The sequence below is a fragment of the Dipodomys spectabilis genome, unplaced genomic scaffold, assembly GCF_019054845.1.
Source record: "Dipodomys spectabilis isolate Male_0828 unplaced genomic scaffold, ASM1905484v1 ptg000783l, whole genome shotgun sequence".
Classification (NCBI taxonomy): Eukaryota; Metazoa; Chordata; class Mammalia; order Rodentia; family Heteromyidae; genus Dipodomys; species Dipodomys spectabilis.
In genome coordinates, this window is record NW_024871460.1 from 17,584,740 (window position 1) to 17,728,918 (window position 144,179).

A 144,179-nucleotide genomic window follows, 5' to 3' on the forward strand; every position below is an offset into this window, starting at 1 on the left:
CCTTCCTTTCTCCCTCTCTCTTTCTTCTTTCTTTCTTTCTTTCCTTCCTTCCTTCTTTCTTTCCTTCTTCTTACTGAGTTACCCTGCCTGGCCTCAAACTTAGAATCCTCCTGCCTCAGCCTTTCTTCCTGCCTCAACCTTCCAAGCAACTGGGATTATAGGTACACTGAACACTGCAGCCAACATTTAATTTTAGTTTTCTATTGAAAAACTCCACTAAAATGCTTTTAGAAATTACATAGTTTCAGAAATTTACTTTTTCAAATCTTAAAAATACCACCTATATATTAATCTTAAGTATCAAACTTTTTTTCAACTGCTTTTTAAGAAATGAGAGAATGGGTTAGGCAAAGATGAAATTCTATTTTCATAAGCATGTACTGTTAAAATTATATAATATGATGAAATTAAATATACCTCAATATAGGGTTTTTCTACTAACTGAAGAAGTAAAACCAATCAATCCTTAACTCAGTAGAAATTACTTTCTTTTTCTTCCTCTGATGAGCCTATTCTTCTGGCTCTGTTCTTCCTTACTATTCACCTTGCCTTTGTAATTAAATTTGTGTGTCACTAATAGGACCTGAAGTCAGTGCTCTCCCTTGGCTTTATTGCCCAAGAGTCTCTCAGTTTGTCTGTCTGGGATAATTTTGAACCAAGATCCTTAGATATCAGCCTCCTGAGTAGCTAGGATTACAAGCATGAACCACTAGCACTCAACTTTAATTTTGAAGAGAATGAGGCACTTTACTACTATGACTAAAACTTCAGCTGAAGGAGAAAACTTTTGGGATACTTCTGATATCTAATTTTCTGTCCATGATGAATACAAGTATATGCCTAGGAACACTTTCTATGTTAAAAGTGCATAGTGACAAAATCCAAATGATAGCTCTTACCTGATAAGGACATGGGATATGGTACTGGCGACAATGATCAGAGACCCAGGTTATTTCCCAGGTAAATCTGTTCACTAACTCATAGATGTAACATCCAAGGAGTGTCACTAAGGGCACAAGGTATAGGCCACTGAAGACTCCAATTCGAATCATAAACTTCTTCAGTTTCTCTTGGTTCCGGCCATCATGCTGTATAACTTGGCGCACATGATTTAAGGAAATAATGCCAGCTAAAAGGAGAGACAGCCCCACAAACACACAGAGGCACAATGGCAAAAGCACAAAGTAGCGAGAAGCATCCAGGTCATAAAGGCCAATGAAGCACACTCCACTAATGTTGTCTCCTTCCACTTTGTTCATCGCAAGAAGCATAACAGTAAGAAAACCTGGTATTCCCCAGGCAACAGCATGAAACCACACTGCTTTTTGTTCAATGGCTTCACAACTCCATTTCCTTCCTGCAGCTAAGAACCAAGTGATGGTCAGAATCACCCACCACACAGTGCCAGCCATTGTGAAAAAATACAAAAACATAAATAATACACTGCAAGCCTTATTTTGAGATCCTAGGACAACCGTATCACCAAGGTCCAGCTTTTCATCTGCCCTATTACAGGCAGTGCTGTTGCCCAGCAAAAATCCAATGAAGTACATAAGAGATACAATGCTGTAACAGACAGAGTAATATATAATTGGTCTTTCTGGGTATCTGAATCTTCTAACATCAATTAAGAAAGTAAGAAATGTAAAAAGAGTTGCACAAAGACAAAATATTGAAACTATTCCAATAAAACTTTTTGCAAAGTCTAGCTCATCACTTTGAAAATACATGTTGGGGCATGGAGGTGCACATTGTTCAATTCCCAGAAACTTATAGCCTTGTCCTCCAGAAGTCTTAAGATGCCTTGGACACCAAAATCCAATATCTCTTTGTACTTGTTCTGTTTTCTTCTGAGGACCAAGCACTTCTGTGTGTGGGTCAGAAGTTACAGGAACAGTGTCATCACAATATTGCAATCTGTAAAGAGAACCGAAGAGTTAAATATATCAAGTCAACATTTTTTATTTGCTACTTAACCCTATGCTTTCTAACTATAAAGTATTTCCTTATGAATTCATAATTGACGGGAAGACATACAGTTCTACATAGCTTACAGGTTAGGATTCAGTAGAATGTTTTTAAACTGATCTAAAACTTGTGATGATCCATGATGCCTTATCATTCTAATAGATATTTAAATATACAAGGCAAGTAAATATGAAAATATACTACTGGGAAAACAAAGGTCAAATAACAATTACTAAAATAACATGTTTTTAGAACTAGTTAAAACTTAAAATTTAGATGAATGGTTGTCTGAAAAAAAAGAGTACAGGCTTGCCTATGTACAGCATATGAATTGTGTTTGAGAAATTTACTTTTTTTTCATTTTGCAGTGTTGAGAACTGAACCTAAAGTTTAGCATTGCACTTTACTGATATAATTCTTTAATTATTATTTATTCCTTCTATCTCATGGGAGGGTAAGAGCTAGGTCTGTTTGTTGTTAATTGAGTGTCTGTAACACTCAATGTCATTATATTTGGCATATACTAACTGTGCAAAATACATTTGATGAATAAATAATAAAAGCCTGTTACTAAAATTCTGGAGAAATTAATTTATATCAAAATATCAGTTTTCAGTGAAAAACATAACTTACTTGTCACATTCAAGTTCCTCAGGCCATCTGATCCCAAATGTGTCAATTAAGTTTTTGCAATCAGAATATACTTTTTCACAAAATTTTCGACAAGGTGGAACCACATGAATTTGCTCTGTGCAAGTTGGTACAAAAGCTTCACAAAGGAATGTCTCAACATTTGGTGAACAATCCAGATTTGCAAGAGGAAGAAAATGCTGTTACACAAAAATAGAATGATAGTTAGAATACAGTTTAATCACAAATGAAGCAGGTGCCAGTGGCTCATGCTGTAATCCTAGTTATTTAGGAGGCTAAGATCTGAGAATCACATTTTGAAGCTAGCCAAGGCAGGAAAGTCTATAAGACTATCTCCAAGTAACTACTCAGAAAAAGCCAGAAGTGATGCAGTCGCTCAAGTGGTAGAGCACTAGCCTTGACCAAAAGAAGCTCAGGGACAGAGCCCAGGCCTACAGTTTAAGCCCTAGGACTGGCAAAAAAAAAAAAAAAAAAAAAAAGAAGAAAGAAAGAAAGAAACTAATTTCCTATTTACTTTTTCATAGATACTCCCAAAACGGTCTTTAAATCTCTCTCTTTTTTTTTTTTTTTGGTCAGACATAGGGCTTGAACTCAGAGCCTGGGCACTGTCTCTGAGCTCTTTTGCTCAAAGCTTGCACTCTACCACTTTAAGACACAGCGCCACTTGTAGTTTTCTGGTTGTTAATTGGAGATAGTCTCATTAACTTTCCTGTCTGGGCTGGCTTTGAGCTGCAATCCTCATATCTCAGCCTCCAGAGTAGCTAGGATTAGAGGTGTGAGCCACCAGAGCCCAGCTTTAAATCTCCTTTTGAGTACATTTAAAACTTAACTGTTGAGTTCAAGAATGAACTTTCTTACAGGGCAAATATGTTTAATTCTTTTAGAATGCCAACACTGGTTAATCTAATAATGTTGATGTTCATGTACAGTGCAGAGGATAAATCAATTGTTAAAGACTCAAATGTCTTTGGACACCATGCAGGTAAATGCAAAGGAAGTACCTGGGGAGCAACTGTCACTCAACTCTAGCAACTTGTCATTTGGAAATGTGAGAACAGAACTAACTGTCAGATATATCCATTTTTCGGAAGAAAACAGTACTTGAATCTTGTGTGAAATCTCTCAAATCTTGGATTTTGTAGGGGGTGGGGCTGTACTAGAGTTTGGACCCAGGGCCTTTGAACTGCTGAGATATTCTACCACTTGAACTGTGCTCTCAGATATTTTTGCTTTATTTTTCAGGTGGGGGTTTCATACTTTGTTTGAGCTGACCTCAGACCTCAATCCTCCTACCTATGCCTCCCAATTACTTGGGATTACACACATGAACTACTATACTCAGCTTGTTCTATGAGGTAGGAACCACTTCATCTCTCTGCCCCCTCCCCATTCCAGCTGGCTTTGAACAGTAAACCTCCTAGCTCTTCCTTCCAAATAGATGGGTTACAGGTATGAGTCATTGTGCCCAGTCAGATTTTGGTACTTTATATACTTAATTAAACACCACGCAGGACAAACACAACAAAACATCATGGGGACAGAGTTAGTGGAGCTGCCACTTTTGTTGCATACACAAGAGCATTTCAGACTTGGGAGGGATCTGAAAGAACCTTAAAGTCAATTGTTCTCAAAGTATCTGTGTGAGCGTGTGCTCATATCTTGCTTGCCAAGAAGCATTTCTTAAAATGAGAAGTTACAAAGAGGCCTGATATATCCAATAAATAAAGGCCCAGCTGTCTGGCTGAGAAGGAAACCCTCCCTGCTAAGATGTCTCAGTTTTCCCCTTTGCCAGTGACCTCAAAGCACCTCCAGCCATCACAGATTGAAAATCACTGCCCTAGTCCAAATCTCAGATCACAGTGAGAAGACTAAAGCCAATTTCTTATGGAAATTATTATTGAAATTCCACAATGTACTCTGGCTAGAATTGAGTTCTTATTCCTGATCTCAGACTTTAGCAAAACAATGGCTACTGGTAACAAATCTATGCTGTCATTTATTCAGCACTTAGAAGCTAGGCACTGACCTTTTCCACATAGTACCTATGCATTGAAAGCTTTTATCTCTAGCCCACAGATGAAGGAAGGGCCCCAGGAGTCAAGAAAAAAAGCACTAAATAGCAGGAGTTGTCTAAATCCCCTCCACATGGCTCTAGAGTACATATGAAATCCCCAGCCTTTATACTGTATAGTGTGTAACCTATTCTCCCTGAGAACTACCCTTGCCCAGATACAAGAACAAAATGCCAGCAAAAATGAAGGGGTGAAAATGTATCAAAAGAGAAGGTAAGAATTCTACCTGAAGGAGCTGCCCAATTCAAAAAAAAATTCACAAGTCACTTTATCAAAGATTCAAGCTGTGCTTATCATTCTACATCATGCTATACTTCCCAAAGCAGAGATATTTGGGGACTCATTTAGAAGCAAAAAAATATGGGCCAGACTACTATTGAATTCAATATGCCAATTTAGTATACTGGTCAGTTAATCAACACAAACAGGATGAAAATATTTCCTCAATCTCTTAAAGTAAAATTCTTGATAGGAATCAATGTTCTTCCAAAAAATGTCTAGGCACCATTTTTAGAAGCCAAATCTCAAGATGTAAAGACTACTAACATAACTGGTTATAATCATTCTTCTTCTTTTTTTTTTTTTTTGGCTCCAGTTGTGGGGCCTGAACTCTGGGCCTGGGCACTGTCCCTCAGCTCTTCAGCTCAAGGCTAGCACTCTACCACTTGAGCCACAGTGTCACTTCCGGCTTTTTTCTTTTTGCTTATGTGGTGCTGAGGAATCGAACCCAGGGCCTCTTGCATGCAAGGCAAGCGCTCTACCACTGAGCCACCTTCCCAGCCCCTATAATCATTCTTCTGTCTAGTTTTATATTCTGAAATCTGTCATAATATTACACTAGGATTGAGCACATTAAGTGCTGTCTAAACTTATGAACTAAGAAAATATTCAAACTCCTTGGTCTCTTTAGTCTATCCTCCTCCCCCACTTCCTGATACGAGAGGTGCTGTATGTTTTTTTTTAATGTTTTAGCCATACCAGGCACGAGTGGCTCACACCTGTAATCCTAGCTTCCAGGATGCTGAGATCTGAGGATCATGGTTTGAAGCCAGCCCAGGCAGGAAAGTCTCCAATTAACCACCAAAAAGCCAGTAGTACAGCTGTGGCTCAAGTGGTACATACAGTACTTTCCTTAAGCAAAAGAGCTCAGGGACAGACCCTGAGTTCAAGTCCCAGGACTGGCACACACACACAAAGTGTTTGTTTTTAAAAACAACATTTATATATACATACACATACACACACACACAAACACACACGTGCCTAAGCAGAGATATCTTGGCAGTGCCTTGTCTTTCTTAGTACTGAAGACAGGATATGTAAACACGTCTCCCATTTATGAAGCATGAATCAGAATCCCAATGGAACATGGAACCAAGGCAAGAAACTGTATTTGATCCTCAAATCAGGATTTATGCTTTCTACTGCTGCCATTTACCCAGTAACTTGCATGAAATGATAAATGTTTTACTTCCTAATTTACCATAACATGAAGAAGGAAGCTCTGTTCTAGTGATAGTGATAGAAATCAAGGAAAATCAAGAAATTTGAAAAGTGAATAAAAATTGTGGTCGACTTGAGCAACAGACTCAATAAAATGTAAAAGATCCTAGAATGTTCTCTATTATACTTCACAGAACAAATACTATCAAAGTATTTCTAAAATCCAGAGTAACTTCTTTAAGAAGTCAATGGACTGCTGTTGCTCACTTTCATGAATATACTCCGTCTTAGGCAAGTCATCTTGGAAAGTAGGATGGGTAACAATGTTGTCAGACACCGTGTACTCACATACTGTTTTGCAGAATGGGAACTTCCTTGTACAACTACTTAACGATATAATAATAAAAAATTAAAGAAAAAAAGTAGGGCCTAAGAAGAATAAAAAAACAGAATTTGCATCATTTCCATAATGAAGTCCTGCAATTTAATAGAAACATTTCTTGACATGGAGCATCAGAAATTTTAAATTATTTCTACAAAAGAGCTTTCCTTAGAAATTAGAGAAATGTAATTATTAATTGGTGGGTATTGCAAATCAATTTTAACTTAAAACTTCAAATATTTGTAAAAAGAATTGTAAAGAGTTACAGTTCTGAGGAAACTACATATCGTTACCTGTTCATCAACGGTTAATGAACATATGACAAATATACATGATAGAAGTAGTAAGGTTTTGTGGCACATTTTCAATGAGAGGAAATAATCACCAACACAATACATTTATCTTCCTGTGGTCTGATGAACCTTGGGAACATGCCCTCTCCCAAGGGCATGAAAATTGAGATACTACTGCATGAAATTCCAAGGAACAGGAGAGAAAGTCTACCAGCACAGTGTCTCCAGAAGAAGCAATCAGGGTACTTTCCCTGCAAGTGCAACTCAACATCACCAAGGAAGGTAATCGTGTGGTTCTATACAGAAAAAACAACAGTAGCCATTATATACACTGCTGATTAGAATGCTTTCTGGTATTTATTTTGCTGCATCTGACTAATATTTTACTTTAAGAATAGCTATAGCCAGGCTATGTCATATTCTGTGAAAAACAAAGAGTCGCATGAAGCAGGTCCTCTCCCAACACACCATGAACAGGATAGAGAACGAGCAGGAAGGGAGGTTAACTGATAGTGAGACAGGCTCCACTACATTCTTCTAATCAGAAAAATGAAAACTTTTAAATACCACTGCACAATAGTCATAATTTTTTAAGAAGATCCAATTTCCCTCCATTCCTTTATTTTTAATTAAACAAGGACATTTCAATAGTTCATATTAATAGGGGAAAGGAAAGGTTTTATGGCTCACTTCCTTTAGACTGTTTAAAAGTGGAATGCCACATACTGTTCCAAACACAATACAGGACTTTGCTTTTGCCTGGACCTCAGTGAAGGCAATTCAAAATGAAAAATACAATATTCCTGTTTTCATTTTCCCTAGATTAGTCTTCTGGTTGAAATCAGTCTCTCAAGGGATGTCAACCTCACAACCAGAGAAACAATGCTCTAGATAGGAAACAAAAGGAACACAATGGAAAACCAGCAGCCAATTGTTTTTCCTATTAGGAATTACACTGCAATATCCTTTTCATGACAAAGCCAAGTAACTATTTAAAGTCAGAAATTAACTCTTTGTAATACGAATGACTTTAGATTTAGATAATAAAATAAGGAAAAAACATTTCTCATAATTTTTGAAGTATAACTGAAGAACTATCTCAAGTCAGATGCTTTTGTCCTGGGATAAATTTAATTTTAAAAAATTCAGTGGGCTCCAGTGGCTCATGCCTGTAGGCCTAGCTACTCAGGATCGAGGTTTGAAGCCATCCTGGAAGGAAACTGTAAGAGTCTGAACTCCAATTAACCAACAACATGCTGGAAGTAGAGCTGTGGCTCATGTGGTAGACCTCTAATCTTGAGCAAAAAAAGCTTAGCAATAGCACCCAGGCCCCAAGTTCGAGCCCCAGGTCCAGCATGCAGATGCATCTGTGCGCACGTGCACACACATACACACAAATATTCACGTGAGGTCTGGAAATATAGTGCAGGAGGAGAGCACTTGTGCAAGGCTCTGGGTTTATTTCCATTACCACAAGAAAAGAAAAGAAAATATGTGGAGGGTAAGTAACATATTACTCATTCACAATAATGTTTATTATATAGTAACACCTTTTTCTTCTTTGCCTGTACTAGGTTTGACCTCAGGACCTGAACACTGTTCCTTCAATTCTGCACTCAAGGCTGGCACTCCACTTCTTGAGCTACAGATCTACTTCTAGCTTCTTGGTATTTGATTGAAGAATCTCAGGGACTTTCATGCCCAGGCTAACTTCAAATGGCAATCATTAAATCTCAGCCTCCTGAGTAGCTAGGATTATAGGTATGAGCCACTAGTGCCCAGCACTTTGAACACTTTTAAGTATATTAAACTAGAGTTTAGCAAATGGATCAAATATGATCCACTGACCATTTTTTTAGATGCTGCCAAGTTCTACTGAAACATCTCTACTCATTTGTTCATATATTATCTGCAGCAGCTTTTCTGCTACAACTGCATAAGTGAATAGCTGTGAGACTGCATAGTCTGTAAAACCAAAATTGACACTTTACAGAAACTGTTTCCACTCCTTGCTCTTAACCTGTGGGCCTCCAACATTAACATTCTTAACAAACACTGGACAGCTTGTTAACACAGTTACTAAAGCTCTATCTTCAGAGATCATGATTCAGTAGGTAGGTGGGGTCCAGTCTTCCACTACTAACAAGCCCATAAGCTTGTTATGACCAAGCTGATCTATGTACTAAACTGTGAGAACACTGCTCTAAACCATTTCATATAATCACAGATCAACAACAACCATAAATGCCTAAACTCTATAAAATAGGCTATCACAAAATGAAAAGTGAAGCACAAAAGAGGAATGAGCTTCCTAACTGATGGGATTCTTGGTGGCAACAAACATAAAACTGAGACAGATGTGGTGATAGCAATGCAACATTCAGGAGGCTGAGGTAAAAGGGCAGAGTTTTTAGAACAGCTGGGGCTACATAGCAAGCTATAGGCCAGTCTTTAAAAACTAGTAGAAGAGTAAGACGAAGAGGGAAGAGGAGGAGGAGGAGGAAAAGGAGGAAGAAAGGGGGAGAGGGAGGAGAAGGGAAGAGAAAATACAACCAGTTGCCATAATCATCAGCCCCTACTCTAATATTAATTCACTGAAAATTCAACAGTGACCAGGAAGCAAAGTTAGTTAGATCAGATGTGTAAAATCTAATCTTAATATTTAAGTAGAGTGTAGAAAATGGCTTCAGTAGTTATGCTTGGGAGAAAAGAGTAAGAAAATCTCATTCAAGGCAGAGCTGTTGCTTTAACTGAGACCTGAAGAAACTGAAGAGGTGAAGAAGAGAAAAGAGCAGGTAGAGAGCACACCAAAAGATACAAAAATACAAAAAGGGACAGGAGAATGGATTCAGGTCTTGCTAGTATGTGCAATGTGGAGAGGAAAGATGGAAGCTGGACAGGAAGGAAGGGTCTCACATGACAAGCCTTGGGCACCACTCTGGATTCAGGTTTTTATTTCTCTGATTTTAAAGACTTATGGTAGAGAATTTTTTTTGGGGGGGGGAGGGTCCAGTCGTGGGGCCTGAACTCTGGGCCTGGGCACTGTCCCTCAGCTCTTCAGCTCAAGGCTAGCACTCTTATGGTAGAGAATTTTAACCTCAAGGTGGACTGCAAAGATTTATATCTTAATAAAATCATCTTGGCACTAATAAAGCAGAGGATAAGGATGTTATTTGTCAGAACAAGAATTTTGTAATCAAGACACTGATGAGATGAAAAATGAAGAGATGAAGTTGAATAGAAGTTTAAAAAGTCACCTAGTTTAATTTTTCTCTGAAACTCTTTTTTATCCATGAAATCTGCAAAGAAGTAAAAGACTAAATTTAAATAGTACATTCTGAATCTTAGTAAATATTGTCCTGTTCCTCCAATAAGGTCAAGGGAATTAAAGATGAAATTATGCATCATATAGATTGTTCCATGCAGATTGTTCCAGATCCTAGTGCTCAAATCCTGGACAAATAATCACTTCTCTGGGCTTCAGTAGCCTCATCTGTATAATAAAGGAGTCATGAGTTCAGTCATAAATAATAGTATCTTTCAATATAAAATTGGCTCATTTTATAATCCTGCTCATTTTATTTATTCAATATGTTTAGAAGGAATTAATGGCATAAAAAGAGGTTAGGAAGCTCTGTATAATCTTTAAGTTCACGTACAGCTCTTAAATGACAAGATTTGGACAATTCAATATGGAAGCTAAAGAAAATGCTGCTGGCCAAGGACAAATAGGAATGCAACAGGAAAAGCAACACTACAGACTAAGAAATTATATATGGATGAAAAGTCTGACCCACGTTGATATTATTTTGCCCTTTCTTTTCTCTTTTCCCTTTTTTGTATTCTTAAGTTAAGCTGGAATTAATACTGTTTGGTGGCTTACTTCCTGTATATCCTTTTGTAACCGACTTAAGTGAGATTTGTAACAAAAATACTGCCAGTATGATGATGGATCCTGCCTGTAATCCCAGTACTCAAAACTCAGAGATGACAGGATCATGGTTCAAGTACAGCAGCAAGACCTCAAATGAACATATAACTTGGTTATGGGGGTGGCACAGATAGACAGATCAAAGTCAGACTGGCTGGCTCTGGACAAAGACCCTATCTGTAAAAAAGGCCTAGGGTATAGCTCAAGTGGTAGAACACGTGGAAAGCTTGAGGCCCTAAAAACTTCTTTAGTAAATGCTATAATAAAGTATAATACATGTCACCTCGATAAGCTAACACACAAAATTACCTGGGAAAGAAGGTAGGTAAAGAAAAAATACCTTTTTTAAGCCAGAAAAGAAGTGGTTGGTTTTAAAATAAATGTGTGGAATAAAAACTTAATTGTTGCTGGGCACTGGTGGCTCACGCCTATAATCCTAGCTACTCAGGAGGCTGAGATCTGAAGATGGTGGTTCAAAGCCAGTCCAGGCTGAAAAGTCCGTGAGACTCTTATCTCCAGTAAACCACCAGAAAACTGGAAGTGGCGCTGTGGCTCAAGTGGTAGAGCGTTCACCTTGAGCTTAAGAGCTGAGGGACAGCGCCTAGGCCCATAGTTCAAGTCCCACGACCAACCAAAAAAAAAGCAACTACTTAATTGTTACTGCCTTACAATTATAGGTCTTTAAAAATAGCATGGATGTGTCTCTCCACTGTTGTTATACTGGCATCCTTCAATAAGTAACTTGATCTAAACGATAGGAACTTACTCACTACTGGCTTTCAGACTTAATCTATGTGCAGTTCTGCATAGAAGGGAAATAAAATGCTTTAAGAACATTACTGAAAAATGAGCTATAAAACATTCATTGCTATCAGGGAAAATGTGAGTGGACAATGTTTTTTTTTTTTTTGCTTTATGGTATCCCCATTACATAACCTAATTTAAAACTGATTAGGGCATCAAATGATTAACCAAGGGAAGTCTTACTGAATCATTTGTTCAATATTCAAAAGGTTATCTTGAACTGTAAGGATGTACCTAAGCAGAGTTCTTGCTTACCGTGAGTGAGGCCTTGGATCAATCTCCAGTATACAAAGAAAGAAAGAAAAGGAAAGACATTCCACTGGATTGAAGAACTAGTAAACAATTTCAGTAATATAATCGTATGTCTATTTTGTATTTAAAAGCTTTCCTATTCTAGACATGAATCTACAATGAGGTAGTCAGATAACCATTCAACTAAACAACAGTAGAAAACAATCAAGGCTGCGAAATCAGAAGTCATTTTTAAACAAGCATCTATAGTAGATTGGGGGCAGGGGAGGTCTTAGAAACCACTTTTAAGACTTCAAACAGTTTTTCTGCAGAAAGACTACAAATATAATACATTAGTCTTTTTTCCTCCAGGAAACTTATCAAGCCAACTGATCAGTTACAGGAGGGCAGCTGCCTGTCTGTACAGGCAGCTGTTTCTTCTCACACCTCCCTACAAATTTGCATATCTCCAAACCAGAGACTATAATAGGGAACTGAGGTATACCTGAGGCAATCTTTACTGTCACTCTGCTCCTCACCTAACTTGTGCTTTCATTTAATAAGTATCTTAAAAAGAATACTTAAGTGCTATGTTGTTATTTTTTTTTAAAGTCACTTTTAATAAAATACTACCCTCAGCCCATATTCCAATGGTTTCTTCGTTTTGGAAAAACTGAGCCATGCAAACATTACAACCACTTAGGAAAACATGTTGTGAGGGAAAGAAATGTATTCTTTACCTGACATATAACTGTAACCCCTCTGTATATTACCTTTATAATAACAACAAAAGTTGTTGTTTTTCCACTTTTAGTCCAAGCATTATAGATTATATGTTCAGTGAATTTAAAAACAAGTTCAGGATTTACATTTTTTGATAGTCTATCATACATAATAAAATGCATAAGATATTCAGAAATCACTCATAACTATACTTCATTATAAAACAAACCCTATCTTAAGCAAATTCACTAAAAGGAGACCAAAATGTATACAAAATATGTCAGTAATTTAAATTTTCAAAAGAAATTTTCAAACTGACTTGTACAAAACTTGAAGAAATCCTTTATGTTTAAAGATAAAAGAGATTCTTATAGTTTTAGACCAAACCGTTTTTCAATAAAGTCGTGAAGAACTACTTGCCTCCATTTCTACAGCAGCAATACCCTGGTCGTAATGACCCATCAGATTGGGGAAGAATGTCATGTTGTAGGTCATTTTCATGCATCTGGGAACAGTGATTGGTTCACAAGTGAAAAGACTGTGCCCCCTGATGAGGGGTAGGGAAACACACGTCAACAAGAACGTGAGCATTTCCATTTTCTTCAAATTTCTGGTTTCACTACATGGCTTGGATTAACCACTCCTTTCATTATCAGAAGATTCCCATCCAAAGACAAAAGTGTTCAAATTCTTCATTTCATTATTTTTATCATTTTGAAGGAGGCTGCTTTCCTGAAAATAAGTTCCGGGGTCAGCTGCTGTAAAAACAATCCAGAGAGTGTTATCAGCAACAGTTGTCCCAAAAATCAAATACAAATCAAATTTCACTGTAGGTAAAAGAAAAAAAAATGATGGAAAGTTCCAACCTAGGAAGACACTTTCCCCCGGTTTGGCTTTGGACATTATCATTTTGCTGAGGAAATCTCTTCTCTGGGGAACTGCTGATTGAAGGTTTGTGCAGCATGAAAGATAGGGTAAGAGAGGGGAGCTGAGGATGAGTCCAGTGGGAGAAAAGAAAAAGATCATAAAATCGAAGGCAGACACACACACATACACACACACACACACACACACACAGCTGTTTGGCTTCTTGGTGGGTGTGGGGCAGGCTTCCGGACATTCACTGGTGAGTTTTCCAAAGCCCAGGTGGAGGGAGACCTGTAGGATTCTCGCTGGGGAGGAACGAGCTCGTTTTCCGGGGCTGGGGTGGCCGGGAGGGGCACTTCGCGAGCCTCCCGGGTCCGGGAAGGGTGACTGGGGACCCGGGGAGGACGGCTGGGGGCCTGAAGCAAGCATCTCTTTCCTTCCTCCCTCCGACGCGCTCTCCCCGCGCCGCCCCTCGGTGGCGGTTCCCGAGGGCGGAGGCGACCCCCGGGCCCCCGGGGCCCCGTCCGCCGCGCGCCACGCCCGGGCACCTGTCCCCCGCCCGCAGCCCGGCCCGCGTCCCGGCCGCGCGGGGCCCGGCGGGGGCTCCGCCTGGCAGGATCCGGCTCCCACTTCCCGGGAAACTTGGGGCCGTTGGGGCCGGGCCCGCCGCCACCGCCCGGCCGGCCGCGGCTGCCGGCCCCCGTGGGGCCCGGACGCCGCCCGGAGCCGCCGCCCCCGCCGCAGCTCGCCCCGCTCCCCACCGCACCCCCGGGGTCCGCCCGGCCCGGGGTGGAGGGGCTCACCTCGGGCGGGGGTCGAAGGTCACGCTCTCCCTCCCCGTCACGGACCCCCGCCACCGCAGACAGCCCCCAGGGGAGCGTCCGGGACTCCGGGAGCCGCCGCGGGGGCCGCACGCGGAGGGGGAGCCGAGCGTTCCCGCGAGACTGCGCCGCCAGGCCGGGCGGGCAGGTCGGGGCTCGCGGCGCGGGCGGGGGGGGGGGGGGGGGGGGCGCTGGCCCTCAGCCCGGCCCCGCCCGCCCGCGCCACGCCCGCCCGCCCGCCCGCGCCACCCTGCGCCCGGCCGCGGCCCCTCCACCTGACGCGCGTTCCCGGCCCAGCATGGGCCCCGCGACCTCTGAAACTTTCTGCCTAGCTTCCCTTAAACCAGAAAAGAACACTCACTAACTCAGGAAGTCAGGTGGCCCCGTGAGCGCGGGCCGCCCCGGCCTCGCCCCGACCTGTGCCTCACCAGGCATCACTTCAACAAATTGCTGATCCTCCGGGACGTGGTTTCTCCTCTGCAGACAGGTCATAGTCACAAGGAGGACGAATAGGTTTTGAGAACAGGGCCAAGTCCCTTCATTCATAGGCTCTGTAGGGAGCACCTTGCTCTAAGGGAGAGGAGATGAGATTGTACGTGAAGCAAATTAATTTGTTCAAACACTTGACAAATGCAAAGTGACGTGTGTGTGTGTGTGTGTGTGTGTGTGTGTGTGTGTGTGTGTGTGTGCGCTGGTCCTGGGGATTGACCTAAAGGCATGGGAGTTGCCCCTGAGCTTTTTTGCTCAAGGCTGGCATTCTATCACTTGAACCACAGCTCCACTTCTGGCTTTCTGCTGGTTAATTGGAGATAATTGGAGTTCCCTTCCTGGACTGACTTTGAACTCGGATCCTCACCTCCTGAAGAGGTAGAATGATAGGGACTGGGTGGAGGCTATTGGCAGAAAACTATGCTGCTACAAAAAAGAAGGAAAGAGAAAGAAAGAAAGGAAAGAAGGAAAGAAAGAAAGAAAGAGAAAAGAAAAGAAAGAAAAAAAGGTCCTATTTCAGTACCTAAGATGAAAGACACCATGCAATAACCAGAAGTCAAGAGTTTTGAGATTTGTCAAACCTCAACATTCGAAAAGATTGAGTTTGGAGAGAGGAATTCCTCCTCAGCCTTTTGAAGAAAAGGTAGTAATGAAGAAATCTTGAAGTCATTAAGGGCTGGACAGTTTATGTATTGTAGAACAGAATGTTTTTATGTAGGATATTCTCTGTAGGAAGAAAAGGTTTCTGTGGAGGAAGTTTCTGTGTGGGAAAAGTATTTCCCTCTAAATTTGTAAGCTTCCATACAGGAAGACTAGGTCTCAGCCAGGTATGACAGTGCTTGCCTGTAGCCTGTAGTCCTAGGTTATTTTTTTTTTCTTTGGGGGGTTGGGGAGAGGAGGATCATGAGTCCGAGGCCAGCCTGGGGTACTTAGTGAGACCCTGTCTCAAGAAATATTTCTTCTTACAAACTAAGTGAACCCTTTTCTGATCAGGCTAGGATACCTGTACCAAACAGTGCCATTTTAAAGTGATATATTTGAAACTCATGAACACATTTAAATCCTAGGTACTCAGGAGGCTGAGGATCTTGATTCAAAGCCAGCAGGGGCAGGAAAGTCTGACTATTACTCCAACTAAAAGGTGGAAATGGAAATTGGCTTAAGTGGTAGATCACTAGTCTTGAGCAGAAAAACTCAGGGACAGAGCCCAGGCCCTGAATTCAAGCCCTGGGACCAGCACAAAACAAAAACTGTCTAGGAATGAATTTAATTAATAAAAGACCTTTATAGTGAAAACTATAACACATTAAAGAAACGAAGACAGAAGAACATGGAAAGACTTATGCTCATGGATCGACAAGCCTGCTTGTGACTATTGACCTGTCTGAGACTGTAAAGGCTTAGGGAACAAATAACAGTGGTAATACTCTCAAATAAATCAGGCAGGGCTGAGCCCAGGCGTGGAAAAGAACAGAGGTAAACAAGTTAGAGCAGTAGGGAGGGCCCCTTCCCTCCTAAACTTCTCTCTCAATCCCTTCCTTGCCTTGGCCTTGAAAGCTCTACCCAGGATTCCAGTCCCTGCCAATGATGTGTGTGGATTTAATTACACATTGACTTCACTTAGGGCAGTCTATGAACATAACATAGAGGATAGTCTTTATTTAGAAAGTAACTTTCCCATGAAGTGCATTACCTGTTGCTCCCTGCTCTAAAATCAAATTGCTGCAGTGTTTGTAGCATAGCAATTAACCTTGGGATTGCATCCATTATGGTTGGCCAGAAATAATATAGCTTCTAATTACTACCTTTAGTATGACTAGAAAAATAAAATTTTCAGTACAGTAGTGACACTAAAGAGCCACATATTTTCATGACAGTTTGATTTATAAGATAGCCTCTTCAGAGCTCTGGTATAGTCATTTATAAATAGATTTATAATGCTAAAGAAAAACAGCTTTAGCTCTCTTACTGCTGTTAGTTGCATCTTGTGTCTGTGAGTTACCCTACAGGGTTTGTTTTTAGTGGCTTCAATATCTACCATCTGGTCATCATTAATAGTTAATATTTTAGCCTTTTTTCTTTTAGCAAAGCAGCAGCGTTAAGTCAATTATTTGAAACGGTATTTTCCCTAATGCTAATAACATTGAGAAAAGGGTTTCTTCCTCTAATTTAGTAGTTTGAACAGTGCCTAAATTAATTTCCTTTGGTATATAAATCCAGTGGTATCCCTATTTGCATACCATGGGCTGTGGCTTTAAAATATTGTCTTTAAGACAAATAGGATAAGTTCATGGATTAGAAGAATTAATGTTGTTAAAAGGTTTATACTACAAAAATAGCCTAGATCTACTGGTATTCGTATAAAAATTCCAATGGCACTTTTTTTAAACAGACATAGAAAATTATCCCTAGTACAGCACTACAAAAGAATCTGAAACCTGAAAAATTATAGTAATCAAAGTGATGTGTTACTGCAATGAAAACTGATGTGTAGGCCAGTAGAACATTATGTGGGATCTGAAATAAAGCTATACATGCACAGTCAACTAACTTATAATAAGGTCATTCAGAATACACAATGGAGAAACAATAGCATCTTCAGAAATGGTGTTGGGGAAGAAGGGACATCTGCATACAAAAGGATGAAATTACAGCTATAAATTTAATTTAAAATGGATTTGAATTAAGCATAAGACCTGAAGTAGGAAGATTCCTAAAAGAAAACATGGAGAGGGGCTGGGAAGGTGGCTCAGTGGTAGAGCACTTGCCTTGCATGCATGAAGCCCTGGGTTTGATTCCTCAGTACCACATAAGGAGGGGGAAAAAAGCCGGAAGTGACACTGTGGCTCAAGTGGTAGAGTGCTAGCCTTGAGTTGAAAAGCTGAGGGACAGCGCCTAGGCCCAGAGTTCAGGCCCACAACCAGACCCCCCTCAAAAAAAAAGAAAGAAAGAAAAAAAGAAAACATGGAGAAACATCTTTTGATGTTAGCGTAGCAATGATTTTTGGATATGACACTAAAGGCCAAATAACTAAAGCAAAAATAAACAATTGAGACTACATCAAACTAAACACCAGTTAAGACGATGATTATTTAAAAGGATACAAAAAGATACCTGATAAATGTAATCAGTGTGCAGAAAAATGACCATCCTTATATGCTATTTTGGAATATAAATTGGGAGAAAACTATATGGAGATTTCTCAAAAAATTAAACAGAACTATCATACAATCCAACAAGCCCACTTCTGGGTACGGAGCTGAAGGAAATGAAATCGGTGATCTCTAAGAAGTATTCACACTGTGGTGTTCATTGCAACGTTGTTCACATTAGCAAAGGTATGGAAACAACCTGAGAATTCTTTGGTGGGTGAATGAATTTAACAAATGCAGTCTGTGTGCACAAGTGCTGAGAGTCTAAGCCCCCCGTCGCTGCTATGTGTATACACCCTTGTTTGGGGCTTTTATTCAGCAAACTGTTCTTCTGTCAGACAATGTCATATTCAACTCTGTTCATATTAAACCACTGTGAAGCAAAAAAAAATGCAATCTAAGAGAAGAGGCCTCATACTATGTATTATATGATTCCAACATGTGACATTCTCGAGGAAAACTCTAGAGATATGAAAAAGATCAGTAGTTTACAGGGGCTCAAGAGAAGCAAGGAAACTAGACAGAACCCAGAGGATTTTTATGATCTACATGATATTATAATGCTGACTATATATATATATATACATATACATATATATATATATTGATGATAGATATTTATATATGATGTATGCACCTATCAGACCTCTAGCATGGTAGAGCACCAGGAGTGAACCATAATGTAAGTTACAGACTTTGGGTGATAATGACCCATGTATGTACATGCAAATAAACCTCTTGGATCGGGTGGTGAGGAGAGGGACTATAAGTGTGTGAGGTCAGGAAATACATGGATGGGGAAAAATAAAGAACAAGAGAGTGAGATAAAAAGGTTTAGAGAGCCTCCCGGAACAAGACTGGCACCTGGCTTTTGAGACTCCCATGGGTTAACTAATAGGGGTAGGAAGAGTTAGGAGTTCCCTATTAGGGCCTTAAAAACCTCACAGATAAGGAAAAGTTGAGACCGTAAGAAGACCCTAAACTTTAGCTACATGATGAGTGAAATAAAAGGATGGTCTTTATCTAGATAAATGAGGATTCAGAGTATCCTACCTATAGGCATCAGTGAAGTCAGTAAGTATGGAGAGGGGCCAGGCCAGATAGAAGCTTCACATGAATTCGAATCAACATTGAGCTCAACTGTGAGTATGGGGGTCAGGGTCCTGAGGGATATCTTACACACACACACACACACACACACACACACACACACACACAGAGCAATGGACAGAAAATTGAGTGATGATAATTACTCTAATGGGAAATTCAGACCAGGCAGAGGACATTTCTGGAGAAGCATTGTATGTCTTGATTATATTCCATCCAGTTTGGCAAATGAAGTTCTCATTTAAGAAACCACATAGCTGTATGCTGGCAGACAGTGAAGAAAACATCGGAATGTACACATTCCTTGGCTTTTTTCCCTTGTTATACTGGTTTAACTATGGGTTGAGGTGTTGGCAGGTCATTGTATTCAGCAAGAAAAAAAGTAAATTGAGACATTCTGTAACTATCATAAGCTACAAGGAAACTGTATCTGGGTAAAGAAACTCATATGATCACCCAGTCAGCCTTGATCGTTTTACTTAGCATTTGATTCCTCTGAAAGCTTTTTGCGTAAGTCCATCTCATATATTTTTCTAAACCTGATTTGCCAATGTTTCCAGTTCTGGGTAAGGTGGAAACTCTCAAACTGAGGAAATTATTCTCTTTTGAAAAAGGAGTATTTCTTGTACTTGTTCCCATGATTTGGGTAGTGAGTCTTTTAAAAACATTTCTCCTGGTCAGAGGTTCTAATTTGCAAGCTGAATGGTGAGCTTTCTCAGAAAAGGCAGTAAGAAAAATGACTCCAGGCAGGAAAAGCCTGGAAAATGAATAAGGTATCTGATGACATCTTAGACTCAGTGAAGAGCATCTGGGGAAAAGCTCAGAAAATACAAGAACAGGTTTTGTGACTACAAATATAAAGCCAGCAGACATTTCTCCCCTTTATGGAGGAGGGCAAGGGGCAATACTTTGCAGTTAACAACAAAGGCTGTAACTTTAAACCTCTTTGGTTCTAATCCTGGACTGGACTTCTACCTCTGTATCTTATTATAATTAGTTTAATAACAATGATACAATTCTCACTAGTTGTTGTTAGGCTTAGTGAATTAAGTCTATTGCTTGGCAAGTCGTAATGCTTGCCAGGCAATTAGTAGTCTTGCCAAGTAATATGCTCAGTTAATGCTGGCTATTTTAGGTCCACAGGGAAAATCCCTGGAACTTTCTAAGATGCAGGTACATGATAGTGGCATAAATTATTCCAACAGGGACATCAAGGCAATCCCTAGATTTTTCCCGTCATTCCAGGAAATTCTTAATGGAATCACACAGCAATGATTTAGTATGGACCATGCATTTGCATGTTAATTGAGTGGTTCTTCTGGTCTTAGCTGAGGGCTAAGCTGGGAACTCTGCTTCTAAAAGCTGGCTGCCGGTTGGCTGGGGACACTTCTGTTTTCTTCCATGAAGTCTCTCATCTTCCAGCAAGCTAAAGTTTGTTCAATTGGAAGTCTCAGCATTTCAGGAAGGAGACTGAAACTATGGAAGGCCTTTTGAAGCCTAGAATCAGAACTGGCATTATACTACTTCAGTTGCATTCCTTTCCAGCAAAGTGAATCAGAGGCCAGGCAGAATTCAAGGGGTTGAGAAAGGCCGTCTCTCAAAAGGAAGAATTTCATACTCACCTTCAAAGGAGAATGGATGCAGAGAAGGGATTAACTGAAGCCATTTTTTGAAAACCATCTTCTACACTGCCCGATGTAATCATTTCTTTCTCAGCACTTCTAGCAGATGGACATTTACCTGGAACACTTTCAAAGACAGAAAGGACACAGTTTTATGAGTCGGCTCTCAAGTCTCTCTCTTTCTTTTCTTTTCCTTTCTGGCTTTTGGGGTACTTTTTGTTTTGGGGGGTGGGGAATTTTTTTGGCCAATACTGAGGATTGAACTAAGGACCTTGAGCTTGCTTGGCTTGCTTGCTTGGTGCTTTACCACTTGAGCCATGCCAGCAGCTCCAGGCACCTCTCGTTGTTGTTGTTGTTTTCTTTCTTATTAGGACACTACAAAGACATTGACACTCATAGAACTCAGTCATCAAACTAAAGGTCGTTGAGAATGAGCTTTTCAAAGCCAGATTCCTATACAGCAAGTCTGCAGTTTCCACTGACTTACCCTAATTCTACCTTTTGGACCAAAACAAAACATTATGATGAATAATATTTATTACTCATTTATTTTTAAAAATTTCTAATTAAGGCTTCCGTGGACATATATACCAGGTACAGACTTCATTCTATCCTCCATCTATTCATCTTTCAGTCATTTATTTATGCATTCAATAGCTATTCAACCTTTTCCTTGGGTCAGGCACTTGTTTCCTCGTGAGTCTCACTATGTAGCCCAAGCTAGTCTTGAATTTAGGATTCTCCTTCCATAGCCTCCAAAATGCTGGGATTACGGGTATACACCTCCATATCCAGATTTAGGCAACTCATCTTAAAATGGCTGGTGTAGGGCTTCAAGTAATTTAGATTTGATTCTAAGCCTCTTTTTACCACTTGCCAACTGTGTGACTGGAGAAAATTATTTAATTTCTTAATTCTCCATTTCTACCTCACAGAGCAATTATGATAATTAAGCAAATAACAATGCCTGAATCGCAGTAGACAATGCATGATATTCATCATTGCCATTGTTATTAGTATTATTATAAAGGGATGGTTACTCCCCCTACAATCTCACATTAGGGCCATGATCTCAGCTATGTCTCAGGATCTCAGACTCTTCTCCACACCTTGGCACTGCTTCCTTCTTCAGAATGAATATTATTCTGCATAGACAATAGAGTGTTAGGGTATCAATTTGAATCAATGGCCCTTGAAGTCTGACATATCTAACATTGAATTCTGGCTTACTCTGAGGTTTAGCCTCAGTTTGTAACCAAATGAGTAGAATAATCTAAGCTTTGACACAAGGATTATATGATAGAATGTTCATTGAAAGTTCCCACACTGTGTCTGCTCTCTACCATGCTGAAGCCGTGGAATTTCATTCAATGCATTTTCATGGATAGAACCCAGAAGAAGGGTTGGGTCAAGTCCCTCTGTTCTTGGATTCTTCACTACATCTTGAGAGGAAGAGAGCAAATTCTGTGGTCCTCTAAGTACCTTCAGGTCCAACAGCCTTGGGTTCACTTCCTCTATGTTGCTGCATTATTTCTTTTTTCTAATGTATTATTATTATTTTTGTTTATGTGGTACTGAGGAATTGAAACCAGGGCCTTATGCATGCTAGGCAAACACTCTACCACTAAGCCACATTCCCAGCCCCATTATTTCTTTTATCACAAGCACAATTATGTAAGATATTATGTAGAGAGCCCAAGAAAATGGGAATTCAAAGCTCTTTCAAAGGCAATAATCCTGTAATTGTGACCATCTCAACTCCTCAAGAATGTGGCAAGTCTCCCCGTCGTCCTTGGTGATCAAGTGTGACTATGTCAGATGTGTGATTGGAGGAGAAGCTGCCTTCTTTTGTCCAGGCTCCAGGTACAAGCTATTTCCATGTGGCGGTGGTATGAAGCAGAGCATGAAACTTTATAGCAGCTGTAACTCAAAGAACAGCAAACTGGATGGTGTGTTTTGCAAAAAAAAAGAAAATTAATTAATTAATACCAGGGGCTAATTTCTGTTCCAAAACTTAAATACTCTTCAGTGGGAGAAAGGAGGTTTGGAATAAACTGTGAGCTTATGATTGCTAGTGCCTTAGCACATATATTTTTTTAAATCAAAGTCTTGTCAAAAGATTTCTTCCCCAGACATGAGGAACAGTCCTAATACAAGATGAGGGAGATTGCTTAATAACTGTGGGCTTTGTGATTTTTTAAAAAAAAAAATGTAAAGAGCTCCTACTAGATTAGTAGAATATCTACAGAAAAATACAGCACATGACATGACCTTGCCTGGCTTTGGTGAAGGGTGTGCCTCTGGACCTGTCATCATGTATTAATGGCAACAGCCAACCATAGCTATAGACAGGCTAATTTTGCTATTGTTGGGGTAGATCCCATTCAGGGCTCAAACATTCCTTCTTATGTTTACGCTCTCCTCAAAACGCTCCCTTGGAAGTTAATAAAGTCATATACCACCTCCACACACAGTGAGACCAAAGGATGATCATCTTAGAGGAGTCACACAAAGTTGCAATGCCTATGTGCCTCAGATCATATGAAATAATATTTATTGAGATGAACTCCAGGAAATGTTTTTTTTGTCTTGTTTGTCTATTTATCTGTCTTTGGAAGGGTAAAGGGGGGCACAGAAATGGAGAGAGAAAGGGTGAACAAATGCAGCAGTGATACTCACTAGACACTATGTTGAAAATTATACAACTTGTGGGTGGGGATGGGAGGGAAAAACTGGGAGAGAGCGAGGGAAGGGGTGACATTGTCTAAAAAGAAATGTACTTATTACCTGACTTATGTAACGGTAACTAACCCCTCTGTAAATCATCTTTATAATAACAATAAAAAGTACTTAATAAAAAAGAAACATACTATACCTCTAATGATGCAGTTGAGCAACAAAAGTGTGAGGGTTGTTTTGTTTTGCTTTTGTTGTTTTGTTTTTTTAATCTCCTGAGAAGAGCCCTTCACTCCCAGGTAAGTCTCAGTAACACTGTTTCTGACGTGAACTAAGAACGGCTCCATCCATGTAGTTGCCAGGATGGTTCTGTCTTATGAAATGCTGAAGATTTCAAGTGAGGGTTATTCTGTAAGCAGCTGCCAACATTTAGGCCCCCAAAGTATGGTTTATGTAAGAGATAAATCCCAGATCACAGAAATTGCGGGAGAGATGGCCAACATTGCACAAAATACTCTATTTTGTAATAAATTAAACTGAAACCTATTAGAACTATTATAAAAAACATTTGTAAACATTCATTCATCCCCCCTTATCTTTAAGAACACAAGGAAAAGTCAGACATAAACAGACAGTGCAATATGTTATGGTTAAAGTTCCTTAGTGTATGTCAAAATATCACCCTTGTGAGCAAAACAGTAAACAGCAAGGAAACAGAACTGTTTTGGGCTCAACAAACATTATTTTGACATCATTGTGTACTTCCATAGCATTTGATAATTGAGTCAGTCTTTCATAATGATATGATTATAATGGTATGATAAGTAAATCAAATAAAAATATAATCCATGCTATAAGTTAAATACTAAAGAAGCAAGACACTGGTGGCTCATGCCTAAAATTCTAGCTACTTAGGAAGCTGAGATCTGAGGATCTCAGTTTGAAGTCAACCGAGATAGATGATTCCAAGAGGCTCTTATCTTCAATTAACCAGCAGAAAGCCAGAAGTGGTAGAGCTCCAGCCTTAAGCAAAAAAAGCCAAATTCCTAGTACCAATATAAACATAACAACAAGCCGGGCACCGGTGGCTCATGCCTGTAATCCTAGCTACTCAGGAGGCTAAGATCTGAGGTGGTAGTTCAAAGCCAGCCCAGGCAGGAAAGTCTGTGAAACTTTTATCTCCAATAAACCACCAGAAAACCAGAAGTGGTGCTGTAGCTCAAGTGGTAGAGTGCTAGCCTTGAGCTGAAGAACAGAGGGACAGAGCTCAGGCCCAGAGTTCAAGCCCCACAACCAACAAAAACAAAAAAAACCAATAAAGAGGCTAAGATCATTTCCTGGACAAGAAAACAAAAAAATGCAGAAAAAAATATGTAGTAAATACATTTACAGAATTTTAATCAAAAGAAACATTTGGAGATACATGGACTATGATTTTTCCACAGACTTTCTGTATCTTACCCCACCCTCTATGATCAAAGTTTTGGATGTATTTATTTTGATGATAATTACAATGAACATTTATTGGGAACTTACTATGAGTCAGGCATTTGTTGAATGGTTGCATCATTTTGTTTAGTTCTGACTGTGACTCTATAATTGTAGGTTTAGGTGGTGTTATTTGCTTTTATTATTGCTTTTTTTTTTTACAGATAGCTCCCAGATATTGAGTAACTTGCCCAAGATTATATGGAACCAAGATTACAAACTTGACAGAGCCAGGGTTACAAGCCAGTCTTGATTCCCCACCAGTCTGCCAGCTTGCTTTATTTTTTTTTTTTTTTTTTTTTTTTTTTTTTTTTATTTAGCAAAATCAACTTTAATGAAACTAGTTTCAAACAAAGGATTTAAGAGAGTTGAGGCAGGGCAGGATATTTTACTATACAGAACAGAAAAACAATTCAGCAAGCACTGGTTTCTTAATTCTGTCCACTACAGAGGGTATAAATATCATATCTTCTGGATTCTAGCCAGTCAGCTTCATTTTGAAAATGCATCACTTTATTTCCCCAATAATGCAGCCACACATCATAGACCTGACACAGGACAGTCACATGATTTCTTCAGCAACTTTCAAGGTTTCCTGGAGTTTACAGCCAGAATCCTAATGTTTCAAATATTAAAACTTTCTCCACAGCCACAAGTTCCTTTGATGTTTGGGTTATTGAAGACAAACTCACTGGATAACTTGTCTTCAACATAGTCCATTTCTGTTCCTAAAAGTGTTAGTTGTGCTTTCTTTTCGATGAATACTCTGACTCCATCTTGAACAACCTCTTCATCAGAATCTCCTCTTGTCTTTGTATATTCTAGAGTATAAGAAAGGCCATTACAGCCTCTGGTTCGGACACCAACTTTCACACCTACATGTTCAGGCTTATCTTTAAGAAGCTGTTTTATCTTGTTTACTGCTGAAGGTGTCAGAGTGAGGGCGGCTCGAGTGGGCTGCAGCTTCCTCTTGCTCACAGCACGAACAGTAGCCCGGACTAACGAGGCCGACATCTTCGCCGTCCCGCGGTCCCGGCGTCCCGGCACCTCGGGCCGAGCTCAGACCCTGCAGGCTCTCTCCATGGACACAGCAGGCGCACTCCCAGCTTGCTTTAATGCCAGTTCAGCTCCTTCCATCCTCTGCTGGGAATTTCTGATCCTAGATCTGTGCTGTTTAATATAAAAACTGTTAACCACATGTGTCTCTTCAAATCAAACTAATTTAAAAAAAAAACCTGCAACTTAAAATTTCCTTCCTTGGTCATGCCAGCCACTTTTTAAACACTCAGCAGTCCCCATGTGACTGTCTGGTGGCTGTTGTATCATGTACCACAAATTATAGATCATTTCATCTCTGAAGAAAGGTCTACTAGACAAAACTGAATTCTACATCCTGAAAGCAACATTTCCTATCAAGAAACTTCCCAGTGCCAAAGGGAAATACTTAAAGGGAGGAGGAAAGAGCTATTGCTCTTTCTCTAGTAACCTCTGATGGCTAAAAATTCCAGTGTTAGGGGTGGTGGCAATGGGCCACAGCCATTGGTGGGCAGAGGGTGGCAGCAACAGACCTCAGCAACAATGGTGATAAATGCCTGATAGACCTAGATAACATAACAACATCATTTCCTTCTTTCTCCCTAGTCATAAAATGTGGCAGATTCCTCAGTTTCCTGAGCTCTGTTAGCTCATCGCTCCATTCTTGCTACTTTAGCCCTCTTCTTGCTTTTGTAACTTCTCTATTAAATCTCGTATGTGAAATAACTGAAGGTTTTTTTTATTGTTGTTGTTATTATTGTTGTTTTGTTGTTTGTATATACACACATATATGTGTGTGTGTGTGTATGTATATATATATATATATATATATATGTCACTCATAGGGCTTGAACTTAGGGCCTGGGTCCTGTCTCTGAGCTTTTTCACTCAAGGCTCTACCACTTTGAGCCACAGCACCACTTCCAATTTTTGGGTGATTAATTGGTGATAAGAGTCTCACAGAACTTTCCTGCCACAGGACTCTCCTGCCTCAGCTAGATTGAAGTAATTTTGATTAGACTTTGACTAGTAAGCCATGGTAGAAATGAAAAGAGTTGGGATTTTATCAAAGTGGAGTGCTTATTATCAAAACTAAAATGTGTGTGTATTGCATGTGGATATGTTCTGGTGGATTGAATTCAGAACTTTGTGTACTCTAGGCAAACACTGTACCGCTTAGCTTCATCCCTGGCCCTCAAACTAGAGGAGAGAACCTTTCCACAAAGTGAAGGCATTTGGTCAGTCACTTTTTGCTTCACTCACGTTCATCCTCTCAAATGCTGATAAGAGAAGAAACAAAAATGATGGAGTGGGGAGCTCAAGATATTTTAAAAAATCATTCAAAGTGTCTGGAAACTGCCTACTGTGGTTTGTGTCCCCCAGCAAAGGATACACGTGAGTGTAGCTTAGTCCCCAGTTAGCACAGCTATTGAGAGATAATTGAACCATGACTGGTTGAATTAAGAGGACTCTGACTCCATGAATGGTTAATCCATTAATAAAATCATACTTCATGGGCTTTGAGGAGAGTGAGCTGGAGGAAATAGGTCACTAGAGACATGAAGGGTGTATTATATCTTTGGCTTCTTCCTCTCTTTTTGCTTCCTCACTACCATGAGGTAAGAAGTTTTGCTCTGCCATACTTTTTCTCCATGTTTTAGTACTTCATCCCAAGCCCAGAAACATGGAATCAAGTGACTACAGACTGAAACCTCTGAAACTGTGGTCCAGAATAAAGTTTGCTTCTCCCAAGGAGTTTTTTTCTGGTATTTTGTTACAGTGATGAAAAATGAATGCTTTATCTGAAAGGCATTTAACAGTGGAGAAACGTTCAAGGAAACCTACTAACAATTGATAGGGTGGTACATACATGTAATCCTAGCACTTAGAAAGTAGAGGTAGAAGTACTACAGGTTCAAATCCAGCCTCAGATAGACTGAGAGCTATCTCTAAAGAGAGAAAAGGAAGGGATAACATTGTCTAAAAAAAGATATATACTCATTACTTGACTTATGAAATGATAATCCCTCTATACAACACCCAAATAATAATAATAATTAATTAATAATAAAATTATATTTTAAAAAAATGAGTCGTCACTGCTTGGTCAGGATCATGGTTCAAAGATAGCCTGGGCAGGAAAATCCATGAGATTTCTTATTTCCAGTTAACTACTAGAAAACCAGAAGTGACACTGTGGCTCAAAGTGGTAGCACACTAGCCTTGACCAAAAGAGCTCAGGGACAGCACGTAAGCCCTGAGTTCAACCTCCATGACTGATATAAACAATGCCACACCAAAGCAACCAGTATACCCATGTTCATTGCAGCATCGTTTATTATAGCCAAGATATAGAATCAATTCAGATAACACTCAGTGGATGAGTGGGTTAAGAAAATGTGAGATACACATACACACACACACACACACACACACACACACACACACACACATTGTACCATTTGTAAGGAAATGGAAAGACTTGGAAAAAATTATATTAAACAAATTAAGCTAAACCCAAAAAACATATGTGGTAACTAGAATGTGGTGACTAGAATGTGCCCAAAAATCTGTAAGTAAACACACTGAATGGTAAATAAAAAACAAACAAACACTTGGACATGATAAATTATACAAATCTCTACAGACAATCACACAGTGACTTTGAGAACAAGGAGGATATTCCTAGAAGCAGATCACAAACGCTCAATAGCTGTATGAATATGATCATATGAAATAATATTTTACAAAATCAGCTCCAAGAAATGGAAACAAGAGATTTGTGGTTATTGTTGCTGCTTTTGTTGTCTTTCTTCTTGTCATGTTTGTTAGTTTATCTGTCTTTGGGAAGGTGAGAAAAGGGGCCACAGAAGAGGTAAGACAAAGGGAACAAATGCAGCAAAGGTACTCACTAATGCCGTGTGGGACGGGAGGGAAACAATGGGAGAGAGTGAGGGAAGGGATGACATGGTTCTAAAAGCAATGTGCTCATTACCTGACTTAAGCAACTGTGACACCCCTGTGTGCCACTGCTACAATAATTTAAAAATTTATAAATATACCTTAAAATTAGAAAAAAAAAGAAACAAAGACACCTAGAAAATTAGATTTTGTTAAGAACAGTGACAGTTTATGTCATTTGCCCTATAATCAGTAGTTGTAATGATCTTTCCCTTGGTGTTACAAAAGTTGTCCTTCAAGTGTGTACAATGAACTTGGGACAAAGGAAGGGGATGCTGACTTTAATGCAGCTCCAATGCTGAGAGAAGTAGAATCAATTTCTACCACCTATAAAAGGAGAGCTAAAAAGGAGACAATTGTACGCAGTCCAAAAATATGTCGAACCATTACAGAAAATAATAGAGTGCAAGGGACTACATGTGAACAGGCTATCAGAATAATCTGGTGGAAACCTATGATGTCTGCTTCACAAGTTCACAGGTTGTGAGTAGTTCACAGGAATTACTCTATAAAGACAAGTTGCACAAAACTGCTTCAATAGAAGGCATATGAGATTTATCTCTGCAATAATAGAATTTCTAGAGTGGCTATATTAGAGAAGACAATGCATGTGCTTCTTAGGAATGTGCTTGGAATGCTCTATCCTTACTCAAGATGTGTTGTCTGTAGTAAGTGCTGTTGATTACCCACCCAAAGTCCATCCGTATCATTTATCATTCTCTTACATACTAATGACATCCTGCTGCAAGCACCTGTGATTCTGTGAGGGCTTTCTCTTAACCCAGCCAGTAGCAGAGTGGGAATGTTCACAGTGGTGGAAGCATCCCTAACCAATGACACATGGAAAATGTAAGGCAAAGATCCCAGCTTCTTTTCTCCCTGAATGAGCCACCAGGGAGAAATATTCTACTCATCTGCCAGCAGTCCCCATAGTTCTGAGTTCTAGTTGCTCAGGGAAATACTTTAATCATCAGTAAGCCCTAAATAATACAGGAAATGCTTGAGATATATGACCAAAAGGAAAAAAACCCATAAAAATGTATATTCTGAATGATTTCAGTTATACGCACATCTACTTACCTGATGGTGTCATTTCCCAAGATGAGTTTTTTCTTTAGTAATTCTCTTTCCCTTCTGCTAAAACAAAACAAAACAACAACAATAACAACAACAACAAAAATGTCTTGTGGAGAAGATCACCACTCACTGAATTTGGAAATCCCTTCTTGAGCTTTCCCTAGGGAACTTGTGTTAATTCCAATGCAGTATATTTAGTTGTTCTTATGAATCTGTTCTTTCCGCGCCATAGAAAGGAGGAAGGATCCAAGGCCTTCACAAGCAGGTCAATTACTTACACTTCCTTATACACATGGTCTTAGCACAGGAGGTTGACAGACAGCAAAAACATATTGGTTGAATGAATCAATGAATGCTATGGTTTATGAAACATTCATTTAGTATCAAACCGTTTTATAGGACAAATTTTAATACAAGAAAGTCATACATTCACACACAAATAATCACCCTGAGTCAAACTGATATTTGCAACCTCTCTTTGAACAGTGAACATACAATGTAACAAAAACATCATTAGGAAGGTGAAACATGTCTAGACTAGTGTGGATAGTAATGTGAGGGGGAAGCTAATGGAGTGGGAAAGGCTGATGAATATCGTCACAATCATCTATGTGTATGTGTGCAAGCGCAACAAGAAAACTTGATGAGACTGGCAGGGGAAAGAAGAAGGGAAGGGAGAAGAGGAAAGAGTGGAAGAGGTAACTCTGGTCATGATACATGTATCCATAACCAGACAGGCTAAAATGTTGAAGTAATAGATGTTCATAGCAAAAACAATTATGCCAGGCACTTTCCCTACATTAATTTTAATATGTAAAGGAGGCATGAACTTAAAAGACAATGTACTATGCTGTTTATCATTCTGTTCGTCTTGAACTCATAAATTTTTCAGGAACTTCCAGCAGATGGCACTAATAAATACTGTCATGGGATTGAATTGGAAATTAGTTCATATTATCCAACATGAACTTACAAGTCAAAATGACTAAACCTTCTTTAGTTCAGCTAAATAATGACTGGCATTTGTTTGGCATTTTCCCCTTTACAAAGTGCTTTTAAATCCTGGTCTCAAATCCTGCCAACGTATTGAGAAAGTTTTATTAAACACTTTAAATTTCTGTTGCAAGATAATTTATATTAGTTAATGTATTGCAAATTTGTAGTACCCCAGTCTTTCAGAGATCAAACTTCTCCACAGACAATTTGGGCCGAATCTTATATGTGAGAATGAAACAGAAACATACATGATTGATAATTATGTGAACTGTTTCTCTGGTTCATTAAGTAATAATGTTTCCTCCCATTTGTTGTAGTATACATACCCAGCCCTTGCCTAGAAACATAGCAACCTTTGATCCCTTTTTCTCATGTACTCCAAACAGATACTATGTTATGAATCAAGGAAAAGTGGTTCCCCTTATTCCTCTTTCTGGGCCTCCTCGCATCCTCATTGCAGTTGCGATCAGGCGTACTTATCTCACATATCATTATGATCACTTAGGTTATGCCTGAATAGCAATTAGTATTAGTTTCACTTAGCAACTTATACAGAAATACTTACAAAGGTCAAAACTTATTTGTCAGGGCACATATTTATCTGGCAGTAGGGTCCCAAGTAGGAAGAGCACCTTTTCCCAAAACAGAATGATAAGCCAAGAAAAGGCAACTCTGCACCCTCCCCCCCCGCCCCCCCCCCCCCAGCAGCAACCAGATGATAGAGGAAGGGATCCCTGGGCAGTATCCTCACTCAATGCTCTCATGGTAGAGCAGTCCTAAAGACATGCCTAACTACTTAGGTGGAGATGTGAAGGATCTTGGTTCAAAGCCAGTCTAGGCAGAAAAGCCTACAACTCTATTTCCAATTAACTGGCAAATACTGGGCTTGGAGACATGGCTCAAGTGGTAGAGCACCAAACATAAAAAAAAAAAAGACCAAACAAATGCCAAAGCAAGTACCTGAGTTTAAGCTCACATCCTGGCATGAACACATGTACACACACACACACACACACACACACACACACACACACACACACACACACACACACACAGAGAGCTTACATACAAAGGTAAAGACATCAGAATACCTCAGGCATCTCTGCAAAACACTAAAACCCAGGAAAGTAAGGGACAATTTCAGGCTCTGAAAGAAATTAACTGCTAGCTAAGATTATTATATCCAGCAATGTTATCCTTCAAATTTGATGGAAAGATAAAAACCTTACCATATCAGCTAAAGCAGTTCATCTCCACCGATCCTGATTGCAGAAGGTACTCAAGGGAATTCTACACAGAAAAGAGGAAGAAAGACTCTCACAAACATGAGAGTTCAGGTAAGGATTTTAAGAGAAGAAGAGATGAACCAATGAGAATTAGGAAAGAATCAAACAAAGCAGCAGTCAAACTAAACAAACTAGTAAAACCCAAAGATAAATAATTTCTTGTTTCCTAATAGACTATAGCAGTAAAATTAGAAGTAAATAGCTAGATAGCTAGAGTATTCAAACACATGGAGACTAAATAGTACACTTTTGTTTTTATTTAAAATTTTTATTGCTACTTTATAATACACATTATGTTGGAAATAAACTTTACAACTTCCGGCAGGGGGGTGGGAGTGAAGGGGAGGAGTGGAGGAGGTGGGGGAGGGAAGGGATAGTAGGAGAAAAACAAAGGAGGGAGTAAGAATGCTCTACAAGAAATGCACTCATTGGGCTGGGAAGGTGGCTCAGTGGTAGAGCGCTTGCCTTGCATGCATGAAGCCCTGGGTTTGATTCCTCAGCACCACATAAGCAAAAAGAAAAAAGCCGGAAGTGGCGCTGTGGTTCAAGTGGTGTAGTGCTCGGCTTGAGCTGAAGAGCTGAGGGACAGCGCCCAGGCCCAGAGTTCAGGCCCCATGACCGGACCCAAAAAAAAAAAAAAAAGAAAAAGAAATGCAATCATTACCTTACTCATATAATCATAATCCCTCTGTACAGTATCTTTACAATAAAAGAAACAATTTTTAAACTTAAGAAAAAATTTTATTGTTATTTTAAGTGTTCTACAGAGAGGTTACAGTTACGTTAGTTAGGGAAAGAGTACATTTCTTTTTTTTTTAAATTAATTAATTTATTTATTTTTTAATATATTTTTTGGGTCCGGTCATGTGGCCTGAACTCTGGGCCTAGGCGCTGTCCCTCAGCTCTTAAGCTCAAGGCTAGTGCTCTACCACTTGAGCCACAGTGCCACTTCCGGCTTTTTTCTTTTTGCTTATGTGGTGTTGAGGAATCGAACCCAGGGCCTCAGGCATGCAAGGCAAGCACTCTACCACTGAGCCAACTTCCCAGCCCAAGAGTACATTTCTTTTTGGACCATGTCACCTTTTCCCTGCTCTCTCCCAGTTAATAGTATATATATATGCCATTGAAGAAGTCAGGACAGAAATTTAAAACTAATTAGATTCACATGAAAATCAAAATACAATCTACTTTTGGATCCTTTGGGACACAATAAGGCAAAGGCAGTGCTAAGAAGAAAGTTTATAACCATGAATGTCTTCATTAGCAAGTTGGAGAGATCTCAGATAAATAACCAAATGATGAATCTCAAGCTCTTAGAAAAATGTGAATAAGCAAAACCCAAGAAAGCTCAGGGACAGCACCCAGACCCATAAATCAAGCCTCACAACCAGCACAAAAACGAACAAAAAACTAATTTAGGGGAAGTACCACTGTGGCTCAAATGGTAGAGTGCTTGCCTTGAGCTGAAGTACTCAGGGACAGCGCCAAGGCCCAGAGTTCAAGCCCCATGACTGACAAAAACAAACAAAAAAAAACTTTCACATCATATCTTTGCTGGGTGCTGGTGGCTCACACCTGTAATCCTAGCCACTCAGAAGCCTGAGATCTGAGGATTGCAGTTCAAAACCAGCCAGTGCAGGAAAGTCTGTGAGACTCTTATATCCAATAAACCACCAGAAAACCTGAAGTGATGCTGTGGCTCAAGTGGTAGAGCACTAGCCTTGAGCTGAAAAGCCGAAGGACTATGCCCAGGCCCAGAGTTCAAGCCCCATGACCAAAAATAAACAACAACAACAAAAAAAACAATTTAGGAATATATTTAATTAATGAGATAAAAAGACCTCCTCAATGAAAACTATAATACATTGAAAAAAATTGAAGAAGACAATAGAACTTGAAAGACATCTCATGTTCATGGATTGACAGAATCAATATTGTAGAAATGGCTAGTCTACCAAAGTGATCTACAGATTCAATGCAACTCCCATTAAATTTTAATGACATTCTTCCCAAATACCAAAAAATCAACCCTAAAATTCAGATAGAAGCACAAAAGACTTCAAACAGTCAAAGCCAAAGCAACTGTAAGCGAAAAAAGCAATGTTGCAATTATCATAAAACCTAACTCCAAATTATACTACATAGTAATAAAACCAGGCCCATGGAATATGGTAGAAAAACCAGAAAAAGTCCACCCATCTGATTTCAACTGAGATGCCAAAAACAGATGCTGGGAAAAAAGACAGCTTCTTCTCCAAATGGTGCTAGGAAAATTTGATATCCACATGTAGAACAATGTAACTAGACCCTTATCTCTCACTCCATACAAAAGTCAAATCAAAGTAGACCAAAGACTGTAATGTAAAACTAACTTTGAAATTACTATAGCAGAACTTAGAAGAATCCCAGGAAGAAAAAGACTACATGATAACTTTCTGACTAAGACTCCAATTACTCAAGAAATAAGAGATTAACAAATAGGACTGCATCAAATTAAAAACTTGCATGTCAAAGAAAACAATTACTAGAATGAAAATGTAACCAAACTGTTCATCTGACAAGGGATATAAATACACATACAACTTTTCTAGTGGATAAAAATTCAAGTTTTAAGAAGAAAGTAAAAAATTCCTTTCAAGGGGCTGGGAAGGTGGCTCAGTGGTAGAGTGCTTGCCTTGCATGCATGAGGCTCTAGGTTTGATTTCTCAGCACCACATAAGCAGAAAAGGGCAGAAGTGGTGCTGTGGCTCAAGTGGTAGAGCGCTAGCCTTGAGCTGAAATGCTGAGGTACAGCGCCCAGGCCCAGAGTTCACTCATGACCAATTTTTTTAAAAAGCCTTTCAAGAGGGGAATCTTTTTAAATTATTTATTTTAGTTATTATAAAGGTGATATACATAGGAATTATAATTACATGCATAAGTCAGGTGATGAGTACATCTCCCTTCATATAGTGTTTTCCCTTCAAGATGGGGATCTTACAGAATAATAATCAAATTTGCACAAAGTTGCACATCTGCATCTATCTTGCAAATTAGTAGAGTTTATAGTTTAATCTAATTAATTAATTAATTAATTTTTGCTGGTCCTAGACTTGAATTTAGGGCCTGAGCTCTGCCTCTGAGCTTTCCTTTGCTCAAGGTTAAGTGATCTACTATTTGAGCCACAACTCCACTTTCAGTTGTTTTTGATTGTTCATTGGAGATTAGAGACTCATGAACTTTCTTGCACAGGCTGGCTTTGAACCATGACCCTCAGATCTCAACCTCCTGAGTAGCTAGGATTACAGGCACAAACCACGGATGCCCAGCTTAATTTAATTTTATTTTGAATTCCTAATTATTATATATATTTATAGGGCTTAAAAATCAGATGGCATTAATGGCCTACCATGACATAGAAGAATCTAGTTCTTTTTTTTTTTTAATTTAATTTAATTTTTTTTGAGAACATACTGTACAGAGGGGTTACAATTACATGGGCAGGATAATGCGTACATTTCTTATCAAGCATTGCAGCCTCCTCCTTTGTTTACCCTTCACATCCCTTCCCTACTTCCCCCCTACCCCCCCCAATCCTCCCCCTCCCCCCCCACCAACATTGTAAAGCTCGTTTTCGACATGACCTTGTACTTCTCATTGTTGCAACAGGTCCACCTGTATCCTTAAACGACTTGTTTTTCCCCATCTCCTCCACAAGTTATACTGACATCAAATATAGTGAAAGCATGAGTTATACTGTGGGGGAGGGACATGCAAAGCAACAAAGAGATAATCTTATAAATGCGTTAGAAACAAATGCATGAAATAAAAAAGCATTAAAATACATATCTAAGGGTTCATTTTCCTAACATCACATTATCTGACCTTTTGTGCTTGACTCATACATATACTAGATATTGCAAATAAGGGAAACCATGGGACCTATGTTTCTTCTAGTTCTTTTATCAAGGGACTTTCCTAAATGTGTGGATGCCCTGTTACTAGATGATGTTCTCTGAGAGTGCTGATCCAATGGCTGAGTAATGCTTCCTAGACAAGCATGACTTCATCCTGTTAAATATTAGCTTAAGCATCTTACATACGCATCATCCATTTTCAAGAACTTAATTGGCGGAGCTGGGAAGGTGGCTCGATGGTAGAGTGCTTGCCTTGCATGCATGACGCCCTGGGTTTGATTCCTCAGCACCACATAAGCAGAAAAAAGCCAGAAGTTGTGCTATGGCTCAAGTGGTATAGTGCTAGCCTTGAGCTGAAGAGCTCAGGGACAGTGCCCAGGCCCAGAGTTCAAGCTCTACAACTGGCAAAAAAAAAAAAAAAAAAAAAAAAGAACTTAATTGGCATGTTTGAACTAAATCCAAGAACTGTCATGATTTATTTTTTACCCTTCCATGCTTGATTTAGCAAAGTATAACCTTGTAACAAAGAGTATATTTGCCATCTTTGCCTTCTCCACCTATATTTTGTATAGTTTAAATAAACCTTCAAAAGGAATGGCCTTAAAGTTAAGTTCTTCAGAGTGATGAGAAGATTTGGGGAGTCCTTGCTAAATTTCTTGTAATACCAGGATCTGTGTCTCTGGTCTTCTTTATTAGCTCAGGAGTTTCACTGTGTCTAGTGTCTTCATACGACCATAATTGTCTAAGGTAAACTATGTGTATGGGTGGGGGTGTGCTCCTTAAAACTCAGTACTTTCATCATTCACCTTTCCAGCCTGTTCATTTCAGTCTGTTAGAGAAACACATTTTTGCTTTTGTTTAGCCATGGAGCCAGGAAGGCTTCTGGTTGGGAATGAAAGGAATGAGGTCATCTCTGTTGATTGAAGTCATTGTTTAGGAATGCTTTAGTTTTCTTTCCTCCAGCTGGTTTGGCGGTCCCTGTGACCTGCTGAGGTGGGCAGGAGTTTTTTGCCCAGACATGCCTAGCACTGATGGAAACTTCTGTTTTTCCTTCTCCTCTAGGCCTGAAATGTGCCCTGACTTCTTTTCCTGTGCCGTACCATTTCTCATACCCTGTGGCCATGTCCCTTCATAGTTTTAAGGATTTAGTCATAGATTAGAAGAAATTTCTTTTTTGTTATTTTTGCCGGCTTTTATCAGAAAGAGAGAGAGAGAGAAAGAGAGAGTGTATGTGGTGGTGGTGGGGTGATAGTATGGTGTGTGTGTGTGTGTGTGTGTGTGTGTGTGTGTGTGTGTGTGTGTGTTTACAGAATTTCTAGAAAGGTTCTAGGCAAAGGTTGTAGGCTTAGCCTTCCAGGTACAAACTCTACTACAGCCGCACCAGGCTTGTAGGTCTAAGTAGCTGCTCTAAAATAGGTGGAGAAAAACTTGATCTTGATCAAAGCTTTTGCTATCAATTTGGCATTGATTATGCAAATCAATTGCTTTATTCTGTTAACTTGGAAGAAACAAATCTGTCATAGACCAACACAGGAAGGCCTATAGCTTAACAGCATTACAATCTCCTGGGAATTTGTTATAAGAAAAAAAATGTTCATGCCTGGCCCCTACCCTTGTTGAGTAGAAGTTCTAATCAAGTCCAGGAATCTATATGTTTACAAGCCTACTGGGTAACATCAGAGTAACTGTATTAGGTTGTCATTTCTTTAACTAAATACCAGAGGCAGGCTACTTTGTAAAGAAAAGAGGCTTATTTTGGCTTATGGTTATAGGAGTACAAGCTCTAGCTAGGGGTTTGATCTGGTGATACACTTCTTTCTTTTTGTTTCACTTCCAAGGTGATCCAAACAAGAGGCAACCAGTGCACATGGTGTTACCTTCAGGTCTCTCTTTCTTGGAAGCCACCAGGATTCCATCATGGAGGTTCCACCCTAAAGATTTTATGTGATCTTTACACCATAGTCAGATTAAGTTTTCACCCTTTTAACACCTTACAATAAATACTATATTTCAACATATGAAGCCTTGGGACATTCAAATCTATCCAAATCATAGCAGTGGATCAACTGTGTTGGTTTTTCCAGGACTGTTGAAAAGGATTCCTGGCATGCTATCCTTTGATTGCTAAAACCAGGAGAGTCATGAACAAGCCAGAACAAATTGGTCCCCTCAAATGCAGCCTGTTTACAAATAGTCTTTCACGCTTGCTGGTGTGGGCTGGAGAATGTTTGTAAGTCATGGAAATAAGGTACAAGTGTTACTAAAGCAAAGTGACAATGATGCTCTGTTTGTCAAAATAACTTCAGTGGCCTGGAGAATGTTTGTAAGTCATGGAAATAAGGTACAAGTGTTACTAAAGCAAAGTGACAATGATGCTCTGTTTGTCAAAATAACTTCAGTTTAAACAGAAAAATGCTCACTAGCCACTGCTTTTCATGTACCCTTGAAGGAAAAAGGTGCCAAAATTAATTCTGAATCACTTTCAAAAGTGAGATCTGAGCCGGGCGCTGGTGGCTCATGCCTGTAATCCTAGCGACTCAAGAGACTGAGATCTGAGGATCATGGTTCAAAGGCAGCCCAGGCAGGAAAGTCCATGAGACTCTTATCTTCAATTAACCACAGAAAACTGGAAGAGGCCCTGTGGCTCATTTGGTAGAGAGCTCGCCTTGAGCTGAAGAGCCCAGGGACAGTGCCCAAGCCCAGAGTTAGTTCAAGCCCCACGACTGACAAAAAAAATAAGTGATATCTGAGAAGTTGAGGGAGCATGAATTGTGCAAATCAGACCCTCAATGTATAATGGGTTGTTATTTCTGTAGCTAACGTTTCCTCTTAATGTCCTCATTCTGGTGGCGGCACTTAGTCCCAGAATTTTAAAGTAAGCTCAGCCCAGAGTTTTCTCACTCAAATCAGGATTTTATTCTAGTCAAGTTGGAGATTTCACTATTCCCTATTTCCTGCCTAAATGCTGGGACTGTTCACATCACAGAGCCACAATATTGGGGGGGGGAGCATTTGTTCCCACTGGTATCTACAATGATATACATCACCCCAGCAGGACATTTCTAAGACATCTGGGCTCTCCATCTGCCATCCAGCAGTTGGTCCAGGAAGGTCACCTGCATCTCAGTCCCAGCCTTCAGACTGGTGGTCCCTTTCAAACTCATAAGAGAGAGAAAGGGCTCTCCTACACTACTGTGGAATCACAGGAACTCTCAACCTTGGCAAGGCTCTGCCTCCTAGTCATGCCCTTTTGATCCCATACCAGGTAGGATTGAGGAAGTCCTGTGAGATTGTCACCTCCTAAATGGCATAGGACTTCTCAGCTTTTGGATTTCTCCAGTGTCTGAGGACTTCTCTGAGACGAGTCCTGGGGATAAATCTCAGTGCAAGACTCAGATAAGTCTCAATGGGCCCACTTGAGACCCACAACACCCATTTTCACCCCTACTTCCTTTCTGTTCCTTCCCTTTGCCCTCAGTCCATCTCATCTCATGGGGGTGAGAAGTTACTCTAGCATCATCAAGGATTATTCTCAATTTATGGTATTAATGTTACATTTTGGATGTTTCAGTAATTCAGTGGGGTCTACTGTTTTCAACCCTACATGCAAGATCTCTTAATGCTTTACCAACACAGTGCTTATTTATTTAGATCAACCATGTGCCCTACCAATGATTTATATTTTCTAGACTCTTTTGATGGCTATCCGTTTATATTTTGGAAAATGAAAAATAAGTGTGAGTGAGGTGTGAGACTTCTGAGGTAGCTATGTAGTGATTTGACTCAGTGGGAAGGGATGGACCTTGCCTTTTTGGGTCCCTCTTGTCTCAGATGCAGATGCACTGGCTAGAGGTCCAACAACCATCTTGTACCAGGAGGCCATCTTGAAGCTGGAAGCCAGCTTAAGAGGGAACTGAAATACAAATGGAGCCCAAATCTTTTTTTTTTAATTTCTTAAAAATTTTATTGTCGGGTTGGGAAGGTGGCTCAGTGGTAGAGCGCTTGCCTTGCATGCCTGAGGCCCTGGGTTTGATTCCTCAGCACCACATAAGCAAAAAGAAAAAAAGCCGGAAGTGGCGCTGTGGCTCAAGTGGTAGAGCGCTAGCCTTGAGCTGAAGAGCTGAGGGACAGTGCCCAGGCCCAGAGTTCAGGCCCCACGACCGGACCCAAAAAAAAACCCAAAAACCAAAAAATTTTATTGTCAAGGTGATGTACAGAGGGGTTACAGTTACACAAGTAAGGTAGTGAGTACATTTCTTGTCAAACTTGTTACCCCTTCCCTCATTTTTCTCCCACTTTCCCTCCACCTCAGCTTTCTTCCCCCCAGTTGTACAGGTCATTTCCAACAGACTCTCTTGTGAGTATGGCTGTTGCTTTGGTTCGCCCTTTGTCCTTTGTCTCACCATTTTGTTCCATTCCTTAGTTCAAATAAACATATATGCCATATCCAGGGTACCAAAACCAAATACAGTGTCAACAGGGGATAAACCATAGTGAGAAAAAACACAAAATAAACAAGAAATCACATAGTACATTTAAAAAAACAACAAAGAAAAATCTTTTATGTCCATGTCTTGGAGTTCATTTCACTTAGCATCATCTTACATGGTCATAAGTACACAGCTATTGAGCTATTCTGCTCATCTGCTAGGACTATCCTGGACATAAACTAATGATTATAAATGAGGGAAACCATGGGACCTATGTTTCTTTGGGTCTGGCTTACTTCACTTCATATGATTTTTTTTTCCCAAGTCTTTCCGTTTCCTTACAAATGGAGCCCAAATCTTTGACCATACCAGCTTTAGCCCATCAGACCTCTGCCCAGACAAATAATGACTCGATTCAAGTCTTTCTCTTTTCTGTTTTAGGTAGCATATCTATGGCAGAAGATTTGACTTTCATTTTCCCTCAGTCTATTTGCTATAGCAAGTTTCAAAGATCTATATGGAAGGTGAAAGGGAAAAGTCAAACTGCTTTTGTTTCTTACAAATTTATTATAACAACCCTTTCCTGAGAGCCACAGAACATCCCTTTGCTGCGTAGAAGAGCAAAGTGAAAGAAACAAATGCTAGTATTTCCAAATGATTTATTCTCACACAGAGACTTTATCTGAACAGTTACCATGGCTGCGATTAAAGTCTGGAACTTAGGGCTTTGGAGCTCAATGAAAAGTGATCCATACAGCTGATATCTGAAAGTGTTCCAGGAGTTTGAAACAGTGGCACAAAACCATCCTGAACTGCTGCTTCCAGCAGCACCTATCTAGCACTCAAGCATCTCCATCCATGCTGCAGGATCATATTTCTTCGTTTTACCAAATTTATGCCCTTAGTTAACATTTGCTTGTTGGTCTGCAGCTTGTTGGGTTGATTCTTCAATGAATTGGCACATCCATAACTTCATAAATTACTGTGTCAAAAATTATACCAAATTTTCTTTCTTCGTAAGCAAATGATGATTTTTCAACTGTAGTCAACTACATTGTTTACTGAAATAGGGATATATCATGGGCATGTCTTTCTTAACTATATTTTTGTAAGGCTGTGACAATTTGGTTACTGAAACAATGATTTAGCTTTGTCATCTAGAAAAGTAAAATCTATTCCAATAAAAATTCAGCAAAGGCATCTGTCTATATGAATGTATGTCCTATTGGGAAACTCAAGCCTCTCCTTTTACTGGTTATTTATAAGGTATAATTTTTAAGTTAGTATTGATTTTAAAAATTGTTTTTTGATCAGATACCACAGGCATGACCATGTCAGCAATGAGGCCATATGACATATTTTTTTCAGGTCAGTTTTGATTATTTATAATCTATTCTGCCAATAATATAACATCATTCATCATATCATAAAGAATAATTCCAGCTAGACTCAAATACAGAATTGGGACAAGGAAAATCAATACTAGACTAAAAATAAAACAACTACAAAAAATGCAAAAATACATAGAAGCCACAAAACTGAGCTGACAATTGTTTTCCACTTGAGTTTTCAGAAAGCCAAAACAAAAAGACAGGCACAGTAAGTCACAAAATTCTCATTAATTAGAGAAAGGAAGTAGACTACTTCCTAGTGGTCCTGGCACCAAACTCTTAATGACATTTGTCATTTGGGACTTAATTGGTGCTCTTAACTTGCAAAGTGGACAAAATTGTGCTTCACTTTTCTTTTAGTTTAAATCAAAGCTGTAAAAGGAAATGACTTGAAATTCAGTAAGTGTTCTCTCAAATGGATGTCCTAGAAAGAAAATGTTCTGAAAACGTCCATAGGAATGTCATTCTTTACAAAAAATGTGCTCCATGCTCAGATAAGTTTGGGAACCACTGAATTAATTGGAATCAAGCAGATTTTTTTGAAAGCTTTTTCAGCAGCTTTGACATCTTGATGAACATTGTGGATCTCCACAAAAAGGGAATATCCCCTTCTTTTTCTAGAACCCATTTTATTATGGAAGCTTTTTTTTTTTGAGATTCACCTAATCATAAGCTCTGAGTTCTGTGTCATGGTTTGGAAAGGATGAGGCCATGGTAAGTAAACTGATGCTTTTGTAATTAAGAGCTATTCATGAGGTAGAGATGGGAGGAGCACAGTTTGAGGCCTGCTGAGCAAAAGTATGAAACCTTATCTGAAAAACAAACTAAAAAGCAAAAGTATGGAGCGTACACACATAGTATCTTCACAAGGGGATAATACAAGACTGGACCTCAGAGGATTATTCTGAGGATTCAGTGAGATAATGAAAGTAGAGTGCTTAAACAGGGAGTACTAGCTAGTGTTCAACAAACAATAATTCATATATATGGTCCTAGTTTCAGTATTAGTCTAGCATTTTCAGTACCTAGAAGGGTACAGAACTGTACATTCCTTTACCAATGAACAATATCTCTTTCGTTGGTAGAGCTTTTGATAGAAGCAGATCAGACTGCTGCCTTCTCTTTTTGGGGGGGGGGGGTGGGGAGGGAAGGTCCAGTTGTGGGGCTTGAACTCTGGGCCTGGGTGCTGTCCCTCAGCTCTTCAGCTCAAGGCTAGCGCTCTACCACTTGAGCCACAGTGCCACTTCTGGCTTTTTTTCTTTTTGCTTATGTGGTGCTGAGGAATCGAACCCAGGGCCTCAGGCATGCAAGGCAAGTGCTCTACCACTGAGCCACCTTTCCAGCCCCTGCCTTCTCTTTTAAGACTCTGGAATGCAAGTAGGTAAAGATGAGCACAGATGGTCTGGAAAGCAGACAAGTTGGAGGAAAGCTAACATCCCATTGCACCAATGAACTGTGCACCAAAAGAAGAGACCCAAGCCCAACTTGTATGCAAGTGTGCGATGGGGTTCCTAGGCCAGACTCTGATTAGGAAGCAATTTAGATAATAAAGCTTGATCAAGCCAAAAGAAACTTATAGACAATAGTCAAGATGATTTGGAAAAGTCATAACTGTAAATATTCTCTTCCATTGCCAGACTATGGCTATAAAGAAATATCCTGACCCTTTTTGTTATAAAATACAGTAAATGGATTGTGATAACATTTTGAAGTATCAATTTATAAGCATATATTGTGTATTTACCATGAATCTAGTATTGTCTTGTGGCCAGGTGGAAGTGATTAATGCCTTTTTGAGTTATTTTTAGAAATATTAGGAAAAATATCACTCCATTTAGGAGAAATTTGTTGGCCATTAAGAGGACAAAGAAATGTATCACAAAAGAACTTCAAATATCATTATAGGTAATGAATCCAGGTAAGTATGGAAGGCATTGATATTGACAAATTGCAAAGGCATAATCAGTATCTACTAAGGTACCCTGACCCAAGTTCCTTCATATTATACCTTCAACTTTAAACATGCAATTTCTTCCCTGTATGTTAGACATCAGTATCTCACTTGGTAAGGCTGCTATGTGTCCAGCACCAGCATGATGCCCTCCCACCCATCAGATCTATCGTAGGCACTGCCCTTCTCATTGATTATTGTATAGGTAAGGAATTGAGAAGCTGGGATTAGAATAGATACTTCATACTTGTGAGTCCAATCTCTTAGAACAAACTATGGAACACAAAACATTACTTGCATTAAAAATCTTTAAAAAAAAAACCTTCAATCCATTTTTCTTTCTCTCTGTCTCTCTCTCTGTCTCTCTCTCTGTCTCTCTTTCTGTCTCTCTCTCTCTCTCTCTCTCTCTGTGGTGCTGAGATTTATGAGTTGAACACTGCTGAGAGGCAAAGTCAGGCCAAATGGTCCAAGTTCACTTCCAGCTGCGTGATTTTCTTCTTTTTATTTTTATAGTGCCTATATCTAGAGGAGAGAAAACAGTGAAGCAATGAGTCATTCGCTGTGTGAGGCTAGTGCCTTATTCTTTATGCTAAGAGACGAAAAAGACCTAACCCAGAATCACCAGACTCGGCTCAGCTGATTTCCAACGAAAGTTGTATAAGATCATTACAAAAGCAATGGACTGTGACATGTCCCACATTACCCAATTGATCTCAAGCATTGGCTTACTTTTCTCCTTTGCAGGCTCTCAAATCTATTCTTCCTCTCTCCTCTGCTCTTTTGAATTCTTTGTTTCCACTGCCCTTGGTGTGCCGGATTTCTTTTTATTTTTCTTCTTCTTCCTGGTATCAAGTGTATTAACGGAGAAGGTCACAATGAGCCTCTAAGATCTAACACAAATGTGAGTCATGTCCTCCTGCTCCAGGTTTTGTTTGTTTCCCAATGGCTTGCTTGTCATCATCTTCCCTCACAGCTTACATTTCAAGACTTTTAGAGAACAATCTCAGTGCTATTTCCAGAAAGGTGTACAAATCCTATCTAGTTTTTTCTCTAGAGCTGTGAAGGAATAATTTGGACTCATTACCTTTTGCCAAACTGAAAGAGTTTAAGTTAGCTTGCTCTAAATGGCTATTTTTCACAGGCACTGTAAATGGCTGAAAAGTTGTAAATTTTCCAGTGATTACCACTATTATTTAACAAGCAGATAAAATCCATGGAGCAGAATATCCGAGTCATTTACAATATCTAAAACATTTGAAAAGTTTCTAGATCTTTAATACAAAGATTCCCTAATAGGATCCCACAAGATTTAGTTAAACAAATCATACCACAATGTCCTAGAGACTGTGATTTACAACCCTTATAAGATGATCCATCACAGAAGATTACAATTTGACTTCATTCTCTTTATTGGCTTCTCTAGTCAAAAACAAATATGCCTTGGCTTCCATTCTAAACAGAAGGTTTGTAGATTTGTCCCTGTTTCTCTAAAGGATCATCAGTGACTCTTAAACCATCCAACAGAAACAGGTCTAGGCACTGGTGGCTCACACCAATAATCCCATCTATTCAGGAGGCTGAGATTTGAGGACCAAGGTTTGAAGCCAGCTCTGGCAAGAAAGTCTATGAGACTACCATCTCCAATTAATCAGCAAAAATCTGGAAGTGTATGTATGATTCCAGTGGTAGAGCACCAGCCTTGAGTGAAAAAGCCAAGTGTAAGTATAAATCCCTGACTTTAAGCCCCAGTACCAACATAAACAAATCAACAACCCTCCTTCCCCAAAATACAACAACATGAAAGGAGAGAAAAAGCACACTTATAGCATACCTATCATGTATCAAATAATTTCATTTTTATATGTTAGTTGTCTGATTTAATCCTTCATAAAAGCCCCTTCAACTCTACTTTTTTGACAGAACAAAGAAGTAGACTTGTGATCATTAAGTAATTCATCCAAAGTTTCAGAGTCAGTAATTGGTAGGGCAGGATTTGAACTGAGCTTTATCCAATGCCTGTGGTATCTCCTCTCTACTAGAGGTTCTACATCTCCGCTTTATGTTGGGATCTCTTGGTGTATTACAACTAATTTTATTTGCTGCTGCTGTTGTTGCTAGAAATGTAATCAGTAAGCTTCTCTCCAGAGTAGGAATCTGAAGCCAGAGTAGGAAACTGAGCAGACACTCAAACTATTCTCTCTGGCTGCTTCAGTAGTGAAGGGAAAAGTTGGCATGTGAGTAAGAGAATATTTGGTCTGTGATGGCTTGAATGTCAGTGTCCCCTCCCAGATTCATGTTGGAACTTGAACTGCTAACACAACAGTACTATGAGTTTGCAGCCTTTAGGAAGCAGAGTTTTCCAATCCATGCCTTCTAAACTAGTGATTCTGAAACACTATTCTCTTGGAAGAGCAGAGCTAGACAACTGCAAGCTGGTAGGGAAGATGTCTAGAAAGATGAGGCGCTGTAAGTGATGTCATCTACTTTGTTTTTCTTTTTTGTACAGCCAAACTGTTTCAGTTTGGTTAAGAGATTCCTGTTTCTCCTTCTCTCAGGAGATCTGATGCCAGAGCCTGGGGCAAGAAAGGACTAGTAGCCAGAGTTACAAGTGAAAATGTGTTCCTTCAAGTTTGTGTTCCCATATAATAAATTTCCTCTCTCCTAAATATCTCCACATAAATTTCCCAATGACTCGAAGTCACAACTTAATTTCGTAAAGAGAAAATCAGTATATGAAATGACCGTAACTATGATAAATGCTCTGGTACATTTGCTTTCAGATGCCAGGTCATGCCTGCATTTTCAAGGCTGAATCACATAGCTCAATAATAAACAACCTCCTATTTATCTTCATATTCTAGAAATGGAGGTAAGTGCTCTACATGTATATTTTACTAACTCTAACAAATACCAGACAATTTATGAGCCCCGTGTTAGAAATGAGCTAAAAGCATAGAGAAAAGTAAGGAATATGCATACTCACAAAGTACATACATGGTAAAGTTGGCTGTCAAACCTAAAAGAGTCTGATTCAAGATGTCCTCCTGGGTCTGTGTGTATGTGTGCGTGTGTGCGTGTGTGCGTGTGTGCGTGTGTGTGTGTGTGTGTGTGTGTGTGTGTGTGTGTATTATTTATTTGCCTTTGAGACAATGTCTCACTGTGTTTTCCAGGATGGACTCCGTCCTGAACTGAGGTTAACTTCTTCTGAATAGCTAGGACCACAGGCTGGCATTTCATTTCTCCTTGGAGACGCAGCCAGCTCAGCTCCTTTCTTATTCTGAACAGAGGAAGGAGTGATTGCCATTGTAGTTCAGTTATCCTTAAGTTTGCAACACATCTTAGAACCCCTTAACTTATTAATAGAGCCCTCAATATTAGCTTCAAAGGAATTTTAATATCATGGTACAAGATTGTTATTGTTTTATTGTTGTTAAGAAAAAAAGTTAAAGGTAAAATTCTGCAGATTTTGTATCCAGGGTGCTATAATTTATCCTCAGGTGCTGAGATATGGATTCTACAGAAAGAGCTGTAAAGTTGCTTGTCTTCCCACATGATCAGAAGATAATGAACATTTGCTGAGCGGTCACTCACAAGTGAATAGAAAGATCAGAGGCTTTCAGAGGCAGGCAAACATAGGTTCAAAGCCCAACTCTGCTGCTTCCTAGCTGTAGGGCCATGAGTGTTCCGTTTGTTTCCTTATATGTAAAGTGGGGTTGGTAAGGCTCACTTGGCAGACCTGTTCGATGGAGAGATCATGTGTGAGGCTCCTCCAATGGTACCTGACAGGCTACGATAACTATCAGGTGGCAGACACCATATTATCTACATTTGTTATCTCACTTAATCCTCAAGTTACACCCTCAAAAAGATGATGTTATTTCCACCAAAGGGAAGTGAGCCTCCCAGAGCCTCCACAATGTCCCCAGGGCCCACAGCTGGAAAATATCAAGTTAGGATTTATCTTGTTGCACCTGAAACCTATGCTAATTTTGTCTTTCTAATCCACCGGCTGCCATCTTTTTCTTTACAAGCTATCTGATGGTTGATTTGTTGATTAAAATACAAAGATATAATCTCTTGACAATGAATTAAATTAAAAAAAACAAAGCCAAGCACAGCTGGCTCATCCCTATAATCCTAGCTACTCAGGAGGCTGAGATCTGAGAATTGAGGTTCAAAGCCAGCCTAGGCAGGTAAGTCCTTGAGACTTTTATCTCTCATAAACTATTCAGAAAAAGCCAGAAATGCCACTGTGGCTCAAGTAGTAGAGTGCTAACACTAACCTTGTGCAAAAGGAGCTAAGGGACAGTACCCAGGTCCCAGATTTCAAGGCCCAGGACTGGCAAAAAAAAAAAAAAAAAAAAAAAGGCAAAATTTTACTTATCTCCTAGTACATGACAGTGTTATAAAAAGGGATATTTGGGTCAGAAAGGACAGTCTTGTTTACCCTTCCCCTTTAAAGAAATTCTTCATTACACTTATCTAAAAAACTAAAACTGTAAAGATCATGTTGGCAATAAATACCTAGACTTTACTGAGTTAACCTGAGTTAAAGGATCAGGCCTGATCTGTTAATAATTCCACATTTCCAAGAGCTTCAAGCATAAATTCCTGCTAGGGCTGGCTTTTATGATCTTATGAAAATGGCTTTTGGGAACAATCTGAAGTAAAACTCAGTACTGCTAAAATAGTGAAGGAAGCCCTGGAGGCAGAGGCCAGCTTTGTGTTCAGGAATGAAATGAAATAGGATTCTTTGCCACATTGGCCTTCAAAGTCAGCATGTCTGGTGGTTACTTGGACATGTGCCACAAGATCTTGAGAGAGTGAACTTAGGACCTTGGATAATGGATCCATGAGGCTATAGGATCAGATAAAATTGTCCTGGAGTTAAAAAAGAAATGGATAGAATGGAATTAACAAAATATGGGAAAATAATGGAAATGATGACATTGATCAAGATGCATTATACTCATAATCTGACTTGTTGTATGGAAACCCCTTTGTACAACTAATTAAAATAATTTTTAAAGGAGTAGACTCAAAAGAGGAAAGGTTAAAATTGTAATCTTGAGGAATAGCAAGAGTAAAGGGTATATGGGGAAAGTATAAAGGAGACTGAAGAATTATCAAATCAGAAAGGTAAGGAGGACCAAAAGGAGGATAGTATTTTAAAGGTTGATAGAGAATTTATGAAAGACAGTGATGATAACCTCACACAGAGAGGTCCAGCAAGGTGAGGTCTCCTAAGCTATCGTTGGACTAGACAATTAGATGATCAGTGAGCCTAGAGAATAAGGCTTCTCTCAGGATAGTGGAATCAGAAGCTAGGAAGGAAGTATTAAGGAATGGAATGGAGCTGGAAGGCACAGAATTACTAATGTAATTCTGATCAGTTACTGATGTTTCTGATATTCCATGCAACTAATTATAAAATTTCTTATAGTAAACATATGCTGTGCATTATCTTTCCCCATGTAGTGACTTGAATATTTTTAGTTAGATTAACTAAGGTGAATGTATTTATTCATTGGGGAGAGTAAGACATGGCACTTGACTGTCTCAGCACTGATTTCCTCTGGAATCTTCTTATCTGTGCTTGTTGCTGGGAGCAAATGAAGCAAGAAAGAGCATATGCATTCAACTTGAGGGGTTCTATGGACAGACCAAGTTCAAATAGCAGAGGCATCTTGGAAAAATCAAGTATAAACAGTTATAAAATACTACTAGTCCAATTACTTTTTAGTATTTAATATTATCTGGTCCAACTCTAAACCTATAGTATGGGTTGAAAAAATCTTGGTGCAATTGTTACCTTAGCAACTTTTTTCAAACTTCTGGTTCCCATAAGTGTGTCATGCACTTTCCTTCTTAGGTCCCACTGCTCCTAATTGTCTACAACATTCATCTGTGTCCCCTGCTTGTCCCCTGCAAGCATGTAGTTTGTAGCTTCTGTTCTTCTGATGACTCATCTCTGAAGCGAAACAGAATACTCATCTAGTTATTTTTATCTTAAAGTATATGTTTGTGGTACAATATACATAAACAAAACATTTATAGATATGAAAAAATAGGATATCTATATACTATACAAGTGAGAAGATAGGGGATTACTTACTGGTGGAAATCACGTCTTAGAAAATACAATGCTCTGGGCTGGGAAGTGGGCTCAGTGGTAGAGCGCTTGCCTAAGGCCCTGGGTTCGATTCCTCAGCACCACATAAGCAAAAAGAAAAAAATCTGGAAGTGGTGCTGTGGCTCAAGTTGTAGAGCACTAGCCTTGAGCTGAAGAGCTGAGGGACAGCGCCCAGGCCCAGAGTTCAAGCCCCATGACTGACAAAAAAAAAGAAAAAAGAAAATACAATGCTTGACCATAATAAGAGTGACCGAAAGGAGGAGGATGTCCGTATTGAAGACTGCAACTACTGCAATGTACTTACCATGGAGACTCATCAGAGAAGTATTCAATAAAGGGACATGTTATTAAACCAGCTGGGTAACTAGAGCTTGAAAAAGCTGGAAGAGTCCTGGGAACTTGTATAAAACACATCTCTTAGCCTTGCCCTATCCAAGGTTGAAGGAGCCTCATCAGTCATTGACTAAAGAATGCTGGCATGGGAGGGAAGTGAATAAATATCTATAGCACTGATTCCCTGGCAGCTCTTGCCATGGAGGTGGCAAGAGAAGGTCTTCAGGCCAAGGAGAGCAGATGCTGTGGTTGAAAGTCTGCAGTGGTGTCCTAGGGAGTTAAGGGGAAGGTAAATGTTTCCTTCAGTACTGTGTTCTATCCTCTGCTATTCTGATTCTTTTTAAGCCAAGTTTCAAGAGATTGAGTACTAGCCCACACCTACCTGCCTCATAAAAATATACAAGTTGTCTTCTAAGGTATCATGATTATTTACTAGGTCTGCCATAACTAATACCTCAGATTGGCTGGTTAAGGTGTCAACAGATGCATGTTTTCCCTTACACGTAAAAGCTAGATATTTAAAGTAAATACATTGGGTAGTATACAAGTGTGTACAAATATATTAACTGAAATATGCTCGTTTCAAGGCAGATCTCAAATAGTGTAATTTTTTACAAAGGAAAAATTAAAGTTCAGTAAAACACCAGGAAATGGGTACGCAAAAGAGGTGTGGCTGGGCACAAGTGGTTCCTGCCTGTAATCCTAGCTACTCAGGAGGCTGAAATCTGAGGATCACAGTTCAAAGCCAGCTGGGGCAGGAAAGTCCGTGAGATTCTTATCTCCAATAAACTACCAGAAAACCAGAAGTGGCACTGTGGCGCAAGCGGTAGAGTGCTAGCCTTGAGCTTAAGAGTTCCAGGGACAGCGCCCAGGCCCAGAGTTCAAGCCCCATGAGAGACACAAAAAGGAAAGGGTGATGGGCCAAGGGGAGAAGAAGAATTTTGTATATTCTACAAAATTAAGAAGAGTGAGAGAAGGGGAGAGGAGGGGAGGGATGAGTGAGAATGTTGAAAGGAGTGACATTGGTCAAGATGCACTGTATTCATAAACCGCTTTGTTAAATGGCAACTCCTTTGTACACCTACTTAAAGATAATAATAAAAAGAAGAAGAAGAGGCAAAAGATGAAGATGTCAGCTGGGTTGCTTTCTTCTGAGTCCTCTTTCCTTGGTTTCTAGATGGCGGCCATGCCCTGGCATCTCATGAGCCTTCCCTCAGAATGACCTCATTTTATACTTCATTAACACCTTAGAGACCACTGTCTCCAAATACAGTCACATTCTGTCGACTGGAATTTAGTACTTCAGTGTATGAGTTTGAGGCGTACAGCAGATACATTGTCCAAAACTGTCATTGTGCAAAGAGGGTACATATTTTAAATTATAATAAATTAGCCAAATTTTCATTGAAGGGTAGCAGAAGATACCACCCAAAGATGCCACTTTGATATAAGAATTATTTGGAGCTAAACAACTTTCTTAACATGTTCCAAGAAGAATGTTCTGACCTCTCATTTTCTTCCTGAAAGCAAGAGATAAAGCTCTCAAGTGAAAGATGCCCTCCTTAAACCAGGATGACAGAAGGATTCTTATCACCAGGAACAGGGATGACAGAATTTTGTACAAACAAACCTTGCTAAAATAAGTTCTATTCCTTGAGCCTTCCCATATAATTTAGTTAGCTTTCCACAGTTGCCTCTCTTTGTACAGCCTAATTAAAAAGTGTAGAGAGAGCAGTCCTTCAGCAACAGGCTGCTATTTAGTTGTTCTGCAGACTGGGGCTGCATGCCAAAGCCAGCAGCCCTCCTGTGATCTCCAAGTGGTTACTGAGACCTTCAGAACTTCTAGTATGGACAAGGAGAGTGCATTCAAACACAGTTCCTCTCTAGATCTGGTTTGTTTCTGCCCTCTGCTGGGCATGACATAAACAAAGCTCTATAAAATATGATTTGGTGGGGCATGCAAGAGATTTCCCAACCTGAATATTCTCAATTTAATTTTCTGCTTTTGCTGATCAAGTGAAAATGTAATATATCTTTATTTCAACTGGCCTAATTGCTAGAGAAACTAAGAATATTTACGTGTGTGTGTGTGTGTGTGTGTGTGTGGTGTGTGTGTGAGAGAGAGAGAGAGAGAGAGAGAGAAAGAGAGGAGAGAGAGAGTCAGTCCTGAGGCTTGAATTCAAGGTGTGGGTACTGTCCCTAAGCTTCTTTAGCTCAAAGCTAGTGTTCTACCACTTGAGCCATAGTGCCACTCCTGCCTTATTTTTTTTTTTTTTTGGTCCAGTCGTGGGGTCTGAACTCTGGGCCTGGGTGCTGTCCCTCAGCTCTTCAGCTCAAGGCTAGCGCTCTACCACTTGAGCCACAGCGCCACTTCCGGCTTTTTTCATTTTGCTTATGTGGTGCTGAGGAATCGAACCCAGGGCCTCAGGCATGCAAGGCAAGCACTCTACCACTGAGCCACCTTCCCAGCCCCTCCTGCCTTATTTTTTTGTAGTTTAGTGACTTTCCTGCCCAGACTGGCTGCAAGCCTCGATCCTCATATCTCAGCTTCCTGAGTAGCTAGGATTACAGGTGTCAGACACCTGCTTAAGGATCTTTTTATATGTTTCTATATAAAACACACACACACACACACACACACACACACACACACACGTTTATATATCTGTTGATATTATTTTCTGTTAATTACTGTTTTCTCTATATTTTTTCCTTGGGTCATTTGTCATTGTTCTCATTTCATAAAAATCTGTTTCACTATAATAATTCTTTTTCTAATGTTTTTATTGTAAAAGTACTGTACAGAGGGTTACATGAGTAAGGTAATGAGTACACTTCCTATTAAGCATTGTTACCTCCTCCTTTATTTTTCCCCTACTATCCCTTCCCTCCCCACTCCTCAACTCCACCCCCTCACCCCCCCCCAAGTTGTAAAGTTCATTTTCAACATAGTGTTTTGTACATCTCATTGTTACAATGGGTCATCCTGTATCCTTATTTAATCATTTCGTTATTCCCCTTCCCCTCCCCAAATTAGAAAAATGTATATACAAGAGAAAAATGCATATACAAGATTACAAGATGCAGGTAACTGGAATCAAATACAGTAAAAATGGGTTATAAAACAAACAGAAAAACATATAAAAGAAACAAAAAAATCACATAGTACATTATAAATACATTAAAAACAATAGCAAGAAAGAAAAAAAAAAACACTTGTGTCCCTATCCTGGGGTTCATTCGCTTAACATCAAGAAAATGTGATATGTATATATATGAATTCTATGCCTCCATCAGAAAGAATAACACCACCACATTTGTTAGGAAAGACTTTGGAAAAAATTATATTAAGTGAAGTAAGCCAGGCCCAAAGAAACATAGATCCCATGGTTTCCCTTATCTGCAATAACTAGTATATGTCTAGGACAAGCATAAAAGGTCAAAAGCTATGTACATATGACCATATAATTCTTTAATATATGTACTGGGAATATTTGTGTTTGAATTTGATTTATGTACAGAGAAGCCTTAAATTTTAATGGCACTGTCCGTCTTTCTTTCTTTTCTCTTTCTTCTTCTTCTTCTTTTTTTTTTTTTTTGTCGGTCATGGAGCCTGAACTCTAGGCCTGGGCGCTGTCCTTCAGCTCTTCAGCTCAAGGCTAGCGCTCTACCACTTGAACCACAGCACCACTTCCGGCTTTTTCTGCTTATGTGGTGCTGATGAATTGAGCCCAGGGTCTCATACATGCAAGGCAAGCGCTCTACCACTGAGCCAACTTCCCAGCCCCTATTGTTCTTTTTTTATCTTCTCAAGAACATTTTCCCACATTCTGGTTTTGTTTTTGTTTTTGTTTTTGTCAGTCTTGGGGCTTGAACTCTGGGCCTGGGCGCTGTCCCTCAGCTCTTCAGCTCAAGGTAAGCAATCTACCACTTGAGCCACAGCGCCACTTTTGGTTTTCTTGTGTTTTATTGGAGATGAGTCTCACGGACTTTCCTGCTCAGGCTGGCTTTGAACCTTGATTCTCAGATCTCAGCCTCCTGGGTAGCTAGAATTACAAGCATGAGCCACCAGCGCCCGGCCACATTCTGTAATTGATGAGAAATATACTCTAGTGTGTATGTCCAGCTACTGGTCTTCTTTTTTCCTTTTTTCTTTGCTTTGTTTTAAGCAAAATTTCTCAAAAGAAATATTTCTCATTTTCAAAAAAGAATTGTTCTTGTCAAGATTACCAATAATCTTTCTGGTGCTAGCTACAGTCTCATATCTATCTGTTTGTTGTTTCGTTTTGTTTTGTTGTTTTTGTTTTTGCCATTCCTGGGGCATGAACTCAGGGCCTGGGCTCTGTCTTGAGCTTCTTTGTGCTCAAGGCTAGCATTCTACCACTTGAGCCACAGCACCACTTCTGGCTTTTTCTGAGAAGTTTATTGGAGATAAGAGTCTTTTTTTTTTTTTTTTTTGAGATAAGAGTCTTAAGGACATTTCTGCCCAGGCTGGCTTTGAACCACAACTCTCAGATCTCAGCCTCATGAGAAGCTAGGATTACAGGCGTGAGCCACTTGCTCTCAGCCCATCTCCATCTTTGTTCTCCAAGTCTTACCTAACCTTTTGGCAGCATTCACCAGGACTGGTCATCCCTCTTTCAGTCGTTTTCCCAAATGGCTTTAGTGAATTCCCAGTTTTCTTCCTCATCTCTGCTGACTCCACACACCTTGAATACTGATGTGTCCCAGGACAAGTCTTGTGTATTCCTTTGTAAATTCTCAAGCAGACTAACAGCTGAGCCACTGGATACCTTCTTTGGGTTGACAACTCCAAATTCACTTCCATCCCTGAGTAACTCATTCATCAAGCTACCTCTGCTTGTCCAGCTCATCCAACTGGACACCTCTGTTTGCATGCATCATACTTAATAAGTACAAAATTGTTCTCTGCCCCAAAAACCTTTTCCTACACTACCTTATTATCTTACCCTATTTTCCCCAAGAATCTTTTTGTTTAACCCAAACTTTAAGAATTACTCTGGTTTCTCCCTTCCCTTCCCTTCCTCTCCCCAATCCATCTGCAAATCTTAATGTTTCTATTTCCCAGATATATTTATGCCTTTCAATATTTTTTGGTTTTGGTTTTAGCACCAGTCCTTGGGCTTGAATTCAGGGTCTGGGTGCTGTCCCTGAGTTCTTATGCTTAAGGCTAGTGCTCTACCACTGGAGCCACAGCTTCACGTCCAGCTCTCTCTCTCTCTCTCTCTCTCTCTCTCTCTCAATAAAATTATTTGGAGATAAAAGTCACTGGTATATGTCTGCTGAAGCTGGCTTCCAACTGTGATCCTTATGTCTCAACCTCCAGAGTAGCTAGGATTATAGGCATAAGCCATCAGTGCCTGGTCATCTTTCAACTATCTCTCTATTCCTTCTCACTGATGTTACTCCTCAGGGATGTCTGTGTGCACTGAGTATTCTGACTGTATTTGTTCTTTGTTTTCTTTTTCATTCATCCAGAGCCCTCCCAATAGACCTCCCCCACATTTAAACTTGTTTCAGCTCCCTGACATTGAGTCTGCTATACTATTAATTGCTCCAAAGGTTTACTCCATCAAGTTTCATTCTGACAGATACGACAGTCAGCTTAATCATGTAGATATGTATATGCCTCTGTCAGTGTTTACATGGGAGGGTGTAGTTTGGACCTAAGATCCACCTAGGAACAACAAAAAAAATGTGTGCTTTGTCTTTCTGGTCCTGGCTTATTTCACTTTCTGGTATTTTCCAGATCCGTTGATTCCTCTGCATATGACATAATTTCAGTCTTCCTCATGGTTGCATCAAATTCCCTGTGTGTGTGTGTGTGTGTGTGTGTGTGTGTGTGTGTGTGGTATCAAAGGCACCCTCTCATACTAGGTCAACACCATTCTCTCTGAAGGGGTATGTGAACCTGGACCAGACCCAAACATCCCAGGAGCAGCCCAGACATCTCTATTCATTCCTCTCTGCACCAGCTCTCTCCCATCTCCTATCACGTTCATAGGCTTGGGCTTGGGCCTGACCCAGTATCAGGCTGTGACAATTCTCTTTTGTGACAATTCCTGGCCATGCTGGATCTTCTTGCTGTGGTTGGCACATAGCTATGGTAAGAAAGGCACTGATTTTGCAGGCCAATTTTTCTCCCTTGAATGCCAGCTCATCACTTCCTGGTTGAGTGGATTAAAAATATTTGTGTAAGTGTAAATTGTGGCCAATAATGTTCTCCTTACCTACTTTTCCAGGCTTTTGGGAGGACTCACAGTGATCACTTATATAAAAGGCCTTAAAATTTACTGCACATAAACTCAAGATCCCAGTAAAGATTCTCTGTGACCACATATGCATTTGAATTAATGACTTTATTGACAAACTTTTCCATGGAAATATTAGCCCAATAAGATAATAAGGAACAGTTCCAGTCAAACATACATTTTTTAAAAACCCAGATGACTTTTCAGTGACATGGCTTAACTTCCCCTCCCTCCCTTAGTGAAATCAGATTGTTGTGGGGAGGGGCAGATCATGGATCTTCTATTCCCTTCTTCCTCTTGCCCAAGTGAGAAAAAAAAATGTCTGCCTATAAGTAGAAACAACTCAAATTGTTAAATTCCAAAAGACATGCAGCAGTGAACTGAAGCAAATGCAGCGCTGTAAAGAGAAACTAGTCTTAGCTCATGGCTGACGCTCGGTGATGGATGAGGCCACACCTTGCCTGAAGTACTGCACACACCCTGGGAAGAACAAGCCCTTGAACTTGCAGGATCCCTGCCAACTTGGCAGTTGGGGGCTCCTGCTGAGCAATGCCACTGGGGACATGAGTCACGGTTTTGCTTTTTTTTTTTATTTAAAAAGTATTTCAGAACATCGAGTTCCCTAACAGCCCTTTAACAAGGAATCAAAATGAGGTTTAGGGAAACTGTTGTTGTGAGCATGGTAAAGTCTTGTACAGTGATCAGAAGAACACAAGCTTACACAAGCTTATTCTTAGTGAAAAAAAGAGAGGTCCACAGCAGACCACACGCCAAATCCTAGGGTTTAAGTCAGTCTTCTGATTATGAAGTTCACTGTTAGATTCAGGATGTAGAGTTGTGACTGACTGGACTCCAAATCTCTCAGTATCTGTAAAGTGGCTAGCATGGAACTGACATCTACAGTTTCATGAATAAATATACAATCTAGCATGAAAGAACAAACGAATAACACTACTATTTGTGTTTTAGTAATACAAGTTAGCAATGAAAGGACTTCATATCTGAAGTTTTAATTCTCTGGACTTTGTTATACAAACACACTCCATATCAAGCTATTTCTGATAAACATGGATTTTATTGGTATAGTTTGTTATAACTTTAACCCCTACCTTTCCCAACATCAGACATGTTAACAATCCTTTAAGAATCATACTACATTACCTTGAAGAAAATACATTCAGCTGATCATGTTATTCCTATCAAAACATCATTTGACAGTGTCAGCTACCTGGTTTGTTGTTGTTGTTGGTTTGTTTGTTTGATTTTTTTGCTGGCCCTGGGGCTTGAGCTCTGGGCCTGGGCACTGTCCCTGAGCTCCTTTTGCTCAAGGTTAGCGCTCTACCACTTGGGCCACAGCTCTACTTCTGGATTTTTAACTGGAGATAATAATCTCACAGACTTTCCTGGCAGGGCTGGCTTTGATCCTCAGATCTCAGCCTCCTGAGTAGCTAGGTTACTGGTACCTGGCAAACACCTTGCTTTTTTACATAATGCATACCAGTCTAATGTCAGTGTGAATACGCATCAACTAGGTACTGGCTTTCTAAAGTAATTACTTTGCAAATACCAAAATAGTAAGTCCTGAGGCTGTGTATGGAGAGGCCAAAGGAAAGCTGTGTGTGCTGCCACATGTTCCTGTGTCACCTTCCTCCTGTGAGCATTGTCCTATCTTTGATTACAATTGCAAATGATCCAAATGGAGAAGGAAAATTTAGCAGAAGACAAGGAAATGGAACTAGAGAGTTGGGGGTGGGGCAGCAGGGATGCCGTGTTTGGCTGAACCTGGGGAGTATCCAAGGTTATGTGCACTGACCACAAGGATCACGCCCTGAAGGATACGAGGCTAGTGTACGGATACCAGATAGCAGGCATTTCTAGGGAAGATACTTCCTAGTAGCTGCTGGAGTCAGTACTGTGAAGCTAGGTCTAATCCCTCATCCTGAGCTAAGGAGGCAAGAATGAAAGTAAGTTTTTCTTGCTTGTGGGTTCTCATATATCTGGGTTTAGAGTTATGTGGAAGCCAGCCTTTAGGTTAAAACAAGACTTGTAATGGCAGAATTTAAAAAGAAAAGAATGAGCTTGTTTGAAACCCTACATGATCAAGCCAAGAAAGCTCAGTACTGCTTTGTGAATCTTTCCCCAACTTCTGCTTTTCTGTTTTCTATTCTAACCTGTATCTTTAGCTCACTGTGTCCACAGCAGATCCAATTATAGGAAGTTTGCCTGAACACAGGCAAAGCAAGCTGCACCTTGGCAGTTCATTAACGTATTTGAGGACTGTGCAGCACAATGACTGTATGTGAGAAACGGGAAGCTGAGAACATCCTAACGGCTCAAGCCAGCTGTTTGCTGCCAGGTCAGACCATTGATTCTCAAGGCACTCAGCAGCATCCACGTTCACCACTTCTCCAGCTTTCCTTGGCAGGACCCCGGACTGTGAAGAACCCCAGAGAAGGTCATCTGCTTCTGTTTTCAGAGACTCTGCTAGTTGATGCAGTTCTTTGTGATTCTTTTACTTCTGTCCATGGGTCGGATGCCTTCTGTAACATTAATGGTGACTTCTTTTGCCGACATCCGTTTAGCATCTCTTTTAGCCTGTTAAAAAGTTTCAAATAGTGAATCAAGTCACCAAGAGTAATTCCAAGTCCTCACATTTCCATTAATTTTTTGAGATTATTAGGAACCTACAGGAAGGCAGGAAGAATGGCCTATAAGAACACATGTATATAAACTCCTTCTCAGAGGGATTTAAGACATTTATTCATATATATATACATATATATGAATATAAAGTATATAAAATATATATTAATTAAAATATATAAAATATATAGATAATATATATGTGCAATATTAATGGGATAACATAAAAGGCTTTGATAAACCCATTGGCTGATATTTTCCAAAGTTTCTCTGTTCATCTCTGCACCGAGCCTGGTTCAAGGAATGCTCAGTAAAACACTGTCAATGAATGAATTTGCTAAGGTCTATCAAAGGGTAATGGGCAAGTTTTTACAGCTGGCTTTAGCAGAGTAGTTAAGGTTTTGAGCTTTGAAGTCAGACTTTGATTCAAATACTGGCTACATAATTCACACTGGACAAGTGTTTTCCAATCCAATACTGAATTTCAAAATGAGGAATGAGGGAGGTAATGCATGTAAAATCCTTATCACAAGGTTTATTACTAAATTATAGTGAGAAATCTTCAAAACAGGATTATCACCAGGTTCACACCTGTAATGCTAGCTACTCAGGAGGCTGAGATCTGAGGACCGTGGTTCCAAGCCAGCCAAGGCAGAGAAGTCCATGAGACTCTTTTTTTTTTTTTTTTCATGAGACTCTTATTTCCAACTAAACAACAAAATAAAAGCCAGAAGTAGAGCTGTGTCTCAAATGGTAAAGTGCTAGCCTTGAGCAAAAGCACAGGGTCAGCAGCCAGGCACCCAGGCCCTGGGTTCAAGCTCCAGGACTGGCACACACAAAACAATAAGATTTTCTTTTAAAAAAAATAGGTTTATTGGGGGGGGGGATAAAAAAATAGGTTTATTGACATGTAAATGAAGACAAACCAATGGCAAAAGCCCAGAATAGTAACACATAGTAACACATTCACTAAATCATAGTTTCTTCAACAATATGTGCCCCCACCTACTTTTTTGCAAAGTCAAAACCACCTTCCACTAGAGGTATGAGGGAGATTTTGTGCCTTTTCCATTCAATGATGTTATGCTTGGAGTGAACATGAGATGACCTTAGGAGCTGTCTCCATCAGAGGATGGACATAAATAGGTGCCACCCAATGAGAATTTGCTGCCTAGACATCAGAGAGCCTCCAGTTATCCCTGCAGGGTGGTCTCACTGAAGTGCAGAAGAAAAGGGAGAAATAAAAAGATCTGACCATTTTGCTTCAGTGTAGCCCAGCTCTGGCAAGTCATTCCGCTCCAGATCTGACAGACTGCCTCATCCACCTGCACTATGCTCAGCTTCTCTCTCTACTTCTGCTTTCATCTCTTTCCTTCCACACGTGTTGGCCCTACAGGCATTTCCTAATGAACATCCTGCATAATGACATGTCACATCTGCTTCCAGGAAAACACAGTGTCAATCCCATGGGAGCAGCTCTCAAGGTGTGAGCATCTCCCTATGTTGGATACGCACCCATGGGGATAGATGTCTATTTTTCACACACCATGACCTCTGAACTCAAGCTGGCTCTATCCTCTGTAACTCATGCAAAGAAATGGTAGACTGTTGCAGCAATAAACAAAAACAAACTATTCTGCTGAGCTTATTAACAAGTAATAAGTAGGTTTCTAACATGTTGCATAATAGTTGTACACTTGTAGTTGCTGCTGCTGGTGTCCCTTGTTATATTTCCTTAACTAATCTGAGATATCCTTCTAGCTGCCTAGTCCTGGCTACTTATAAATCACGGCAGGGCCATTCTTTGAAGAGTAATCCTGATCTGATAGGAGCCACCTACCCCTAAAGTGTCAACAAGGTTACAACCTAATTCCAGGAGAGGGCCCATGGCCAATGCTGGATCAACAATGTCACTCAAGAGTTCCCTATAAGATCAAGGTAAGGCTACACTACAAGCTCAACTGAGCTCACAAGCTTGCTCAGCATGATCCTCTGGCCAGCCTCCCTCCCATGCTACCATGCAGGTGCCCAAGAATCATCATCTTAGACTCTGCTTCTCAAGAACCAGGCCTAAGGTAATACTTAATGGGCGATTTGGGGTATTTAAGAACAATTTCAACTCCATTACTTTATCCACTTATTTCTGTAGATAAGATTTCATTGTTTTCCTCTTAAATATTCCAAAGGCCTAGCACAGTTCTGTGATGTAGTAGGCCCTCACTTTAACTTTAGTTGAATGAATATACTACCTTTGCAAATGTACCCTTTTTGTAGCAATCAGTGGACAATACTGTCTAGGATTATTTTTATTTTGCTTTCTTGGTACTAAGGTCTCAAGCCAGGGCCTTGAGTGTGCTAATAAGCAAGTGCTCCAGCATGGAACCACATCCTCAGACCTTTAAATGTTTATTAAATTATTATTATCAGGTGTCTGTGAACTTGCTTAGGTTAGCCTAGACAGGCCTCAACTTGCTTTAACCTGAATCTTAGTCCCTTACCTGGAAAACAAGATAATAATGCTTGCTGCTTAGATTTTTTTCCCCCTGAGAATATGAAGTACGTCACTTAGCACTGGTAAAGGCACCAGCTTCTGGTTTGCCCAGAACTGATCCATTGTAAAAACTAAAACTCTGGAAATCCAGAAACCTTCTCAGACCCTCAGCACAAGCCAGGACAGTGGGTAGACATTGATGGTGATAGACATTGCCATGACTTTCATACCAAACATTAGCATCAAGAAGCTAATTCTGCTATAAGTGATGACTGTGACAACAAGACTTCTAAAAGCTGGGCTTTGGGCTAAAGAACACGTGAGAGTTCTCAATGAACATAGAATGTTCAAATAGTGACTCTGATATTAAGCAGTGAGAACAACTGTGAATTTTCTTGGAAACATTTCAAAAAGAGGAGTTTGGGAATGTGAGGCCTCACCTGAACAATGTCGGCGCCTGTCCCAGCACCGAGGACAGCCAGGAGGTTACAGTCACTGCATTTAGAGTGAACTCGGTGATTTGGAAACCTTAGACTCCAAGGCCCAATGGGAGGGAGAAAGAAAATGAGAAAGAAAGCGAAATGCCGGGTATTTTCTAGAAGTTCTGAGAAGGAAGTTGCTTTTCCCTCTTATGAAAAAAGAGCTAGATAGAGAGAAGAAACACTCACATCCTTTTGCCCCTCCAGACACTTTATGTAGCATAGATGTGCCCCCTCCTTGGACATAGTTTTCTGCCAGCCAAGCCTTGCTATTTATATCCTACCACCTCTTTTTTTGTGACAGGCAAAGAAAATGTGTTCCTATTGCAATTAATGGCCTTAATATTTTTTGGGGGGGTATGCTTTTCAATTCAATGATGAGAGGAGCCTATTTGACACCTTTTTTTTTTTTAACCAGCTATCTGATAAATCAATTCAGTTCTTATTTTGTAAGCTTTCTCACCATTCACTCTTGTTAAAAGGCTACCTCTTGTTTCACACCTAGTCTGACAGCTTTTCTATTCTTCACTTGCCTCATTTTAATGCCTGCAGTTTGGTGGCCTGTGAATCACAGATCTGACTCCTCTTGATAAGGCTTCTTTAATTAAAAGTCATTTACTAGCTGTCATTTCTCCAGGGTAGCCAGATTGATGGTGATAATTTCTTGGCAGTCTCCAGCCCAGTTGGACTTGTTTCTCTTGGGTTCACAGGTCAGTGGTCTGGCTCATTCCCCATGGGGGGAGGGAGGTTGGGAGGGTAGCCTGGCTGCTCTGTAGAGACCTGGGTTCAACACTGAAGAAGAAATTTTGTTCAGCCTTTTCTCAGTTCCATTTGAACAGGAAGTAGAGGTGTTTCAGATTTTGCTTGGACTTGACAAATATATCTGTACCTAACACATGCCAAACCTTTCTACAGGTCTTTGCAGACAACAAAGAAAAGTAAGGCCTACTGAGGTTGGGATGTACTCAGACATCATCTGTATTAAAGAATATTTTAATTATAAAAGCAATGCATGACAATGGGAAAATTTTTAGTAGGGAAAGACACAGTGAGAAGTCATACAATTCCATGTTCTGGCCTCTACACAGGTAATCATGGCTCATAATTTCCCATAGAGTGTTGCAGAAATTGCCAGGTACCAGTGTCTCATATCTGTAATCTTAGCTTCTCAGGAGACTGAGATATGATGATTACAGTTTGAAGCCAACTTTAGACAGAAAAATCTGTAAGACTCTTATCTCCAATTAACTACCAAGAAAAAAACAAATGAATAAAAAACAGAAGCATAGCTGTAGCTCAAGTGGTAGAGCACTCATTAGCCTTGAGCAGAAAGGCTTAGAGACAGCATAGGCCCTGAGTCAAGCTCTAGGATCAGAACCAAAAAATAAAAAAAAAAAAGAATGTTGCAGGGATTTTCCAAATATCATAGGACTCTGAAAGTCTCTCCTTCTACTCTCTACTTCTTTCCTGGCCTTTAACCACAGTTTGAACTATTTGTGCATTTTTGTGTTTATTCACTTCTTTTCTATTTCTCATCAGATTATAAACTTCAAGAAGGTTGGGGCTCCATCTCTTTTGCTCACTACAGCATGTCCAGAATCCAATACTGCCTGTCACATACTAGACACGTGATGAGAAATGTGAAGGTAAATCTTAAGGAAAATCCCCAAGAACAGAGCCTTGTTTGTGCTGTCCTGCTTTAGTCCTCTAGAACATTTCCTACTGGATTTCGATCATGCTCATAACTGATTATTCCTTGCACTATCCCTAAAAGACAGATGAGAATCTCACAGTGTTTATTTCACCATGAGGCAGCTGAAGCCACTCCGGTTCCGGTTTGTGCAGTTTGCCCAAAGCCATATAGGTAGCAAGTCAAACAAAAGGTGGTAACATCAGTCCTGCATCTCGTTCTTTCCACAGCTGTGTCAAAGCTCACTCTAAATTCTCAACCACTGTGTTTCAAGTGATGAGAGAGAAGGACAAGGTCTTTAGAGACAGACAGAGAGAGAGAGAGAGAGAGGAGAGACACAGAAAGAGAGACACAGAAAGAGACAAAGAGAGACAGAGACAAGTTTCAATTGCAAGCCAGCCAAAACACTGCTCCCTGGGCCCTGTAGGCCAAATAATCAGCTTCTGAGTCTCTATTTTCCCAGGTGAGGAAAAATAATGCTTATCTTTCAGAGTCCTGAGGGTTCAAAATGCTGTACACAGTGTGCCTGGTCCACAGTGGTATTCCAAAACTGTCAGAGTCCTCCACCCCTCCTCGGAAGATTAACCAGCACAGACTTGTAGGCTGCAACTTGAAACCTTTGATTGCTTTTCAGTCAGGTTCTCTATTAATGGGAGGCAGACAATACAAAATCTCCAGTTCCCAAATGCCCTGAATTAACTTGTTGCTGCTTTGTAAATGTTTATAGCATTAATGTGAAGTCAATCTGGGAACATTCCATCTTAGCAACGCCACCCAGGGCAGGTCGCTAGCTTTGGAAGGCTGGGGGTCAGACTCTCTGTAGACACCCTCAACCTAGGGGTTTTCAACAAGTGCTGAAAGGAGGTATTGCTTTTCCTCAGATGCTGCAGTTGGCCACTAGATCCCTAGGGACCACAGAACCTGCTTTACAAAAACTCTGGTGCTGAGGTGGAGAGGGTGGGTGCAAATGCTGGGATACCTTTTTAATCATTCAATCAACATGTAGTTGTTTTCAGTGTCTATTAGAGGAATAATCCTGGAGGCGACTCAGATGTGGACAGAGGGAAAACATATTTAAAAATCATGAATAGCGGGGCGACAGTGGCTCACTCTTGTAATCCTAGCTACTCAGGAGGCTGAGGATCTGAGGCTCGCGGTTCAAAGCCAGCCTGGACAGAAAAGTCCGTGAGACTCTTATCTCCAATAAACCACTAGAAAGACAGAAGTGGCGCTGTGGCTCAAGCAGTAGAGCGCTCGCCTTGAGCTGAAGAGCGCAGGGACAGCGCCCAAGCCCAGAGTTCAAGCCCTACGACTGACAAAAATAAATAAATAAATCATGAAGTCTGTGCTCTAAAAGCTCCTAATTTGACTGGCTTTTCTAAGACAAATAGTGACTCTCTGAAACTCTATTAGCCCATATGTAGGGTGCTGCTAAGTTCCTTCCTTCTTTCCAGGAGAGAGCTGCTGACTCTGTCAAAATGCCTTCTAACAACTTTTCCTGGTATTTTCTTTCATTCTTTCCTTCCTTTTCATGTTTCTTATTTTTCTTTGCCTAGGAGGGAGTCATCTTTCCTTCCCTAACTGTCCCCTGACATGTCTCCCATTGCTGTTGTCTAGGAGAAATTCTCAGGTGGTTTCCTTATGGTCCTTTCTCCACCTGGTCCCTGGCTCTATGGGGTTTCACCCATCCTTCCTAGACTGGGCCATGCATTGCCAATGGCTGTCAGCCAGACACTGTGGGCAGGGCAGCAGGAGGAAGTCCCTTCGCTGAGATTAGTCAACAGCTAATTCCTTTAGCATGGTCTGGTTACTTTGCCAAGAATAATAAAGCAACTGGAAAAAAATGTAGCTTTTGAAGACCTCAGGGAGGTCAGCCACATACTTGGGAGTTTTGTCTGCTTATGGCTATACCCGCAAGCACATGTCCACCTGAGCTGAATACTTAAGGCTTTTTAGTGGGGAGGAAGGAGTTCTACGTCCAAGGAAATGGTGCATCACGGTTACAGAGAAAATATTTGGATACAGCCCAGAGTTCCTGAATGATTAATTAGCAGGAGAAGGGTAACTAATAGGATTTCTGTCTTGCTATTTGTGGAGCTGTGTGCAGGGCCAATGATTTATCAGATGCTGTGGAGTCATGGGGGTCCTAAATGACTGGGAAAACCAAGGTGCAAAGAGAGGAGTTCCCCACCGAGACAGCCAGCTTCAACTTGTGAAAGATCATTTTTAGCACCATCATTTTGCCATTTAACACCTATCGATAACATTAGGTAGAGAGCAGGGGCTGAAGAGGGTTGGGGGCCGGGTGGGGGGAGGAGATTTGGTTCATTTAATGGGACATGAAGTAGAGACAGGCTCAGAGCACAAGTCGCTGGTGCTCATGGTCCCTGACACCGTTAGTTGTGCCCCATCACCTGCCAGAAAGCCATCTGATGCCATGGCGAGGCATCTGTGTGCATCGCAGAGCCAGCGCTGCCCCCACCACGCAGAATCTTCCAGTCCCTTCACAGCACTAGTCCAAGTCTGTAACTGCTTTGTTTATTTATTCTATGTTATTTGACTCTCCCCTTTAGCCTGATTAAAACTGGCAGCTGCTTCAGAGCAAATGCTATGCTTGCCTTTTCTACTCCTGGGTCCTTGGCACTAAAACAGTGCCTGGCACCTACACAGCACTCAATGCACATTTGATGAATGGATCTTCAGAGTTCTTATAGGAACCAAGGAAGGGATTGTCCAGGCCTGGCAGGGATTGCCTTTAACACGCACACTTGTTTGGTAAATCTGAATGAGGAAACTGCAGAAAGCTTGGGGACTAGGCTGTATGCTTCTCCAGAGGCCTGGTCTCTTTTAACAAATAGAGCACAAGAACCACCAGCCAGGAGGCCTGATGGTACACAACGGGAACACTGTGGCTCCTTGGCTTATGATGGGGTGACATCTCATTACACTTATGGTACATTGAAAAGGTAATAAATCAATAATGTACATAGAACACATAATCTTCTGAGCATCCTAGCTTCTCAAAATAGTGCACTGTATAATCTTGAGTGTTTCCCCTTGAGTGCTGGGCTGGGAACTGTGGATCCCTACTGCAGCCCAGAATCACAAAACAGGGTGAGATTTCATGTTTCTAGAATAGCAAAGACCCAAATTCAAATGACAAAGTATGGTTTCTACTGAACGCACATTGTTTTCACACCTGATGTTGAAAAATGGTAAGTTGAGTCTACATTGTTTAGGAACCATGCAAAGAAGACCACAGGAGGCAAGTGGACATTGAAAATACATGAAGGTTGGCCAAGGGTAAAAGAGACAAACTAAGTCATAGTAGTGTACACAGTCCAAGGTACTCAGGATGCAGTGGAGAAGGACCATGATTCAATATTGGTCCGGGCAAAGTTAACTCAAGACTATCTGTGGAGCATACTACAAACTAAAGGACTTGAGTTGTCTCAAGCTGTAGAGCACTTACCTGGGAAAACTTGAGGCCCTGAGTTCAAACCTCAGTAGAGAGAGTAAGTGGGGATAGAAGGGAGAGGAGAAAAGACCCAGGAAAGGAGAGGACTGGATCAGAGAGAGAGAGAGAGAGAGATTGGGAAAGAGCCAGAGAGAATAGGAAGAAATCAGAAAACTTTCTTTGGGTAGACTTTAGGCTCTTATTAAGGAGCTTGCCTGTGTTTGTATAATAAAACTCTGCTGCCCAAAGCTATAAAAAGAGGTAAACAGACACCTTAGGTAGAAAACCTTGGCTTGCTTGACCTTTGAAGGACTCAGATGTCTGGGTGCAAAGACCATTGATGAACTTCAGTGATGGACAACTTAAAGAGTTATCAGTCTCGTATCTTATTTTGAAAACAGTTACAACACAGCCATTGTTCGTTGATTTATGAAAACAAAAGCCACACAGACTGCTGATGGATACAAGTCATCTGCCCACTGGGCTGCCTGGGTCAGGTATGTGTGGTCTCTGATCCCTTTCCAAGGCTTCCACCACTGCTGGAACCCTTACTGACTCTGCCCGGCCCTGTTCTAACTGCCAGACTGGCTGCAGGGCAGCTACGTGTGGTCTTGGGGGTAACTGTCCTTGGCTATCTCTGAGTCTCATTGCTCAGCTGTCAACTGGAGACAAGGGTATCATCATGTTACACACTGATCCAAATATTGTGAGGATTAAGTAAGGTAATATAACAGTGCTCAGCACTTTTGTTGTATTTAGAACCAATAGTTACTATCATAGGCCTAAGACAATTTATCATGGACTAAACACAGAATACTGGTTTTTAAGCTGTTTGTCTCTCTGTTCTCTCCGTCTCTCCTCTCTCTCTTTTGTCTCTCTCTATCTCACTGGGGTTTTAACTCAGGGCTCCTTGGCAGGCAGGCACTCTACTGCTTGAGCCATGCCTCCAGCCTTTTTTGCTTTTATTAGACAGGGTCTGGCTTCTTGCCAAGGCTGACTTGAACAACTGGTGATCTCAAATTCCCATATAGCTTCTAATCTTAAGTGTATAAACTGGAATTCATCCACTGTTGGTTAGATTAAAAAATGGCACAACCCCTTTGGAAAATTCTTTGTCAGGGCTTACAAAGTCAAATGTATACCTATTCTATGACAGAGCGAGTCCACCAAAAGAACAGAATGTCCACCCAAAAGAATGCACAGAACATTAAGTAGATCCTTCGAGGGTACTTAGTAAATTTAGAGCTGAATTTAGCCAGTTTCCTGATCAAAGCTTTTCTCAAGTCATCACTGATACAAGCAAGAATTTCATCAGTAGTCATGCCCTCAGAAAACAAATGGCACTGACCTGGAGGGACAGGCCCAGAAAGCTCTGATAGGAGATGGGTTTGGAGTAGAGAGTGCAGCAGACTCTGAAGCAGGTAGAACACTTGGAAGAAGAGGAAGTCAGAGGTGGGAACTGAAGAGGAGGAGGAGCAGGCTAGACTGTAGATTCCTGCGCTGGCCTACCAAGGGTTTTTGTTCTGGGCTGCACTCTATTGTACATGGGAAGTACCATAGACCTCCCTTTGTTCTAAGAGCAACAGGCTGGGGGAGATGCTGTCGCCATGCAAGAACCACTTTCTACGGCTTGTCTTGTTGGAGGGTATGAGGCAAAAGTCTAGATTTGTTTGCTACCACACTGTTCTAGTTCTTTCTTCTTCCTATTTCCCACCCCTGAGACTATCCAGCTGCCAGCCTAGGATGGGTTCCTGTAACCAGCAGTCTTCTGCTGCCCCCAGAAAAGGAGATCCTTGTACAAATCTAGGCCTAACCAAACAGGCACTTCCTCCAGAGTGCAGATATCAAGGACTTATTTCCGCTGACTCAACAGAAAATAGTATCCTTCAAGGCAGGAACTGGAAATCTGTGGTAACCTTCACAAGAGAGGAGGAGAGCATTTCCTTTGCCAGTGTGCCCTTTCCCAGAACACAGTTTGGGTGTTCCTGACAAGGGGCAAGCTCCACCTCTATTCTCTGGTCCCAAGCCAATTCTGGGGCTGTGAGCCTACCTCTGTGGTCCATAGGCCATTCTGTTTCTGAGTCAGAGGGCCTGAACTGAGGGTCTGGGAATTTGGACACTGGATCCCACTGTTCATATTCTTCTCTGGGGCTGTAGATCGAGGCATACCATTGGAGGGCAGTCCATCTTCCAGCACACCTGTAGTGGTGAGAAGAGGGTGGCACCAGAGACTTACGTTTGACAGTTGTTATAAACGATCCCAAGACTGTGGAGAAAAAGATAAGCAAGAAGCAAAAAGGCACAGAAATTCCACCATGCTATCCTTTTCTGTAAAAGCACGTGTGTTTTTAATAAATACTTTTGTAACTTGAAATTTTGACTTGTTCCATCGATGGCAGTGTTTTGGTTTCGTGAAACATTCAGCCACATTATTTTTTCATACATCTGTTGTATAGCTGTATTTGATATTTATTTGCTTCATTGAATCAGTCATTTATTTAATAACTCCCTTCTCATTGGCCATTTGTTTCTATTTTTGAATAACAAACATGACAGGGATGACACTTCTTGTGGTGAAAGCTTTAATCTTCATTACTTCCTCTGGATAAATTCTTACAAGGGAGAATATTGGCTTGAAGGCTATACAGAGATTTTTGCATAATTCCATCTCTCAGGGTTACAATAAGCATGTGTGCCTCCCATAACCAATGCCAAAAACAAAAATGACCGAAGTTTAAATAAATGACCTCACTGAAAAGGTAGGAGGACAGTGCCAGGGTTCAGTAAGTATGGAAAGCATCTGATTGGGAAGAGTAAAGGTCCCAGAAAGTGTGAAGGGGAGCAACAAGTAGGACACAAAGAAGGGGGCGGGACTCTGCAGTCGCCATAAAGACAGGAGCAGTTGGAGCGGACAGCCACTCCACCCCTCCACCCGCAAGGCCATACAGCAACACGGGGCTGGGCTCAGAAAAGAGCACTGCACTTACAAAACTCAAATCCAAAGATGCAAACATTAGTAAGACTTTCCAGATGGCACCTGCAGAGCCTTAAATCCAAGCCCAGTATACCCTGTATAGTCCCACTAGTTGCACAAACATGAAGCTGACCCTGTAGAGACTGACCAGATGTGGCCAAGAAGCAAATGGCCTGTGTCCTCCTCTCAGCATTCCATCCATTCCTCAGCATCTTTTCTGGGCTTCGGGACTTCCACAAGCAGTCTGAAAATCTCTCATGTGGTTCAGGGTTTTCAGTTTCCATTGGTGGCTAAACCCCAATTATAACTCTGTCTTCTTAACCCCACCCTCACCAGGAGGGTTTTGTTGTTATTGTTTGGTGTGGATCTTTTGTTTGGTTTTGGGGTAGCTACTTCCTCTCATTTGCCTCCAGCTTACAACAATCCCCATATCAAAGTGGCATGTTTAGAGGTGGCACAGTATAGTCTTCTACACAAGCCATACCTCTGGTGGATGAGAGGAAATTTATTTTTCCTTTGTACTTTTCTATTACTGTACAAATTTTCTGAGATTGAAATACAAGTTAGGTTGCAGAGGTAAGAGGTAAGAGTTGATAACTCCAGATTCTTGATCTTCCTGGGGGGCAGTAACCTCTTGACTAATCTGGTAGTCAGATATATCTGCTCACTGCTGGGCAGTAAAGGTCTCCAAGTTGATGCTAGTTCTCTGCATCAGAGCATCTCTACCTATTTATCAGGCATGGTGGGCCAGGAGCTTAGCACTTAGCTGATGATGTGACTCCTAAGTGAAGAATGGAACTGCTATAGCCAATGAGAACAGCAGGAGGGGGAGGAACAGCTGGTGACAGGCCACAGATAATAAGTATGCTGTATGTCCCAGACACTGTCAGACCTTTACGTCATATGTCATCTCATGTAATCCTTATGGTAGCACAATAAAATAGGAATCATTGTTCCCATTTAATAAATGAAAAATCCTTGCATTGTGTTTAGTTGCTGGGCTCCCTGCACACAGATTCTGCAGACCACCTTTCTCCCCTCTCCAGCCAGGGAGTTAAGAAAATTGCCATAGTATTTCAGGAGAAGAAATTGAAGTTTTACGCGAGATCTGTATATTTCTAAAGCTTATGATGTTAGCAAGTATTTCTTTCTATGAAAAACTCCCAAGTAGGCAGTTCTCAATTTAATATTCATGAGACCCCCCTGGAGTGTCTTCAATTGAAGAACCAACCTCTAGTCTCCAAGAAATGATTCAGTAGAACACAGGAATATATAGGTGTATATATATAGTATACTATGTATATTATGTAATATATATTTATATATAAGTTTATATATTCATTATATGTGTGTTATACACACACATATATATGTATAATTGAAAGTCCTCTTAAAGATTCTGAAGCAAGGGATTCTAAAGGTCCACAAAGACTCGTTTATATTATGGATATAAATGTAGATGTGTACAGATCTGTGTCTGACAGAGAAACCAACATTCATGCTAGTTTTGAAGATTTCATACAAAAATGCTCACCTATGAAACACCACCACTTGGGAGGCCAAGGCAGGAGGATGGTGACTTTGAGGCTAGCCTGGGCTACACAACTAGACCTGGTCAAAGAAACAAGCTCATCTACATTTTTTTCCCACAGTGAACTGTAGACATTTGTGTGTCCTTGGAATATATCCTTTGTAATAATACCTTCCATAAAATTTCCATCCCATCCAGGAGACAGCCAAACATAAACTTTGCCAAGAGAAACAGCTGTGTAGAAGAAGCTTATTGATAAAGTACAACCAATGACTTCTTGCCAAAGCTTCTTGCTATTTTAAGAATAGAGCTCGGCAGGAGGGCAGCGTATAGAAATTTAAGATGGTAGCTAGGGGCCATATGGAGAGCAGGTTTTCTCCTTAACCCCAGAATCTGGCTCTTCTGGGTGAAGATGATCAGAGTCTGTGCAAAGTCATCAGAGACTGCCTGCAAATCATTCCTCCCAGTGATAGAGAACGAAGGATAAGACATAGCAATCTATTTAGAAAGGATCTCTTCAGGTCACATCAGATGAAACTCTGGCCTATCAAAGCCCTGCCTGGGCTCAGGTCCAAAACACACATCTGATGACATTTGCGTTTCAACAGAGGTATAAATTAAATTGTGACTCCATAACCACTTGCTAAGAATATGTCTCCTCGTCTCAAAGTGAGCTGAATAGCGAGGTGTCAGTCCTTCAGTCTGATGAGCGTTTCACCCGTCATAGAGAGCGGCAGCAAGATGCCACTTGTGGGCTCTTGTGCCACACTGGGATACTCAGGCAACCAGATTTCATTAGCACCCTGCAAGTCACCCGTGGCCTGCCAGGTTCTAAGACTGAGACACAACTGGCAACTTTGGAACAAAGAAACAATTGGGGATCACAATCTGGGACAGCCTGCCAGGGTCCAGGTAGCCACAGCCATCAAAGGTGGACATCGGCATGGGGAGTCATTCCTTCCCCGTTATGAGCAACTTCCTCGCCTTAGGACAACCATTTCTTTTTTTTCCCCCAGAATACAAAAGGCCTGGCCTTTGCTGGTAGAGAGCTCTCATTACTGAGAGATCATTTTACATTGATTGGTGGAAATCAAACGTGGGCTTCAGCTGTCAGCAGCCCTTCCCAGCCTCTCTATTCCCTAGGACCATTTCATAAAAAAAGCTTCTGGTGGATAGCTGGGACTACAGTGATCAGCTTATACTGACAGATTGCAAACAGTTTGTGGTCAGCCAGGCCTTGGATTGAGCCACAACCTAGGAGCTTGGGGGCTTGAGGTTTAGGGACATTTAGGTCACCCAGTAACCAGAGACCACCAGCAAAGGTGGCTGAGACTCCAAAGGCAGCAGCATCTGACTGTGCGAAAAGGTACAGCAGAGGTATCATGATCCAAGACAGCTCATACCATAAAGGCTCAAGCATGGAAGTTTTGGTGGAACTCCTCCTCCCTGGCTAGGAGAGAATAATATCACCCGAGGATAAGGCAGAATGAACTTTTAGGCTAGTAGTTTGTGGAATACCCACTGTCCAAGGTCTGTTATCTGGCTCTACGTCCTAATGACTGAGGGAGACAGAGCCTTCCTACCAAGATTCAAATCATGTGATCTCCATAGCCTCTTATAACCCATAGAAAGGTATATACCAACATATAAGAGGGACTGAGAATCCCTGCCCCCACAAACACACCTCATGCTAAGGTTTAAGAGCAGGACCTCCTTCTTTCTTGGCTGGTGTTCTACCACTAGAGTCATGCCTCCAGCCTAGCTTTTTGCTGTTTACCTTCCTTGGAGATGGAGTTCACTGGATTTTTCTGCCTAGGCTGGCTTCAATTTCAGCTTTCTAGATCTCAGCCTCCTGGGTATCTAAAATTACAAGCAAGAGACATTGTAGCATGGCTAACATGTTTCTCACTCTCTTCACTCTTCATACCTAAGTTCTAACATCTATACATATTACCCTTATTCTTTTATCCCTTACTGTACCACATAAAAATGCTAGTCTCCTGTATATAGCATATGATTGATTGTAGAGATCATGTTATCAATGGTATTTTACTGTTTTCAAATTTCTGATTGGACAGTATATTGATGAATTTGTTAGTAGTGAGATATATTCATGGACCAGAGGTGAGAAATGGTACATCAACCCAGCTAATACCCAGTTCAATGAGAAGATAGAAAATAACACAATGGAAAGCTATCAGGCAGCTAATCCTCATACTACAAATTGTCTTCAAATAAGTAAGAACTATGGAAAAGCAAGGCAATGTAATCCCTCCAAAACCAATAGTTACACAGGGGAGTAGAATGACAGCAAAGTGGAGGAAAATCCATATATATTGAGCTCAACACAATGATGATAAAAATGTTCAATGAAATGAAAGAAAAGAGAACATTTATCAAACAACTCAGTGAAATAGAAAAAAAGATTCAAATAAAGAGCTAAATGAATGCCAAGTAAACAATTAAATGAGCTCAAAGAGAATACAAACTAAACAACACATTAAAAAGACATATAACTGAATAAATGAAGTAAACAAGCCAATGCAAAACAAACAGTAAACTGGTATGGATAAAGATTCAGAAAATACCAGGAAAAAAATCAAACTAAGTTCTAGAGATGAAAACTATACTGGAAAACTTCTCTAGCAAAAGTAGACGTAACAGAAGATAGAATTTCAGGGTCTGAAGATAAAATATACATAGCAGAAAAAAACTGAAGAAAAAAACAGAAAAGAGATTAAAGAAATATGAGAGGAATTTTCAAGACCCTCATGACATGATGAAAGGAAAAAACTTATGAATCATAGGCATAGCAGGAGGCGCAGATGTACTGGTTAGGGACATTAAAACATAGCCAATGAAATAAGAGCAGAGAGAGAGAGACAGAGAGAAAGGAGAAGAGAAGGGAAAGGAAGAAGGGAAGAGAAGAAGGGAAGGGAAGGGAAGGGAAGGGAGCAGCATATCTGTAAAGAGAATGACGTGGGAAGCTCCTAAGGACATCTGTAATATCAGCAGCAAGTCTCCCTGTGGTCATGGGTTCTGACCAGGAGGAGGTCACTTGAAACCCCTATTCCCGAAGGTGAAGCCCAAAGTGCCTGCCACATCTGTCCTTAGCAAACTTAGTGAAGAAACAGCTTCTCAGTGATACCAAGCAGCAAGTAAAAAGCATGTCCACTGGGAACAGCAGCTGGAACCTCATGAGCTCAGTGAACAAAAGCTAGGAGAATACTGTATGTCTGTGATAAAAATCAGGCCTGAATTTATTTTTCCCAAAAGAGACACCCAAGAGAAAAAAAAATGGGAGGCAGCCAGAAGACAGAGTTAAACTGAGCTTTTCTTCTCCAGTGTCTCCTCTGGAACCTGTCAGTCTTCTCTGAGAGCTGTTTACTTCCTTCTCCCTTTGATCCCTAGGTGGTAACTCCCTGTTGGAAGCTTTATTTCTGTTCCAAGAGCCCCACAGAGCAGGTTCTTGGGGGGTGGGGGCAGGCACTCCTCTATCTCTGCTAATTACTGTGGGCCTTCCAGATGCTATAATAAAAGTCAGCACTGTTCCAGCAAACATGTTTCCTACCTGACTGCTTCTAAGATGGTGTATTATTATTATAAACCATGATGGTTATAACCCTGTTCTTTTCTGTAGCCAGAATTCTTCCCCAAATTTTCAAAACATTTCTCTGGTGTTGTTCACTTTCTTGTGTCTCTCCTTGAATAATTCTCTCAAACTTTAAAATGTGTTCCTTGGTGGTCTTATCCTAGGGGAATTATAACTAATGGCTGCAGACTGAATAGCTTAAACAAGAGAAGTTCATGTTTCTCATGGTTTTGGATGCTGGAAGTCTAAGACTAAGGCGTTAAAAGTTTGTTTCTTCTGAGGCATCTTTCCTTGGTTTATAGATGGCCCGTCATCTTCATATGTCTTTATAATGGTCTTCTATATGGGTGTGTCTGTGTCCTAATTTCCCCTTTGGATAAGGAATCAGTCACATTGGACTAGGTCCCATGGAATTTTAATTTTAAAGATAATGTCTCTTTAAAGGCTTTATCTCCAAATAGGATCAAATTTTGAAGTTGGCATAGGGGGAGGTGGGAAGTTATGACTTCAATATATGAATCTTAGAGAACACACTTCAGCCCATAACACCTTGGTTTTCCTTTTATAAAATAATATTGTTTTTCTTACATCAGAAATAGATATCCAATCTAAAAATGATACTGGTAAGAATAAGAAAATAGGGCTGGGAAGGTGGCTCAGTGGTAGAGCACTTGCCTTGCATGCATGAGGCCCTGGGTTCAATTTCTCAGCACCACATAAACAAAAAGAAAAAAGCCGGAAGTGGCGCTGTGGCTCGAGTGGTAGAGCGCTAGCCTTGAGCTAAAGAGCTGAGGGACAGTGCCCAGGTCCAGAGTTTAGGCCCCACGACTGGACCCCCCCCCAAAAAAAAAAGAATAAGAAAATAAAAATGATTCACAAACCTGGCAACCAGATAACTGTTAACTGACAGTTCCCAAAGTTTTTCCAATGCAGACATACATGGATTTTTAAACAATGAGCTTAGACTGTAACACTAATCTGTTTTTCCACCCTTGGTTTCTACCAGGTTGTTAGATACCAGTGTTTACATTCAGCTTCATTCCTCCTCCAGCTGCTTCTTCCTCATCACAGATGGCATATTCCTTTTTAAAATTTATCTTTCAAGCAGCAAATCTTTTTTAAAAATAAGTATTTGAAGCTTCTGTGGTGCCAGGTACTGGACCAGAGCTGGGATACACCTAGAGTTACAGTTTTCTAGCGTTGCAGTTTCTCAACTAAATACTCTCACAAGCACCTTCCCCTTCTACCTGCCTGCTCCCTCAGTTCCACACCAGAAAAAAGAGATGGATGACAAAATTTGAATTATTATTAGAAGGAAAAGGAAGAGGATGATCTGAGTATGTGTTCTTGACACATGCTGTCTGAGAGAGGGAGAATGAAGCAATATAAAGAACTAGCAGTCAATAAAATTTATCTGTCCATGTGTCTAAGCTCCCTTTCCTCTCCCAAGTAACTCACTTTGGTTCCTACTCTCTTACATTGCAGTGGCCTAACAAGAGGATGTCTGTACAAGCCCAGGTATCCCACCAACCAGCACCTACCAGGAATACTCTCCTGGATGACTAACAGATGCCTGAGAGAAATATATGGAGGGTTTGGAGGCCCTTGGGATCACACTATCTCTCTGCTGACTTGATTCAGGAAGAGCAGGTAATGTTCATTAGCCAAGGCCCTGACCATTATGGCCCCATTTCTGCTTGAGTGGGCCCCATTTCTGCTTTGTTCTTTTAATCTTACCTCATTTCTTTATGTGTCTAGACAAGGTATGCTGCTTGTGGCCCAGATTCTTTCCACAAAGTTGGCAGATCTAATCAATCAGAAATGTTAAAACACTCAGGGGTGACTCCCTTAAACAGATGCAAAAGCATTTGGAGCCATGTAAGGCTCAATGGCCTTCCCTTTAGAGTTTTACTTAGTCCATGTTTTTTTCCTTTAGGGAATTTGGAGACTGAGTCTTCTAATGCAATTTTCTACTATGCTATGGCCTGAATGTTGGTGTCCTGAGCAAATTTACATGTTGAAACTTAGCCCTAGTGCAACAGTATCCAGAGGAGGGTTTATCGTTATGAGGGCAGAACCTTCATGAAAAAGACTAGTGCCTTTATAAAATACCTAAAAATATAAAAAGGCTTTTGTTGCTTTAAAGATAACCCACAGCTTCAATGTTTTAGCCCTCTTCCCATTCCATTCTTTCACAATCAAGTAGGTCACATTCAAAAGTACCCAGAGAGAGGGTAAGTGCAACCTCCTTTTGCATTTTCTTTTCCTTGCTTATGAAATTGTCCTGCTGCCAGGCACTTAGCCCGAGGTCATCACACAAGATTACACACATATTCCCCAGGGCTGGGACTCCACTGTTGAGCTTACTTTTGCATTCCATAGCTCTCAGATCAACAGCACAGCCAGGTGGGCTGTCCTGACCCATCTCCAATCCAGACAGGATCTAGACAACCTGCTGTACAGTGGAAAATGAGCCTAGGAAAGCTGTGCAACAGAACTTGGGGGTCCAACCAATGAGAGAGGCTGCCAAAATACGAAGAGAAGGAATGGTGGTGTGTAGATTCCATTCCCCAGAGGGCAGTCAGAGCAACCCTGCAGAATCAGATTCTAGTTCATTTCTTCTCAGTACCTTTAGGAGGCAAGTCCCACTCTACATACCTATGGGGCATTTTGTAGGTTCTCCTGCCTCTTCTGGCTTTGTAAGTTTAGGCTCTTCCTTCCATCCTCTCTGTTTAAGGCCTCTGAGACATCAAAGACATCCATATCCTTATGGTCTCAGATGCTTTCTCCAGGCCATGGCTCCTGCCACATCACTGTCCTTCCTTATTGCAGTGTTTGTTTTCATTGGAATGATTTGACCCATGCCTGGCTTCCCTGCTACCCAGGGAGCTCCATGAAGACAAGAACCACTCTAGCCTAGCTCACTTCCACAACTGGCATAGATATTTAGTAACTGTAGGGCTGGGAAAGTGGCTCAGTGGTAGAGTGCTTGCCTTGCATGCCTGAAGCCCTGGGTTCGATTCCTCAGCACCACATAAGCAAAAAGAAAAAAGCCGGAAGTAGCACTGTGGCTCAAGTGGTAGAGTGCTAGCCTTGAGCTGAAGAGCTGAGGGACAGTGCCCAGGCCCAGAGTTCAGGCCCCATGACTGGACCCCCCCTCCCCAAGATATTTAGTAACTGTTTGTTTGAAGCATCTTGATCCATAGAGTAGGTTACCAGAGTAGATATCATCAGCATAGGAAGAAGGTTCCCTGGGATCTCTATGTGTGAAAGTAGCTTTTCCTCTTGATGTTCCAAACCATTGAAATTCCAAAGGCAGCAAGAACAAATGTGAACCACGCTGTTCTCTTTACTGTAGAGGCCTCAATTGAGAGAAAGGAAGCATTTACTTTGGTTCCACGGAATCCTGTCATAGCCCTTGCTAAGGTTTGGATATAAAATGCCTTCGCAAGCTAATGTGTTGAATGCCTGGTCCCAAACACTATTTGGGAGGTTGTAAACTTTGGTAAGTGGGACTTAGCTGGAGTAAATTTAGTCACTGGGAACAGGTTCTTAGGATAGCTTGTTTCTGGCCTCTTCTCATCTTTTTTCTCCATTTTCTTTCCACCATGAGATGAACATATTCTTCCACCACATGCTCCAACCCCTGTGATATCTGTCCAAGGATGTAAAACCAAACAACCATGAACTGAATCCTCTGAAACCATCAGCAAACTAAATCTTTCCTCCTTTAAGTTGTTTTCTTAGTCTGGCCACAGTAATGTAAAAGTAACTGTATAGACCTCCAGCTACTTCCCCCCTCTACTCTACTTCATCTTTCTAGGGCTCCCCACAGACTCCCATCAAGGATGGAATCTGTCCAGGAGGCAAGATTAAGTGTATTCTGAAGGACAGAACTGTCCATCTTCTCTACGTTCCTCCTGAAGTCCATCTGCCACTGGGGATTTGTGCTGTAGGGAAAGAAGACTGGCTTCTCATGAACATCAGAGACTCTAGTGAAAGTAGTTGTCAATGACTTCAGCAGTAAAGATACCCTGATTCCAACAACAGGAGGGCTGCTGTCAGACTTGGGATGATGCAGGCAACCAGGGCTTCTGAGCCTTCATGATACAGACAGCTAGCTGTATTAATGCTGGAAAGAGGGGCATTAAAAGTGCTGATAACTTGATCCCCTAAACCTGTGATTTTAGTGCTGGAAGTCTATAAGGCCAACTTTGTGCCGAATAGGTAGAGGATCCCCAAGTCTAAAATGTTCCCTTCTTTCCACTGATGTTTGAAATGTCTTCCACAAGTGCTATGGCTTTCATGTTAGTATCTCTTCAACACTGCATGAAAACTTCTTTCCATTTGGAGGTATTACTAGGCTGGAGCATTGGGGATGAGATTAAGTCACTCCAGTGAATAGACTAAGTATCTTTAAAAAAAAAAAAAGCTGGAGGGAAATAGCTGATGCTCTTTTCTGGTTCCTTCATTCTTTCAATAAATGAGGTCATAGTATTCATCTTTTTTTCTTTTCTGTCCTTTCTGACATGTGAGGGCACTAAACACCACCATCCATTAAAAAACAAGTCGCTATCCGATACAAAACCTGCCAGTGCCTTCATCTTCAAACTCATTCCCAGGACTATGAGAATGTCTGTTTTTTTATAAATTACCCAGTCTCCAACATTTTGTTATATCATGAGCAAATAGATTCCTTGTATTCCAGAAAACAATATCTTTTAGATTATGATTAGCATTAAGGGTAAACGTGGTTAGCTCCAGGAGAGGGACTATGGCAAGCTGAGTTCACCTCTCTTACTTAGTCTCTTAAAAGCGAAGCTCCTTGTTTGTTAGAAAGATCTCATATCCTTCACTTTCCTCAATGTCTTAAATGCATGGGTTCTTCTTTGCTAAAATGATCTCATATTTGCTTCTGGACTAGAAAACTAAAGAAATTAGCCTATGGAAAGGAAGTAAAAGACAGACATTAAAGTGATCAGTAGGGTTAGAGTAAAAGGGTACAGAAGCAGGAGTGGAATCAGGAAAGAGGAAGGAGAGATTTGGGGGAAATCTGCCTGGTTTGTAAAAAGAAGATTTCAAAAAGCTTATGTTGCACATCAAAAGAAAACTTTCTTTGTGATAGTTGTCTTATGAGATAGAACAAGATTTGAGTCTCTGTCTCTCTCTCTCTGATTCTCCCCCCCCACCTCCTGCTCTCTTTCTCTGTTGCCACATGTCTGAACTGGACTGTATTTTTGAGTCTGCCCTCTTGAGGCCCTAAGCATCTCTGTTGTGACTTATCATGTCCATCAACACGCCCTATGATTGGGAAGGAGCATTACAGTGGAGCAGGTATAACCTGGAAGTAAATCTCAGTTCTGTGACCTTTCAGAAGATGTTAAATTACATCTACCATGTGTTTTATCTACCAAAGGCCAAAGGTTAAGCACTGTTAAATCCATTATCCATTTCTGCAAATGGGTATGATTACTTTGTGTTACAGATTAGGACCCAGAGACTTAGGCCAAAAAACTTGCTCAGAGACAATCAACCAACCAAAGGGGAAGCTGCTAAGACTTAAAACCCAGATCCACATGGCTTTCTCTAAAGACATCTTTCACCTATTGCCTCGGCCATTGCCCTACTACTTAACATCATCAAGCCTCAATTTCCTTTTATATAAAATGAGAACCAGAATACTCACATCAAAGATTGGTGATCAAGGGGCTGGGAAGGTGGCTCAGTGGTAGAGCGCTTGCCTTGCATGCATGAAGCCCTGGGTTCGATTCCCCAGCACCACATAAGCAAAAAGAAAAAAAAGCCAGAAGTGGCGCTGTGGCTCAAGTGGTAGAGCGCTAGCCTTGAGTGAAGAGCTGAGGGACAGCGCCCAGGCCCAGAGTTCAGGCCCCACGACCAGACCCCCCCCCAAAAAAAAGATTGGTGATCAAAGCAAAAAGTGAAGGTGAGCTGGCACCAAGTCAGTATTAATTTCACATTTTGCCACCCCCTGGGCACAGCAACAACCTGCAAACTAATTTCTTTCTTCTCCCTCCTCCTCCTCCCCCTCTCTCCTCCCTCCCCCCTTCCTCCTCCTCCTCCTTCTCCTCTTCTTCTTCTTCTTCTTCTCCTTCTCCTCCTCCTCCTCCCCCTCGCTCTCCCCCCTCCTCCTCTTCCTACTCCTACCACCTCCTCCTCTTCCTCCTCCTCCTCCTCCTCTGTCATAGTACTTGAACTCAGGTCCTGGACACTGTCCCTGAGCTTTTTCACTCAAGGCCAGCCATAGCACCACTTCTAGTTTTCTAGTGGTTACCACTTCTAGTTTTCTAGTGGTTGACTAGAGAAAGAGTCTCACAGACTTTACTGCCTGGCTGGCTGGCTTTGAACCATGCTCCTCAGATCTCAGCCTTTTAAGTAGGTAGGATTACAGGCGTGAGCACCGGTGCCTGGCCTAATTTCAGGTTCTTTCTTAACAGCAAAGGGACACACAGAATGAGAGGGAAGGAGGAGGTAGGGACAAAGCAGTATAGTTAACCAACTTGGGGGCGGGGGAGGAGAGGCGGGTAGCAATTCCTAAAGAGAAAAACCCAGAGATCCTGGGTACCTTTGTGGCCTCAGAAAGTCAGAAACTAAGCCAAAGTAAAAACCCAGAGTGCCCAGATGGCTGTTCAACCAGGGTCAATTTACTGCTTGTGATCATGGGGCTGCAATGGAATCCATGTGACCAGGATAAAAAAGTGAGTTTTCATGTTCACAAACTCTTTTTGTGACCTATCTTCTTTAAAAGGACAGATAATCTGTAGCTTGGTTATCTCCTAGATCTTTGTCATGCTGAAGAGAAATGGACAGAGGAGGGTGGGAGGGGGTGGGAGTGGAACTCTCATAAAGGAGAGCTCTATACTTCTGTCCCAAATATTCTTGGGCCTCTCTGCTGTGCTGAGAGAGCTGTGCTGGCTGGCGCAGGGAACTGGGAAATGCTAGAGCTTCAGTTCTTTTTCTCTAATGGTAATATTGTGTGTGCCAGTACTGGGACTTGAATTCAGGGCTTTGGCATTGTCCCTTAGTTTTTGTTTTGTTTTTTCTCAAGACTGGCATTCTACCACTTGAATCACAGCTCCACTTCTGGTTTTCTGGTAGTTCATTGGAGATAAGAGTCTCATGAGCTTTTCTGCCTGGGCTGGCTTCTACCCACAATTCTCAGGTCTCAGCCTCGAGTGTAACTAGGATTATAGGCATGAACCTCTAATGGTAAAATTTGAGATGATGGAAAGAGAGAAATCTAAGAAGTATTGATGGTGGCAAAGCAAAGGATAAACTCTGGGCAGTCACATGTTCCTTGCTTAGAGATTTGGGTTCTGTCCTGTACCCTGAAACAGAGGACCCATTTGAGGAGCTCCAGCCTCCTAAAGGCAAGGAGCCCAGCCAGAGGAGCCTGCCTCTGGAGCTCACTACCTCCAGAGTTTCCCTGTATTGTCTGAAAGCATTTTTAAGATAATACTTTCCAAGCTAGACTCATCAAGGTGGAAGCTACTCTCACAAAGGCGATAACTCATATTTATGCCACTTTTGAAGGATGTGTTTTGCAAAATAAGCAAACAAACCCTACCTGAATGTAATGAAATATTTAGAAAGAAAAGGGTGGTTGTAATAGCATATATCTGTAATCTCAGCTACCTAGACGGCAGAGAAATAAGAGCTTCACAATCCAAAGACAGGCTGGCCAAAGCTTGAGACTCTATCTGAAAAACAAACTAGTAGTACAGTGCTGACCTACCAATTACAATATGGTGAGTTCAATCCTCAGTGCACCCCCCCATAAAAAACAATAGTAAATTAATTAGGAAAAGGATTATAGTAACAGTTTAATCAATAGGAGAACTACATAGCTCCTATTAATGTTGAAATAGTTGGTGATAACCAAATTTCTTCTGTAGTAAGACAGTGGTGCTATGGGTTTTCTATTGACAGTACAAAATGAAAACTCCAATTGGGTTGATTCAATTTTGTACTTCTGAAATGCGGTCATTACTCTTAGCTTTAAAAGCAGGGTTAAGCTTACTTTTCTCTTCTGCGAAATCATGTCCAAGCCCTTCTACTTATGACAAGTTCCTGCAAGCTTCTGAGTATGTGCAGTTGGCTTTATCTTCAATTGTACTGTCATTCTTGGTATTTCTTTCTAATGGAAGTATTTGAATATCATCATCCATAAAGTCAATAAGTGCTAGTGTGATCTGACCCCACCTTAAATGAACAGATCCCATGTGTTCCAATGGTCCGATACCTGGATGCCCTTTCTCCCTCCTTGACCTTTCCAAGCCAAAGGGAAATGGGACAACCATTGACCAATGTCTTAACGTTTACCACCCAAGTCAATATCACACAACTTAGCTAAAATGATTCACTGCTTATTTCCAGTGCCCAGGCTTTGTTGTAGGGGCTTCTTGGTCATTGTGGCTACTTAGCAGCAATATAATAGCATCCTTGTAGCAAACCCAAATGCCTTCATAGTGCCAAGTGTCAAGGGAGGGGAGACAAAGTCACTCTGTTGAGAACTGTTGTATAGCATGAGAGGATATGTTATTAACTAAGAGGGGATGTCGGGGCTGGGAAGGTGGCTCAGTGGTAGAGTGCTTGTCTTGCATGCATGAGGCCCTAGGTTCAATTCCTCAGCACCACATAAGTAGAAAAAACCGGAAGTGGCTCTGTGGCTCAAGTGGTAGAGCACTAGCCTTGAGCTGAAGAGTTGAGGGACAGTGTCCAGGCCCAGAGTTTAGGCCCCACAACCAATCCAGAAAGAAAGAAAGAAAGAAGGAAGGAAGGAAGGGAAGAAAAAGAAAGAAAGAAAGAAAGAAAGAAAGAAAGAAAGAAAAAGAGGGGATGTCATTGTCCACTGGAAGTGTCAGCAATTTCCAGTGCAAACATGAATATGACTGAATGATACTCCAGTGCCTAAACTATGGGATATAGGCTGGAGAATAATGAAGGAAGAGAAGTTGCTAATGCAGAAACTAAAAAGAAAAAGAAAAACCAGGGTCCATAGTAACAGAGGAACATCTGGCCAGCATTATTTTTGAGATCCTCTGGGGATTCTTTGAAATGCTTTGGGAGACTTTACAAAAAGTGACAAGTGACAGTAAGACAGTGAGATACATGATTGCTTTTTTTGTGTGAGCTTCTGAACCCAGAAACTGAGAAGACCTGGAATCTAAAGACAGAAAAATCCCATAACCCGGCACGATAGCAAATAGCCTGGCTCAAGACCTCCCGTGGCAGCCTGTGTCACAAGTACACTTCCTGACAGACATGCTTCATCTCAGCGTACCTCTGTTTCTGGGGAAACGCCACAGTACGAGCATTGGGAGACAGGCTGAGAAAGTGAGAAGGGATTTCCTGGGCAAATTTAATCAAGAGTCACCAGGGAGACAGGAAGATTAGCTCTAGCAGAAGAGGCCTTGGTGTGGGTAAAAACCTTTCACAAGGGCAACAGGGGGGAGTTGGTGACAAGAAATAGGGCCCTTTGAAATTCTGAAAAGGAACCAGATTCATCTATTTCCCACAATTTTATTAATCACTCATGTTGAATGCTGAGGTGCTGTAGAGTAATGAGAACTGGCTTCTGAGTCATGGAAATAGAGAAGGGATGTAGAATTGAATCATCACTGGCTCCATGGAATACAGAGGTCTGAGCAGGAAATTGTGGAACTCACATCTTTGTAGGTTAAAGTTCTCATCTTTAGAGGTACCAAAGAAGTAATGGGAAAAAAACAAGAAATAATGAAATGGTTAAATGAAAACTAATGATGATGACTCAACGGATGGTCCACTGCACTCAAAAATCGACTCTGATGGGCAAATGTAAAATAGAAAATTATACATTATAGATAGATAGATAGATAGATGAATATATGAGGTGGAGCACTGTCTAGCAAGCACAAAGCTCTATATTCAACACTCAGTACTAGAAAATAAATCTTCCCAAACAACTTTGCAGAAGAGTTGAGGGAGAATCAAAATGTGGGGAAAGTCCTGAGGAATTTAGGTAGATTCCCTAATTAGCAAGTTTTTCTTTGGAGAGGTAGCCTTTGAACTAACACAGAGACTTTTTTTCATGTAAAATCTCGTTTTGGGGGATTCTTCTTCGCCAGTGGTGACCTGTGCGGGCAATCTGTGTCACCTGAGTCTCCTGAGTTCATCAGGGGAGATTTTTTTGATGGGAGGGTAAGAGAGCTACAGGAGACAGGAAGTTTGCTAGATCTTCCCAGAGCTCTTCTTTCCTCCTTGTGGGCCTTCGCTCTCCGCAGGTCACTGTGTACCTCACATTTATCAATATGTTCTTTAGAACTGCAGTTCCCTAGCTCCTTGGGAAAAGCTACAGCCTCAGCACAATTGAAAAGGTGGTGAGGGCCACCAACCTAGATGGCAGATTCAGCTATGGTGAGAGGGTTAAGGAACAGGTTAAACAAAGATAAGGCCATTTAACTAAGAGAACACTTAATTTGTTCTACACCATAGCTTTTAACAATGTTTCTTTTTCCTTCCTTCCTTCCTAATGTCCTTATTTCCTTCCTTCCTTCTTTTCCTTCCTTCCTTCCTTTCCTTCTTTCCATCTTTCTTTCTCCTGTAGCAGTATTTGGAATCAGAATCTCATGCTTGCTCAGCTTTCTTGCTCAGGTGACACTTTACCACTTAAGCCATGCCTCGATCTTTACTTTTTTTTTGTTAGTCGTGGGGCTTGAATGCTGAGCCTGAGTGATGTCCCTCAGCTTTTCAGCTCAAGGCTAGTGCTCTACCACTTGAGCCACAGCGCCACTTCCCATTTTCTGGTGGTTTATTGGAGATAAGAGTTTCACAGCTTTTCCTGCCCGGACTGACTTTGAACGGTGATCCTCAGATCTCAGCCTCCTGAGTAGCTAGGATTATAGGTGTGAGCCACTGGTACCCAGCTCCATCTTTACTTTTTACTGGTTATTTTGGAGACACACTCTTATAGACTTTTCTGTCCAAGCTGGCTTCAGACCACCATGATCCTCCCGATCACGAGCCTCTGGAGTGGCTAAAATTATAGGCATGGACTACTGGTACCAGCTATAATATATATTTCTGTGCCACCCAAAAGCAAAACCTACATCAAAGAAAATTAAAACTTAGGTAACAAAACAAATAGGACATTATCAAACATGGCGATACACATCTGTAATCCCAGTATTCAGGAGGCTGAAACAAGAGGATTATGAGTTGGAAGCTAGCCTAGGTACATGGTGAGCTCCTGTCTCAAAAACTGAAAATGGATGGGGAGAGACTAGGGATGTAGAGCACTTGCTTAATATAGGCAAGGCCCTACATTTGATCCCCAGCATTACAAAAAAAAAAAAAAAAAGATTAAGTAATTGAGTGAAAGAATGAATGAGGCAACCTTTTGGGCATAATCATGGATTTAAATCATTCACAAAGACAAAAGATTACATTTCAGCCAGTTATTAGAATTAGCTTTGCCATTTGCCTTATGAACCAATCATGGGAATTAACCTGGAAGATGGGTATTTTCCAAGCCCATTTAGATTTAAAGCATCCTGATGTGTCCTTTGTACCAATCTAAGCCACTCATAATTGTGTAGCAGAAATCCAGTTTAGCTGCTGCTGTATTTAACATTACTCACAAAGAAAGAGATTATTTGATAGGTACAGCTTTATTTGAAGAGGATTATTACTGGGCTTTCAAAAAGGCACAAGGACCTCATTAATGGCTAATGTGTTCGCTGGGTTTTAACAAATGTAAAATCCAGAGAATCATTCAAATATGTTCATTTAGCACCTTTAAAAAATCAGGTCTATGAGGGCAACGTAAAACCCCTGTCTCCTTCCCCCATGATTGCTGGCAATAAGGGAATCTCCTTACCAGTGTCTCTGTCAACTCCAAAACAGTATCTGCTCTACCCACACATCCTCTTCCTTTTTTTTGTTGTTGTTGGTAGTAGGGTTTGAACTCAAGGCCTTGAACTTGCTAGAGTGGCACAATACTGCGAAGCCCTACTTCTTAGCACTGTTTTGCAGAGGTTATTGTTCATATGCATGTGTGTGTCTGTGTCTGTGGGTCTGTGTCAGCACTGGGGTTTGAGCTTAGGATTTCCTGCTCTTGCTTAGAATTTTTGTTCAAGGCTTATGCTCTACCACTCAAGCCATACCTCTACTTCTGGCTTTTTACTGGTACATTGGAAATAAGAGTCTCCTGACTGGCTGGCTTTGAACTGTGATCCTCAAATCTCAGCCTCCTGAGTAGCTAGGATTACAGTGCCTGGCTCTCCTGACTATTTTAAGGGTAGAATCTTGCTTCCTGCCTAGACACTTGTGGCCCACACAAGTGTCTTTTCGGCTCCTTATTATTATTGGAACAAACAGCCTGCACCAGTACACCCAGTTTCTTTCATTGGATTTTTCTGCCTGAGCTGGCCAGAAACAGAGATCATATGATCTCAGACTCCCACAGAGCCTGGAATTACAGGCACATAGCACTGTTCCCAGAAGGGTCTCTTGAGCTTTTCTGTTTAGGCTGGCTTGAAACTGTGACCTTCCTGTTTCCAGCCTCCGAAGTAGCTAGGATTATATGGCTATAACCTCCTACTTTATACCTGACGCAAGGAGGTCTCTAAAAATAGAACATATTTCTGAGGCCAGAGAGAAGCAGTCCAATGAAGCAGGGCTCTCACTGCTCTGTCAAGGTTGAAAAAAAAAAAAAGCTTTCTTCCTTTCTATCCATCCCCCTTCTCTCCTCTTCCAGTCTGGGTAGCAAAACAATCAAAGAACAGTCCTGCAGCATGTCAAGAGGAAACGCAGAAATAAAGGCTACAGACACAAGTGTACTCAAAGGCTCAAGCAGGACACAGAGTGGCAGAAGTTTACACTGTGAGTCCCTAAAGGACACTGGGCAAAGATGATCTCCTTTCCTGAGACATGTCCCTATCCTGCAGTGACAGTATGTGGTCACCGCAGAGAAAGCAGACAATGGAGAAGCCTCATGAGTAACAGCGAAACAGAGGACAAGTGAAATACTGCAAAATGCCAGACACCCAGCCACAATGCTGACAGCTAGCCCTGACCAGGCCTCTAGACACATCATAATGCTCCATCTGCACCTCAACATTCTGGGAGGGCAAGTTACTGTAAGAAAACTATAGCATAAAGAGAATGCGAGCCTCATCTGCTGTGTAACGTCAACAAAATATGGATGCCGCAAGTATCCACCTGGTTACAGCAATGGCAGGCTGGAAGTAGGATATGCAAGTATTTGTTATGTTCATTGATCCCCATTTTATACAGAAGAAAATGCATTCGCTTCTGTTGCTGACAAGCCGTGAGACAATATCCTGAAGCTCTCTGGTCTTGATCATCTCCTTAAAACTTGTACTCCATGAATATTTGACTCCTCTTCCATCATAAGCTTCTTCCAGGAACATAATTTCTTTGTCATCTTTCTTTCTCTGGTGCTCATGATTTTATATCCTTTGGGCTCAAAACCAATTTAACAGGTAGAGAGATGAGGAGCTTGAAAAGCAGCAGAGCATTTTTGAGTGTCTTGATGACAAGGGAGCTATTCTGCCATTTGGTGACAGTCCAGGGAAATGATGTTCAGCAATGCATACCATAATCCCACTAATGTCAATGGCTCTCTTGTGGAAAACATAACCTACTTTAGATCTTGGAAAAAGCAACAATGTGACTCACAGGAAAGTAAAGGGAACCTAGCCACAGAGCCAGGCAGATTATAGTCAGACATCTAGGCTGCTACACATTTATACAAGCAGCTACTCAACTGTGCAGCCATGTAACCACACAGAGCCAGAAATCCCACAATTTAACAGTCAAGCAACAGCCCATCATACTTTTCAAATGAAAGATAAAATAACAAAATAGGTGCTTGCCTATTTTTGTAAACATCTCAGAAAACATTAACGGAGCTCCTATTTTATGTGAACTTTTAATAAAACCAGCAAGGAACATGACACAATTTCTGACTCCAAGACATTTTCTTTTCTGTAAAAAGCAACTATAGCTACAAAAGGCTAACATGTAGTAGTTAAAATAATCATCAAAAGATAAAGCATGAAACAAGGATCTAGGGGAAACTGATATTAGTTCCATGTGGACTGGGAGATCTTAAAGAGTAGCTTTCGGTTACACTTGAACAATGACTGAATGCCAAGGCAAAATGTTCCTTTTGAGGAAACTACAAAACTATAAAGATGGAGAAAAAGGAAGAATGAAATAATAGAAGGCTCTGGAGTATGAAACGAGTAAGAACAGAAGGCAGGAAAAATTCTGTGGAAGGTATAAAAGAAACCCATTCCAGAAAGCTATACAAAAATACAATTAGTGAGTCAGTCTACCACGTTTTGTGTTTTGCCCATGAAATTACCTTAAATAGCAACAGTGCCTATGATGGTTAATCTTGATTGTCATCCTGGATGACAATTAAGAAATGCCTAGATTAGTAAAGTACCTCTCTGGGTGTGTCTGTAAGGGAGTTTCCAGAGATAATCATGTCACGAAGGCTTGAACCTATTAAATGGTCAATCCATTGATGGATTCAAATGCTGAATAGACTATTGGGAGGAGATGAACTGTGGAAACTGGGCCTAGTTGCAGGAAGTGGGGCATGTGTTTGAAAGGTATTATCTTGGCTCTACCTTCTTCCTGTTACGCTGATTGCTTCCTGGCTACTATGAGTTGAACAGCCTCCTCTGCCCCATGCTTCTACTGCCACGATATTCTAGTTTACCTTAGGCCTAGATCAATGGATCCAGTTAAACTCAGGCTGAAACCACAAGCCAAACAAATCTTTCCTTCCTTTAAGTTGACTTTTCTCAGGTAATCTGTCACAGTGTCCTACTGCTGCCAAAGAAAATACATTAAGACAGGCTCGTTCCTTTGCTGTTCTTTGCTCTGGAAAACAGGAAGTGTGTATAATTGTCTCATGCATGTATGTATATGCCCCATCCCTTATATTTATGGTAATGCACACACGGGTGAAGGTGTGTGGAAATAGGAGAAGCAGTTGTGTGGAAAGTTGATTTGGTTTGGAACGGGTTGAATTTTAAGCTGATGGCTAACACCAGTCATATGCCTATGAAATGAGAGTCTGGAGCCAGGAAAGAGAATCATAGGAGGTAACTACAAGGCATCCAGTAGGAGAGCAGGGGATGCATTCACTGGGAGAGAGGCTGCTGAAGAGGAAAGGGGACCAGGGAAAGGGCATGAGAAGAGCTTTTAAAAAAAGGAGGATGAGACAGAAAATATAATTAGAGGTAGAAGAGATACAGTGACATGGAGAAACTCAAGGGTCTAGAGTTGGGAAGAGATGGTAAGGAGAGTAGATGAATGTTGCTGGAAACTTCCAAGACAGCGAGGAAATAAACACTAACCCTGCAAAAGTCACTGGTTCCTATGAAGAGAATTTCAGTCGATTCATAGGAATAGAAATCTTCTGTGTCACATATACAAGAATCCTGGACCTACCCATTTCACTCCTGCCTAGACTTGGAGGAAAGGGGAAATGGTGCAAATACATTAATCCTAAGGACATTTGTTGTGCCATTGGAATGAAGTCCCTTTGATTCTGACCCAGGAATTTTATATTGCTCTAGCATCCACACAACTGAGCCAGGCTCACTTGTAAGGTAAAATCTAAGCTCTCTCACAGTTCTCAGTCTGCCTTTGTACAACCATGCCATGCCTCTACCAGAGGGAAGAGTCTAGGTTCCTTCCTTTTGAGCCTGGGATGGCTTGTGACTCGCTTGTAACCAAGAGCACAGTTTGAATGACCTCTAACTCTAAGGTTAAAAAAGGCAACCCAGCTTGCTAGCTGGGACCTATCTTGTTAGCTGGAATTTGTGCTGAAGCTTTGAGAAGTTATATAAACAAGCTGACTGCCCTCAGGTCCTCATGCTATGTGGAGAAAAATTAGCCCATGTAGAAAGACCATATGGAGAAGCCCTGGGTCTGTGCATAAAGAAAAAGATGCCCAGCAAGTCCCAGCTGCTCCATCTGATGGCAAAACCCCAGCAATTTTATTCAGCAAATAACCTTAAGGACTTTTTGCTTTTCAGAATAACTCAGTTATCCTCAAAGGATAAAGATTTGCAGCTAGGAACTATGGTCAAAAGAACAGGCCTACAAATAGGAAAGAAAGCATACAGGGGGAAAAGGCAACCTGACCACAATCATACAAAGAAACATCCACCTCACTCAGAGATGCACACTAAAACTAACTTAGTTACAAGTTCTCACCCATTAGAATGACAAAAATCCCCAAGTCTGACAATATATGAACTCTGATGATGAGGCTATTGAGAAACAGGCAGGCAAATCTCACATACAGTTGATGGGGGTTCAAAACGTATAAACTCTAAGCAAGGGAATTTGGCAAGAGGTAGCAAATGCATTTGCATTCAGCCTCTGGCCCAGTCATCCCACTTTTAAGAATCTAAATATACACTGGCAGAAATGAAAAGACACATGGTCAAAAGCATTATTGTAGCAAAAGACTAGAAAGAATCCCAATGACCATTAATCAGTAGCCAACTGTTTAATATACTCGGACTCAGCAACACAATTAAGCACTGTATAGTTATACAAAGAATTAAAAACTCAGCTGGGTACTGGTGACCTGTAATTCTAGCTACTCAGGACGTTGAGATCTGAGGATGGAGGTTCAAAGCCAGCTCGGGCAGGAAAGCCCATAAGACTCTTATCTCCAATAAACTACTCAAAAAAATCCAGAAATAAAGCTGTGGCTCAAATGGTAAAACACTAACTTTGAGCATAAAGAAGCTCAGGGACAGCATCTAGGCTCTGAGCTCAAATCTCATGACTGGGATAAAAAAAAAAAAAAATGAAGAACTCATGTATATAGAACTTTGAAGCGAACTCAGGAGTACAGTGTCAAGTGGAATGAGCCAAAGTGCTGAATAGTATGTGTTGTATGGTACATTTATCTTAAGAGTGAACATGGGTGTATGTGTGTGTTTCACTAATTACAAAAAGAAATGCTGAGTCAAAAAGTAATAAAACGATTATCAATAAGATAACAAAAGGAATAGTATAAAAATGAACTATACAACTTGTGAGCAGAGATGGGAGGAAAAACCTGGGAGAGAGCAAAAGAAGGGGTACCACTGCCCCAAAAGAAATGTACTCATTACCTGATTTATGAAACTGTACCCCTACTGTATACCACTTTCATGATAACAATACATTTTTTTAACGGAACAAGGGGCAGAGATTAAAGTCAGACTTTATAAATCTGGCTTATTAGAATCATAGAAATGTTTAATAAACATTAAAGAAACCTGAAATGAAAGAAACTGCAATTTTTCCTAAAAAAGCAAAACAAAATGAAGCAATTGAGCCTAACTATGTGGTAAGTTGATGGCTTAGCCATACAACAAGAAATTTTTTCAAGTGACATTAGAACATAGCAATTAAACTGTACATTCCTATTAGGAAATGTGTTAGTTTTTCATTGTTGTGACAAAACACCTGAAAAAGCAACCAGAGGGGAGAAAGGCTTATTCTGGCTCACAGTTTCAGTGCAAGGTTGGCTACCTCCCTTGCTAGGGGCCTGTGGTGAGGCAGAACCTCATGGCAGTGGGGTACATAGCAAAGGAGACTGCTTACCTCATGGCAGCCAGGAAGGAGAAGAGAAGTAAAGAGAGAGACAGACAGAGACAGACAGAGATAGAGACACAGACAGAGAAAGAGAGGAATAAGAGTAGGAAAAGGAAAACAAGTTATGCTCTTGAAAAGCATGCTCCCCCACCCAAAATAAAACATGCTCCTAGTAATCTACTTTCTCCAACAAAGTACCAGCTTCTAGTTTCCATTACCTCCCAATAATGCCACCAAATTATGAATCAATCAATGGAATTGCCAATTAGTGAAGTCAGCATCCTCATGGTACAGTCACTTGACAAATACCCATCAGCTGGCAAGCAAGCCTTTATTAATACATAGCCTTTTGGAGGCGTTTCAGATTCAAACCATTAAAGAATATGCTCTACTAACAAGAATAACCACACAAATCTTAAAATATTTTCAACTCATATGTATGTATATTATATTAAGCTTTTAAAATGTAAAAGGAAAATCCACACTATCCACACAAACACATTGCTTCTTTAAAAACAAAATAGATAGTTCTCACATTTGTTTGCCTAAAAGGCAAGTGAACAGCAATTTACCAAACAGCAACAGGTGTCCTAGGTGTCCAGGCTGTAGTGTCAATGAAAGAAGTTCAATGAAAGAAACCAGAGTTTCTTGGAAATGATCATTTCCATGTTTAGCCCAGGAAAAACTCAAGCCTAGGAAATGTGTCATACCAGAAAGCAAGTACTATGGAAGAATATTGGAGTTCTACTGGAGTCAACAGTCAAGTTGGGAGCCAAAGACAGGATGATATATGCACAAATTAATAACTACAATGAACTACAATGTATCAAAATTGATTAGTCATGCTAAAGTCCATGAACTCATAACAATACCTTCACTAATACTCATTAGTCACCTTTGACTACCAGGGAAGAAACAGAAATGAAAGTTAGTAGAAGAGAATTGGACATTTTTTTCTGCTTTTTTTCAGGGAAATCAAGTGAACCATATGGAAAACTCATTCTTAAGAATTCCAATTGTTCTTGGCATGTAGGCTAAGACTGAGTTAATTATAAAAGGATTCCAGCTAATGTTGAAGAGATGTCAGACTACCACAATTTCGTGATTCTTAGTGAAGTAATCAGAGTAGGTAATTATTATCAATAACTGCTATAAACCCTTAGGTGGAAAAACTAATGAAAAACCATAACAGAGTCTCAAATTGTGTAAGCCAATCTCAGCATCACAAAGAAAAAGAGAGAAAGAGGCGGGAGGGAGGGAAGATAAGAGGGAGGAAGAAGGAGTAAACCAGATACAGTATGGTTCAATAGGAACAGCATATGAGCATCCATAAAATTTTCATGCCAATGAAAGTTCATCAAACCTGCAGTCCTAGTTGCAAGTTTATAGGGAACACAGAACAATTTTATGAATGAATTAATTTTTATTAAACATATATATATATATATATATATATAATGCAACAATGCTTTGACATATGTCCACATTGTGGAATGGCTAAATCAAACTATTTAACATGTATATTACTTCACTTTTTTGTGGTAAGATTATTACAAACCCACTCTCTTCACAATTTTAAAGTACATGTTAGACTGTAATTAACCATGGTCTCAATAAGAGACTTTCTGAACTTCTTCTTCCTGCCTAATAGAATACTGGAACATTTTAAATAGCATAGGGATATAACAAGTAAAATAGAGAAGCTGGGAAAGTTCAAAACAAAAAATATTCAGTTTCTTCAACTATTATAAATAAACTAAATAAATTGAAGGGGTGAGGGAGGAAATGGGAAACTCTAAGTTTAAATCAATGTAAGAAAAATATCAAATACAGTGAACATTGTTTGTGTCCAGATTCAAACAAGCCAGTTGTAGAAAAGCATTTATGAAACCACCATAAAAATTTGGATGCTGACTAAAATTTTATTATATTAGAGATTCTATGCATGCATATCTAGTTTTATGTGTAGTCATGGTGTTGTGGTTATATATTATTTGGAATTTCTGATAGTCCACTATCGGGGACTACAAAAATAAAACTTTCATTTGGCCTAATTAACATCTTTTCAAAGAGTAGTTATCCCAGGCTGGGAAGGTGGCTCAGTGATGCCTTGCATGCATGAGGCCCTGGGTTTTATTCCTCAGCACGACATAAGCAGAAAAAGCCAGAAGTGGCGCTGTGGTTCAAGTGGTAGAGCACTAGCCTTGAGCTGAAGAGCTGAGGGACAACACCCAAGCCCAGAGTTCAAGCCTCATGATGGACAAAAAAAAAAAAAGTAGAGTTATCCCTTAAGAGTGTCATACTATAGTATTCATGATGAGGCTACACAATTTCTAGAATTTACTTCAAAAATATCTAGTTGTAAAGCTAGGCACTGGTGGTTCATACCTGTAATCCTAGCTATTCAGAAGGCTGTGATCCAGAGGATAATGTTTTGAAGCCTGCCATGAACTTTTCTAAATCCATGAGACTCCATCTCAAAAAAAAAAAAATCAGTCAAAAGCTGGACTGGAATGATAGCCAGTTGTGAAGGAAAAGAAGAAAGGGGGGAAGAAGAAAGAAAGAAAAGAAGGAAGGAAGGAAGTAAAGGAAGGGGGAAGGAGGGAGAATGGAAGGAAGGGTGAGAGGGAGAGAAGGAGGGACATAATTATCCAGTTGGTGAAGAGAAATGAGAGCAAAGCTGGAACAACGCTGGGCATGGTGGTATACATCTGTAATATCAGTCCTCAGAGAGAAGAAGCAGAAAAATCAAGAATTCCAGTACAGCCTGGGCTACTTAGCAAGTTCAAGGCTAACCTAAGCTACATAGTAAGAGCTTGTCTCAAGACAACAAACAGACAGAGAGACAGACACACACACACACAGATGAAATAAAATTTGCCATGTGTTAATAATTGTTAAAGCTGACCAATAGATATATAAGTATGGTGTATATATGTATTTGAATAGTGTTTATAATTTTTAATGTTTATATGTTTGAACTGTTTTGATGTAAAAATATCCCTCAGGCTATGAATAAGGAGTTCCGAGTGGCTCTGAGTAACTACAGCCACATGATGTCTTGCTGCCTACTTGAAACTATCATCTGCCAGGAGGAGATGCATAACACTTATGTGCATGCACACACACACACACACACACACACACACACACACACACACACACACACACCACATCCCTAACTCACTGCTACATTTCCCACTGATGTTCTCCATATGGCATTGGGGTCTGCAGGGGCTTCCAAGAATGATCAGTTTAAATTCTCAATACATATGCAAAAGGGGGAAAAAACTAGAACTGAAGAGCACAGGCATACTATCTCTTGGTCTTTTTTAAAAAAATATTTTTAGCAACCTCTATTTAAATGTTTTTTCCTAGGAAGTTCACTGGGTGTTTTCTGAAGCCTTACATAATGGCTGGAGGGCCGCTTGCCTTTGAAAAGGGACACCTGATTGAGAAAAGTAAACCCCATAACAGAATCCCATTCATCTGTGGTTCAGACAGAACCAGCCAGACCTGCAGCAACTTTATAAAAAAAAAACCCTCAGCCCTGCCATTACTGCCTGTGGCAATCGGTGAGAGTCACAGAGAGGTGAGCTGGCTTGGAGGGACAGAAGGCTGATTATTCTTCACACTTGGGGGAGTAGAATTCCGTGTTCTTTGGGAAAAGGAGATCTGCCTGAATCAGGGTCAGCTGGGAAAACAACTCAACCGCAGCAGCAGCTGCTGTCAAAACGGAATCGACACTGACCTGTGCTGAAGGGATTAGGGTCACCATTTCCTGGAAACCCAAGGTAAGGAGCACTCCAGCCGGAAAGGAGGATCAAATTAACACCCAGGTCCCCCAATGCTTTTCTGTCTTCCATATTGCCTTCAGCTTTAAAGACAATAATTATGAAACCTAACTGTGCCTCAGAATCACCGAGGGCAAACGTGGGCGCTAGGACACAGACATGCTGGTTCACGTATGAGTGGCCTAAGGTGATACTGTCACTAAAAAGTCAGATCATCTGTCTTTACAGAAAACGTCTGCCAACCGTGATCCAGTGGCTCTGGTGTCTGTTAAGTGGCTCAAGGGCCAGCAGCACCAGCAACACTTCACAGCTTGTGAGGAATGCAGAATTTCCGCCTGCCACAGACCCATGCAACTCCATACAGGCCTCGTCTCACCTCACCCCGCCCGTCAGGAGCGCCTGGGGGAGGAGCCTTCGCTTTGGCTCCCCCAGTGAATCGACGTGGTCGCTACAAGAAGGAAGGTGAACGTGGAGATCATGGTCCCTGCCTGTAGAGGCCGCTGTAGGCGTCCCTGGGCCTCTGCAGCACTAGCGAAGAGTTAATTGAATGCCTCTCTAGGAAGTGGCCTCTGTGGTAGGAAGTGTCCTTACCCAAGGTGGGGTTCCTTTGCTGGGTATGGCCTGCATCCCTGTAGAATGGCCTACAGGTCCATGTAGGATAAAATGGCCTGACCTCTTCTTAATCGCTGAAGTGCCATCCCAGCCCCCCAAAGGAGCAGCAGAGGCCCTTGTTACAACAGCCATTCACGTCAGGTAGTATTCTTGAGTTCTTTCCTCCCTACGCAAACCTTGTCTACTCTGTGAACCAGCCCTGAGAGCACATCCTATAATAGCAAGAAGTCACAGCTACAAATCAGAACACTCAAAACAGTAAGTATCCTAAAAAGGAATGTTTTAGGAAGGGCCAGATGTCCAAGCTTGCAGGCAGAGATAATAGGGAAGGGTGCTTGAGTCAGATTAGTCTCCATGCAGGTTGCAGTTAAAAACTAGTGGAAGATGAGACTGGAGAGAAAGTCATAAGGGTCCAGACATGGACATTCAGCAGAAAATGGGAAACCATCGTGGACTTAGAAGAGGATTCGTGTGACAGTGATTGCAGCTATATGGGTTTGAAGTGGGCACGAGTGGGCCTTGCAGGGATTAGCCCCAAAGCTGTTGCAAATGTCTAGGTAAAGGCAATGAGGACCAGAGCTGGCTGTAGGTCTTGGAGCTGGCACAGAGGAAAAGCCACATAAGACTGAGAAAGACAAATCTACCTAGGTTCTAAACCCCACCCACTACTTACCACTACATGCACTTATTCAAGCCATCTCACCTCTTTGACTCCCATAAGATGGAGCTAACAGAGTTAGGTAATAACCATGCAATGTCTGAGACATGCTGGGCACCCAACCAATGGGAAGAAGAAGGTGCATTCAATGTGTTTTCACATATATCACTTATATACCCAGCAAGCCATGTGAGCCTGTTATGGAGCCTTCCCTCAGTAAGTGGTTCTTGGAAGTAGGTACTAATTGAATGAAGCCTTGGTTTCAAATGCTTGTGATTTATTGAGGTGCTTAAACCCACATCCTCTCGTCTAAAAATGGTACACAGGTAACTGCAGCTTCACTGTAACCAACACCATGCCCTGTTGTTATGGCAACCAGATTCCCAAACAGCCATGGTATTTCCTACAGACCCTTTTGCTTTCCTCATATGCTAAAGTCACAGGCCCTAGAGACAGCAACAGGATGACTTTTTTTTGTAATTCCTATAGGAAATGATGTCAACGCTTTTAATTTGCCAACTGGCTGAGCAGCAACATGGCCCTGCCCTGAGAACTTCCACGAATGCTCCCACTAATAGGAAATTAATGGCATGGACTGTTAATAAGCTGGCATATTAGTCTCTGACTGGCATTAACCTTGCAGGAAAATGAAGCAGAAAACAAAGGAACATCCACCATCCATTTCATGTACATAGCACAGAGCATGGAGTCCAACATTAAAAACCATTTCTTAAGATTTAAGTTAGAGTAAGATTGTTATTTAAAACATTATTTCAGCTGGGCACTTGGCTTGTACCTGTAATACTAGCTACTCAGGAGACTGAGATCTGAGGATTGTGGTTGAAATACAGCCTGGATAGGCTTTATCTTAAATTAACTGCCAAAAAGCCAGAAGTGGAGCTGTGGCTCAAATGGTAGAGTGCTAGCCTTGTGCCAAAAGCTCAGGAGCAGCACCCAGGCCCTGAGTTCAAGCCCAAAGACTGGCATACATACACACAAAAAATTACTTCAGTATTAGCACATGTTGCTTTTTTAGCAAATGCTAAAAGTACCTTATGTACTCACTTGACACATGAAAATATTCAAGGTGCTTTTTTTTCTAGCGTTCTTTCTTTTATATCGCTCTCTCTTTCTCAGTGCTCTTTCCCAGCTCTCTTTCCCAGCTCTTTCCCAGACTTTCCCAGCTCTCTCTCTTTCCCAGCTCTCTTTTCTACCTCTTTCCCAGCTCTCTCTCTTTTCTAGCGCTCTTTCTTTTCTATCGCTCTGTCTTTCTCAGCGCTCTCTTTCCCAGCTCTAAACCTACCCCTTACATGAAAAAAAAAAAAGAAAAGAAAATATTCAAGGCAAATTAATATTGTAGCAAAATCTTAATGCTGGTAATCATGTCCTGAATTTCTGGTAAACATTCTTCCAATATCCTTTGTCAAAAGGATCCTGGTATTTTCAGGATGACGTGTGCTCAGCCAGAAGTCTTTTTAGGCAGGATCTCCTATGCCAAATAGTTCTGGCCAATGAGATACAAGCAAAGTTCACTGGGTTCTAGGAATGCTATTACTTTTGAGATCAGGAACAAAGCGTTATTTCCTGTCCTTCCCTTTCTTCCTCTCCAAAATAAGAGGTGCAGTAACTTGCAGCCATGAAGATAATTCCACACACTAAGGATGGCCAAGCAATCAACTCAGAGGAGCCCAGGCCTTTGAGAGTCTCCTTGATCAAGTGCAGTTGCCGCCTCCAATCTTCTGATACAAACACTTGCTTGCTATACTTACCTTCTGTTCTCACAGTCAGACACAATCCCTAACAAGAGGTGAGAAGGGTTCCCAGCATTTGACAAATATCCCCTCTATGTTGGGCACTATAATAAGCACTCAAGCTCCAAGTGAGTCAGTCAAGCCCTGACCTCATAGAATGAGAGAGTAAAGAAACAAATAAGAAGTGAGAAGACCATGACTGTGGTATTAGAAGGAAATAAACAAGTCAAGGGGAAGGCTGGTGTTCCTGAGGAGGTGACCTGTGAGTTGAGAGCTGAAGGTGGGGGGGGAGGTGCTGTCATGTAAAATGGTGTGACATTCCAGCAAGTGCCAAGGCCTGGCAACTGGCAAGGGCTCTGGTATTCAGAGAACAGAGGAATCCAGCATGACTAGAATACTCTGAATGAAGGAGAGAACAGCCACAGAGAAAAGCCACAGGGACTGAATCTGGCAGTACTTAGAGAATGAGAGTATAAAGATTGGCTATCAGAAGGAATTAAATAAGAGAGCATTGTGCTTGGCATATGTTTGGATGATGGTTCTTCCCGGGAGATGAAGAATGGCTTATCAAGAATCAGAGTAGAGCAGGCTACTGAGGCTACTGCAAGAGTCCAAGTGGAAGATGAGAGTGGCGTGGCCTGGAGTGAAGATGTGGGGGAGACCTTCACCCAAACGGAGCTGTCTGTGACACCTTCCCACAGGCCACAGCAAGGAAGAACCTCATCTGTGCACTTAGACTCCTATCCTGCCACTTAAATGGGAGGAATGGAGGACAAAAATATTTTCAAAACCATCATGGTAAAAGGTGGTAGAATGGGAACTGGAAAGAAAAATGGGAGAATTTACAGCAAGTTTTTAAAAATTTATTTTGGTATGCTGTTGGGAAGAATAAGCTAGCATTGGGACTGTACAGTGGAGACTGTGACAGCATATTAATAAGGAATTAATTGACTTCTGAGGAAGTCTCCTGAGGATCTAGGCACAGATGGCTATGCAGCAGTCACCATTACTCGTGAACTTACCAGCAGCCAGGCAGCGAGACACGGGAGTGAGGAAGCACAGGGGAAGGGTGACTCAAGGCTTAGAATTGGTATGAGGAGGCTAATCAAGCCTGAGGAGGTGAGGAGACCCAGCAAAGAGACTCTGGGCCCTTTGTGTTTGGGAATGCAGTCATTCTGATTCCTGTCATATCATGTGGGAACTGAAACCCAGAAGAGCTAAGAAACCTCTCAAGGTCATTTAAAGTCAGATTTCTGTGTGTGTGTGTGTGTGTGTGTGTGCGCGCGTGTGTGCGTGTGTGTGCCAGCCAGTCTGGAGCTTGAACTCGGGGCCTGCAGCTGTCCCTGACCTTTTATGCTCAAGGCTATCACTCTATCACTTTGAGCCACAGGGCCATTTCCGGCTTTTTGGTGGTTAATTGGAGTTAATGGTGTCATTGACTTTCCTGCCCCAGCAGGCTTTGAACTTCAATCCTCATGCCTCAGTCTCATGAATAGCTAGGATAACAAGCATAAGCCACCAATGCCCAGCTTAACATCAGCTTAATCACATGCGGTCTCTAAGAAAAGTAGCATGGCAGGTGCTAGATGGGGACAGTGGAGACAGGTCCAGGGATTTGAGGCTATGCTTCACAAGAGGAGCTGGCTTGATAGTGGGAAGAAGTGTGGGATGTTTAAACAGACCAGATCTGGCTGTGTGGTCCCATGAATAGATGCATCAAAGCATAGGACCAGTTGTTTAGAGGGGAAAAAAAAGTCTTGATTTGCACTTCCTAGCCAAGAGGCATCTGGCTGGCAGCACTGACTTGGCCTGGCCTAACTGCCCACAGAATTGCCTATACACAGAGAAAAACCAAGACTCACAACCTTACCCATGACGACTCACAGGAAATCCAACCTCAGCACGGAAGGAAAATGTGCACCATTTGTAACGCAGATGGCACTAGATTAACAACAGCCTGCTCAGCTTCTGGCTTTCAGTCTTTACATAAAAGCTGCATGAACAGACATGGCCAGGCACGTCACACTATCCCAGTGGACACTCAGACCCAGGAACTGGGAGAATATGGAGTCACAGCACAGTCAACCTGCCTGACCCCAATCCTAGACACTTACACACAGAGGCCACACATCCACACATCCACAGTCTCAAAGAGACTGTTTATCCCAGAACACAGCTGGGTAGACTATGAACCCTGCCCGCTGCCCATACTCAGCCCCAACCCACTGCAGGGGGTAGAGGAAACATGAATAGGATTACATATGCACAGTGTATATTTATCACACTGTCTGTTTACCCTTTGAATAACCTAACTGAATTCAACTACATTTTCTCAATATTGGGGGCGGAGGGGGGGGGAAGGGCTAGGCTGTAGGTTAGTAATAGAATGTTTGCCTATCAAACACAGGACCCTGAAATGTCATTATCTTACTTATGAACCTGTAACACATTATACAACACCTTTATAATAACAATTAAAAAAAAAAACAACAACTACAAGACCCTTCCCTTAGTACTTCAAGGGAAGGGAACAGAAAGAAAAGTCTCTTCATATGTGCAATACTTTGGCCACTAAGTATTTTCCAAAACACAAACAGAAACAAAAAAAAATTCTTTTTTCTGGCCTTTGAGTTTCTAAGCAACTGGAAAGATTTTCTTTTCTTTCTTTCTTTTTTTTATTGTGAGAATACCATACAAGGGAGTTACAATTACATGGGCAAGATAACGAGTATATTTCTTATCAAGCATTGTTGTCTCCTCTTTGTTTCCCCTTCCCATCCCTTCCCATACTCCTCCCTCCCCTCACCTGATCCTCCTCCCACCCCCACCAAAGTTGTAAAGTTTGTTTTTTGACATAACAACTTGTACATCTCATTGTTGCCATGGGTCCACCTGTAAACTGGAAAGATTTTCCTCCTACCCTATGAACTTCAAAAGTTACCACACATAAGATGTAGCAGGTTCATCACCACTCAGGAGAAAGATCTGAAGGGGGGAGCTTAATTATTCATAGAAGTAGGCTGTTTGTTTTGCCAGTCCTGGGGCTTGAACTCAGGGCTTAAGCACTGTCCCTGAACTTTTTTGCTCAGGCTAACACTCTACCACTTGAGCCACAGCTCCACTACTGGCTTTTTGGTGTTTGACTGGAGATAAGAGTTTCATGGACTTTCCTGTCCAAGCTTGATTCCAACCTCAATGCTTAGATCTCAGCCTCCTGAGTAGCTAGGATTACAAGCATGAGCCACCAGCACCTAGCGGAAGTGTTATTTTCTTCCGTATTATTTTCCATGTTTTCTTCCACTTTTCTATCCTCTCCAAATTCTTATTAGGAATATGTGTTGCATTTAACATCAGAATAATATATTATTCTTCCCAAATAGAATTTGTCATCAATGGGCTCATCCAGCAGGCGAGGGGGACCCAAATAGTTCTGAGCACATCCCCTGCAGCCTAGCTCTGTGGAGAAAAGCACAGGGCACCAGGCTCAGGGAAGGAGTGGTATGAACGCCCAGGAGCTGCAGGACCCTCATAGCTTCAGCCATGTAATGTTGGTAGGAGGCTCCCACACCACATGGTTAATATTGTCAAAAAAAAAAAAAAAAAAAAGCAAAGAAAGGCCTAGGCAGATGGGGTGGAGGAGGGCTGCTCTGGATTTAGAAACAAGAGATCACTGGGCTCTTCAACTTCCTAGGTGAGTGACTTTGCTTAATCTTATACTTTCTGTGAACCTCAGATTCCTCTATAGGAAAATGATGATGCAATGGTTTATTGGGTTATTTTGGAGAATAATGTGAACTGATGTCCAAAAGAATTTATGTTGAGAAGATGCTTAATAAATGCGATTTCTATCTAAACAGCAAAGAAATAGGCCTAGTTTCAGGAGGAAAAATGAGGAACCACGGAAAGGCAGTAGCCGTGGAAATCCTCTCATTATTTCCAAATACTCTTAGTATCTGCACTCAACTCACAAACTCTTTTATATGAGCCTGCTAGTGCTCCTGTAACAAATTACCACCAGCTATGTAGAATCTGTTATGCTCAGTTCTGGAGGCTAAAGGTCCAAGGTCAAGATGGCAGCAGAATTGGCTCCTTCTGTGCACTGTGAGATTGTCCTGTGTTATACTCAGAGCTTCTGGTAATTTGCTGCAATCCTTGCAGCTCTTTGCCTTGGAAAAATATCACCCATCTCTGCCTCCATCTTCATGCAGAGTCCTCCAGTGTTAGTCTGCAAATTCCCCATTGTATAAAGGCACTGGTCATATTGGCTTAGGACCTACCTTAATGGCCTCATTTTAACTTGATTCCTCTGTAAAGGCCCCAGAGCTTCATCCCCATGGAGATGGAGAACATGGGGTGCTGAGCCAAGAAGTAGACAACATGGGAGGAAGTATGGGTTCCTGGTAGCTAGCTTGGCAGAGCGATTTGGGCTAGGGGTACAGGGCATACGTGTGAAGTGTGCATTATAGATGGGAACTACGGGGACACTTAGACTCATCCAAGAAGCTCTGCAAGAGTCCTGGAGGGCCTGTATTTGCGCAGAAGCTAAATGGTCTGTTGTGCACAGCTAGAGGTTGTGAACCAGACATGGAAAGATGCCACGTTGCATTGGCATCTGGGTTCAGACCCGGATTCACTGATGAACCAAAGAACCATGTCAACAGGAAAGTGTTGGGGTCTTGGGTACACAGATGCTATAGTAAGGGTCCAAGACCAAGGGATTATTGTGTCAGGATAAGCCAGGAAAATACTCCTTGATGGAGGAGAGGAGACTGTTATTCCCACTATGGCCTTAAAAAATCAGGAGGTGATTCTGGAATGCACTTAGGATGGTCCTATGCCTTGCTGGGCGAATAGCTTCTCTATAGTTAATAGTTATAATTGCTTTATCCAGTGTGCAACAAAGATTTAATAGACCAATGTATAAAACCAAATAATCTGAGACCTGAGGAAGGGGGTTCCAGGAAAAACAAAGCTTCATTTACATAGCAAGCTTATTTATCTATCTTTTTATATACTTTCACAGTCATTCAACAAATATGTGATCGATGCCAAGCTCAAAACATAATAATGTAATCGTACACCTGGAAAGCTCACCACCTAACTGGAGAGAGCACATGACAAGTTTGGCAAATACAACATGGCTAGCAATGTCACTGAACTCTCAGAGTAGGAAGAGGTACTCTACCTAGGAGACAAGGTCCATGAAAACATGAGACTCCCTAGGCCTGTACAAACTGCCTAGGTTTATTTCCAACCGTTTCTTGTAGTAATTGTTGCCAGACAACACTTATTACAGAAAGACTTGTGTTTAGCAAAAGAGGTATAAAAAAGGGATGTTTTCTTACTATGCAAGTCAGTCAGGTAGATAAAAGAGCCAAAAATAAAAATGATCAGCAGATGTAAACTGATGAGGAAGGAGAATATTAACTCTGGAATATATGTGAAGAAAGAAGTATATTTATTCATCAAGAAAGCCCTCCAGGGGCTGGAAAGGTGGCTCAATGGTAGAGTGCTTGTCTTGCATGCATGAGGCCCTGGGTTCGATTCCTCAGCACCACATAAGCAGAAAAAGCCGGATGTGGCACTGTGGCTCAAGTGGTAGAGCGCTAGCCTTGAGATGAAGAGCTGAGAGACAGCGTCCAGGCCCAGAGTTCCGTCCCAGACAGACAAAAAAAAGACAAAAGAAAAAAGAAAGCCCTCCAGATCTTATCCTATAGGGTGGGGCACAGATTCAATGATGTGTGAAAAGTACCTTTATCTAACAATTACCCTTAAATATGGCGAACACTAGTCAATCATAATTAATAGTTTGTTAGGTACTGGTGGATAATGCTTGTAATCCTAACTGCTCAGGAGGCTGAGCTCTAAGGATCTAAGTTCAAAGTCAGCCCAGACAGGAAAATCCATGAGACTCATTTCCAATTAACCACTAAAAAGCCAGAAATGGAGTGGTGGAGTGCTAGCCTTGAGCAAAAAAGCTCAGGGAGGAAGTGGTGCTGTAGCTCAAGTGGTAGAGCACTCGCCTTGAGCTGAAGAGCTGAGGGACAGCGCCCAAGCTCAGGGTTCCAGCCCCATGACCGACAAAAAAAAAAAAAAAAAAAGCTCAGGGACAGTGTTCAGGCCCTGAGTTCAAGCCCCAGGATCAGCACTGCACTATAAATTTGTACCCGTGGTAATATGTAGGGTCCGGGTGAGGGTAAAAGAGACTGTCCCTTATGAAGTCTCAGGTAGAAGTTCTCTCAGGGGCTCCTGATGGTCTCAGGATAGGACTCAAGAAACACAGCCTACCTTTCCTCAACCTCTCCTGGCTGGAAGGGGTTTCTGGAACAGCCTGTTTCCTCAGTTGGGCTCCTGCAAGATCTGTACAATGATTCCCCTTCCCTAGGAAGAATGAATTGCAGATCCCTGACCTCCTCCAACACTTTTTCCTTTATTCTCTTCCAGTATGAACCATGCTCACCTAGAATGTGTTCACTTTGGCATGAATCTCCCTTATATTATTAACTTTTTATTCTTATTTTTAGTCAGTCATGGGGCTTGAACTCAGGACCTGAGCACTGTCTCCAGCTCTTTTTGTTCAAGGCTAGCACTCTACCACTTTGAGCCATAGCTCCACTTCTGGTTTTCTGGTGGTTAATTGGAGCTAAGAGTCTCAAGGAGTTCCTGCCAGAGATAGCTTTGAACTGTAATCCTCAGCTCTCAGCCTCCTGGGTAGCTAGCATTACAGGCGTGAGCCACCAGTGCCGAGCTATGATTAATTTCTTGAAGTTAAGAAATAGACCTGGGGCTGGGAAGGTGGCTCAGTGGTAGAGCACTTGCCTTGCATGCTTGAGGCCCTGGGTTCAATTCCTCAGCACCACATAAGCAGAAAAAAAAAAGCTAGAAGTGGCGCTGTGGCTCAAGTGGTAGAGCGCTAGCCTTGAGCTGAAGAGCTGAGGGACAGCGCCCAGGCCCAGAGTTCAGGCCCCACAACCGGACCCCCAAAAAAAAAAAAAAAAGAAATAGACCTTTCCTATCTTTGTGTTAAATGTCTACTGAATGAACAAAAGAGCAAATAACTGCCTTCACCTTTAGTCTATCTATTCAGGGAAGCAAAGACCTAGCATATTCTCTTCTTAGTATTGTCAAAACAAACCAAGGTAGCAAATTGAAACATTAAGTGGAAACCAATAAGATGAATTTTAGCAGGAATAAATGCAAAAATATTAAACTCCCATACTAAAACTAGTAGTACTAATACAGGTTTCATGAGGGGAAAAACCTCATCCATTCAACATTTATTGAGTACCCCTATAGTCCAGTCAGTCACTGAACCAGGTGCTGGGTATATAGTAGAGAAAATACAGTGTTGCTGATGTCATGAACCTCCTATTTAATTAGAAAGCATCTGAGATCTAATCCCAAGTTTAGTATGACTCATCAAGTACAACAAGAAAAAAAAATCCCAAGCTGATTTTACCTGTGGAGAGGTTCGCTTGGGGCCGCATCAGAATGTGACTCCACCTGCCTGGGCAGCTGAGCTAAAGACAGGACCTTGAGCATCACTGTGGGTTCCTCTATATTGAAAGATACTTTGAGAAACTGAGTAATGTGTTTGAAAAATCTGGTCCAGCCCATGAGAGACATGAAAAATGAGTACAGACTAGCCTGTGCTTGGCCTGGAGATTCAATGGTACAAAGAGATGGGCGGCATCTTCCAGGATTGAGAGAGATACCCATGCAAGGTATGATCCCACTGGTCTGATCACTGGTCTGGGGCAATCACCAGAGAAGGAAGCGTCTCACAGAGAGGTTGCTCTGACTTTGCCTATGGAAGAGAGATCTCATCCTTGGAGTTAATGTGGGGGAAAAAAAAAAAAAGGTCCAGTCAAGAGATTTGACTAGACTTTGATCCTGTTAACTGCAAAATCAAGAATTCTAACCAATCCCCATTAATTAAGTTGGTAGGACTTAGGAATATGAATTTTGAAATCGAACAGTAATATTTCAGTCCTGGTTTAGAAAAGTTGCTCATACACTGATTCTCTGGCTTGTAAAATGAGGACATAATAGATCCTACTTTATCCTGGCTGTAAGTATGAGATGATTTACTTAAAGTATAAAGTATAGTACCTGGTTTTGATAAGTCATTAGTAAATAAATATTAGCTAATAGTAATATTAAATGTTCTTTGTCTTATTTGGCTATCTTTCAGTTTAAGTAAACCATTTTGCTGTCTTCAGTTCTCCAAAGTTCCATAGACTAAAGCAATTGTTATAGTAATTAAAACCATAAAGAATTACTTTAGAGAAATCTTAACTGTTTACTTTTTTAGAGAAATTAGATGGGGAAAACAAAAACCTAAAAGGGGCTTGCGTTAAATGGAGATAAACCCATGTTATTATTGTATGGAATGGCTGAACTGAGCTGAGTCACAACAACCCTGCCCACCTTTCTCCTTCAGACTGTTATCTGACAATGGAAATGAAGATCCAAACCTGAAAACTAGTTTTATGTAAATTAAATCACATCAGACCAATTTAATTTCCTTCTGTGACAAAGAGACAAGCTCTGATGACAGAAGAATGCAATGGCTGTGACTTCAGTTGAGTCTACATTCCAGCCTACATCATAGTCAACTCTAAAAAACTTCATTGAGTTCTGCTGGCTAGAGAAAACAGTCTCCAAAACAGGGACCAGAGGCTTGTGATCACTTTCTGAGTAAGAAGGAGGAGTGAGAAATTCTTTTGTGTGACTAGCAGAAGAACGTGTAGCCCCCTTACCTAGCATAAAATTCACAATTCATTCCAGAAATATTTAGTGACACCTACTGTATGGTATTCTCTTAATCTGGATTGGGGATGACAAATAGAAGTAAGATTTCAAAGCAGCCGGTGGCTCACACCTATAATCCTAGCTACCCAGTAGGCTGAGATCTGAGGAACGCAGTTCAAAGCCAGTCCTGTCAGGAAAGTCCGTGAGACTCATCTCCAATAAACCACTAGAAAACCAGAAGTGGTACTGTGGCTCATGTGGTAGAGCACTGCCTTGAGCTGAAGAGCTCAGGGACAGCACCCAAGCCCAGAGTTCAAGCCCCATGACCAACTAAAAAAAAAAGATTTCAAAGCAGACCTGTTTAAATGGGGCTTTTCAGCAGGCCCACTTGTGGAGTTGGAGTAGAAGGGCAGGGCTACAGAATCTTTAGATGGGGCCAGATATTTCAGTAGAGTAAGATAAAGTTGGGAGAGGGAAGGGCACTTGGGAGGACTTAAGTTAAACCCATTCAAGCAGGGACAGTTCAGTAGCAATAACTGCAAGAGACAACAATGAGGAAGAGTCTAGGAAGAGTCTAGGAAGACCTAGGAAAGGGGCAGGTTTAGACAGAGTGCTCATTCAGAAAAGCTTCTGAGAAGTCATGACCTTGGGGCACATACATGCTAAATACGAAAGACATAAGAGAAGTTAGGCCCACTCCATCTCTTAAGCTTCCATAGGTGAAGGTAGCCAGAAGAACAGTGTCTTCAATTGGACTCTGAAAGAATGACCAGGGACCCAGTCTCTGAAGTGATAGAGAGTGACCAGGGCTGGGGTGATTCACCCCAGAGCCCGTTTTCCTGGATAAATGAATTTCAGAGACTGCTCTAGATTCTACCATAGAGATTTTGGTTGATATGACAACCTGGACTCTTCTGAATCCAATTTTTCTATTTGTCTCTACTTCATCAGGAAAGTATTGCTGAACAGGTAAAAATCAGGCTTCCTATCACAACACAGCCCCTATGGACCACTAGGTAGCTCATAGCAGCCTGGGGTGAATTCATGGTGAAAGCTTTCATTAGGGATGGGTACTTGTCAGGGAGCTGGAAGAACATAATAAAGAACCCTGGCTAATCGCCCGGGTGGTGGAAACCCAGGAGACTTGTAGCTTTCCTGGATAACCCACTCTGACTAAGAATGACCAGTTTCCAGGCTGTGAAGCCCAGGAACCCTGTCCTCTTAAGGCCCTAGATTATCTCAGTGTACTCCCAGGATGCTTGGGTTCAGTCTTCAAGAATGGCCCTTTACTACTGGGAATAATGGAAATTTCTAGGGAACTGAAAGGATGCTTGCCAGTTTGGGGGTGTTGTGCTGGGACTAGAACTAGGTCCCTCATCTGAATGATACTGTTTTTCAGGACTACCTGCCTAGCAAGCCCCTTGCCATGTTTAGCCGAGTTCTATGAGTGAGTATAGGCAGGCTCCACTTGTGAGTTATAGATCTTATGGTGGATGGATGAGTCAGAAGAGCAGAGTGATACATGAATAAGCCATTGGAAAAGACTCATGTACATATTTAGCTAGTCTACAACAGTTCACACACACACACACACACACACACACACACACACACAGTTACCAAAGCAACCATCCACTGAAGCTCTACTTTGTTCTTTTTCATGCTGAATCTTTTCAGCTGTATTTCCTTGCTGTGCAGCGCTGACCCTGGAGTCTATGGAGAAGTACTTCACTTCCCTGGGAAATGCTGTTACATCTCAACATTTACAAGTCCCTCCAGAGGCCCATCCTGACACCATAATCGGCCAGCACATCATTTGCTAACCTGCTAAGACGGTAACATAAAAAATAACCATTATGATTGCCACTGTGAGTCAGGGTGAATTACATATAAATCCAGTGTTATGACAGCTTTCACAGACAGTTCTAAGTTTAAGGGTAAAAAAGAAAAAAACAGAAAAAGAAAAAGGAACTAAGGTGCATGTCTGCTACTTGGGAGGCTAAAGAGATGATGTGAACCCAAGAGTTCAAGGCTAGCCTTGGCAACATAGCTGCCAGACCTTGTGTTACAAAAAGTGTGTGTGTGTGAGAGGGAGAGAAAAGAGAGGGAGGGAGAAAGAGAGGGAGGGAGAGGGGAAGGGAAGGAAAGGGAAGGGGAGGGAAAAGGGAGAGAAAGGAAAAGGGAAAGGGAAAGGGAGAGGAAGGAGAGAGAAGCTATGGGGAGGGGAGGGAGTAAAGAAGCCAGTATTGGTTCTAAAAGATGAAGGGACCTATTCTCCATGTTAAAGTAGTAGCTGTTTTAGAATGCATGGATTTAGGGTTATTAGTGGGAAGGTGGTTCAGTGGTAGAGCACTTGCCTTGCATGCATGAGGCCCTGGGTTCAATTCCTCAGCACCACATAAGCAGAAAAAAAAAGCCAGACGTGGCACTGTGGCTCAAGTGGTAGAGCGCTAGCCTTGAGCTGAAGAGCTGAGGGACAGCGCCCAGGCCCAGAGTTCAGGCCCCACGACCCCCTCCCCCCAAAAAAATCCTAACATAAAGGGGTCCAGAAACAGCAAAAACTTCTTAATAGAAATATTGGTCTGGGTTTTGGGGAAATCTGTGATAAGCCCTTAGGTATAATTTTTTTTTTCTCTTCTCTTTTAACTGTTAATAAGTTGACTACAGGTAGTAACAGTTTGTATGTCTACACTATAATAGGTTCGATTTTTTTTTTAATTGTGACTTGTGACTGGACCAGAAAGTTGTTTGCAATTCCGATTTCTGCTGACTGGGAATTAACCTATGGGTTATTTAATTTATGGTTAAAATCTTTTACACTTTCATAAAGCATTGTGACACGCTGGAGCTGGGAAGAAAGCCCCTTTCTATGCTTGAAGTAAATCCGAGTGTCCCAACTAGTGACGGACAGGCGTTCATTGTTTTGCCCTGAATGAAAATTCTAGCCTTGAAGCCTATGTAGGTGAGAGGACAGGGAACGAGACTGGCTGCCACCCTGGCAATCAGATCTAGTCTTTTCCATGAGGGAGGGCCAGGTGGCCAAGTGGGTGGAGAAGTCCCCGAGTGGGTGTGCAGGTACCCAGAGGGGAAGCTGACCAGAGCAGTGTGAAGAGGAATCTGGTCCGATGAAGGGCAGGGGTTCCACTAAAGGACCGGCGTGGGGTGAGATGAACTATCCATCCACCCATCCACCCATCCACCCATCCATCCACCCATCCACCCATCCACCCACCCCAACTCCTCTCCTCCATGCGCATCCTCCGTGTGGTCGCCGGCCACAGGGGATTAGTCCGGCCCCCTAGGGGTCTGTGACTTGACCAGTCCAAACCAGGTCCTGCCTCTCTCTGTGTCTCTCCCCCCCCCCCCCCCCCCCGCACCCATCCCGCCATCAATTCTCCTGCGGAGTCCTGGGCTTCCCCTCCCGCTCCCGCTCCGTGCGGGGATCTGCGGGCACCCAGCTCGCTCACCTGCTTGCAGGCCGCCCGCCTCCGGGCCGCCGTCCGGCGCGGCGACGCTGGGCGGCGTGTCCGAGTCGGTGTAGGTGAGCCAGGTGGACTCGGTCTCCCGGGTCCAGCTCTCGTAGTAGCGGGGCTCGATGGCATCGGCCCGGCTCCCGCCGCAGCCCATCCTCCCGCGCGCGGGGCGCGCTCGGCTTCCCGCCCGAGACGCCGCGGCTCAGCCCCGGGCCGGAGGCGGCGACATCGGCCCCCCAGCCGCAGCCAGCGCCCGGCTCCACAGGGCCCTCCCCTCCCTCCCCTCCTCCGCTCTCCGCCTCCCAGGCCCTCCCCGCCCCGCCCCTCCTTCCCCACCTCTCCGGCCCTCGCCTCCCCTACAGCCCGGCTCCAAGGCCCCTGCCCGGCGATCCCTCCCCCAGGGCTCCCTAGCTGGCCACACTCGGAGCAGCGGCTGGTGCTGGGAAGGGAAAAAAAGGGATCTCCAGAGGGGCTCGATCTCCCTGTCCTAGATAATTGTTCCGACTCCTACTCACCCAGCCACACATCCACTCACCCACCCATTCACCCCGTCATTCATCTACCCTCCCTCCCTCCCTTTTCCTTGTCCTTCCTTTCCTTCCACAATGGGCTGGGAACAAACCCCAGAAAACCGTTAGAGTGGGAACTCAGAAGCAGTCAGAGCTGGAGCCTGCCTGTCTTTGCTGGTCTGGGGAGGAGAGGTCGGGCCTATGATTTCAGAGTAGGGCTAGACACTTGTGGCTCCCCGCCCCCCCCCACCCAACACTTTCCAGTTCTGTGACTGCAAATCTTTTTTCTACATGAAGCCAAAGACCACCAGGACTCTGCGGCAACCAGAACACCCTCTGTGAATGTGAGAGGCAAGGCAGGCTTTCCTCCAAACCCAGGAGTGATCTGACATACTGCACACCAACTCCACAGTTGACAACTTTTCTTTTTCCGGTGCACACCCAGGTCCATGTGAGTTCAGCCCTTGAGTTCAGATTTGGATAGGCTAATACATCTGCTTACCAGTCCCCAGAACAGATGATAAAAAGTCCTTCAAAAGAGTGCTGGCTGCTGGTGGGGATATAAACTAGTACAACCACTCTGAACAGCAGTCTGGAGGTTCCTCAAAAAACTAAACATAGATCTTCCCTATGACCCAGCCACACTGCATCTACCCAGAACATCACAAGCCAGGATACCTAAAGACATTTTGCATCCATGTTCACTGCTGCACTATTCACCATAGCCAAGTTATGGAAACAGCCCAGATGCCCTACAATAAATGAGTGGATCAAAAAAAATGTGGCGCCTATACTCAATGAAATTTTATACAACCATTAGAAATAACAAGCTGGGTGCTGGTGGCTCACGCCTGTAATCCAAGCTACTCAGGAGGCTGAAATCTGAAGACTGCAGTTCAAAGTCAGCCTGGATAGGAAATTCTGTGAGACTCATCTCCAATTAACCACCAGAAAACCAGAAGTCGTGCTGTGGCTCAAGTAGTAGAGAGCTAGCCTTGAGAGGAAGATCAAGTACCCATGTCCAGAGTTCAAGCCTCACAACCAACGAAAGAAAGGTGGGGGGGGGGAAGGAAAGGAAAGGAAAAAAGACAAAGAATAATATGTCATTTGCAGGGAAATAGATAAACCTAGGACAAATCATGTTAAGTGAAATAAGCCAAGCTCAGACAGACAAATGGCACATGTGTTCTCACATATGTGGAAACTAGATCTAAAATACAACTAGGTATAACATACATAGGCATTCACACACAGATCAAAGGGAGCTAGTCTTAGGAGAGGAACACAAAGGCGCAATATCTATGTGCAGTTGATCCTATCAAATAATATTTATTGAAATGAACTCCAGGAAATGGAAACAAGATTTTTCTTGGTTGCTGTTTTTCTTTTCTTTTTGTCTTATTTGTTCATTTATCTGTCTTTGGGAGGGTAAAGGGGGAACAGAAATGGAAGGGCAAAGGGTGATCAAATGAGCAGTGGTCCTTACTAGACCCTATGTTGAAAATGAACTATCTAACTTGTGGGTGGGGAAGGTAGGGAAAAACTGGAAAAGAGTGAGGGAAGGGGTGACATTGTCCAAAAAGAAATGTACTCTGTAACCTGCCTGTACCTCACCTTTATAACAATCTTTTTAACTTAAAAAAAAAAAGTGCTAGGAAAACGCAGAGTTTGGAAGAAAATCATCAGTGACAAGGTTCTGCTAGAATAGAATATAATCATAGATAAATATCATATTTATCCAACATGTTTCTTCTTTCTTCTTCTTTTGAGCCTGTTACAGGACCTTGAGTTTGAGGCCTAGTCACTAACCCTTAGCTTTTTCACTTAAGTATGATGCTCTACCACTTGAGCCACCCCTCCACCTCCACTGGCTTTTTGCTGGCTGATTGGAGACAAGAGTCTGTCTTCTCTGATTTGTCTGCCCAAGCTGGCTTTGAACTTTGATTCTCAGATCTCAGCCTGCTGCATATCTAGAGCTACAGGTGTGAACCACCAGTGCCCAGCTGCAACAGAATACATAATGTATACAACATAATGCATATTACCTATTGTATATAGACTGTAGTGTATACTGTTTAACACAACAGATAAAGTATATAAAATATAGATAATGTATTCATTATATCCTATAGAATGTATAGATGTACACAGTCTACCATTTTACATGTAAAATCTAGTAGTTAGATCAATGCCAGAGAAATTCTTGATACACAGTAAATTCTCAACACATGTCTTCTGCATGAATAATTACCTTTTTGTGATACTGGGATTTGAACTCAGAAACTCACTCCTGCTAGGCAAGCACTCTACTACTTGAGCCATGCCTCCAGCCTATAAAGTAGCTTTTTGTACCAATTTAGTTTAATTATTACAATTCAAGGTAAGAAGGAACAGTTAGAATAAACTGTCACAAATCTCTGTGGCGAGCACTATAGTACCAGAGGGATAGGTCAAAAGGATCACAGACTCAGGGAATCAACACCAAGAACTCCTCTTCCTCATGCTGTCACCAGAGGCTGCTCCCACCCCAGAGCCCAGGCCTTCTCTGCTGATTTTGCTTTGCTTCTCCTTTTAAAACTGTCCTGGCAGGCCTCTGCAACCTCATTTCAGTTGTGGGGGGGGCAGGAAGGGCTGTCACTTACCAAGGATGGGTATCTCCATCAGCCTGCTGGAATTAGGGTGCCCTATGTATCCACCATCCTCACCTTGAGTGTTTTGGGTTAAAAATAACAAGCTCTAAGAGTGGCTATGGGTTTAATCTTCTCTAGCACCAAAGAGGGGAGGGAGAGGGAGAGAGAATAACAATAAATAAAGAAAAGAAAAATAGCTTATTGGGAAAGATAATTCTCAACATATTGATAAAGCCTGTATTTTCCTGAAAGTGTTCCTTCCATAACCACCTGAAAAGCATCTGGGACAGAAAGAGAGAGCCTGTTAGAAGGTGCTCAGGGAAGCCCCAGAGCTGGAGCCTGTGAGTAAAGGAAATGAGGGGAGTATAAACAAGGTGGCACAGTCTGGGATTAAATAGGGTAGAGAAGATCAAAGGGGGGAATTCAGGCCTTATTCTAAAGGCAATGGGAAACACTGGAGGACTTTAAGATACCCACTGCACTGATTCTGCTTCAGGATACTGAGTCTGGAGGTAGATAGAGAACGAAGAGCGGATTCTGGAGAACATTCTTTTTCCTGGAGAGAAATGGGGATGTTGGAGGATTGAAGAGTTGAGTTGACTGTGGGTTACTGAGGAGGGAAATGCTAAATGCATGCAGTGTGGAAATGATGAACAAAGGAATGCAGTTAGATTCCCTTGTATCTGCATTCCACTTTCTGCTTTTCAGTTTGCTGCAGTCAACTGAAGTCCAAAAATATTATAAGGAAAATTCCAGAAATAAACAATTCATAAGTTGTAAGTCATGTACCATTCTGAGTAGCATGATGAAATCTCACACCATTGAAGTCGTTCCTGCCCAGAGCATGAATCATCCCATTATTCAGTGTCTCTGCTGCCCTACCGTAGTTTAGATCTGAAATGAGCCTCAATAGTTAAGGATATAATCCTCAGCCTTGTGCTATTGGGCAGTGGTGGAAACTTCAAGAGGGGGCCTCGGGGGAGGCCTTTAAGTCATTGCGGGTGTGCTCTTCTCTCGAGCTTCTTGCAGGAAGTGAATGGCTTGTGCTATCTCATGTTTCCACCATATAGGCTGTTTCCACATAAGTCAAAACAACAGGCTAATCAACGAATGAACTCAAACCTCTACAACCCGGAGTAAACTTTTTCTCTTTACAAATTAATTGTTGCAGTTAGTCAGTAGTCATTATAATTGTTCCATTCTATCATTAGCTCTTGCTGTTAATCTCTTTGTGTTTTTTAAAAAATATATTTTTATTAGCATATATTAGTTGCACAATTAGTTTCATGGTGGCATTTCCCAACATAAATACAATATATTCCCATCATATTCACCACATCTCTCTCCCTCATCCCTTCTTAAAGCAGCATCAACAGGTCAACAGGTTTCTTGTTCAATTTTCACTTCTACTATATTCATTCTTCTTCACCATCTCCTTGGCCCTCTCTCCTCCTGCTGATACTTGCCCCATCCCAGCCTAGAGCCTGTCCTTTCCTCCTTCCCTTCCTCCCTCCCTTCCTCTCTCACCCTCCCTCTCTTTCTTTACTTATTCGTTTTGTAACTTTTTATTAGCATACATTAGTTAAACAAGGGGGTTTCATTGTGGCATCTTCACAGTATCCCAGTCAAACTCAACCCTACCATCATTCTCCCTAAACCCTTTCTCCATTCCTAATACACAATAAGGTTTATACACAAATGATTATAAACCTTAGGTATGTTCACGCAGGGAACATAGTGTATATAGAAGCAGACACACTCTGAGGTTTGAAGCATGCACTGGGGGTGTTAGGACCCCCGAGGATAAGGGTTGAATTTGAGATGTCTCTGACACTTAAGTTACCTAATTAAAACACTTAGTTTAACTACAATGACATGGAAAAAGTTGCTTTATAAAAGCTGGCTTTCTTAGGTGATACGACAAAACTAACAGGACTTAAGAAACAAAGAACTCCCGCTCATCTGGTTGAACCACTACTAAATATCCCCATGCTGCTGATCACAAATATGGTATATAACATGTGAACACTGTTATATATTACAGACTGTGGTAGACAATTTGCTCCAGGGAAGTTAGAATGAACTTGTGACTTTGAAATTATGTAATCATTTAATCACAATCAAAAAAAAAAAAAAAAAAAAAAGAACCTCGGGGAAGGGAGGGAGGGAGGGGATGGTAGGGGGAAAACAATGGAGGGGGTAACAATGTTCAAGAGGAAGTGTACTCATAACCTCACTCATGTAACTGTAACCCTCTGTATAGTAGCTTTACAATAAAAAAAAAATAATAAAAATAAAAGCTGGCTTTCATTATCAGATGGCTACAAGTCTGGAACTTACAAAAGGTTTCAACTAGAAAAATTAAATTTAGGAGAGATGTCAGCTGATAAAAGATACCTGGAAAAAATGTCTTTTTCCAAATATCCTGGTCTTTGGAGTCTTCATTTTCTAGACCTTTGGAGTCTTCATTTTCTAGACCTTTGGGGTCTTCCTTTTCTAGACCTTTGGAGTCTTCCTTTTCTAGACCTTTGGAGTCTTCCTTTTCTAGACCTTTGGGGTCTTCCTTTTCTAGACCTTTGGAGTCTTCCTTTTCTAGACCTTTGGGGTCTTCGTTTTCTAGACCTTTGGAGTCTTCGTTTTCTAGACCTTATAAGTACTAGGTCCCCTCTTGTGGCTCCCCCTCTCCTGCCCCTAGACCTGCCCCTTTCATGTGAAGAACAGTTCATCTCCATCCCAGAACCTCTGTTCCAAATTTGATATTCTAATTCATTAAGTGAAATTTTCAGAAGAGGGCAGAGAAGAAGTTGCAAGTGAGCTTGAAGGATGTCCAAGAGTCAAAGGCTGATCACAGCGACAGAGCCAGAAAAGGACATGGAGGATATATTCAAAGACCTGGGTGGATGCCAGAAATAAGATAGTATTTTCCTTTCTAAACAGTAGGGACTTTGTTGTTGTTGTTGTTTGAAATAATTCATAATATCTATTGCAGGCTTAATGATGAGAGGAAAACAAGACTGGTGAGTGAAAGCCCTGAAAGCAGAATCATGCAATGCAGATCATGCAACATGGCCAGGCCACGGGAGTCACCTTTTAGTGGACTGGTGGGAGGAAAAGCCAAACTTCCAGGCCTTTGAGAAAGAAGAGAGGCAGAGAATTCCATCGCAGAGTGGCAGCTGAGGGGAAAGGCCAAGGAAATCCAAATAGTTGTTCAACTGAAGCATGTGGGCTGGGAAGGAGGCTCAGTGGTAGAGTGCTTGCCTAGCATGCATGAAGCACTGGGTTCGATTCCTCAGTACCACATACACAGAAAAAGCCAGAGGTGGCGCTGTAGCTCAAGTGGTAGAGTGCTACCACTTGAGCAAAATAAGCTCAGGGATAGTGCACTCAGGCCCTGAGTTCAAGCCCTAGGACTGGCAAAGAAAGGAAGAAAGGAAGAAAGAAAAAAGAAAGAAAGAAAGAAGTTAGAAAGAAAGAAAGAAGGAAAGAAAGAAAGAAAGGAAAAAAGAAGGAAGGAAGGAAGGAAAAAAAGAAAAAGAAAAAAGAAATCAAATGAAGCATGCTTGGGGCTGAGGGTGTGAGAATACTGAAGTGCACAGATAGGACAGAGAAATACACAGGAGTGTGAGGGATCCCACCACTAAAAGACTTATATGAATACCCAGCACTAATGTTGTTAGTTGACATACTTTGGGGGTAAGAAACAATAGTGACATTCTCCTCTCTCTCCCTCCCTCCCTCCCTCCCTCCCTCCCTCCACCCCCCTCTCAGAACAAATATTTAAAATTATTTTATTCTCACATGACAGTGTCAGTTTCCCTGACACATTGCAAAAGCTGTGGCAGTATTATTTCCCTTCTGATCTTATGCTCTTATAGCTCAGAAAACTTTATGGCGTTGAGGATGGTACTCATGCCTATAATCCCAGCACTTGGAATGGTAAGATTGAGACCAGCTATTGAGACTAGGTCTGTAAAAAAGATGTGAGAAATTGCCCAAACTCTCTGCAGAGCTCAGATCTCAGCCAGAGCTCTGAGCCTCTGTTTATGGGTTGTGTTTTAATTATAGTTCCCTAGTTGAATTTTTCTTCCAAGTCTTTAGGAATAGATTTTTTTAAAATAAATTAAATGTAAGTATGTGAAATATTATAGTTTTGATGAATTACCTTAAACTATCTCTTTAGAATCTTTCATTGGACTGGTATCAATTGATCATCTTTTCCATCAAGTTTGAAAGATTCACACAAACACATAAATTTAGGGGTGGCGGGTAGCAACAGGAAAATAGTATTAGTAAAGCCCTCCAGAACAATAAAAAAAGAATTATCTCTTTAAAAGTTATTGCAGAGAGTCCTGCATTGATTGTTCGTGCCTGCAATCCTAGCTACCCAGGAGGCTCAGATCTGAGCATTGCCATTTGAAGCCAACTCAAGCAGAAAAGTCCATGAGACTCTTATCTCCAATTAAGTGCCAAGAAATGGGAAGTGGAGGTCTGGCTCAGAGTGGTAGAGGCTAGCCTTGAGCAGAAAAGTTCAAGGACAATGCAAGTTTAGCATATGTGCTGCACACACAAACACACTATTGCTATCTGGCACTTATTATATTATTGTATTCTCAAGCCAAGTGCTGAGATATAATCCTAGCTACTCAGGAGGCTGAGATCTGAGGATTGCAGTTCAAAGCCAGCCCAAACAGGAAAGTCCCTGTGAGACTCTTATCTCCAACTAATCATCAGAAAACCAGAAGTGCTGCTGCTGTGGCTCAAAGTGGTAGAGCACTAGCCTTAAGCAAAAGAGCTCGGCCCAGGCCCTGAGTCCAAACCCCACAACTGACAAAGAAACAAAGCTTCTCAAAAGAAAGTATCTGTGGCTTTAAGACTCCTTATGGTGGGTACCACCATACTGCTTGTTTCTATGGAAACTGAAAGGAGGCCTTTAGGGCATAAAGCCTCCCACCAGCAGAGAGTCAGTAGAAAGGTCTTTGGTAAGGCAGACAAGCAGGACAGAAGAGGGGCTGGGCAGGAGCCTAACCTGCCTAACCTGCCTCTCCTTTTCAGAATAACAATCCTAAAGGATCAGTAAAGAGTCAAGAAAGACCCTCTGCCTTGCAGTTCACCTAGGGTGAACAATAGTGGCTGTAATTCTGAGCCCGTGGAGGCCGTCCCCAGCTCAGCTCTGAATGCCCAGCCCCAACTATTCCTCTAGCTATGTGGAGCCCTGTATCCTCCCTCCAGAGAACTGGAAGCCGTTTCAACTGAGCCCCACCAAAAAGACCAAAGCTAGCACACAAAAGCACAAAACTGATTCAGGTACCCATGCCAAGAGAAAAAGTCAGAATGTCATTTGGCTATGGCCCGATTATGCATCTCTCACCTTGACAGAGTAACTGCACCTCTAGGAAAGGCAGAGAGATGGTAAACACTATGCTGACGTGAAAATGAGAAAGAGAAACTAAAGTATTAAAATGGAAAGAAGATCAATATTTTGGGAGAAGTGCTGGTACAAAGGCTTGAACTCAGGACTTCAAGCTCTCACGTGGCTTTTTCATGCTTGGTATTCTACCATTTGAGCCACTGCTCCAGTCCAGCATCTTGCTAATTAAGTCAAGACAAAAGTCACTCAAACTTTTCTGCCCAAGTTGGCATTGATTGTGGCTTCCCCATGTCTTAGCCTCCTGAGTATCTGGAATTATAGGTGTGAGCCACCAGTGTTCAGCCTATTTTTCATTTTGTTTAAACGGTTAGAAAAGATAAAAGAGAGTCTACAGCACCTTGCTTTTCAAAAGCCAAGCAAGGTTGAGCCTAGTCAGTAATTGAATGGGAGAAAAGGTAAAAGAGGGAATTCTGGAAGAAGGGAGAAATTGGATGTGTTGCCACAGACATTTATATACGCATGAAATTGAAATGTTGAACTAAATGCTGTAGTTACTTTCCCATGTTTTAAACCAGATAGTTTTCCTGAGAAGAGTGGCCAGCTCCTTTAGGTTACTGCTGGTAAGCAAATTCTTCAATGACTATAAATTTCTTCAGAATCTATCTCAGTGCCTAGATTAATGCTTTGTGGTATTTTATTGGGCTCCAAATTAAAACATAGAACAAAGCAGTTTTTTTTTAATTTTTTGCCAGTCATAGGGCTTGAACTCAGGCCTGGGCACTGTCCCTAAGCTTCATTTGCTCAAGGCTAGCACTCTACTATTTGAGCCACAGTGCCACTTCCAGCTTTTTCTGTGTATGTGGTACTGAGGAATCAAACTCAGGGCTTCATGTATGCTAGGTAAACACTCTACCACTGAACTACCTTCCCAGACAGTTTTGAAATTGAGTTTTCAGACCTCAGGCCCAGATTCCAGGAGTCCCAAATTAGCCCTGGACACTAACCTCTTTGTGCCAGATACAGAGACATGGTGAAGGGCAGAGAAGAGATTTTTTGTTGTTGTTGTTGTTAATATATATATTTTTATTACAAAGGGGTTGCAGTTACGTGAGCAAGGTAATGAGTCCATTTCCTATTGAGCATTGTTACCCTCTCCTTTATTTTTCCCCTACCATCCCTTTCCTTCCCACCTCCCCAACTCCCCCTGCCCCCAATATTGTAAAGTTCATTTTCAACATACTGTCTTATAGATCTCATTGTTACAATGGGTCATCCTGTATCCTTATTTCGGCATTTTGTTATTTCCCTTCCCCTCCCCAAATTAGAAAAATGTATATACAAGATGCAGGACATGAGAATCAAATACAGTGGCAACAGGGGTTGTACCATGGGGGGGAAACATACAAAGAAACAAAAAAAAATCACATAGTACAATGTAAGTACATTAAAAAAAGACAACAAGAAAGAAAATCTCTTGTGTCCCTATCTTGGGGTTCATTTCGCTTGGCATTAGCTTAAATGATCATATGTACATAGCTTTTGACCTCTTCTGCTTGTCCTAGACATATACTAGTTATTGCAGATAAGGGAAACCATGGGACCTATGTTTCTTTGAGTCTGGCTTACTTCACTTAATATAATTTTTTTCCAAGTGAGAAAGGAGATTTATGGGAGCGACGGGAAGACAGCTCTTCAGTACATCTTCAGCCATATTTGGAGGTACAGACATTTGCCTCAGGCTAAATAAAGAGAATTGGGCAGGTGGTGAAAAGATATGTGCAGTTAAAACAGTCCCAAGTCACAGATACAGCTTGGTAGATCACTCACTCAAGCTTTGTCTCAGAAGGCTTGACCTTGCAGGGTTTGTAGCTTTTGGTTGTGTTCTTTAAAATGGTAAGAAAGAATTGCCTGTCTGAGGGCCAGTTTGCCGTTTGTTACAACATGTTTACTGGTGAATCTTGTTTTTGCTGGCGTCATGGTGATTGTAAAGTGACTACAGGAAGGAAAAGCTCAGGTCCAAAGTCACAGATGCAATGTAAGGGGCCGGGGGTCTAGATTTTATCCTGTTTTTAGTTAATTTTCAGGTCCAGCAAAAGCATCTTTTAGGTTGCCTCTTTCAGAGTCTGACTTCATTATACTGTCTTTGGTATAGTGCCAACTCAATGATAAGATGTAATGAATAACCAATTTGTTCTTCCATGGATGAATATGAGCCATAGTCTACTGAAAATGGACTGAAGAAAAGATGTGGTGATAATGAGATAGATGAGGAGGTTTTTAAATTACAGAACAACTTCACATTGTAGATTATAATTGAAGACGGCTTTCGGGCTGGATTAGAAGAAGAGATCCAGAAAGACATGTTCCCATTGGACTAAGTCTAAGGACAATTTTGAAAACCCAGGGAAGATTTGGAAAGGAAGGGTTTGGTTGTTTTGTTTAATCTAGCTTTTGAAACAAGGTCTCATTCCCTATGTAGTCCAAGCTGGCCTCAGACTTCCTTTGTAGCCAAGACTGTTCTTGAACTTATGAGCCTCCTCTTATAAGGGTTCTAATCCTATTCATAAGGTTGACTTAATCCCTCATGATCTAATCACTTCCTACCTTTCCATCACTTTGGGGATCCAGATTCACACACATTCAGACTATAGTAGTCTAGTAGGTGACTTTCCATTAGTGTGAACACCAGAAGATTATTGCAAACAATCTAATCTGATTAAAAGAACTGAAATAGCTGAGTGCTGGTGGCTCATACCTGTAATCCTAGCTAGTCAGGAGCCTGAGAGTTGAGGATTGTGGTTCAAAGCCAGTCTTGGCAGGAAAGACTGTGAGATTCTTTTTTTTTTTTGGGGGGGGGGGAGGGACCAGTCATGGGGCCTGAACTCTGGGCCTGGGCGCTGTCCCTTAGTTCTTCAGCTCAAGGCCAGCACTCTATCACTTGGGCCACAGCACCACTTCTGGCTTTTTTCTTTTTGCTTATGTGGTGCTGAGGAATCGAACCCAGGGCCTTATGCATGCAAGGCAAGCGCTCTACCACTGAGCCACCTTCCCAGCGCCAAGACTGTGAGATTCTTATCTCCAATTAACCACCAGAAAACAGGAAGTAGATCTATGGCTCAAAGTGATAGAGCACTCATCTTGATCAGAAAAGCTCAGAGACAGTGCCCAGACCCTGAGTTCAAGCCCTATGACAAAAAAGAAATAAAATAATATATATATATATAAAACTTTATTATTATTATTATTATTAAGGTGCTATACATAAGTTAGGTAATGAGTACATTTGGGGGGACAATGTTACCCCTCCCTTCCTTCACTTTCCCCCAGTTTTCCCCTCTTGCTTCTACCTACAAAAATGTCTCTGACCCCTACATAACTTGCAAAATGCTGTAACTGAATTATGGCTCATGTGACAGAGGGACAGCCTTGAGAGGAAAAAAAACAAGCGAGAACATGAGGTCCTAAATCCAAGCCTCAGTTCTAGAAAAAAACAGAAAAGAACTTAAAGGAATAGATTTGAGCTGATGCTTTTGGCAGAAGATTGCTAGCTTACAATTCACAGAGCCTGGGAGTGCAGGCTTGCATATCTAAGGCAAAGCTTGAGAAGTGAAACAAAATGTTCTCTTCACCTCTGACCATGGTCAAGCTTGGAGGCAAACTGTTTCCTGGAACTCTTGAAGGCTCTCAGAAATTTTCATGTAGCACAAAGTAGGCTAGAGAATTGAGATTCTTTTTGTGAACAAAAAGAAAGCACTACTGCTTCTTGGGCCAGGCCAGATTGCTAATTGTACTTATGAATAAAGTCAGAGCACACACAGGAGAGCTCAAGGAAGTAGCAGGTGATGACTCAGTCACTCTATTGATGCCATTTTAGTTGTTGCTTTTTCGACTGAAGCTTCGGTCAGGTAAGATGCAGACAAGAAGAGAGGAGTGATAGACTTGGAAGTCCTATCCTAAACCTGGAACATCAGCTGTTTGCATGTTGATGGCCTCAGTCACCACAAGAGTGACTTAAAGGAAGTACAGAAATGGAGAAAATGAGCAGGATAGGCAACTGATCCCTTGTTGTAATTACCCAGTAAAAACATGGCCTTCCAAGAGAGCAACAGTTCAGTGGCTGATGGAAAAGAAGCCCAGGTGGCCCAAAGGGTGTTTGGCAGGTAAACATTGTCCAGGGTCACAAGGATCCTGGGATACTGTCTGATAGAGTAAATCAGTGTGACTGCCTGAATCGGGAATCATCAAATCAAAATCAAAGATGAGAATGACTTTTGTCTTCATCCTGCAAGCCCACATTCAAATAATGATGGTGGTGGTTTCATGGTGTTGGGAAGCAGAGATAACACTGCTCTTTTAATCCTTTATGTGTGTGTGTGTGTGTGTGTGTGTGTGTGCGCACCCGTGCATGTGTGCATGCACACGCACCTGGGTGCTCACCAGTCCTGGGGCTTAAACTCAGGGCCTGGGCGCTGTCCCTAAGCTTTTTTGCACAAGGCTAGTGATCTACCACTTGAGCCACAGCACCATTTCCGGTTTCCTGGTGGTTAGTTGGAGGTAAGAGTCTCACGGACTTTCCTATCCCTGTAGGCTTTGAAACCCAATCTTAGGCTCCTGAATAGTAAGATTCCAGGTATGAGCTGCTGGCACCCAGCTGTACTCTTTTAAATCTTGGAAAAATGTTTTATTCTACTCATTGTTTCTCCTTGCTTACCTGGAAGGTTGGTTGTGGGTGTTTTTCCTTTGACACTGCAGGGCTGTCCTTAAAGGTAGTGGCTAACGGAGTTATGAAAGTGGGAGGCCCCTGGCCCTTCCTCTGGATTTCACAGATGCTCTTGCCTCACCTGGGGGTGAGCCTGGAATCCTTCTGGAGACACTAGGAGGGTCCCTACCTAAAGGGCATCTTGTCTGTAAGCAGAAAGCTTAGGTGGGCATTGGTGCTCATGGCCTGCTCCCCAGGCTGGGAGTGTAACATTCAGAGGGAGGCAGCTCCTATGACTGATAATAGGTAGCCTCCCTCACTTGTCCTGGGCCCTGAATTCTAGGCTCTTTGTACATAGATTATTAGCTCACTTAGCCCTCACAGCAATGCTAGAAGTAAAGGGTATTTAGAGCTCTCAGAACACTGAGACCTGGGGAGCTTAAGTGACTCATCCAATGTCAACTTTAAATCCCAAAACCATAATACTTCAATTCAATGATCACATATTAATTGTACAATAGGCTTCATCATGACATTTTAGACACATAATCATCTCCTTTTTTGTCTCCTTCCCATTCCTGCTGGTCTCTTTCCTCTTCTCATGTGGTCTCCCTTCTGCTTTCATGTCTGTTTGTTTAAAAAATAATATTCTACATTCCAACTATAAGGAGAAACATATTCGTCTTTCTGAATCTGACTTACTTCATTCCACATGATGATCTCCAGTCCCATCTATTCTCCTGCAAATGGCATAATTTCATTCTCTTTATGAATACGTGTCATGTTTTCTTTATCCATTCATCCATCGATAGATACCTCAGTTGGCTGTGTATGTTGATATAGATTCCTTCTCTGATCGTAAATCTATTTTTAGTAACTTGAGGCACCTCCATACTGATTTCCATAGTGGCTGCACTCATTTACATTCCCACCAACAGCGCAGAACAGTTCTTTCCTCTCCACCCATCTTTGTCAACATTTTTTGTTGTTTTCTTGATGACTGCCACTCTGGAGTGAGATGCAATCTCAGTAGTGTCCTGATTTTTATTTCTCTGGTCCAAGTCAAGATTTCAGCCCAGGCCTACAAGACACCAAAGTTCAAACTCGTGATCACAATGCCATTGTCCCATTTTTGAGCTGTTCTCCTGGGACTACCTACACATGTCTAAGGAGGGGCTCTATCACAGTGAGAGCCCCTTAAAGGACAGCCCTGTTGTGAATGTGTACATGTTTCCTATAAGCTATGGGGGATGGAAGGTAGGGACATGGTGGGAGCTACTAAGAGCTCTAGGGGAAATTTTCTAGTCCCAAACAGTGTCTATGCTGTGAGTAATCCAATTCAGAATTGAGAAAAATAGAACAGTTGATGGAAATAGGGTGAAAAATACTCCCTCCACAATTTAGAACTCTCATGAACTGTCATATGACCAGATCCAGGAAGAGTCATGAATATAAGAATGACGATTTGATTTTGTCTATTATCTATGTTACTTGAGCTGTTATCCTGGTAACATGGGGAAGAAATGAGCAAATAACAATTATGTGTGGGCTGGTAGAATGTCTGAACTATCTGTATTGCTGATTTTACCTCCCGATACTTTCTTTTGTGAGGTTGAATTAACTCATGCACATTACAAGTTCTCAGCTTCCAGAAAGTGGTTCATTGAAAGAATTCCAAGGAGCTGCTGCTTTCATGCAGGTAAGAGAGTAGAGGTTTCACTTTAATCAAAGCATCTAAAAGTTGGGTTCAGAGGCTCACGCCTGTAATTCCTGCTATTGGAAGTGAAGATAGGAGGATCATGGTCTGAAGCCAGCAGGGCAAGAAGAGCATGAGACCTTATATGAAAAATAATTAAAAGAAAGAAAGAGGGGTTGGAGCGTGGCTCAAGTAATAGAACACCTGTGTAGCAAGACCCTGACTCTAGTAACACACACACACACACACACACACACACACACACACGCACACAGAAGTAGGACTTAATTTTTTTAAGAAAAATAAAAAGAACCCCTTACTCAATAAATCCTGTGTTAAGCAGAACAGTGTACCTTTTGTACCTTTTTGGTCCCTCAGAAAGGCATGCAGATGTCTAGAAAGAAAAGAATGTGGCAATTGTAGAAAAAAAAAATTATTAGAGAAAAATTTAAAGGCGGGACAAGTTAAAAATAAGCTTTTTGGACATATGTGGGCACATCTGGAAAAAGATCCAGATGGGTTTTATTTGCCTGAGAAGCCTCTTGTGGGAAGACTTCAAGAAAGCAAACTTGCTCAGGAAAGACAAGGCCCCTGCTGTGGGAAAGAGAGAAGGTTCATTGCAACTGCATTTAATAAGAATATAGAAGTGTTTTGAGGAAATATGTGTGTTACCTCTTACTGTAGAAAGGTTTTCAGGGATGGGAAGGTGGCTCAGTGGTAGAGTGCTTGCCTTGTATACATGAAGCCCTGGGTTCCATTCCTCAGCACCACGTAAGCAGAAAAGGCCAGAAGTGGTGCTGTGGCTCAAGGGGTAGAGTGCTAGCCTTGAGCTGAAGAGCTCAGGGGCAGCGCTCAGGACCAGAGTTCAAGCCTCATAACTGACACACAAAAAAGAAAATGTTAGGGGGCTTGGAAGGTGGCTCAGTGGTAGAGCGCTTGCCTTGCATGCATGAGGCCCTGGGTTCAATTCCTCAGCACCACATAAGCAAAAAGAAAAAAGCCAGAAGTGGCACTGTGGCTCAAGTAGTAGAGTGCTAGCCTTGAGCTGAAGAGCTGAGGGACAGTGCCCAGGCCCAGAGTTCAGGCCCCACAACCTGACCTCAAAAAAAAAAAAAAGGAAATGTTAGATTGGCTTACTCGGTAGCTGAACAGTCCCACAATGGCCTTCTGCAGGCTGAGGAGCCAGAGAAATCAGTAGCTGCTCAATCTGAGATGCTAGAAGCCTCAGAATAAGGGACCAGTGACGCAGTCCCAGTTCCAAGCTGAAAGCCTAGGAGCTCCCAGCAGAGTCGCTGGTGTGCGACTGAAGCAGCTTGAGTCTGGTATCCCTGGAATAGCAGTAGCAGTAGACTCACTCAGAAAGAGTGTTGCTCAACACACTGGGTGTTTTCCTCTTCCTCCCCCTTTTGTTCCATCCAGGTCTTGAGCCAATTGGACAATGCCAACCACATTCAGGGAAGTTGTTTCCCCATTCGTTAATGTCTGTGCTAAATGTCTGTGGGAACATCCTCACAGGTCCTAATCTCCTAGGTGTGTCTCAACCCAATCAAGTTGACTATGGAAAGTGGCTATCATAGAAGTGGGAATTAGAGCTGGATGCAGTGAGTAAGCCAGAAGGAACAAAACAACCTGAGGACAAAACCATGGTAGCAAGGCTTAGGGACATCATGAGAATTGCCCAGTTCACAGAGTCTACAAATGATAGAGCTGAGACCCAACCCATGGCTTAGGACTCCACCTTGCACCTCCTTCTGAGTCCTCCAGCCTGATGCCTTTGCTGGCTCTCCTTCCCCTGCCCAGCGGCTCAACAGTAGGCCCACTGTGTGATTCCCACTGAGCTTTCTGCTGACTGAGCAGGTATGTGGGCTGGGTCCACTGCCATTGTGATCTAGGCTGTCTGTACTGTGCTCCAATGAAGAAAAATACAGCAAATCATTCAAATGCAGAATAAAAAAAGCTAAACCATGACATGGTTTATGGATGCCTATGGATGTCTCTCCATAAATACCATATTCGATTGTTTACCCAATTAGATAATCTTTGGTCCCATGTAATTTGTTTTGATGACAGAGTAGCCAATTAAACCTAGAATGTCAGGACTTAAGAGTTACTGAATGATTTATTACTTCATTTCCTTTGAGAAGTGTACTTCACCAACTTTCCAAAACTGTTCAACAGTGGGAGCAGAATTTGCGTTCTCTACAGACAAAGGAGTCTATTGCTGGATGTGTGTTCATAGATTAAAGGCCCAGAGAAAAGCAGCTGCTCAGAAACTAGATCAATTCTGTTCTCTAGAGATGGCTTCTTTCTGCTCAACTGTCTATTGTCATCTTCGAAAGGAGCCTCTCTGTAACAGAAGTTTGGGGAAGCCCTGGAATAGGGGGCAGAGGCCCCGGAGTCTTTCTGGAATCTTCCCACGATGTTGAGAGATAGCACAGACCTGAGTGGCCTGTAACATCTTTGGTTAATTCCTGGTGGTCTTTCAGGATTCAGCTCACTCCCATCATCCTAACTATTCTGGAGGCTGAACTGTGAGAAACATGGCTCAAAGCCAAAAGTCTGAGACTCTTATCTCTAATTAACCACCAAAAAAGCCAGAGGTGGAGCTATGGCTCAAGTGGTAGAGTGCCAGCCTGGAGCAAAAGTCCTAAGGGAACTCAGGGTACCCAGGCCCTGAGCCCTAGAACCAGCACACACACACATAAAACTTCATTTCAGGTTCACTCCTTCCTGATTCTATTGTACATGCACATATGCATGTGTGCACACATATAAACACAACACATGATCTCTTCTCTTTCAGTACAGACCGCTGTGTATTTTCTCTTGCTTGATAGAAAATTCAGCCCACACTGATTGGCTAGAGGAAGAATACAGCTCAGACACAGGAGGTATGCTGCTAGACTCTTTACCTTGCTTGGAACCTGCTCAATAACCCAGGTTGGCCTCTAACTCACCATCTTTCTGCCTCAGCCTCCAGAGTCCTGGGATGACAGGCATGCACTACCACACCTGGCTGTATTGCTATGCTCTTACACAACTAGTCTCATGCAATAGACTGGTTTACAGCAGCCTCACTGCACAACCATGATTGTGTACAACAGGACACTGCAGTGGCAAGGATGCTGCTAGGTGATAGGAATTGTCGGGCCTCATCATCATCTTATGGGATTACTGTTGTTTACTCAGCTTATAATTGAAATGTCTCTGTGTGCGATGTGACTGTCCTTCCCAGCGGATGAATCCAGTGAAAGTGGCCAGAAATCTCATATCCAGCCCTTAGCATCTTACCTGACTTTATTGTAAACAAATTCTAAGTAGGCGCACAAAATATTCAAACTAAGACTCCTGCCTCAAAGAGTTTATGGTCTAGTCCAAGAGTTCATACTCACACAACAAAAGCCATTTACCAATGCTAGGGAGCACAATATAAGCACCAAATGAATGGTGACTGTTCAGTACCTCTGTATCAAGTACAGGACAATATTCAAACTGTAAACAGCCGTGACAGCCCTCTCTGTGCTGACCCTTTACTCTCCAGCTCCTAGCGGAACTAGTCCATGCTTACCCTTGCTGGCGCTGACCCTCTGCCCAATGCCCTTCTCCCATTAGCCTGGCTCACAGTTCTTAAGTCTCAGCTCAGCTGCTGCTTTCTAAAGGAAGCTTTCTTTGCTCTCTCTGCTAGTGGAGGAGTGTTCCCATGATGCTCTGAGTGCCAAGCTATTCATACGCCACACCTAGAAACCTCCATCCCAGAATTTTAATAAAGGGTCTGGCATGTTTTGGACATCCAATGCAATGTCTGTTTTGCTGTGTTTTGTTTGGAGTTTTGTTTTTTTTAACATGATCTTACCATGTGCCCAAGGTGGCTTCAAATTTGTGATCCTCTTGACTTAGCCACGCAAGGGCAGGGCTTACAGGTGTGGAACACCTGACTCTCCAGTATGATGAGTCTATGTCTCTGGCTCCTCAGTCTCTCCAAACCATCTTCCTTCAAGATTTCTGTTCTCTATATTCAGGTCATAGGACCTGAACTCTGGGCCTGGGCGCTGTCCCTCAGCTCTTCAGCTCAAGGCTAGCACTCTACCACTTGAGCCACAGTGCCACTTCAGGCTTTTTTCTGCTTATGTGGTGCTGAGGAATCGAACCCAGGGCCTCATGCATGCAAGGCAAACACTCTACCACTGAACCACCTTCCCAGCCCTATATTCATACTTTTTTATTGCTCCCTTCTTCCCTTCTTTTTCTGTCCCTCTCCTACCTCTAGATACCATTTATAGTTTCTAACAGGAAAATTTCCTATAAATTATCTTCCCTAAGTATAAATGACTAACATAACATAGCTCTACCTGCCATTACCACCATCAGTACAGTCGGGTTTTTTTTTGGGGGGGGGCAGTCCTGGGGCTTGGACTCTGGCCTTGGCACTACCCCTGAGCCTCTTTGTGCTCAAGGCTAATGCTCTACCACATGAACCACATCACCACGTCTAGTTTTTTTCCTGAATCTCACGGGGACTTTTCCACCCAGGCTGGCTTCAAACCATGATTCTCAGATCTCAGCCTCCTTAGTAGCTAGGATTACAGGCATGAGCCACCAGCACCTGGCTCAGTGCAGACTTTTTAAATAACTCAGTCCTAGAACTAAAGGCATAAAGTTGTAATGGTGGGTGTTTCAGGCATAGGCTGGGTACATGAGGGCTGGTGTCTCCTCTGTTCATTCTGCTTCTCTCCTCTTGGGGGAGAGAGTGATGAAAGTCAGGGTCTCAGGACAGGCTGTGGAGGGCGTATGCTGCAGGAGGAGGGTGGGTAGGGGACTCAGACTGTCTGGATTGAAATCCCACATTCATCATTGTGTGACCTTGGCTTGTATCACTTAACTTCTGACCTAGGGACAAAAATGTTTTATCTCAGAGACAGTCAGATGAAGCAAGGTAACACAGCATGTAGCACCCAAATGTGAGATCCTATGTCAACCATTGTTATGTCATAAATCAGCCTCCAGTTTAATGGCTATAGACTATGTTGATAATGCATTATTGCTTTGTGAATCTGAAGATTCTCTCCCACGCAGTTGCAATCACATGGTGACAGGAGCTAGAATCACTTGAAAGCTTGTTTATGTGTCTGGCACCTGGGGTGAGGCACATTAGTTGATTAGTATTATCTGTTGGCAGATGGCTGGAATAGCAGGGCTCCTGAACGTCTTCTTTACCATTTTACTATGGTGGGCTTTGGGTAGCCAGATTCCTTACATGGAGGCTGGGGCTCCAAAGAAAGTAGAGGTGAGGAGAGAGGTGACAGGCTTTCATGACTTAGCATCAGAAGGCTAGGGCACCGCTTCCTTCATGCTTACCAGGCAAGGTAGTCATGAAAGCTGATCCAGGCTCAAGAGGAAGAGACATAGGTTCCATCTTTCCATGGGGGAGTGGCAAGGTCCCAAAAGAATATTGGAAGGGAAAAGGGTTTTGGGTCATTTTTGGAAAATACCATCTGAGACAGTGTTTGTAAAGTTACCAGTAACTTGCATGTATTATCTCGAAAAATCTTAAAGCACTAGATTGGTTGACTGAGTTGAAAGCTTAGGAGAGTATTTCAGTGCATGAAATATAAATGGAAGAACCTGGAAAACTCACATAAATTAAATTCCTTTTCCACAAAAAGGAAACTAGGGATGGTTATTATCATATATATGAGAACTGCATACAACCCATAACACAAATTATACTTGAAGCAAAGTTTAGCAAATTTTATTTCAACCAACTACTTAGGAAATTAAACTAATTTATCTCTCCAACTAAAAAATTATTTGCTGTCTTTCTACCTAATAGTGTCTGTGACACTTGAGCTGCCTTCCTTTGTCATCTGCACCATGCTGGAATGCACTCACCTGACTTCTACCACCCACTTCCAGATATACAGCACAATTATACGAGGCCTCAGGCTCCGCAGACACCTTCCATTCCAATACCCCATACCCTCAAGGATTGCAATAAGCACTCATACATTTTGGTAAGAAAAATGGGTCTCATGAGAGGGCAAAACTGGGAGGGAGCAAGAGAAGAGTGACATTGTTCAAAAGAAATGTACTCTCTACCCAAGTTAGATGACTGTAACCACTTTGTACATCACCTCTATAATAGCAAGTTAAAATTAAATTAAAGAATTACTTCCCTAGTTAAGCATTCAACATTTTCCCCTCCCAGATAAGGGTTTTATGGAATACCAGAAATGGAGGCAATCTCAGGCACAGTGGCTAAACGATGGTTCTATGTGCCTGACATAGCCATCTACTCTGGCACACAGGTGTGTGAATATTCCTTCTTCCCCAGTCCCCCTCCTCTCTGGGGCTTTGCATAATTGTGTTGTAAATCTGGAAGTCACAGCCCTGAAAAGGGATATCCTACATCCCAGGACAAACTGGATGTTTCATGATTTTTTTCTACAGTCAACTCTATACCATGATCAGTCTTAAATGGGATATATATATATATATATACATATATATATATGTATATAATATATATAATATGATAAAATATATATGTATATATATATCCATTGGAGGTCAGTCAGGAAAGTAGAAACTTCATGAGTTGTCTTAGAAAAAAACAATACTCTCATGCACTAGGTGAAAGTTATCACTTCAATTCCAAGTACAAAAGGGTCCTCATTGTGAGGACCCTTGTGCTAAAGAAAATACTATTCCATCCTCTCCTATTAGTCCCTTGGGAAAACTTCTTGTCCACTCTTTGAGGTCCTAATGAAATGGTCAAGCCTTATGTAGCAACTTGCTTCTACCAACACGACCACATGATACCATCTGGCCAATCACAGCTTCCCATATGTAGGCTGGGATTGAGGACTGTTCTGTGGTAGAATGTGATCTGATTTGTCTCTGGGTTATAGCTATGTGGCATCTGCTGAAACAAGCCCATTCTCTATTGTGCCTTCTGAGTTGGGAAGAAGGGAGCCTGGGAGGCAAAGAGGGTCAGGAGGCAAAGAGGAGGAAAGTTTGTTGAATGAAGTGTAGCACAGCTAGCTGAGGTGTAGCAAGGTAGTTCTACAAACAGCCACATTTAAAAACCAAATCCACTCCTGAGTTTCCCAGTTATAATGAACCAGTGCATTGCCTTTCTGCTTAAGCTAGTTTGAATTGGATTTCTATTACTCTTAGCCAAACAAGCCCTGACTGATGTCAACAGCATCCCTTGCTATCTTAGGGTTGTCTTAAGCACCTCTGTGAACACCCAAATCCAAAGATGCTCAAGTGTCTTTATATCACAGTATTCATAAATTGACTATAACCCATGTATTTCTTCTCATATATTTTATATTTTAAATCTTATCTAGATTACTTATAACACCCAATATGATGCAAATGCTATATAAATTGTACTTTGGTTTTTTTTTTTTTAATATTTTTATTTTATTTTATTTTATTTTTTTGTCAGTCGTGGGGCTTGAACTCTGGGCCTGGGCGCTGTCCCTCAGCTCTTCAGCTCAAGGCGAGCGCTCTACCACTTGAGCTACAGCGCCACTTCATAAATTGTACTTTGTTGCTTAAGGAATAATGGCAGGGAGAGCTTGTACATGTTCATTTCAGGTGTAACTTTTCTTCCAAAATGTTTTTTTTAGGCTGGGCACCAGTGGCTCATGCCTATAATCCTAGCTACTCAGGAGCCTGAGATCTGAGGATCGAGGTTCAAAGCCAGCCAAGGCAGGAAAGTCTGTGAGACTCTTATCTCCAATAAACCACTCAGAAAACTGAAAGTGGTGCTGTGGCTCAAGTGGTAGAGTGCTAGCCTTGACCTGAAGAGCACAGGAACAGCGCCCATGCCCAGAGTTCAAGCCCCACAACCTACCCCCCCCCAAAAAAGTTTTTTATTCATAGTTGATTGAATATGCAGATGTGGAATTCAAGGATATAGATAGCTGACTCTACTAGAATGCATGGTACTCAATACACATATTTTTCCTAAGCCATGAAGCTGTTTTAACCATTTTAAGATTTAATATATTCGTTTCTATTCCAAAGGACTCACAAACCTATATGGCACTGGTATTTTAATTGAAATCTCATCTAAACAGCTCAATTCACAAACACCATAGCAGAGCAAAATTTAAGAAATTGTCTCATTTCCTTCTTTGAGGGCAAATAGCACTTCTTAAATGGAGCGCTGCATTTTCATTGCTAAATTAGAATCTAGTCTAAATAAAATTAATGAAAGAGAACAATGGATTCTCACATCCCATATCTGATAACTATTCAACACATGTCTTTTATGTGAATATTCATTTGGCTACAATAGGAATGGGGGTGCTGGGGGCAGTGTTGCATGCCTATAGCCCTAGCTACTTGGGAGGGAGAAGCACTGGAGCCTGGGTAATCAAGATCAGTAAGTGCAACACAGCAAAAACCCCAAAGAACTAAGGAACAAGAGAAGGGTGAGGAGGAAAGAGAAAACAGGGAAGGGAAGGGAGGGGAGGAAAAGGAAGACTAGGAGAAGAAAGGGGGGTGGAGAGGCAGGGAGGGAGGAGTGAAGGGGAGGAGAGTGGCCTCTGCTGATTCTTTTATTCCCTATGAAGGAGATTCCAAAGTTAACATTAACCTAATTACTCATCTAACTGTAACTTCTTTCTTGAGAGGGTACATTCAGTGTGGTACAAACAGAAAAATATCTCAATCTATTTTGACTAGCTCCTCTTTATGTAATTTCTGTAAAATTGGTTTTTCCTGCCCCTGGATGATTTTTTAACAAAGTCTCATAACTTTTCTAGGCACTCTACTTGTTAAATTATAGTCTCCTTTTTTGAGTATTGAAAAATTCAGGTCTGCCAGGCATGGATGGCTCCTGCCTGTGATCCTAGCTACTCATGAGGCTGAGATCTGAGGATCATAGTTCAAAGCCAGTCTAGGCAGAAAAAGCTGGGCTGGAAATGTGACTCAAGTGGAAGAGTGGCAGCAATGAGCAAAAAAGTCTTATTCTATTGACTCTCAAAGCTATCTCACCCATAACTTAAGATTCAGGCTGAGAAACAGCACTAAGAAGAAGGAATGAGCCCTCAGTCTGCTCCAGGGCAGTCCTGGCCCTCAGGAGCTACTGTGGGAAGGGGCAGGGTAGAAGAGTTAAAGGGCAGGAACCCCTTAAGGTGCTTGGTCAGTACAGTCCTTGGAGTTGGTGCCCTTGGTGAGGCATGCCTGAACACTCACTTTCTCCCACAAGGAGCATTTGCAGGTTCCAAGGGGACCCGCTTCGGTTCCCTGGGCCCCTTGATGTTCCTCAAGCTGCCCACTGAAGACTCCCTCTTGCTCCTGGCTTCTGATGTCTGGACCCAGACTCATTCTTGGCCACCTACCTTGTAGATGGTCCTTTGGGGCATAGCTCCTTTCAAGATAGATGGGCACTGTATTTCTTCTGTGTGATTATCATCCAGCCATAGGAAACCCGGTCCTAAATTCTGTGGTTCTGAGTGTGGCTTGCTGTAGGTCCTTATCCTGGACTCCACACACTCCATCCAGGCCCTTCCTCAGCTGCCTCGGCTGCTGTGTGGAAGTACCGCAAACAAGTGCTTAGTTCAGGGAGGTAGCATGAATGGATCCCGAATTGTATTCTCCCACAATTCTGGATAAGCCCTGGTGTTCCTTGGTAGATGTCTCTCTCTAGTCTCACCACCATTGTCAGCCGGCTGTCTTCTATCTCTCTCCTCTTTTTATAAGGACACCAGTCATCTCGGATTAAGAGGCCACCAGACACTTACCTTGAAAATAACCAGCAAAAAGAAGGGCTAGAGTTGTGGCTGAAGTGATAGAGCACCAGCCTGGCAAGCAAGCTGAGGAAGTAGGAGGACCTGAGTTTAAGCCCCAGTACTGTCAAAAAGGGGAAAGAAAAAGAGGAGGAGGAAGAGGAGGAGGAGAGGGAAAGGAAGAAGAAGAGGGGGAGAGGAAACAAAAAAGCTTTGTTGGTGTCAGCTATGGCAGTGTTTGTGGGGAAAAAGTAGTCCCTCCTGAAGGGATTCCTCTGACCCCCGGGCCACCTGTGAAAGGGTATGCATTCAAGTGAGCTAGGGTGGGCTGAGCTTCATGGCTCACACCAGTAATCATTACTTGGGAGATAGAGATAGGAAGATTGCTAGGGCTGGGCAAAAGCACACGGTCCTAACCTGAAACAACAACAATAACAACTAAAAAGCAAAAGGAGTGGAGGTGTGACTGCAATGGCAGAGCATCTGCTTAGCAAGCACAAAGCCTTGAATTCAAACCCCAGTACAGCTCTTCCCCTCATCCCCCCCCCAAAAAAAAAAGAAAAAGAAAGGAAAAAAGTGACAGGGCAGCTCCCTGTAGCCAGCTTTCTGCTCCATATGCCTTCTAGAGAAGCTAATAATGCTACTTCCCTCACAGGGGAAAGGCAGGGCAGGGGAGCAATATGTACATGCCAACCTAGCCAGTGTCTGGTGTCATTTAGAAAACCTAATTTTTGTCATCATTGGTTTGGGACCAGGGATATTCTGCTGTCTTTGCCTCCTCTGTATGTCTCTCCATGGGGTCTGAAAACACTGATTGATGACACTGGGCTACTGTATCTGCTCTCCTGGAGGCCAGAGGTTCTGCTAACTCTGCATCTGCTTCATAATAGATGAACAAGTTAATTAGTTGCTTTTATTTTTAATCTCTTTTTAGTTAATCAATTATTAATATAGATAAGAATTTGGGGCTACCATTAAGTCCAGGAAAATGGAATCTCTCTAACTGACTTCTGTGCTATCAAATCTCCAACTCTTCCTTCTCCAATCACTTTGGCCTCTGTCTGAAAAATTCTGGGGACAATGATGGGAGTGGTTGCCAACAGTTACTCAATTATCAAAGTGGTTCAGGGGACAGTAGGCCAGTGAGACCAAGTGTTGGCCGCCAACGCCCCCCCCCGCCCCACACTCATCATATCCCCCACATATGTTCTCTCTCACACATACATGTCCACATACATGCAATCATATACACACGTGCACACACCCATGCATACTCTCATTCTTTTTCACACATACATGAACACATACTCTCATTGTCTTTCTCAACATACACACATGCATGAACATGTACACATGCACACACAAACACTTATGCCTCAGCCCCTCTCACCCTCTGGAGACTCCCTCACTTTAGGAGTGACTGGTAGACACATGTAAAACAGGTTTTCTGGGTGTATTTTCCCTGAGGGAAAACCTCAACCTGCATTTTCTCCCCTGAGCCTTCAAAGAAGCCCACACTGAGGCGGATAGAAATCTCATCAACATACAAAGACACCACTCAAAATGCTTCTTGAATCCCATTTTGCTGTCTATGGGACTCCAAATATGTTATAAAGCATAGAATTACAGTTCAGGCCCATGCCTCCCAGACCCCCAGCTGGGGGTCTGTGATTTCTTCAGGAGTAGCAGAAGTGGCTCTGATGACAGAAAAAAAAAAGATTCTTTCCACATTAGTAAACACAAGTTCTTGGATTTCATTCTGCACTGTCTAGTTCTGAGAAACAAGTTTTGTACTTCACCAAATACAAAACCTGACAAGTATTTCTTCCAAATGAACCAGCAGGGAGGAGCTGAATTGACATTTTTAAAAAGAGAAATGAAATACTTAGAGACAGAGTTTTCTATTTTTCCCCCTAGGGAAGAGACCCCTTAATATTCCCATCATGGTTGACACGTGTGAATCATGGGGCTTTCATTCCTGTAAAAACATCGTGACTCATCTCAAGCCGCGCCAGCTGTGGGCTGCACATGACTCTCCTGACAGCAAAGGCTTCCCCAGGGAGAATTCTGGGAATCTATGGTCCCAGCTGCACGACACTGTGGTCCAACCCCCTCCCTCCTTGCACTTTCCTATAGCCTAGGGGCAGATGGGTTCATCCTGGGGCTCTGCAGAGGAGCCATGTTCCTCAAGCAAGCAAATTTGTCCTTACTGTCAAATTTTGTATATCAGAAAAGATAGTTACTGGTTGGATCATCTTACTGAAATATACTGTATACACAATCAGCTACACTCACAGCTGTGGGCTATTTGTCTTTTCCAAAATTCATGTGTTGAAACCTAAGTACCAGGGTGGTGGTGGTAGGAGGAGGTGTGGCCCTTGGGAGATGGTTAGGTCACAAGGGTGGGCCATATTGAATAGGATTAGTGCCTTTATAGAAGAGACTCCAGAGAGCATACTCAACCCTTCCTGACTCCACAAGAGGACTCAGAAAAAGAAGTAATAAGGAAAGTCCTCACCAGAACCCTGCTGGCTGGTGGCCTCATGGCCTTTCATCCTCAGTACTGAAAGAATGAAATTTCTGTTGTTAGTACACTGCCCAGCCCACAGTGGTGTGGCTGCCACTTTCTGGGCCCAGTCTAATTTTTTGCAAATACACATAAGCACCTGCCACCCTAACCAAGATACAGAACATATCCATCACCCCAGAAAGGTCTCACGTGCTTAGTTCCCGTCAACCTCTTCCACTTTCATCGTGGGTAACGACGAAGTCACTTCCTATCACTGTAGATATTAGCATGTGATAGAATCTCACACATATAGATCTACACAGTATGTCTGACCTTTTCTGCCAAGTACAATGTTTTTGAGATTTGCTAATATTTTGTTTTCCACATTTGGTAGTTCACCCAAAGGCAGAGTGCTATTCTATTGTATAGATATGTCACAATTCATTTATCCATTCACCATTCATAGCTGTGTTGGGGTTGATTCCAGATTGTCTATTGCGAAAAAACTCTTGTGACCACCAATGTACAGGTCTTTTCTGTGTGTGTATATATATATATATATGTATATATATATATGTTCTAATTTCTCTTGCACATACACACTTAGGAATGGAGCAAAGTATTTCATATATGTATATACATATAATATATAATATATTGTGGTGGGAATCTGTTTTGTTATCATAACTCAAAGTTGCCCCTATGGGCCACTGACCACCCTCCTTTGAGACCCCCTCCTGGAAATCTCCCTGGAATCTTCTCAGAATCCCTATCCCTGGGCTAATCTCAGCAAAACCTCACCCCTAGCCTAATCTGAAAGTGCAGGACCATCTGTGGCAACTGAAAGGACATCATCAATCCAAAACAGAGCAGTATGATACAACTACAAAGACATTACAAGTCCCCAAAACTCTTATCTGCAGTTGTATTTAAACCCCAACCCCCCCCCCCCGCCCCCGCCGGCTCCTCACCCCTTGTATCTCTGACTCTGTTCGCTGCTACTTGGTGTCCCTCTTCAGCAATGATTAAATCCTCATCTGATCTGTTCTCTGTCTTCTTCTTTCCTTTCATCCACTTGATCTTTCCTAACATATTTAATACCTAATATCTAATATTTAATATACTTTTATTTTCAGGACCTTGCACTTGCCCAGCTTGCTTTCTTGGCTAGTGCGCTACCACTTGAGTCATGCCTCATTAACAAGCCCAGCTTGTTAATGGTGTTTTGGAGATAAAAGTCTTGAGGACATTTTTGCCCAGACTCACTTTGAACCACAGTCCTCTGGATCTCAGCCTCCTGAGTAGTTAGGATTACAGGTGTCAGGGTCCTGTGCCTGGTTTAGCCAAGCATATTTTAAATATGTATCAAATGCAATACTACAAATCATGACTGGAGATTTGAGAGAAATGTGAATATTGCAGATGAGTAGAAGAGAAAGTTACATTATTGGAGTGGAGATGGTGTAAATTCCTGCAAGACAAGCCATACAGCAGCAAGTTCAGAGTTTCTCAGAGTTTGGGAAGTTGAAAATGTATTCCTTAAAATTTATTCCTTTTCTCCAGGTGGTAGAATTTAGTCAAGTCTCTTCCTAATGGAACCACCACAGAATGAGATTTGTGATATCTGACCCTTACATCCCTGAGCTTTAAGAAATGAGTTCTTGAAGAGAACTTTCAATGTAAAAAAATGATGAATATACTCACAACCCTGAGTGTCGAAGGCCACACAAAGTTCACGTATAAGATAGGGGATCTTAAGCCAGGCACCAGTGGCTCACGCTTGTAATCCTAGCTACTCAGGAGGCTGAGACCTGCCAACCCGTGCAGGAAAGTCCATGAGACTCTTATCTCCAATTAACCACCAGAAAAATGAAAGTGGCACTGTGGCTCAAGTGGTAGACTTGAACTGAAAAGCTCAGAGACAGTGCCCGGGTCCAGAGGTCAAACCAGGACTGACCAAAGAAAAAAAGATAAGGGATCATATATGTGAGATAGATCATTAAAAGCAAATACCCAGGAAACCCTCTCCACAAAAGCAATGCTTTCAGCATGAAATGAGCATTAAAACCAAAGGATGATACACTTTCCGGGTGATCAATCCACTAAGAACTGCAAGGCAGACAGGACCTCACAGCCTTGGTCACTCAAACAGCTACTGCCTACTATATAATAACAAGCTGTCAAGGAAGAGATCACACACGATTCGTTCTAACTTACCTGATATTTGGATGACCATGAGGTTGAGGTTAAGTCCTTAACTGTCCCCTCACTGACACCTCATGTCCCTACAAACAGGTAGTTTTGCAATTTGGGGGAGGCCCTCCAGTTTAGTATACCTAAACTTCCCTTATATAGTATACCTATACTTCCCTTCACTCAGAATCTAGAATATATCTTATATATAATCTTATATATATATATATATATATATAAAATCTTATATATATATATATATATATATATAAAATCTTATATATCTTGATGCTTGCTTTGCGGAGAGGTGGTACCCTAGGCCTTGAGAAACATGGGCCTAGGTTTCAAAACAGACAAAATATGAATTCTTCAAAAGAATCCATATACATTTCAAAGAAAAATGTACAATTCCAGTTTTGTAAAGTAAGTATGCAAAGGGAAAACAAAAGTTAAAGGGAAAGATTTTTTTCAATGGTAAGAAGCCTGTTTTTGTTTTTTTTTAATTTTTACTTGTCTACAATGAAGTTTTATTCATTTGTTTTCTGGTGCTGATGATGGAGCCCAGGGCCTACTGCACACAGAATGTGCTGTACCGCTGAGTCCCACCCCAGCCCCCTTAAAATGATGCACACAAAACAAGTCACTTTGGGTCCCAATTCTCAGTCAGGAGCCTCAAGCTTTTGCGATGAATACACAGAAGTGAGGGATGGAACTGAAGGCTCCAATGCCAGTGGCTTTGGGTTCAGGCAGTAGATTCTGACTATATGCGGCCTTTCTTTTCCAACACGACTCTTCCTACCTCATGTTTATTCATGAGGTGGTGGCTCATAGGAAACCTCCCTTCTCTTCCTCCTCCTGCTGGGCTCAGGTCACTTTAATCCTTTAGAAGCCCCAGCCGAGTCCTTAACTGACCCTTACCTCCACAGGTACTCAGGACCAGAGTGGACACAAACTTGCCACTATGGCTGGGTACTGTTTTGGTCACTCACTGGCTCCAGGCAAGACCTCTTTCTTGAGATGATTTGCCTATTGTTTTGCTTGAAAGGAGACATCTGTAAGTGGCTCCATCCAATCACTGTAGTTTCGTTCTCTCTAAAATGCTACCAATTTCTGCATCTTTTCAAACTGCAATTGGGTGGCTTTCCTTTCTAATTAACTCAAGTAACCTCTTCCCTGATAATGGTGGTTATAATTACGCCTCACTTAACTCCCAGAGGACTGTTTAAAACTGGGGGATGCACAAGGTGACCTTTTCTCCCCCTTCCCTGTATCTGAGCCTGCCAAACAGATGCACTGTGGTGTCCTGCAGCCCAGAGGAACATACTGTGACACCCCCTCAGGCCCCTGTCCTCTCTCTCCACCCCAACTTTGTGCCGAGTGGCTGAGTCACTGGGTTCAGGGACAGTGAGCATGTGTTTGATAACGTGTGACACTGTAGGAGGAGGGAAACAGCGATACTGTCATTATTTAAAATCACTTCCACCCACCAGGCTGAGTCACTGGCACGTCACTGCTTAGGATTTTGCATCAGCTTCAAAAATATCCCTGTGAAAAACTTTCCTCTCTTGGTGGCAAGCCTGTGGCCTCCCTAGATGACTGAGCACCTTCTACAGAAAATGTACCCCTGCATCGTCCTGACCAGCGACACAACACTTGATGGTTCCAACCTGAATGCTGACCGAGGCCGTGGGACTGTCCCCACTTTTCATGCAAGAAAATGGGGCCTGAGGACTCAATCTCAAGCTAACAAGAGGAGAGCTAGTATCCAGGCTTCAGGAATAGCTTAGAATCCTGGCCCAACCCTGAGCACAGGAGAGAATGAAAAGGATTTTGGACTTGAATATAGAGACCTTGCCAAAATATACCCACAACAGGGCAAAAACCCCACTCGGTTGAAATTATCCCACCGCCCAGGATTGAATTAGAGATTTCAGCTTAAACCAGACCACATCTTTTTTTGTTCCCCAGATCATGAACAAATATTCGCTCTCCATTCCTCAAAATCTAATCTGAGAGCCCTCCTTTAAACACTTGGCTGGTTTCCAGAACGCTAATAATTGAAGGAAAAGAATGGTTTCTCACACAGTGGGACATACAAGTTAGCGGCCAGACACAGCTCCATAGATGCCCGTGTGACTGAGCAGGTGGCTGAGACCCTTCCTCTAGTTTCCTGTGTGCTGACCATACAGGGTTATTCTGAAGTGATTAAATGAGACATTGGCTAACACATTTAGGACGAGACTAATACTAAATCTCCCCACATGCTGCTTCTATTATTATGAATTAATAACAATTACGTTATCTATCTGGCAGAAGCCAGATTCTGCCAGCAATGGTTCTGCTCTCGCCTTTTGTTTTCTATAATTGTGTGTGTGTGTTTGTGTGTGTGTGGGCGCGCGCGCACATGTGGGACTGAAACCAGGACCTGTGCATGCTAAAGCTAAGCTCCACCATTGAGCTACATACTTGACCCTATGACTTTTTTGGAACTCTTATGTGTAAATAATTACATTACAGCAAATCTATAATGAAAACATTTTACTTTTATCACGTGGGTGAATGGAGCCCCCTACTGCCAAAGAAGTCGTAGCTATCTGCTTGGGAGAAAAGGGCAGAGAGGCTAGGTGATGTTTTGTTTGTTGCTTTTTATTCAGATTCCAAATAAACTTTTGGGAGCCTTCTAAGAAGAGTCCTGGTGAAACTCAGGAAGACTGGTTAGACCATGAGAACCAGAAAACCTGCCTCTCCACACTAACTGGCATCATCTCCATGAGCAGAGTACAGTGGGATTTCTTGCTGTCACCATCCT

General features: G+C 41.7%; 3 protein-coding genes across 3 annotated transcripts in view; all 3 read right to left on the bottom strand.

Annotated features, from left to right (window-relative positions):
- Nucleotides 1-14,326, bottom strand: part of Fzd6 (frizzled class receptor 6) — a 19,231-nt gene extending 4,905 nt beyond the window's left edge. The window contains exons 1-4 of the mRNA XM_042673097.1: nt 14,169-14,326; nt 12,919-13,256; nt 2,602-2,798; nt 900-1,917 (exon numbers count right to left, since the gene is read on the bottom strand). Coding sequence (XP_042529031.1) covers nt 900-1,917; nt 2,602-2,798; nt 12,919-13,095 — 1,392 coding nt within the window. The 5' untranslated portion in view covers nt 13,096-13,256; nt 14,169-14,326. The remainder of the gene's footprint in view (nt 1-899; nt 1,918-2,601; nt 2,799-12,918; nt 13,257-14,168) is intronic.
- Nucleotides 14,327-25,078: 10,752 nt separating this feature from the next.
- LOC122102350 (iron-sulfur cluster assembly 1 homolog, mitochondrial) lies at nt 25,079-25,817 on the bottom strand. Its single transcript, XM_042672994.1, has one exon. The coding sequence runs from the start codon at nt 25,732-25,734 to the stop codon at nt 25,345-25,347; it is 390 nt and encodes a 129-aa protein (XP_042528928.1). The 5' UTR covers nt 25,735-25,817; the 3' UTR covers nt 25,079-25,344.
- A 32,054-nt stretch (nt 25,818-57,871) lies between these two features.
- Baalc (BAALC binder of MAP3K1 and KLF4) lies at nt 57,872-112,222 on the bottom strand. The gene is made up of 3 exons (XM_042673080.1): nt 112,015-112,222; nt 69,292-69,440; nt 57,872-59,076 (listed from the first exon to the last, which is right to left on the bottom strand). The coding sequence occupies exons 1-3, from the start codon at nt 112,172-112,174 to the stop codon at nt 58,966-58,968; spliced, it is 420 nt and encodes a 139-aa protein (XP_042529014.1). The 5' UTR covers nt 112,175-112,222; the 3' UTR covers nt 57,872-58,965.
- Between the last annotated feature and the right edge of the window lie 31,957 nt (nt 112,223-144,179).

Coding starts and splice junctions, on each gene's coding strand:
- LOC122102350 (XM_042672994.1), bottom strand. CDS start 25,734: ATGTCGGCCTCGTTAGTCCGGGCTACTGTTCGTGCTGTGAGCAAGAGG.
- Baalc (XM_042673080.1), bottom strand. CDS start 112,174: ATGGGCTGCGGCGGGAGCCGGGCCGATGCCATCGAGCCCCGCTACTAC. Junction 69,441..112,014: donor GGCGGGCGGCCTGCAAGCAG/GTGAGCGAGCTG, acceptor TCACCACTACAG/GTGTGCTGGAAGATGGACTG. Junction 59,077..69,291: donor ATGGCCTATGGACCACAGAG/GTAGGCTCACAG, acceptor ACTTTTTAACAG/GCTAAAAGAGATGCTAAACG.